Source organism: Equus caballus, chromosome 6, assembly GCF_041296265.1.
Source record: "Equus caballus isolate H_3958 breed thoroughbred chromosome 6, TB-T2T, whole genome shotgun sequence".
Lineage (NCBI taxonomy): Eukaryota > Metazoa > Chordata > Mammalia > Perissodactyla > Equidae > Equus > Equus caballus.
In genome coordinates, this window is record NC_091689.1 from 93,656,526 (window position 1) to 93,800,704 (window position 144,179).

A 144,179-nucleotide genomic window follows, 5' to 3' on the forward strand; every position below is an offset into this window, starting at 1 on the left:
ACTTCAAGCCTGCTTTCCTTGTGAGTTTTTATTTTGCCAGTTTCCTCCCCTCAGGTAATTTGGTAATGATGGGCAATAGCAAATAATTTCTTTTTTTTTTAAAGATTGGCACCTGGGCTAACAACTGTTGCCAATCTTTTTTTTTTTCTGCGTTATCTCCCCAACCCCCCCGCTGTACATAGTTGTATATCTTAGTTGCAGGTCCTTCTAGTTGTGGGATGTGGGACGCCGCCTCAGCGTGGCCTGACGAGCGGTGCCATGTCCGCGTGCAGGATCCGAACCCTGGGCCGCCGCAGCGGCGCGCGCGAACTGAACCACTCGGCCACGGAGCCGGCCCCGCAAGTAACTTTGAAATTCTGATTAAATTGGAAGTGTTGACTGTCAATGACCAATCGCCTTTCCTGGCCTCCTTCACCATGCCCTTCAGTTCATCCCGAGTTTCTTTATCCCTAGGTCCTCACAGAGATACACTGGATGAGACGAGTGCCGAAGACTAGTAGTTGTCTCATCCCCTGCTGGGTGGAGGTAAGGAGGAAGGGCTGGGAAGTCAACCAGGAAAAGAGATCCCCTTTCAGTGTTTTCCTTTATGAAAGTCCTGCTTGTGGTGAAGTTTGCGTGTGAAGGAAAATTCTCAGGACTCTCTTCAATAGTTGAGATGAGGAAAAAAAACCCACCTCAAAACCCAAAATTATAAATAATTCCATTCCTTCCATTTCATGCATTTAAAATTAAACGGATACAGTAGTAGTTAATACAGTTATAAAATCATAAAATAATATTTCTAGTATAATTTTAAATTCTGGATAAAGGAAAAGTTATAAAACTTCTGCTTTCCTTATATTAACTGGAATTTCAAAAAGCATCCTATTGCTCTCACTCTGTTTTTGCATGTGTTGGGTGCTAGTGTCAAGGGAGAGGTTTTGACCTGTAGCGTCGGGCTGTATTAGAAAGGTGCCTTAAAAAGTAGAGTGTGCTGAGCACACAGCACCACCATCCTCACCAGCTGCATCTCCATTCCTTTTAGACGCGTGGCAAGTGTTTACCGGTGTTGGGAGATAGACAAGGTTGTATTCATCCATAACTACATAGTATCCACCCAGGACGAAAACCAGGCACTTTAAGCAAAGTTCACTTCATTCTCCGTGAATAAGCCATTATTTAGCCTCTCTGCTTCAGTTCCCTCATCTGAAAAGCGAGGATAAAATAGTACTCGACTGCTTTATATCGTTAAAGTGAGAATTAAATGGGATAATTCAAGCAAAGAACCAAGATCAGGGGCCGGCTGGTGGCCCAGTGGTTGAGTTCGAGCTCCGCTTAGGTGGCCCAGGGTTTCGCTGGTTGGGATCCTGGATGCAGACCTAGTACCGCTCATCAGGCCATGCTGAGGCGGCATCCCACATAGCAGAGCCAGAAGGACGTACAATTAGAATATAAACTATGTACTGGGGGCTTTGGGGAGAAGCATAAAAAAAAGATTGGCAACAGATGTTAGCTCAGGTGTCAGTCTTAAACAAAACTAAAATCAATGCCTGGCATACAAAAGCGCTCAAAAATGTTTACAATTACTATTAAATTCATGAAAATATCTACAGTGAAGGGGCATCTCAGAGTTCTTCCCAGAGGTCTAGTGTAAAGATACATCTCAGGGTGGCCTGGTGGTTAAGTGCACACGTTCTGCTTTGGTGGCACGGAGTTCCCAGTTCGGATCCTGGGTGCAGACATGGCACTGCTTGGCAAGCCATGCTGTGGTAGGCGTCCCACATATAAAGCAGAGGAAGATGGGCACGGATGTTAGCTCAGGGCCAGTCTTCCTCAGCAAAAAGAGGAGGATTGGCAGCAGATGTTAACTCAGGGCTTATCTTCCTCAACAACAACAACAAAAAGATATACATCTCTCATGATATCCTGCAAAGTTTTGATTTTATTATCAGAACCAGCTACTTCAGTTTATTGGTTCTGTCCTCTCACGGACACTGATCGGACCCTCATTCTCAGTCGGATCTTGTGCCAGGGAATTAGTTGCTCTGAATCCAGTACTTTGTTTTTCACTGGAGTTCATAGCGTTATTAAATCTCAAGCATATGCCCGGTCTTCAAAAAGACTGTCCGAAACTAAACCGAGAACGCCTTGGGAGGCGCCCAGATCCGGTGGAAGGTGAGGAGGGCTGGGCATCGTGCCCCGAGAGGCGACGAAGGAGCTGCTGGCCTCGGCCTGGTGCCCGGCCTTTGGAGCTCTCCCGGGCATCGTTCCAGGCTGGTGGCAGAAGAGGATGCAAGAGGTGCCCTCTTCTGAGTTACATCACGTGCAGAGACGTGGAGGTGGCAGGGCCGCGGCGCCCTTCCCCCGCGGGGCCGACGCTCCGTCCGGATCCGCTTCTGCCCACGTCCCGCCCCTCCCGCGGCGCTCGCGGCCCCGGCGGCTCACCTGCCGCAGGTGTGCGTCCCGGGCGGGCCCGGCGCGCGGCCGCCCCTCTGCTCCGGCGGGGCCCAGGGCAGCCCGCGCGCGGGGAGGCCGCGCCTCCTCCCGGAACTGGCCGGCGCGGCGCGGCGGGCGGAGCGGCGGCGCCGGGGCATGGAGCCCCTTCCCGCGGCCGGGGCCCCGACGGGCGAGGAGGAGCCAGAGCCGGGGCCGGGGCGGCGGGGCGGCCGGGAGAGCCGCACGGCGTCCCTGGTGAGCGGGCTGCTCACCGAGCTCTACAGCTGCGCCGACGACGAGGCGGCGGCCGGCGGGGGCCGCGGGCCCGGGGGGCGCCGCGACAGCCCCGACAGCTCCACCGAGGCCTCGGGCTCCGACGCGTTCCTGGGCGGCCGCGGCGGCGCCGGCGACTCCCGGCTGCTGCAGGAGCTGCAGGAGCTGCAGGGGCGGCCGAGCCCGCGGCGCCAGAGGCAGTACCTGCGGCAGAAAGGTAGGGCTCGGCGACCCATGCGCGCACCTGCCGGCCGGCGCCCCTCGAGCCCGCGCCCGCTGCGTCCCTGAGCCCGGGCTGGCCTGCGTGCTCGCGGTCGCCCCCAGCCCCGCTCGGGGGTCGCGTGGAGCGTCCGCGTCGGAGAGGCAGCGTGGGGTCCCCCGCAGAGCGTTAGTGGAGGCCCCGGGGAGGCCGTCCTGGGTCGAGGTGCACCGGAGCAGCTGCTGGGACACGTGTGGCGTTCTGAAGGGTCTATCTGAAGTTGCCCAGAGGCGCCGGGAGGACAGAGGCGTCCCCCTTTTTTTTTTTTTTTTTAAATCCGCCTTCCGCGGCCACGCCACTTGGATGGTGTTTAACTAGTGAGGCAGAATAATTCGATAATGCAGTTTCCAAGCAGAGCGTGTAAATGTGCTTCTGCCAGAATGTGTGGTTTCAAGAAGCTCGATAGGTGGGTTTTTTTTCCTTCTCCACGGCAGGAGGTTAGTGCAGGGCCTTAGGGCCTTGGCGTTATCACAGAATGTGACTGCTGGTACCTTCCGTTGGAGAGGTCGACCCGAAAATGGCCTTGGCTGTCAGGCGGAGAGGCTAATTTGGTGTTTCTTTTGTTGTCAGACTTTGATGCTTGTGGCCTAATTGAGATTTTTTTTTTCCTCTCAACTGTTCATATAGCTTGCCTTTCAGGCACTAATACAGTTACTACACTTGTCTTTTTTTATAAGTGTATCAAGACTTAATTTACAAAATGAAGTGAGGTGTGGAAAACGAATGCTGAGACACCATAACATTTCTTAATGTCCTTATGCTAAATTACCAGGGGAGGAAGGAAAGAGAGAATACTATAGAATGTTCTCCAGTCTCCTAATTGTAAAATCAGACTAGCTGGTGCCAGGGGAAAAATAAACAACCAGAAAAAGAATAAATCTGTCTGCTTTCTCAAATCTGTGTAAACAGCTTCAGCTTCCTCTTTTGGCTTCCCAGTGAAGATTTTTTTCCCCAGCTTATTGTTACAAATGGCTTCCACCTTCCTCCCCCTGCCTGGGACTTTAGCTGGAGTGGTGCCATTTCATTTTATATAATTATTTGGCTCTTCCCAGAGTGTCTGTTTATGGCAAGAATTCTGTAGGGCAACAGTTCTTTCAGAATCCAACAAAATCAATTTTGAAGAATTATGATTTTGGTTTCTGTTTTACAAGGCTGTTCACTTTTCATCGCTGAGCGAATGTGGGGGACTAGTAATTTCCTTTAGGAAGGGGAAATTTGGCAAGCTAAATTTTAAAGAAGACGTTATCAGTACAGCTTTGCGAGTGGATTTCAGCGAGCGACCGCTCTACTAGTCATTTGTAAGACCTGTAAAAGTATATTTGCCCGAGTCTTATGGTTAGTTGCCTGTTAATCTTTTTTTTCCTTGTGGTCGACCCTATTAGGAGGAACGAGGTGCTATGTTATAACAGTCCTATACGCACCCCCCTTCATGGGTAAACGTCATTACAGTACTAAGAATAAAGAATTGGCATGGTGATCTAAAGTCATAGCTTGATGACTGTAATTAATAATAGTGGATTGCATATTTGAACGTTGCTAAGAGAATAAGTCTTAAAAGTTCTCATCGCACAAAATTTTGCAATTATGTATGGTGACTGCTGCTAACCAGACTTACTGTGGTAAAAAAAGAATCAGGTGATGGGAACAGATGTCTGCTTCAAAAATTTTGCGGCTTAGAAGGTTACTTGATTTTTTTCAGGGTCAGAAAATATCCCTGCTAACATAATACTTCGTAAGAGTCTCCTAGAGTGCAGATCGTTGTCTCCCCTCTCTGTGAGGGATGTTGCTGCAGTCTCGAGGTAGCACCTGTTTAGATACTTAGCATGTGTGGGGATTTATGTGAGCCCCCAAAATGGTTTCTCAGGAATCCAGGCTCTCTTCGCAGTGGTTTCATTAAGGGGCTGAACTTTGGAGTCAGAATGCTTGAGTTGATATCCTGCTGCGGTTCTTACTAGCTGTGTGACCGTGGACGAGCTCTTTAACGTCTGTGCCTCATTTGCCTCCCCTATACATAGGGATAATAATACTACGTACCTCAGAGGGCTGTAGTGAGAATGATACAAGTTAACGTGTGTGAAGTCCTCAGTAGATGGTAGGTATTATTTTCATTATCATATATGCTGGAATTCCTTAGAGAAGAGATAGTCTGCTGTTTGTCAGCTGATGATCTCCTCATTGTCCCTCATTTATTTAGCACTGTGTTAGGAGCTGTGACTGATCATACAAAGGTAAAGGAGACCTTATTCCTGTCCTCAGGATGCTTATCTACTAGCAGATATTGCTGTAGAAGGCTTTTCCAAACTCTTCTGAAGATTTTTCCCATGCGTATAATTCAGAGAATCAGAGAACTGTAGGTACTGTAAGAGTCACTGAAAATGACTGTTTGTAGAAGAAAAATATACTTTAAATGCAAGGTGATGATGATATTCTTACCCCTTTTGTTTCTAGAAGGAAAACTTTTCAACATTCAAAACAAGGCTATTTGCTGTATCTGAAGGAATCTAGGAATCAAGAGCCTCTGGTTTGGTCCTGCAGCTTGTTCCCATGTTTAATCTTCCTTACAACCCGAATACTTCCATTTAACCCGTGTGCTCTCACTTCCCATTATATCCCACCGTGTTCAGACTCAATGGGAGAGAAATAACTGGCTTTCATTCTCCTCTTCATAGTAATCCTTTATTCTCATGTTAGTGCTATTCATGCGTATAAAGACTGTTGACATTTGTTTCTCAGAATAATCAAGTATGCTAAGCGTGACTTGAGACTTGTGGCACTACCTTGCTTAAGATCACACAGGTAGTTGGTTGACCCAGAGGCAGTTCTTTTTAACTCGCGGTCAAATGCATGTTCCGTCACATGGTCAGGTATGACAGCTGTTAAAGCACGCCCTGCACTTCTCTTATACTGACCCCAGAGTTCACTTCCTTTGACCTTTGGAGCATTTTTCTTGCTTTTAACATTTCTTTTGTTCTCTTCTGATCCTCTCCAGTTTCTCCAAATCCCTTTAAAAATGAGTAGATCCAAACTCCACATAGGCCCTCTACTGAGGGCCCAGCCAATGCCAAATTGAGTGGAATGCTTCGCCTGCCTGGCAGCGAGTAATGATAATATTGCGTGATAAACAAAACTTCTAAATTGTAATGATTATTCATATAAAGATTGTTGTCGCTTCTGGTTCCCAGGTCTTTTTTTCACTTGTAGAAAATTGTTGAGAATTTTAGTTTTGTGAATATAGAATTATCCTTCACTTATCTGTTTAAAGGAAATATATTTTCTACCATATCTGAAAAATTACTGAGTGGCTAAGATGGAATATTGTATTTGATAGTCAAACTATGGGAAGACATATGTTTAAAACAAACCAGTATTGCCACATTCCTCTGCATTAGAAAACGAGGTAATATTATTTACTTTTTTTTTTTTTTGAGGAAGGTTAGCCCTGAGCTAACATCTGCTGCCAATCCTCCTCTTTTTTGCTGAGGAAGCCTGGCCCTGAGCTAACATCCGTGCCCATCTTCCTCTACTTTCTATGTGGGACGCCTACCACAGCATGACATGCCAAGCGGTGCCACGTCCGCACCCAGGATCCGAACCGGCAAACCCCAGGTGGTTGAGGAGCGGAACGTGCAAACTTAACCGCTGCGCCACTGGGGCGGCCCAACATTATTTACTTTTAACTGATCATTTACAAGTAAAAGTGAGTGTTTTTAAAGACATTTGTTATTAGCTATTAGGTTTATCATTGATGTAACAGACTCAAAAATACTCTTTTCTTGCAAGCTTACTGTCTGAGCAATTTAATGATAGAAAACATACATGCCAATTTTCAGGCGATGAAAGGTAAATTTGCAACCAGAGCTAGATATGGTCAAAGTAAGAGTCTTTGCTTACGTGTTACAGGTAGCCTCAAGGATAAAATTTTTTTTTTTATTGAGTTATTGATAGGTTACAATCTTGTGAAATTTCAATTGTACATTAATGTTTGTCAGTCATGTTGTAGGTGCACCACTTTACCCTTTGTGCCCACCCCCCACCCCACCTTTCCCCTGGTATCCATTAAACTGTTCTTGGTCCATAGTTTTAAATTCCTCATATGAGTGGAGTCATACACAGATTATCTTTCTCTTGCTGGCTTATTTCACTTAACATAATTCTCTCAAGGTCCATCCATGTTATTGCAAATGGAATGATTTTGTTCTGTTTTGCAGCTGAGTAGTATTCCATTGTATATATGTACCACATCTTCTTTATCCATTCGTCTGTTGATGGGCACTTAGGTTGCTTCCACGTCTTGGCTATTGTAAACAGTGCTGCAATAAACATTGGGGTGCACAGGACTTTTGGGATTGCTGACTTCAGGCTCTTTGGATAAATACCCAGTAGTGGGATGGCTGGATCGTATGGTAGTTCTATTTTTAGTTTTTTGAGGAATCTCCATACTGTTTTCCATAGCGGCTGCACCAGTTTGCATTCCCACCAGCAGTGTATGAGGGTTCCTTTTTCTCCGCAACCTCTCCAACATTTGTTGCTATTAGTTTTAGATATTTTTGTCATTCTAACGGGTGTAAGGTGATATCTTAGTGTACTTTTGATGTGCATTTCCCTGATGATCAGCGATGATGAGCATCTTTTCATGTGCCTATTGGCCATCAGTATATCTTCTTTGGAGAAATGTCTGTTCATGTCTCCAGCCCATTTTTTGATTGGGTTGTTTGATGTTTTGTGATTGAGTTGCGAGAGTTCTTTATATATTAAGGATATTAAGCCTTTGTCAGATATATGACTTGCAAATATTTTTTCCCAGTTAGTGGGTTGTTTTTTTGTTTCAATCCTGTTTTCATTTGCCTTGAAAAAGCTCTTTAATCTGATGAAGTCCCATTTGTTTATTCTTTCTATTGTTTCCCTTCTCTGAGAAGGCATGGTGTCCGAAAAGATCCTTTTAATACTGATGTCAAAGAGTGTACTGCCTACGTTTTCTTCCAGAAGCCTTATGGTTTCAGGTCTCACCTTTAGGTCTTTAATCCATTTTGAGTTTATTTTGGTGAATGGTGAAAAAGAATGGTCAATTTTCATTCTTTTACATGTGGCTTTCCAGTTTTCTCAGCACCATTTGTTGAAAAGACTTTCTTTTCTCCATTGTATGCCCTCAGCTCCTTTGTCAAAGATAAGCTGTCCATAGATGTGTGGTTTTATTTCTGGGCTTTCAATTTTGTTCCATTGATCTGTGCACCTGTTTTTGTACCAGTACCATGCTGTTTTGATTACTGTAGCTTTGTAGTATGTTTTGAAGTTAGGGATTGTGATGCCTCCCGTTTTGTTCTTTTTTCTCAGGATTGCTTTAGCAATTCGGGGTCTTTTGTTACCCCATATGAATTTTAGGATTCTTTGTTCTAATTCTGTAAAGAATGTCATTGGGATTCTGATTGGGATGGCATTGAATCTGTAGATTGCTTTAGGTAGAATGGACATTTTAACTATGTTTATTCTTCCAGTCCATGTACATGGAATGTCTTTCCATCTCCTTATGTCGTCATCCACTTCTCTCAGAAAGGCCTTGTAATTTTCATTATATAGGTCCTTCACTTCCTTAGTTAAATTTACCCCAAGGTATTTTATTCTTTTTGTTGCGATTGTGAATGGTATTGTATTCTTGAGTTCTTTTTCTGTTGGTTCATTACTGGAGTATAGAAATGCTACTGATTTATGCAAATTGATTTTATACCCTGCAACTTTGCTGTAGTTGTTGATTACTTCTAACAGTTTTCCAATGGATTCTTTGGGGTTTTCTATATATAAGATCATGTCGTCTGCAAACAGCGAGAGTTTCACTTCTTCCCTCCCTATTTGGATTCCTTTTATTCCTTTTTCTTGCCTGATTGCTCTGGCCAGGACCTCCAGTACTATGTTAAATAAGAGTGGTGATAGAGGGCATCTCAAGGATAAAATTTATCTTACGGTATTTGTCTCATGGGCAGGGTGGAAACAGATAAATGATTTATTTGATCAGAATATCTTAGTTGAATGCGGACCTGTAACCCTGGGTGAGAACCCAGAATTACTTGCTTTAAATGGGTGTTTGAGATATTTATCCTACAGTTAGTATTACATTGGCATTTGTATTACTTTTAGAGTATTTATGGTTCCATTTTTATTTTTCTTTACTGATAGATACTAATGAACTGAAGACGATTCTTCGAGAGCTGAAGTACAGAATTGGCGTTCAGTCGGCGAAGTTACTGCGGCAGCTGAAGCAGAAGGATAGGCTTCTGCATAAAGTACAGAAGAACTGCGATATTGTGACTGCATGCCTGCAGGCTGTGTCGCAGAAGAGAAGTAAGTGCTGTCCTGGAGTTAACCCTTTTGCATGTGGAATGTTAGTGAAGCTGAGTCAATAGTCATTGTGTTTTTGAATATGTTGAAAGTTTTAAATGGAAGCTTATACCCTCAGAACTAAGAGCTGTGAACAACTCAGACAGCTTCCTATTTTTTCAGTTAAAATGTATATTACATGTGTGATGTTACAGATTTACCTTTTTATTCTAGATTTGTGGTAGTACTTTACTTTGACGATGGTTATTTTTACCTGATGCTAAATAATGGCTGAAATCTTTATTTTTAGAACAGCATCAAATAGACACCAAACGCATATCTTTACTCTCTTATTCTCTGTGTTGCTCTAATAAGTGAATTAAAAATCGGCTTAAAAGAAGGAGACTCTTGTAACAGGATCTTACAACTAGCCATTAGATTTGAAAAGGACAAATATTTTAACAAATTAAACCTATCTTCTGGGTAATCCGTTTGTAACTAAGAGATGGGTAGTTTGCTAATTGAGTTAAAAATAAATTGTTAAATTGCTACTCCGTGTTAAATACTAGACATGGAAGCTTGTGAATTAATTTTTTAATTCTCCATGCAATAGTTTGATGTTTTATTTTGCTAACATTTCCCTGTTTTTGTTTTGTATTCTTTATTAACATGCAGCACGGCAGAACAGTATGTTCAGGTATGGTAAATAGAGGCACCAATGATGTATTTTGATAAAAGGCCTGTGGCAGCTTTTTAGGTGCATGTGAAAGTTGCTTTCTCTTGTTCCTTTACCCTGCCACATTTTGTATGTAAAGTGACATCTCCTAGGGTTTTTTTAAATTCCAAATTAAGATGTGTTTGTTTTCATAAAACAATTTTCAGGGCTTGATTAGTTTTGAATAATGAAATTAGTGGCTTACATTCTATTCTTATGTTTATTATTAAAAGAAAACACCATGTTTTCTATCTCCTCTTTTATTATATCGTTGTTTATTATCCCCAAATTATTATTCTTGCTGTTTACTAAAGAAGGTTTTAACTAATGTGTACGGAACAGAATGCTGCTTGAATTATCATAATGATATAATGGTGCAAACAGGAAGCAGGAGTGTAACTGAGCAAACTGGTTTTAAATAAGTTTTTTTCCGGACCAGGCACTTGTCTGAAATAGCTGGAGAAGGAGGGTATAGATATAGATACACATATGGAGATGTATGTATTTTGTATAGATATATGTATATTGATTTTTCTCTTTTCAACTGTGTTTCCACCTACCCATCATTGTTGTTCATACCAGAAGTTAAAACCCGGAAGTGGTAAATGCAAGGAGTTTGGGTGTGGGAAAGTATGCGGGGATGGGGCCTGTGTCAGGGGGCAGAGAGGAAGGGCAGGCTAGTGCAGGGTCTCAGGTTGATAATTACCAGGGACTGATAATCATTTAGAATTTGAATTTACTTGACTGATGAAAGGACTAACATTTATGTCTTTTTAGAAAAATGTGTCCACAAGTACCCAATTTAATTGGTGAATTGGTGAATGCACCCTTCCCATGTATTTTAGAGATTGTCTCTTTAATTCCAGCTGGGGTTTTGCGTTTCAGACAAAAAGAGTTACTGACTCTTTTCCTTGGGAGTTCAGCCCTCCCCTGGGTAATATTTATCCCTTTTAGATCTCTAGAGGTTAGACGTTTTGTGACTAACTGCCTGATTCCAGTAGTTGCACATTTTGCCTCTTTCCTCAAAGTCAACTAGCAAATACGTTTAGTTAGAGTTCTAAAGAATCTGGGTCTCACTGTCCCACTGAATAACAGCTTTCAGTTTAGCCGTGACTGGAGGTGATGCGCTCAAATGCGGCACACGTATTGACGTGTTTGTATTCAATATGCAGCAGTCCAGGTAACCCCTATTTTCCGCTCCCTGTGGATTCGGTCCTTAAGATTCTTCCCATAAGTGACTTTCCCTTCCATAACGGGCTATAGAGTAAAAACTATTTTAATCTTTTATTAAAATGGGTTATTTCCTGTTGATACACAAAAGGGATATAATAATTTTGAAATAAGAACCGTAGGTAAGTGTGGATTATGAACCAAAGTGACTGGATCCTTTTTATTTCTAACACAGGCAATATAACTGATTAGACTTTATGGTTTCCTACACCAAGTCTTATGGTAGAATCCCTTTATTTTAAAACTGTGGTGGGAATATGAAGAGTAGGATTAATATACGCCTCACAGAAGAGCAGATTTTCCCCCTATATTGTTCATTCATCTGAGGATAACCATGGTATGACCAATTTAATATCAATAATAAAATTAATGATAATAGGAATGGCAGCAGCTGTTTCCATTCATTAAGTACATGCTTTCTGACAAACTGTTGGTTTTATCTCTCCTAGCAATTCCGAAAGGAGGTGTATCTTTGGGCACATTTTATTAAGAAACTGAGATTCAGAAAGTTTAAGTAATTTGCCTGAAGTCACATAGCTGATAAGTGGTTGAGATAGAATTTGAAGATAGGTGTCTCAAAAGTCCACTCTTTGCTCCATAAACTATAACAAAGAGGATTCTGCTTTTTCTTAGCATTTAGATTGATACTTCTGTAATATTATTGGAATATGGGTGGAGCAATAAGAAATTTGTAACATGCAGAGGACAAAGTACAGAGTTTCAGGCTTATTAGAATATGCTGCTTCAGCGTAGTTTGCATATGAAATAAGTACTTTTATTGGCCAGATGGATTATTGAACAAATGTAGTGTGGTGGGCAGGAAAATCCGCCTAAAGGTTTCAAGACAATGGGAAGAATAAGATGAATATTTGGCTAGGAGTTTGATTCTAATGTTAAGGTTTTTTTTTTTTCCTGCTTTTTCTCTCCAGATCCCCCCAGTACATAGTTGTATATTGTAGTTGTGGGTCCTTCTAGTTGTGGCATGTGGGACACCGCCTCAGCTTGGCCTGATGAGCGGTGCCTTGTCTGTGCCCAGGATCCAAACCAGTGAAACCCTGGACCGTGGAAGTGGAGTGCACGAACTTAACCACTCGGCCACGGGGCTGGCCCCTGATGTTAAGATTTTTAAGTGGTTTGCTTATCTTGTGGTTTAACTATTTTTCCTGAAAGCAGAGGAAGGCCATCTTAATTATCATCATTGCCTAGTTTGACAATTTTCTGCATTGGTGTAGTAAGTGTTTAAGTTATGCTGATTGAGTTTGTGAAATGGCTTTATAAATTAAGTGATAAAATCTAGCTGTCACTGGAAAACTGTGATAAGAGAAAAGCGTGAAAAAAAGTGAATATACATGGAAGTATTGTCTTTATTTTAACCTCGTCAATAAGTACAGGAATTTTAGGCTGCTTAGATCCTCAATTTATTATGCGTCCCCCCAGCATCCTGATAATGTGATTAAGTCTTGCCGTCTATCATCAATGCCTGGCAGAGACAGATACTCTGTCAAATGGTGAGTGGTCTTTGTTGTTTTTCTATGACTGCCTTTCCTACAAGACAAAAAAAAAGGTCCAGTGTTGTTGCTGCTCTGAAGCCTACCACCTTGGTGGTGGGCCGTGGGATGTGGGTAGTTTTGAAATGTTATGGGAACTTGAGATGGACAGGGTTGGGGGACAATAAAGGAAGTGCCATGAAAAAAAATAGTACCTTGTCCTCTGTGGCAGGAGGAGGAATTTGTGTGACCTTGAGTTTGGTGGCACTGACATTCAGCATTTTCCACTAAGAAACAATTGTGTGTGTTTTTAAAAAAATTATAAAAGTAATACACTCAACCAGCCATTCCACTCCTGGGTATTTGCCCAAGAGAATTGAAGAGTATGTCCCTATAAACTCTGGTACATGAATGTTCATAGCAGCATCTTTTATGGTAGCCAAAACGTGAAAACAACCCAAATGTCTACCCATAGATGAGCAGATAAACAAATATGGTATATGGAATATTATTCAGCCGTAAACAGGAGTGAAGTACTGATTCATGTTACAACATGATTGACCCTTGAAAACATGCTAAGTGGAGGATGCAAGACACAAAAGTCCACATATTGTAAGATTCTATGTGAAAGATCTAGAATAGGCAAATCATTAGAAATAGAAAGTAGATCAGTGGTTGCCAGGCGCTGGGGGTGGGGAGAATGGAGATTGGCTGCTAATGGTATGGGTTTCTTATTAGGATGATGAAAATGTTCTGCAATTAGGTAGTGGGAATGGCTGCATAACTTTGTGAATATACTAAAAATCACTAAATTGTATGGTTTAAAATAATTTTATGGCATGTGAGTTATATCTCAATAAAATGTGTTACTGTAATGTACTCATTAGGGAAACTTGGGGAAACACAGAAATGTAAAAAGAAGACAAAAAATCATTTTCTAAAGACAATCTCTTGGGCTGGCCCCGTGGCGAGGTGGTTAGATTCGCACGTTCTGCTTCATCGGCCTGGGGTTCACTGGTTCGGATCCCAGGTACGGACATGGCACTTCTTGGCAAGCCCTGCTGTGGCAGGTGCCCCACATATAAAGTAGAGGAAGTTGGGCACGGATGTTAGCTCAGGGCCAGTCTTCCTCAGTAAAAAGAGGAGGATTGGCGGCAGATGTTAGCACAGGGCTAATCTTCCTCCAAAAAAAAAAAAAAAAAAAGACAATCTCTTCATATTTTTGCAAATTTATTCAAGTGGTTTTTGTATGGAGTTTTTCCAAAGTCAATGTACCGTATGACAATTCTGCATCCTGCCTTTTTGACATAACCCATCATAAGCTGGTGCCATTGGCATAGATTATTCATAAACAGAATTTTGAATGATTAATGCACTGTTTTCTGGTTTATCATTTTGTTTTGTTACATTACAATAGTGAAGAATCTTCTTTCAGTCATGAATAGAGAAATACAACTCCAATTGATTTAAGCAAAGGAGGAAATTGATTGGCTGACATAATTAAAAGTCCCGGGATGTGCCTGAAGGTCTAGCTAAGTCAGATACAGATGCTTAAGTAGTATCTTTACAAATGTGATTCATCTCTTAGCTGTGCTTGTCTTCTGCACTGGACACCTCCAATGCGGCCAGCAACAGCTGCAATTCAGCAACCTTACCTGACAACACAGATCTTTTCCACGGCTCGAGAAAGTCCCATAATTCACTTTCCTTGACCTAGTTGGCTCACATGCTCACTAAGAATCAATAAATACTTATTTCTGTATGTAAGAAAGTGATAAGTGTTATAGGAAAAACAAACAAATGAAAAACCAGGAAAAGGCGGATTTGGAGTGGCCAACAATTGGTAATGGTGTTGTTGGTCTTTTAAATTTTAACTATTCTAGTGAGTTTTGGCTGTGTGATTTTTGTTTTCATTTTGCTGATTACTAATGTGGTTCAGCACCTCTTCATATTTATTGGCTATTTGTCTCCTAAGAAAAAGGTTGCCTCCTTTCTCTTATAGATTTGTAGGAGTCCTTTATATATTCTGAATATGCGTTTTGTCTGATATAGGTGTTGCAAATACCTTCTCCTACTTTGTCAGCCTGCATTTTCACTCTCTTAAGAGTGTCCTTTCATGAACAGGAGTTCTTTGTTTTTTTAAGTTGAGGTATAATTGACATACAAGGTATTAGTTTCAGGTGTACAACATAATGATTTGATGTTTGTATATATTGCGAAATGATCACCACAATAAGTGTAGTTAACATCTGTCACCACACATGCTTATAGAAATTTTTTCTTGTAATGAAAAGTTTTAAGATCTACTCTCTTAGCAACTTTAAAATATGCAATACGGTTTTCTTAACTGTAGCTGCCATGCTGTACGTGACATCTCCATGACTGAGAGTTGCTAGTTTTTGATGCAGTCCAGTTTATTACTCTTCCAGCGTTTTCATAAGCAGCTTCACAGGCGTGCGACCTGTGGAGTCACAGAGGTAGGTAGGCAGTAGGTAGAGGTATGTAGTCACAGACGTAGGTAGTGCACAGTAGGGCCACACACAGGTTTGATGCTCTGCTGTTGTGGTCTTGAAGTTCTTAATAATTTTCGAACAAGGAGACCTACAAATTATATAACCACTGGTGCCCTTATGGCTGGTGCTTTTTCTAGCCTGTTTAAGAAATCTTTTTTTATATACCAAATTCATGAAGATATTCTCCTATATTATTTTCCAGAAGGTTTATCATTTTGTTTCCATATCTAGACCCAGATCCACCTAGAATCGGTTCATTTTGTTTGTGTGATGTGTGATAGGAGTCGAAGCTCATGTTTGTCCAGATAGGTGTCTAATCCATCCAGCCCTGTTTAGGAAGAGACCATTCTTTTCCTACTGCTCTGTGGTACCATTTTTGTATAAAATCAGGTGTCTGTATGTGTGTGGGTCTTTTCTGGGGCTCTTTCCTGTTTTGTTGTTTGGTCTATCCTTGAGCTAATACAACACTGTCTTAATTATTGAACTTTTTAGTAACTCAGTATCTGATAGCATAGGTTCTTACTCCTTGTTTTTCTTTAAGATTTTTTTGGTTATTATTGGCTCTTTGAGGGAGAATTGACATCTTTACAACATTGGGTCTTCCAATCCGTAGATATGGTATGTTAAAGTTTATTTGAATAATATTTTACAGTTTTCTATATAAAGGTCTTACATATCTCTTACTAGATTTATTCTTAGGTAGCTGAAGTTTATTGATGCTATTTTAAGTTGATATCTTTTAAAAAATTTATTTCCTATTTTTAGCAGGCAGAAATATGTTGTTTTCTGCATATTGACCTTATAACCAGTAATCTTACATTTTCTTTTGTTGATTCTGATAATCTATCTGTAAATTCTTTCATAGTTTCTAAGTATATAATCTTTATCATCTGTGAATACTGTCAGTTTTATGGATTACTTTACTATCTTTTCATTTCTTTTTTTAAAAATTTTTATTTGTTTCAGATGTACATCATATTTCTAATTCTGTGTACATTACATCATGTTCACCACCTGAACACTATAGTGCATCCCCTCACATGTGAGCCTAATCACCCCTTTTGCCCTCCCCCCCCTTCCCCAATGGTAACGACCAGTCCAATCTCCAATGCTATGTGTTTTTTTTTTTTTTTTGTCGTTTTTATCTTCTACTTATGAGTGAGATCATATGGTATTTGACTTTCTCCCTCTGACTTATTTCACTCAGCATAATACCCTCAAGGTCCATCCATGTTGTCACAAATGGCTGGATTTCGTCATTTCTTATGGCTGAGTAGTAGTCCATCGTGTATAAATACCACATCTTCTTTATCCATTCGTCCCTTGATGGGCACCTAGGTTGCTTCCAAGTCTTGGCTATTGTGTATAATGCCGCAATGAACATAGGGGTGCAAGTATCTTTATGCCTTTGTGTTTTCAAGTTCTTTGGATAAATACCCAGCAGTGGAATAGCTGGATCATATGGTAGATCTATCCTTAATTTTCTGAGGATACTCCATACTGCTTTCCATAGTGGCTGCACCAGTTTGCACTGCCACTAGCAGTGAACAAGGGTTCCCTTCTCTCCACACCCTCTCCAACATTTGTCGTTTCCTGTCTTGTTAATTATAGCCATTCTGACCGGAGTGAGGTGATACCTCATTGTAGTTTTGATTTGCATTTCCCTGATAGCTAATGATGTTGAGCATCTTTTCATATGCCTGTTGGCCATCTGTATATCTTCTTTGGAGAAATCTCTGTTCAGATCTTTTGCCCATTTTCTAATTGGATTGTTGGTTTTTTTCTTGTTGAGCTGTGTGAGTTCTTTGTATATTTTGGATATTAATCCCTTCTCTGATATATGGTTTGCAAATATCTTCTCCCAATTGTTAGGTTGTCTTTTCGTTTTGTTGATGGTTTCCTTTGCTGTGCAGAAGCTTTTTAGTTTGATGTAGTCCCATTTGTTCATTTTTTCTTTTGTTTCCCTTGCCCGGTCAGACATGGGACTTGAAAATATGCTGCTCAGACCAATGTCATAGAGCGTACTGCCTATGTTTTGTTCCAGAAGTCTCATAGTTTCAGGTCTTACATTCAAGTCTTTAATCCATTTTGAGTTGATTTTTGTGCATGGTGTAAGGGAATGGTCTACTTTCATTCTTTTGCATGTGGCTGTCCAGTTTTCCCAACACCATTTATTGAAGAGACTCTCCTTTCTCCATCGTATGCTCTTGGCTCCCTTGTTGAATATTAGCTGTCCATAAACGTGTGGGTTTACTTCTGGGCTCTCAATTCTGTTCCATTGATCTGTGTGTCTGTTTTTGTGCCAGTACCATGCTGTTTTGGTTACTATAGCTTTGTAGTGTAATTTGAAATCAGGGAGTGTGATACCTCCAGCTTTGTTCTTTTTTCTCAGGCATCCTTTGGCTATTCGGGGTCTTTTGTTGTTCCATATAAATTTTAGGATTCTTTGTTCTACTTCTGTGAAAAATGTTGTTGGAACTTTGATAGGGATTGCGTTGAATCTATGGATTGCTTTAGGAAGTATGGACATTTTAATGATGTTAATTCTTCCAATCCAAGAGCACGGAATATCTTTCCTTTTCTTTGTGTCTTCTTCAATTTCTTTCAACAATATTTTATAGTTTTCGGTGTACAGATCTTTCACCTCTTTGATTAAGTTTATTCCTAGGTATTTTATTCTTTTGTTGCAATTTTAAATGGGATTGTATTCTTAATTTCTCTTTCTGCTACTTCATTGTTAGTGTATAGAAACGCAACCGATTTTTGTACATTGATTTTGTATCCCACAACTTGACTGTATTCCTTTAATATTTCTAAAAGTTTTTATAGTGGACTTTTTAGGGTTTTCTAGATATAAAATCATGTCATCTGTAAAGAGTGACAGCTTCACTTCTTCTTTTCCAATGTGGATCCCTTTTATTTCTTTTCCTTGCCTGATTGCTCTGGCTAGGACTTCCAATACTATGTTAAATAAGAGTGGTGACAGTGGGCATCCTTGTCTGGTTCCTGTTCTTAGAGGGATAGCTTTCAGTTTTTCTCCATTGGGAATGATATTTGCTGTGGGTTTGTCATATATGGCCTTTATTATGTTGAGGTATTTTCCTTCTATACCCATTTTATTTAGAGTTTTTATCATAAATGGATGCTGTATCTTGTCAAAAGCTTTCTCTGCATCTATTGAGATGATCATGTGATTTTTATTGTTCATTTTGTTAATGTGGTGTATCACGTTGATAGATTTGCAAATTTTGAACCATCCCTGCATCCCCGGAATGAAACCCACTTGATCATGTTGTATGATCTTTTTAATGTATTGTTGTATTCGATTTGCTGGTATTTTGTTGAAGATTTTTGCATCGATGTTCATCAGTGTTATTGGTCTGTAATTTTTTTGTGTTGTCCTTGTCTGGTTTTGGTATCAGGATAATGTTTGCTTTGTAGAAGGAGTTAGGAAGCCTCCCCTCCTCTTCAATTTTTTGGAAGAGTTTGAGAAGGATAGGTACTAAGTCTTCTTTGAATGTTTGGTAGAATTCACCAGGGAAGCCATCTGGTCCTCGACTTTTATTTTTGGGAGGTTTTTGATTGCTGTTTCGATCTCCTTACTGGTGATCAGTCTATTCAAATTTTCTACATCTTCTTGGTCCAGTTTTTGAAGGTTGTACGTTTGTAAGAATTTATCCATTTCTTCTAGATTATCCAATTTGTTGGTGTATAGCTTTTCATAGTATTCTCTTATTATCTTTTGTATTTCTGAGGTGTCCGTTGTAATCTCTCCTCTTTCATTTCTGATTTTATTTGTTTGAGACTTCTCTCTTTTTTTCTTGGTGAGTCCAGCTAAGTGTTTGTCAATTTTGTTTATCTTTTCAAAGAACCAGCTCTTAGTTTCATTAATTTTTTCTATTGTTTTTTTAGTCTCTATATTGTTTATTTCTGCTCTGATTTTTATTATTTCCTTCCTTCTGCTGATTTTGGGCTTTGTTTGTTGTTCTTTTTCCAGTACCTTTAGGTGTGCTTTTCGATTGTCTATTTGGGATTTTTCTTCTTTGTTGAGGTAGGCCTGAATTGCTATAAACTTCCCTCGTAGAACTGCTTTTGCTGTATCCCACAGATTTTGGCATGTCGTGTTTTCATTTTCATTTGTCTCCAGGAATTTTTTGATTTCTGCTTTGATTTCTTCATTGACCCAATCATTGTTCAGTAGCATTTTGTTCAATCTCTACATTTTTGTCGCTTTTCTGGTTTTCTTTCTGTAGTTGATTTCTAGTTTCATACCTTTGTGGTCAGAAAAGATGCATGGTATTATTTCGATCTTCTTAAATTTATTGAGACTTGTTTTGTGGCCTAATATGTGATCAATCCTGGAGAATGTTCCATGGGCATGTGAAAAGAATGTGTATTCTGTGGTTTTTGGATGGAATGTTCTGTATATATTTACTAAGTCCATCTGGTCTAATGTGTCCTTTAAGGCGAGTGTTTCCTTACTGGTCTTCTGTTTGGATGATCTACCCATTGCTGTAAGTGGAGTGTTAAAGTCCCCTACTGTTATTGTGTTACTGTCTATTTCTCCTCTTATGTCTGTTAATAATTGCTTTATATATTTAGGTGCTTCTGTGTTGGGTGCATAGATATTTACAAGTGTTATATCTTCTTGTTGGATTGTTCCCTTTATCATTATGTAGTGCCCGTCTTTGTCTCTTGTTACAGTTTTTGATTTAAAGTCTGTTTTGTCTGATATAAGTATTGCTACCCCTGCTTTCTTTTCTTTGCCATTTGCGTGGAATATCTTTTTCCATCCTTTCACTTTCAGTTTGTGAGTGTCTGTAGGTCTGAATTGTGTCTCTTGTATGCAGCATATACATGGGTCTTGTTTTTTTTATCCATTTGGCCACCCTATGGCATTTGATTGGAGCATTTAGTCCATTGACATTTAAAGTAGCTATTGATAAATATGTATTTATTGCCATTTTGTCACTTTTTCTTTTTTTTGGGTGTTTTAGTAGTTCTTCTCACTTCATTTGTTTTTCTCTTGCTCTCTTCCCTTGTGGTTTGATGGCTATCTTTAGTAATATGTTTGATTTCTTTTGTCTTACTTTTTTCCTGCTTGTTATAGGTTTCTGGTTTGTGGTTACCATCAGGATCCTATTTAATATACTATGCATATAACAGTGTATATTGAGTAGATAGACTCTTTAGCTTGACCTCTTTCTAAAAGCTCTACTTTATCACTCCCCTCCTCCCACATTATATGTTTTTCACATCATATATAGTCTTTTGTTTAGCGTGTGTCTATCCATTACCCTCTTATCATTGAAATAGGTGATTTTAGTGTCTTTTAACCTTCATATTATCTTCCCAGGTAGTTGATCTGTTGCCTTTACTATACTTTTACCTTACAAGTGATTTTATTGCCTGTTTTTTGTTGTTGTTTTGTTTTTTTTTGATAATTTTTTTTTTAATCTCTATTTGTGGTCATTGCTTTCCCACTTATAAGTCCCTTCAGCATTTCTTGCAGAACTGGTTTATTGGTGATAAACTCCTTTAATTTTTGCTTGTCTGGGAAGCTCTTTATCTCTCCTTCCGTTCTGAATGGCAACCTTGATGGATAGAGTATTCTTGGTTGTAGGTTTTTTCCTTTCAGCACTTTAAATATGTCGTGCCATTCTCTTCTCGCCTGTAGGGTCTCGACTGAGAAGTCCGCTGACAGCCTGATGGGCTTCCCTTTATATGTCACTTGTGGCCTTTCTCTTGCTGCTTTTAGGATTCTCTCTTTGTCTTTAATTTTAGACATTTTAATTATAATATGTCTTGGTGTGGGCCTCTTTGGGCTTATCTTGTTTGGAGCTCTCTGTGCTTCCTGAACTTGGATGTCTGTTTCCTTCCTCAGGTTAGGAAAATTTTCCTCTATTATTTCGACTAATAAATTTTCTGCCCCTTTGTGTCTCTCTTCTCCTTCTGGGACCCCTATAATCCGAATGTTAGCACTCTTGATATTGTCCCAGAGTTCCCTTACACTGTTCTCATTCTGTCTAATTCTTTTTTCTCTTTTCTGTTCTGCTTGGGTGTTTTCCTCTAGTCTTTCATCTAGCTCGCTGATCCGTTCTTCTGCTTCCTCTACTCTGCTATTGAGTCCCTCTAGTGAATTTCTCATTTCGAATATTGTATTCTTCATTTCTGGTTTTTTTTTTATATCTTCCAGTTCTTTGCTGATGTGCTCACTGTGTTCATCCATTCTTCTCCGCTTATCTGTGAGCATCCTCATTATATTTTGTTTGAATTCTTTGTCAAGGAGGTCGCTAGTTTCTGTTTCACTTAGTTCTTTTTCTGGCGTTTTGTACTGTTCCCTTGCTTGGAAAGTATTCCTTTGCCTCCTCATTATACCTCTTGCTCTGTGCTATTTTCTTTGTACTAGGTGAGTCGGCTACGTCTCCTGACCTTGGAGAAGTGGCCTTATGTATGAGATGCCTTATGAGGCCCAGCAGTGTGCTTCCCTCTCATCACCAGTCCATAAGAACCAGGAGTGACCCCTTTGTGGGCTACTTGTGTTCCTCTGCTGTGGCAGGGTTGCTCCCACTGCAGGTACCCAGGGAGTCTGATCTTTCCTTCCCTGGCCAGCTGTTTGTAAATCCGGTCTGGGTGGGGGGCCTCAGCACTGTTGGCTACAAAGTCTATCAGCACACTCTTATTGCAATTGTCCTCTTAATTGGGTTGGTGCCCAGTCTAGCTGGTTGCTAGGCTCAGGGGCTACAGTTGTGCTAGGCCTGAGGCCAACAAGGCTGTTGTCAGTTCTCTTAGGAGTGCAGCTGAGTAGGGCTCTCCCTTGGCATGGAGGCACTCAGTTGCTTCAGGCTTTGGAAGGTGAGGCTGATCCTTTTTATGGCTATTTGTGAAGCACAAGTCTGCTGCTGCTGATAAGCCTCACCCCCCACCAGACCACATACACTGTCAACACAGTCCTGGTCCATGCACACTTCTCAACCCCCTGGAGTGTACCCCAACGCCACACTGCAGAGGCCCCCACCTCTCCCCCAATGCCCCCCCACAGTTCACCTGGTCCTCACACAGGCCCTGCCCCACAGAGGCAGACACCCTTGCCTGCCTGTAGAGGATCAAGGCACTCAGTCAATGCAGGCTGAAAAGTAGCCTGAGGGCTTGCTGTTAGGTGGGGCCAGTCCCTAGGGCGGGTTGCCTGCCCTGGCTGAACTGGATTAAATCTGTGCTCTAGTGGGCGTGGCAGACCCCTGGGCTAACAGCCCAAGGGATGAACCTCAATGGCCCCCACCGGTGTCCGTATCAGCACGCCTGGACCAGCTCAGAACAATGGCCCCCACCAATGTCTCAGTCTCCGGAGAGGACCCTCCTCTCACCAAGATTCCCCCAGAGCCCACCAGGTGAGTCTCGTTTCACCAAAGGACAGTCAGCCTTCTCTCTGGTGATTTTAGGTTGCTGCAATGAGTGAGTTTGTGCGTGGGCCCTTTAAGACCCAGATCTTTTCAGTTTTCGGCTGATAGCTTTTCTGGGGGTGTCCTCGCTGCAGTTAATAGCCAGCAAAGCCAGACAGTACGACCCCCCTCTCAGTTGGGCTGAGGCTGAAGGATGGTTATAGCAGTATTGCCCCTGCTCCGGACCTCACTCCTCCAGGGAGGGCTCGTACCTTAGGTTGGCTCCTGCCTGGCCAGCTGAGAAGCTCCACTGCTCCCAAAGGTAGCTTTTATCCTCTGCAGCCGGAGTTACTGCCTCTTCTGCCTTCGTCAGGACTGTCTCTTGTCGTGGGGGTTCTTCTTATCCAGTTTTCAGTTTTCAATCCAGGGTGATTCTTTTCAAAATTGTTGTAATCTAGTTGTGTTCGTGGGAGGAGGTGAGTTCAACGTCTGCTCATGGCGCCATCTTGACGAGATCTCTCTTCTTTATGTCTTCATTGATTTCTTTCAGTGATGTCTTAGAGATTTCAGTGTATAGGGCTTTCACCTCCTTGGTTAATTTTATTCCCAGATATTTTATTTTTTTTGTTGCCATTGTAAATAGGATTGTATTCTTGATTTCTCTTCTAGTTCGTTATTAGTGTATAGAAATGCAACTGATTCTCGTAAGTTGATTTTGTACTCTGCAACTTTGCTGTAGTTGATGATTATTTCTAATAGTTTTCTGGTGGATTCTTTAGGATTTTCTATATATAGAATCATGTCATCTGCAAACAGCTCTCCTGGGCATTCTGTCCTCAAGTTAGAAAGATGGTCTAATAGCAAGAAGCATCTTGTGTTGACTGCCGTCAGCACAACTGTCACCTGAGCCACACTGCTCCCCTCTGGCCTGATTGTGCTCCCATCTGGACTCGTCCTTCGGTTCTGGTGCACAGCTGTCATCTTGGGATCTCCCTTCACTCTCATGGGGTCTCTCTTTGTCCCTCTCCTGTGTTGGATCTCTTGTTTCCATGTTTTCTTCTTTCTTGGATTGTTCTTTTTATTTTGTTACATCCCCTTGAGAAAGGGTACCTGTGAGATATATTTTTGGAAACTGTGCAGGAATTATAATGTCTTTATTCTGTCCTCACTTTGATTGACAGTTCTATACTTGCTCTATTGACTTTTTGCTTCAATTCTTGCTCTTGAGAAGTTTGAAGACTTTCTGGTTTCCCATTCTTTCTACTGGACTGTTTGTTTTTCCTCTTTGAAAGCTTGTGGAATCTTCTCTTTGTTCTTGGTGTTTTGAAATTCATGACTCTGGTGCTTGGTGCTGGCCTATTTGCATCCGTTGTCCTGGCCTAGACAGGCTCTTTCAATTGGCAGCTTAGGTCCTTCAGTTCTGGAAAATTTATGTGAATTATTTCTCTGATGCTTTTCCTCCCTCATTCTTTTTTTTTTTTTTTTTTTTAATTTCTGGGATTCTATTGTTTGGCTGTCAGAATCTCTGGACTAGTTCTGGAATATTCTTCTCTTTCTTGTTTTCCATCTCTCTGCTTTTTTGCTTTACTCTTTCAGAGATTATCTCCACTTTATTTCCCAATCCTGTTATTGAGACCTCTTTTTTGGGTTGTTATTTGAATGTTTCTTTTATGTATATGGTGTCCTGTTCTTGTGTCATAGATGCAATATATTTTCTTATTGCCCTAGGATGTTAACGATAGACTAAAACAGACAAACAGAAAAAAACAGTGTGGAGCAAACAGATTATACAGGGAACAGAGAAAGTTTCAAAAGGGCTACTATATTTAGAGTCGTGCCTCAGATATCTGGAATCCTTGGCTGGCTGCTCATAGTTGAGTGTGGATGTCTAAAGTGATGGCTTGAACTCTGAGCTCCCGGGTAGGGCTCATTGACTTTGAGCTTCACTGAAGGGTCATCCGGATGAGCCCTGTTCTGTGGAGCCGCCCAGGTCAGGGTCTCCAGGTCTGTCTTCTGGGGCTGGTCAGATCCCTCAGGGAGGAGTCTTCTGACCTCCTGCCTGGACGGCGAGGGCTGCGGGAATAAGAGCTGGGGGCTCTGCACTCAGTGTGCAGGTGGCCACTGAATCCCTGTTTTAGGTGAGGTTCTTCCCGTCAGCTGGTTGTCCGGCAACTCTCTGTTTTAAGCCTCTTCAGAAATGAAGCCTTCAGACCTTCGCAGGGGTGGGAGAGGAGTACTTGCCCAGTCCCATGAAGCGGAGGAGAGCACCTAGGGATCCAGCTGCTTCTCAACAGCTTCTCCCCGTTCTTAGCACGCCTCCTCCGGAGCTGGCCGCGTGTCTCTGAGCCTTTTGTGGAATATGTGGTGTAATAGAGGTTGAAGTTCGGCTTTCCCGTGCTAATTTGGGATTTGGTTTTCTAGGACCTGCTAAGTCAATTTCTGATTGTATGCTTTTTCAGCTTCAAGATTCTATTGCTATGGTCTTCTTTTCTTCCCGGTCCTTGTGGGTCATGATAAACAAAAATATCTTTAGTGTATTTTTCATGTGGTTTTGGTGGGCACCAGAATTAGATGCAGTTTTTTTCAATCTTCCTTCTTAACCTAAATGTGCATATTCCTTTTTCATATGTTTGTTTGTTTTCATAGATGAAGTTAGCATTTTTTCTCAGTTTTATTGAGATATAATTGAGATTTATAGAAGTTAGCATTTAGATTAAGGTAGATTTGCCTTAAGTTTGGAATTTGGTTGCAGCATTGTAACTTTTGGCACAAATTTGTTAATACTGATTACATATTTAGGTGTGTTTTTGATATATGATTAGCAACTTGGTCTGCCCTGAAGTAGCTTAGTAAGAATATGACTAGATGAAAGAAACTGGATTATAATTGCTTACAATATATTTTATCAACAGTTTCCTCTTATTTTGTAAAAGCTCTTTAGTGTCTTGCAGCTGAGTTATTTTTCCATTTCGTCATAATTTATTTATTCTTATACGTATTGCAAATCTGTGTAATATTTGAAAGTACAGTACTAACTTTTGAACCTCCAGCTTCTGAGAGATTCTTGTGGCTTTGAAAAAACAACAGATGTGTCTTGTGACCTTGTTACAAAGAGAAGTTGTTTTTAGAAAAAAAATTCTGAATCTCAGCCGTAATAGCTGAGAGCTAGAAGAGAACTTAATCTGATGTCTGTTTACTGCCAAGCTTGCTGCTGAGCAGTGAGCGTGGGGAGCTGAGAGCGATGCTGAAGCTGGCTGGCTGAGGGCACCCTTGCTGTTGGCGGTGACAAAGGAAAACTCCGTCTACAGCCAGCAGGGGGAGTGCTCTTCTCTTTAGGCTTCCTGAGACCCGTGTTAAATTTATGTTCTCTCTGTGCCTTGTCCGGGCTTGAATCCTGGATCTGCCACTTAACTCTAGGTGCAGTCTCATGCAGGTTCCCTAACAGCCCTGTGCTTCCGTTTTCTCGTCAGTGAAAAGGGGACGCTGATAATACCCACTTCACAGGGTCCTCATGAGAATTAAGGGAGGTAAAGTGTATAAAGTGCTTAGAACAGTGTCTGGCTGTATTCCTTATAATTGTTCCTGCTGTGGGAGGTTTGGAGACTGCCTTTTCCTCCAGCATTTGCACCAGCATTTACTGGGGTTAGGAGGAGGATAGATGTGTGCTGCGTGGACAAGGGTAGGAGGGGTGGGGAGTCATTCCAGGCAGGGATGCTGGTGAAGAGGCTGTCAGAGCATCGCATATTGGGGATGCTTTAGTAATCTAGTGTTACCGGATATAAAGTTGGAGGCTGGAGGCAAGTGGCAGAAGTTGAAGGGGGAGCTGACCTTGTGTCCTGTAGCGCCATGGCTGAGCACAGGGTGGCGTGACTGGGTTTTCGTGTTTCAAAGGTCATTTTGGCAGCAGCAAGAGGACAGGCTGGAGTGGGTGAGTGGACGAGGGCTGTGTCAGGAGGAGGCTGAGGCAGTAGACCTATAGGAAGTGGGGCGGGAGTGGAGATGGTCCAGGAGCAGGGAGCTGGGTGGACTGAGGGTTTGGGGCATGGGGAGGCCTCCGTAAGCGCTTACAGCTGAGATGCCTCGGGGCACCAGGTAGCCCTGCTGGGGAAGAAGCTGGAACAGCTGTCTCAGGGCGAGACAGGAGAGCCCGAGGGGAGGGCAGTGTCGAGGAAGCTGCTGGACGACGGAGGCCGAGTGTCAAGGAGACACAGTTTTAGCTTCTCTAGAACAGCCTCAAGAACTATTATAGAGCACGTATAATTACCACAGAGAAGTCAGATGGGAAAAGGATTGGAAAGGGCGTTGGAGTTTTGCCTTTTTAAAATGATGTGAGAGGAATTTCTGTATTAGTTGAGTGGTAGAAACAGAAGCCACATTACACTCGGTTTATACAGCAAGGGTGTTATGTCCTTCCAGAGTTTTTTGTTCTGCCTTCCTCATATAGAGCCTTTTTGCCTCTTGTCGCCCCCGTTGGTTAGAATTGATTAAGCTTTCCTTCCTCTGAATCCCACCATTCCCTAGCCTTAATTCTATTAGAGCACCAATAATAGTTTATTGTTCTTGTTTCTTTCTTTATTGTGGCTGTTCGTCTCTTTATATCATTGGACAAGGATCTTCTGGGGGAAGGACTATATCATTCACCTTTTTATTCTCAGTATCTGTTACAAAGCTTGGCATTACACTGGGCCTCACAGACTGCTGGATGGATGGATAGCTGGGTGGGTGGGTTGGTGGATAAATTAAGAGGTTGGATCAAAGTTAATATGTGTGTGTGTGTGTATATGAGTGTGTGCGTGGGAGGCAGGTGACTTGGTGATGAAAGTAAGAGGGTCAGGCAGAGTAGGCTTGGGGCTTGTGAACAACAGTACGTGTTTGGAACCATCACTTTGAGAAATGGGAAAGGGACTGATCAGGAAGGAGCAGCATCAGGACCACTGAGAGTGGAACTTTAGTTGGTAAACATGCAGGAACTTTGTTATAACATCTTAGAATTTTGGAGCTAGAGGGAACCTCAGCACCAATCAGGTGTAACTGCCTGTTGAACACAGGACACTAGTGTATGTGAAGTGCCTTCCTAGCTGGATTGAGGCTGTTTGAGAGTGTGGCTATTTGACAATAGCTGTTTGACAAGTCAACATTCGTTAGTTGATAATGTTAATACAATCTTATCTCTCAGTGAGGATGAAGTGAGTGGAGAAAATTAGATTATGTCATTCTAGTTAGAAAGAAAACCTGAAAAACAATTTGAAAATTTATGTGTCAGGCGGCAGGAGAATAGCAAAGGCAGATATTCAGCTGTATTGTCTTTTCAGAATCTCTCCTTCACAGCACTGTGAAATTTTGCCTCCCCGGTTCTCGACGTGCATTGGACCCGCCTCCCTCCCTAAGCTGCAGGAGGTGTTTTCCTACCTGCTTCTTGGCATTTTGTCATGATTTGACTTTCGATGGATTGTCTGCCATTGAACAAGCATATAGTGTCATTTTTTTCTGGCTAGAGCATGAACAAGTAGATGTTTATCATGGACTCTGTATAGAAATATATTTTAGTATCTTATGTTGGAAAAGAATTGTTGCTAATGAATGCACATTATAGCTCATGCCTAGCCTTTCAGACAGACCTTTTTTTTGGTCTCAGCCTTCTCAACACCATTTGCAAAAAGGAATGTTCCAGGACATGGTCACTAAGCCACCATCAGAGTTTGCCGTTGAGCCTGTGGTCTCTCCTGTAAGGTTTCTGACCTGTGTGAACATTGCTGTAGCTGGGTGCCTTGGCTTTTGCATGTCTACGTCCTCCAGCTCAAGGTGGAGATAGGAAAGGGTCTCCTCCTCACATCTTACTGCCATTACCCAGGATTGCCAGCAGAGGGCAGGCTTGCTCCTCTCCCTCATCTGGGACCTGAACTTCCTTTCTTCCTCCACGTCTGTCTCCCACATCCAGCAGTTTTCTGATTTGTCACATCACACAGTTTCTAGAAGCAGTTATGTACTATAGTTAAACACTAGTGGAAAAGGGGCAAAAAAATAATTTCCTTGTTTTCTCCATACGTCTTGACTCTTTTGGGGGCAGACCTCTTTCAGCCCATGTTGGTGGCGCTCTCTGAGCTTTTTCTGTCTGAATTCTCCCAAGATCACTCACAGAAGGTATAAGAGACTCAACCTTCAACCCTTGTAATGTGGGGAGGTTCGTGGTCTTCAGGTGTTGGATGATGATTCTTAATAGAGCCTTAAAGAGGCTTCTCATGTTTCATTCCCACATCACGGTCCACAGTGCTCCAGCACTCCCACAAAAAGAGCTAAAGTCTACACGCATCCATAGTAATAGATTTGTTATTGTTGTTCTTGGAAAGATGTGATAATAAGGAGGAGCTAAATTTGCAAGAGTATTGGGCTGTGAGTTTCTTTTTCTTTTTTTTGAGAAAAATTAGCCCTGAGCTAACATCTGCTGCCAATCCTCCTCTTTTTGCTGAGGAAGACTGGCCCTGAGCTCATATCTGTGCCCATCTTCCTCTACTTTATATATGGGACACCTGGCACAGCATGGCTTGCCTAGCAGTGCCATGTCCGCACCTGGGATCCGAACCGGTGAACCCCAGGCCGCCAAAGTGGAATGTGCACACTTAACTGCTGCGCCACCGGGCCGGCCTCTGTTTTTCTTTTTTAAATTTAAATTTGTTTTTGTTAGATTGGCACCTGATCTAACACCCTTTGCCAATCTTTTTTTCTTTTCTTCTTCTCCCTAAAGCCCCCCGCTATATAGTTGTAGATTCTAGTTGTGAGTGCCTCTGGATGTGCGATGTGGGACGCCGCCTCAGCATGGCTTGACGAGCGGAGCCATGTCCTAACCTAGGATCCGAACCAGTGAACCCCTGGGCCACTAAAGTGGAGTGCGCAAACTTAACCACTCGGCCATGGGGCCGGCCCCCTTGGGTTCAGTTTTTGATGCTGGTTTTTCTGCAAATTATCCTGCCTTTATGTGTTTGTAAAAACAGGATTCTTCCCAGGGACTTACTGGTGACTCTTCTTCAGGGTGTCTCCTTGAGAAAGTCCTCTTCCTCTGTCAGAGTTTTAGTCGCTGTGTTTGAGAGTAGGGAGGATTCACCCCACATCAGAAAACAGAACAAATTTCCTGGGAAATGGCCGTCTCTCTCTGCCGCCCCAGCCTGACCATTTATTTTTATTTAGTTGCCATCAATTTATCCCTCTGTATGAGTGAAAGTTGAACAATGAGTAGAAGCTGTCTCCATTACAGTCATTGCGAATAATCAACCCCACCTGTGGGAAAACCGGCGCAATGTGAAATTTGCTGCACCTGTGTGGACCGGTCAACTTTGGTGTCCTGTGATATCCATGTCCTCACCATGGGTGGCTGGGACCAGGCTCTCGTAAACTTTCCCATTAAGTCAATGCTCCCTGCACTTGAATTTCAGTCTGTGTTGTATGTGAAACCGTATCCAGAGTGTGCGTCAATGCTGTGAATATAGTTAGGGAATGTGAGCTTCAGAACAATCAAATGATTGGAGTTTTCCCAGTAAATCAATCTAATTCTTCTCTCAGTTCATAGAATGATGAACTTTGAGATCCTTGGGGATTATCTAATCCAACATGCTCATTTTACAGATGAGGACATTGGAAGCTCAGAAGGATTAAATAAGATGTTTACAATCACCTCACACCCATAGGATGGTTCCTATCAAAAAAACAGAAAATAACAAGCGTTGGCGAGAAGGTTCAAAAAATAGAAACCCTTGTGCACTGTTGGGAAAGTAAAATGGTGCTGCTGCTGTGGAAATGGTATGATGCTTCCTTAAAAAATTAAAAATAGGGGCCCACCCCGTGGCCAAGTGGTTAAGTTCATGCGCTCTGCTTCGGTGGCCCAGGGTTTCGCCAGTTCGAATCCTGGGCGCAGATGTGGGACCATTCGTCAGGCCATGCTGAGGCAGTGTCCCACATGCCACAGCTAGAAGGACCCACAAATAAAATATACAACTATGTACTGGGGGAATTTGAGGAGAATAAAGCAGAAAAAAAAAAGATTGGCAGCTGTTGTTAGCTCAGGTGCCAATCTTTAAAAAAAAAAAATTAAAAATAGAATTACCATGTGATCCAGCAATTCTGCTTCTGGGCATATACCCAAGAGAGTTGAAAGCAGAGTCTTGAAGAGATAGCTGTACACGCATGTTCTTAGCAACATTATTCACAATAGCCAAGGGATGGAAGCAACCCAGGTGTCCCTCAATAGATGAATGGCTAAACAAAAGGTAGTATATACATATGGTGGAATATTATTCAGCCTTTAAAAGGAAGGAAATTCTGACACATGATACAACATGGATGAACCTTGGAGACATTATAATAAGTGAAATAAGCCGGTTCACAAAAAGACAAATACTATGTGACTCCACTTATATGAGGCACCGAGAGTCATCAAATTCATAGAGACAGAAAGTAGAATGGTGGTTGTTGGGCTGGGGCGGGAGGAATAGGGAATTTTCGTTTAATGGGTATAGCGTTTCAGTTTGGGAAGATGAGAAGAGTTCTGGAGACGGATGGTGGTGATGGTTGCACAATGATGTGAAAGTCCTTAACACTGCTGAACTGTGTGCTTAAAGATAGTGAGGATGGTAAATTTTATGCTATGTGTATTTACCACACACAGAAAGATGCTTGTGGCCACACAGACAGTTGGTGCTGCATTTCCTCTCAACTCTCTGTTCTGTGCTTGTCCTAATTTGCCATTCATGGCATTCTGTCCACAAAATTAATCATGAATCAAAAACTGAAGCATCTTTCCCCCAACTGGCTCATCACCGTCCTGAAAAATAATTTTCATAGTTGATGTGTGGATGCTGTTTCATGCTCCGTCTTCCTCTTTTCTTCAAATCACTCCTTCCCAGTGTGGGCTCTTTCCTCTGCCTGACACTCTTCTCTCCACTACCTCTGCATGGTAACTTCTATTTCTAGGATCCAGCTGAGGATTATCTCTTCTGGAAAGTACTTTGACCTCATAGTCTGAATGAGGTGCTTACTCTTTTCAGGGTTGCCCTAGTCACATGGAATTGTCACAGCCTGTTTCCTGGTCTCCATCTCACACGGGACTGCACCTTACTGGTCTTGAGTTCCCAGTGTCTAGCATGTTGCTTGCATGGGGTAGGTGCTCAAAAATGTTTGTGAAAAGATGAACTGTATCTTGGAAGATGCTGTTATAAGGGAGACATACTCAAAGCTGTCCAACACTGACTGCTGATCAGCTGCCTTCTGGCTTTTATTTTTTTAAGGGCATCTCTTATTTTTTTTATTGTGGCAAAATGGACATAACATAAACGTTTCCACCTTAACCATTTTTAAGTATATAGTTCAGTGGTGTTAAGTATGTTCATATTGTTATCAACCATCACCACCATCCATCTCCAGAACTTTTTTCATCTTGCAAAACTGAAACTCTGCATCCATTTAACGATAGCTCCCTATTCCCTGCTCTGCGCAGTCCCTGGCAGCCACCATTCAGTATTTGTCCTTTTGTGTCTGGCTTATTTCATTTAGCAGAATGTCCTCAAGGTACATCCATGGTGTAGCATGTGTCAGGATTCCCTTCCTTTTTAAGGCTCAATAATATTCCACCATATGTATGTACTGCATTTTGTTTATCCATTCATCTGTTGATGGCCACAGGGGTTGCTTTCACCCGTTGGCTATGGTGAATAATGGTGCCTCGAACATGGAGTAGCTCTGACTTTTTAAACATGGCAAACTTGTCCTTTTGCTATCCATACAGTGCCACATAAAAAACACACCTTTTATACCCTGAATTCTTTACAGCCTCCTTCCTGAGCGATTTTTCTCCATCCATCTGCTTTCTGTCCTCTTCCGGTCTCCCCAGTGTTGATCTTGTGCCTTGTTTTCCTCACTTAAAACTGCTTCGGTGGCTTCCGTCTGTGTCTGATTCATGCCCACCCCCTTGTTTGTGGTTTTGCATCACTAAGACCATGGGTCTAGTCTGAAGCCTTGCTTCCATACCTCATGGAGTTTGGGATCCCTTGACAGAATGCGTTTCCCTTCCTTGTCCTCCTTCACGTTCTCTTGCCCACCAGGCCTTTATCTTCCGCTGTTCCAGCTGTTCCCATCAGAGAAGGAGGGTTTGCTGGCAGCAGCCCCCGTGCCCTGTTCAGCGTGAAGTCCCCCTTCCTTCCTCTTCACCTCTACTTCACCCACTCCTCGCATCTCCCACGATCGCAAAGCCTTGGAGAAGCAAAGTGACCTTCTCTACTAGAGACAACCGAGAGCAAGACGTAGCCCAGTCCCCACAGCCCTTATTAGTGGACCTTGGGGGGAGAGCAGTTTGTTGCCCATCTGTTCTGATCGGGGCCATCCTATTTCTCCATCGTCATGTGCTCTCTGTTCTGGCAGCACCGTCTTTTCTTCTCCTTCCTTCGCTTTACTCTAAACCTGTTCCTCCTCTGTCACTCCCCAAAGTACCACTGGCATGAGGCTGCTATATACGCACTTCACTGAAGGTTTCAGGGTCACGTCGGGGAGTGTTACAACATGGAAGGAAACAAGACCTGGCTGACTATTGAGTTGAGTCTCAGACAATAGTGTTCTTAAGTGTTCTTTGGCTTCCTTTCCCCAGGAATTTTTTCCTGACGGTCTTTTCCTTTAGACACTAGTAATCTATTTTAGGGCTCAACTGTCCTTGCTGTTAGGAAGCCAGAAGACTTGGGAACTAGACAGTCAACCCACATCACTGGCCTGACCTAATTTTTCCCTCATGGAAGCGTTAACTATAGATAAATTTGCTGCCTCTGCCATTCTCTTTGACCAAAGTTCATTTTGAATCAAATTATACACCAAAGTTTGTAATGCGACTGTTGGGCATACAGCAAGGGAGCATCTCAAGCGTTGACTCATTGCGTCAAAGCTTCAACATCAGCAAGTGGCTAATGAGGGTACTCCACTGTGTGATATTGTGCCAGAGTTTTCAAACACGTTTTTAAAAGTCTGGGCAATTTGGTTTGAATCATCTCAAATGTTATCCTAACTTTGAGATACAGTGATTATGACAGCTGCTTCCTGCATAAGAGGGAATACAACAATGGCACAAAAATTATTCAAGACGGATTATGCCCCAAATCTGCATCATTTAACATTTTCTCTCTATGGAGAGGGTCCTTGGTTTGTTGCTTTATCAGCTAATTAACCAGCTTCCTGTTTCCTGTTTCACATTTGACAAATTATTTTTAGAGACAAATCATATCTGCAGTTTCTTGGGGGAACTTCGAGTTGGCCCAGATTTTTCCTGGATGAGTTAGAGGGTGGGTGGATGCAAAAAGGAGTGCCCTATGAGGTCCCCACCGAGCCCCATCTCTCTGTGGGCCCCAATTAACTCCTGCATGCCCCACATGTGTCATGTATATACAGCTGGTCTTCTGTAATCCTCACCTGAGAAATTTGCTAGTTTGCTCTGGCATCATGGGGAACTTTTTGGTTAACTGGTAGTGCTAAGCCGACCTTGTTGAAGCTGCTGCTTTGTTATCTTTACCAGTATCTTATTTGTTTTATTAGGTAAATAATATAAGAGGAGTTTGAGGCAATTATAGATGTTTCATTCACCTGGCAACATAAATGGGGCTGTGAATAAGTCTCCTTTTGGATCTTCAAAATGTTCTTGATCCTGCTCAGATAAAAAATATCTGGTTATGTTTGATTGGCTTAGTGGACGGAGTGTGGCTTTCAAGTGAGATGGACCCGGGTTCACATGCCAGCTCCATCGCGTGGTAGTTGTATGACCCCGGGAAAGGTCTTTAACCTCTTGGTTGGTTGGTTTGTTTCCTCTTTCTTTTCTTCCTTCTTTCTTTCCTGTCTTCAGGAATAAAAACAAATTAGAAAAGTACAAGGAAAAATACAATATATTCCCACCACCCAGAATTAGCTGTTTATGTTTGACTATATTTTTCTTTTAGTCATTTTCCCCCCATGCGTATTAAAAAACTATCCTGATAATATATGTATACACTCCCCTTTTACCCCCCATTTCTTGGGAAATAATATTTCCCTGTTGGGTTAAAATGAGATAAGATAATTAAAGCACCCAGCCCCGTGGCTGACCCACAGCAGACAGCTGGCACGTGGTGGATGTTATCCCTTAGTGTCTTGCTCCTCTATACTTGCTTCTTTCTTTGTGCATCTCCATTAGAAAGCAGAGTTCTGGTAAATTTACAAAATCATAAAGATGATATTTTTTGACCAGCTATTTCTCTTTCTAGGGTGTATTTGCAACCCCCAACCTGAGAAAGTGGTGATAATACATGTAGGAATGTATAATACATCATAACATTTATATTGCAAATAATGAAAATGTATTGAAAGACCAGAACTTTCTAGTAAATGAGGGGTCACATTTGGGAAACTCTTTAAAATAAAATGATTGAACCAAATTTTAAAAAAATTGCATGGATTGTTAAACAAGCTGTAATATTGGAGAGATGGAAAGATTGAGAAGAAAATTACTTACTTAAACTCTTCTGTGAAAGATTGACTTCTGGCTTGTCGTGATCTTGCAAAGCAAGTGGTTGTTGGGTAGCTAATGCTGGGGCTTTCTTAACGTATGAAGGGCAGGGAAGGATTATCTTGTCTGCATTCAAGTGAATTCTCCCCAGGTAACATGTTGAAAAAATCAAGATAATGAAAGATGTGAGCAATTTGTCACTTTAAATGAATGTGCCTTTTTATGGGCTTCCTAGACTGATTTTGCACTAAAACCTCTGTACAAAATGGGTAGTAACATAATTAAAGAGCAAAGACACTTGAGCGAGCTGGTGGCATCGTTTGTAATCTACGACATGTTAATGTATAAATTTAAAATGTCTTTCCTTTAAAAAATAGTTTAAGTGCCTTTAACACTATGTATTAATGATATAGTAGGTAATATTTACATAGAGCTGACTATGGGCCAGACAATATGGAAGGGGCTTTACCTGTATTGTTCGGTCCTTAGGATAACCCTTATGAAATGGGTACTTTAATTGTCCCACTTATGGATGAGGGACTGAGACTATTAATTTATCCAAGTTTTCTTAACTGCTGAGTGGTGGAGCCATGTCTCAAATCCAGGCAACTGGTTCTAGAGTCTGTGCTTTTTAGCTACTGTGCTCTGCTGACTGCCATTGTGTCTAGAATTCCAAGAGAATCTTTCACCTGAGGAGTAGAGCGAATGTGTGATGTGCGAGCATCACATATTTTGGAAACTTGTCAAGGAGACTAAGAATATCGGTTGTGGATTTTTCTGTACATTGCACAAAGGTCAGTCAAAATAACTGCTCCTAAACGCATCTGCTTATTTCTCTTGTAATTGAATAGAAAGCCCTTTTTTACTGAGTGGGAAGGTATGGCTCCCTTCTTGACATGATGAGTGTATGGTGTTATTTATTTTTAATGTTCATATACCGAGTGTCAAAGGTGTACAGAGCCCCATGCTAGCTGCAGGCAGGGGTGGGGAGAGATCCAAGGATGAATAAGACTTAGTTTCTGTGCTCAAAGGTGTTTATGATCTATTGAGAGGAAAAGGTCTGCCTATAAATAATTCAAGGGCATGAATGAATCAGGTGTGGGGGTGGGAGCAGGGTGGCATATGGAATATAGGTGTTAAGGCAGGTACCATTTTTAAATGTCCCGTCAGCAGGATCCCAACCTGATATTCTTTGTGTGTCATAGATGCAATTAAAAAAAATCATTTACCGGGTGCCTACCGTATATCAGGCCCTGTGCAAGAAAATTATTTTGAATTTTCCTGAAATACACTGTGGTACTTAGTTTTCAAGTATTAGGAAGGTTTCAAATGGAGAGAAACCAGAGGTAGCTTTTTTTAGACGTAATCTATTCCCTCCCTAGGAGCTGGCATATCTGATTGATGCTGGCGTTAGGCCAGACTGACTGTCACTGCCAAGTGACACTCTGGTAAGCTGAGACTAAAGACAGTGGTAATTAAAGGTGCCAGGGCTGCCGTATTAAGTATGTGAGTATAATTGGCCAGACTTATATTGCTTCTAGAAGAGAAGGAACACGGAGAGTGTATTTATTAAGAGCTGCCTGCTTCCTTAGGAGTTTTTCTCTGTCACCAACCTTTAGGTTGACTTTCAAAGATGAGAACATATATAACCATTTCCAAGCATACACTGCTGGATTCCTGTATCTTTATGAAGGTAAGGATAAAAGTGAGGTAAATTACCACATATGCTACTTTTTAAAACTCTGAGGCCTGTGTTGACTGACACACCGGCAGGTTCCTCCTGCCCCTGGGATCTGTCACCCGTATCAGTCAGGAGATATGCACTTCCTTTTGATGTAGTTCTTAACACGATTTGAATTCTTTCCTAATACCCATCCTGGACTCTTATACAATGAGGATAATGGTCTAAAGACAATGTAACATTCTTTATAAATACAGAAAAATTCAATTTGCTCAGAATTCTCTTTTTAAGTCAAGAAAGAGTGGTAAAAAATCTAAAAAATATTCTTAATGAGGACTGAAGCCAAAAGGATCTTTGTTGCTTAAACCTCAGTTTACCTGAGAATATAACACCCCAAACTGTGTTCTCCCAGCCTTACACTTGGCCCCCGTTCACACTGGACGGAGGAGTTCTCATAGAGTTGTGAGTCTGGGTATCAGTTAGATTGATCTCAGAGGGTCACGGTGTTGGAAGCTGTTTTACTGGTATTGATCGTTGAACCTCCCCTCGTTGTAAATGTCCTTTCACGCACCCCTGACTGTGGGGCGTGCAGACTTTGCCTGAGAGCTCCAGAGCTCCAGAGGACAGGCTGTTGCAGGTCCTGAGGCCGAGTGTTTCATTACAGTCAGAGCACTGTTAAATTGTGCTGAGGTCTGCCCCTCTGTAACTCCTGTGTAACAGTTCTGATGTAAGCCTCTGGAGTAAACGTGAAGCTAATCTCAGTCTTCCTCTCACGTGAAAGCACAAGGGGAGTAGCTGGTGGGGACGTCAGTGGGGTGTTCCGGCCAGTCTGACTTTCCCTGTGGTCAGGTCCCTGGTCCTCTGCTGGGCAGATTTCTAAGTGACTGCTGACTGGGTCATTTTCACCTTTATCCTGTGCAGTAGCAGCAAACCCTAAGAAAAGAAGGTGCCCAAATGTGAATGCGCCGGCTGCCTGCTTTGTACCACTGCTGTGCTAGACTCTTGGCTTTCATCATGCCATTGAATTCTCACAATAACTCAAATAAGTATCATTAATTCTAAAGATGAGGAAACTGAAACCCAGAAATTAAGTAACTGGCCCAAGGCCGTAGAACTAGTAAGTATGGGCGTTGACTTCCACCCTTGGTCTGCCTGGGTCCGTAGTCCCTTTTCTGACACACCACATTGCCTCCTGGAGGGCCTTACCAGGTGCAGTGACTGTGTTTTTACTCACTCCCTCCCTCATCTGGCCACGCATTCTGGGTCTTCTCTTCTGAACGAACCCAGCCCAGACATCTAAGGCGCCCGGGCCAGCCAAGCCAACAGTAATGTTGATTCTACTCTCTCTCCTCTTCCTGACACTTGTCTCTTCTCACCGTCAGAGTTAAGCATATTCTCTTCAAAGGAATCACCCTTCTCCTCTCTAGGAACATATATTTCTAAGCCACACTAATCTGCATCAGTAGGTAGGAGAAACTCTCTCCTTTCATATGCCTCAACGGGGTCAAAAGAATCTTAGAATGACTTGGTGTAAAAGGTTGGGAACTCTGAGCTGGGTGGTTAATTGTGGCCAGGTTAAGCAATGATTTCCTCTTCTAATGTGAGGCTCTAAGCCTTCCAGTTCCACTCCTGATGTGGAGGTGAAGAGCTGAGGACCACAATTATAAGAAGAGCACAGACGAGGTTTGTCCTTGGCCTGTTTTTGGGTGAAATTTAATCATTGGATGCAATAAAGCTCTGGGAAGACACTGGGATATACAGAACTCAGTAGGAGGCAGACAGAATAGTATCACTCCGAGTACTTGCACAGTATCTTACATGAACCTTTCACACTGCCCTGTCACCACCCACCCCGTCGTCTCTCCCTCAGTAAACTGCAAGCTCCTTGAAGGCGGAGAATGTACCGCATTTATCCTTTTATTTCCCACAGGCCATAGCACAATGCCTTCCCCACAGCAGTAGGTGAATAAATGTTTATTTCATGAATGAATGAATGGATAAAAGAAATATAAAGATGTCTTTATATGGTCAACATCAACCTACCTCAGCTGGTGTTGAATCAATTTCAGTCATTTTGAGGCAAGAAAATACTTTGTGGAAAATGAGAGGCCAAGAAGAAGAATATAATGATTTCTAACATCTTGGGTTAGCTACGCGTCCGAGGTTACGGGGACCCGGCTACAGAGTTTTAAGTGCATTTCCAGTACGGTACTTGGAAATGGGACTTCCACTCCAGCTGGGAATTCAGTTATTATATCAGGCGAGTTTTTAACTTAAAAATTTCTGGTCTTGTAAATAAAACCGGTTATTCTTAAAACTTCATCCAAAATATTTGAGCATGTTTGGGGACCGTGTTAGGAGTGGTTTTGTTCTTGAAGATATCTGATGAGTAGAAGTGGTCCTGAGAAAGCAGAAACAGGAGTCCCTGGAGGGAGAAGGTGCTGCTGAGTGTGCTCTGGTGCTGGAATTTCAAAGCTTCTCTGTTCCGTGCAGGACAGAATCCTTTCTCCAAAATAAAGTACAAAAGCCACCCTAATTGTCTTCAAGGATGCCTGTATTTAAATAGAGAAATAGGTTTTTATGACTAAGGGGAGAAAATCATACGAAAAGAAAATACAATGTCCCATGTATGTAATGTGATGTGTCAGATAATTGTAAGGTTTTTTCCTCCCCCTCAGTTTCTTCCTGCTGCCCTGCCTCTCTGCCTATTTCACGAGGGGAAAATGGTTATGACGCTCGCTCGTCACCATGAGCTCACAGCATGTGGGCTGGGTCCTGGCTAATGGGTTGAGGGAACTAGTCCTTCCTCAGGCCCTGCTCTTAGGTGGGTCAGAGTGTTAACTTCTTATGGTACTGGCCACAGTTACTGTCCTTCGGGAGATGCTGTTTTTACTATTCAGGGGTTGGTCACAGACTTCCAAAAATTGTAGGGAGAGCGTGGAGGAGAGTAGTGGCTTTTATGCCACCAGCGACCACCCTTTTTATTAGCATGAGTGCAAAGATGTCCCCATCTCTGCCCAGTGGGAGACAGCGCTGGACCTGACATGTGGCAGGATCTCTTCTGACGCTCAGAGACTTGTGTGCTCGTGAATAGTTGCCAGGAGCTCTGCCGCTGTCAGGATGAGGTCCAGGCCCCTTCCCCAGAGCAGGCAGTCCCCTGTGGTTTCTCTCCTCCTCGCAGCAGGCCCCTGGGGCTTTTTCTCTTGGTAACTGTCACCACTGGTTCTGTACCGTCTCTGAGCTTAAGCACGTAGGCCCTTTTTATTTTAAGACGTTACTGTTAAAAATAGCAGCATTAGGAATCATGAAAGTCAGAGACTTGATTCCCTTCTGGAAACCCCGTGGGACAGAGCTTTTATTTCTTATGTTGGGCCGTTTTTTCCTTCTGACTTCTTCCTCCTTCTCCCATTAAAGGAATAGTTTGCTCTCAAGGAAGCCTCCCTTCCAGCACGTAGGCCTTGACAGTGCAGCCTGGGAGCTTGATCTCTGGGGATGTTCCCTGGGCATTGGCCTCTCTAAGTCACAGAGGTCGTGTCCTTAAAGCACGTACCATCTTTAGCAATCCAAGTAACAGATTCTCATCCAATGTGAAGTTTGCACTGAGCCTTCCTTTTCCCAAATTCAGCTTAATTCATCCCTGCTCTGGACCATGCCAAGGTGCAATGTGCCCAAACCTGAATTCACTGGTATTACTCGATGAGGAAAGAGCGATGGTGAGTTGGCCTTGGCTGGAAATCACACCAGCGGAGACTCTCCAGCACCGTCCACACTGGCATTGTTTCCTCTGCAAGCTGACTTCAGATGACATCTTTTGCTTTTGGAAAACAATATTCCAGACATGAATAAGAAACTCTGAGTCATACAATAAACATAATATTAGGCTTGTGCCTCGGCTGCTTTTAGAACATTGTATTTTAGCGCTCATTTAATTATCTGTTTGCTACAAAAGTTGGCAGTCTTGGCTTTCCTCGCCAATGTAAACAAAATAATATTATTTAATTCCCTCACTACTTCTTGCTATCATAGTAGAAACTCTTAAAATTTTTTTTTTGCCAGTTTCAACTTCTGTGTAGTTTAGAATGGGAAGTTTTCAAGGGAGCTTTTTTTTAAAAAAATGTCTTTAAGGGAGTCAGTGTTTCCTTGTGAGAAATCTAAGGGAGGTGCAATAGAATTTTCATTTTGAAAGTGAACAAGCCCCTACCACTGCTAGTAAGAAGAGTATTGTAACTGAGGAAGAACTTCAGAGAGAGGCCTCTTCGAGCTGGGATGCATCTGCGTGGGTTGGCAGTCTCGGGTCTAGACTTCAGCTTTGGCAGCCCAGGAATTTCGTTTCTTCAGCTCCCTGGGAGTTGAGCAAACTCAGGAGTGTTGACTGCCGTTAACTGGCCAGTAGGTTCTCTCCTCTGCAGCAGAGTCTACGGGAAGCCAAATGACGATCAGAAGTTTGCTTGGTGAGCACAGAGTCAGAGCTCTGAGTGGCTTCTGTCAGCAGTCCTGGAGCTGGGCGTCCTCCTCTCCACCCAGAGACAGAGCTGTGGAGCAGAGCCCTTGCTCCTCCTCTTGGCTGGTGAGGCTGTCTTTCCTGCTGGCCCAGTGCTACAACGGAGCCAAAAGAGAACACAAAACCTTCTAAGGTTTGAACAGATGAGGACTCTGGACGACAAGGCTGTGCCTGCAGTTGTCGGCTTGTTCTGGATTTTCCCTCTCTTTCCCCTTCTCTCCCTTTGATTCTGGATGTTCATCACCATCTGCACTCCCAAGGGCCTGTTGTGCCCTCTAAAAAATAGGCCAAAGGCAAACATCAGACCTCCTTCTGTGATGGTTCTCAGCGTAGCCCGGGTGGCTGGAACAGTTAATGGACAACTTATTGAAATTAAGAGGAAGCTGAAGGAAAAAGAATATGTACCGAAACTATAAAAGCCTCAGGCTGATGAAGGATGGATTTCTGTACCTGAGCTTGTAAAATGCTGGGAAATCTAAGCCAAACAGTAATCATGACCAGGTTAAACAATGACTTCATCCTCTAAAGTGATGAGGCAGAGTACGCCTTTTTCAAAGCATCTTTACCTCTGTCAGACAGGTGTAGCTGAATAGCTGACATATCCCGTATCAGCTTGGTTTATTTTCGCAGGTGGCTAATCTCATTTTAACAGATTCTTATATATGAAATGTATATTCCATGCTCAGAACTGTACCATTTCTGACATTGTCCTCAAATTCTGGGAGCATCTTGCAAAGCCCAGAATGTACTGATTACAAAATAAGTGTGCAGAGTCATAAGAATGACTTCTTTTTTTTTTTTTAGCTCTTTCAGAATATCATTAGGAATGCATTTAAAAAATATTCAATACTTTTCAATCAATAGCAGCCAGTGTTTTTGATGCTCAAATTGTTCCATCTTTGTCCTTTTGAGATTAGTCTTGGAGCACTTCCTTCCTCTCTGAGCTCATCAAGATGTTTCAGGCTCATCTTGTACCTTTTTTTTTTTTTTTTGTGGTGAGGAAGATTGGCCATGGGCTAATATCTGTTGCCAATCTTCCTGTTTCTTTTTCTCCCCAAAGCCCCAGTACATAGTTGTATATCCTAGTTATAAGTTCTTTTAGTTCTTCTATGTGGGATGCTGCCACAACATGGCTTGATGAATAGTGTATATGTCAACTCGAGGAACCTGGGCCACTGAACTGGAACGTGTGAACCCAATCACTACCCTACCAGGCTGGCCCCTCATCTAGTACTTTTCCTGGCCCAGATCTGGAATCAATGTCACCTTAAAGGAGCCCTGGTTCCTTTTAGCGGGGAATGGTTTTTAGAGACCATAACCTGGGTGCTAGGGGTGTTAACTGCTGCTGGGTTGTCCCTACTTCTAAACCTAGTCAGTGGATATATATGTATTTTTGAAAAGAAAAAAGATGAGTATATAATTTAAATATACTATTGCAGGATTTAAAAAAAAACAATTTCTTTGATTGTACACCTGTATTTTCTGTTACACTAAAAACGTCTTGGTTCCTTTTGACATTAACATAATTATCTATTTGCTTTATCCTGTAGTGTACATAAGAATTAAAAAATACAATTATTAATAACAGTAATGCTACTGAATGAAATTTAAGATTTCCTTGCAGCTCTATTTGCTCTTGGAATATATGCCACCACTGATGTCTAGTCACAATATTGTATTCCGACAACATATTAAGTTTTCCTTGTTTTCATGCCATCAATGCGATATTCAGTTAGGTTTATTTATATTCATTCATTTTCAGTTTTTGGTGCTTTCTTTCTATTTAATTTGTTAGTATTATTAATATGACGTGTTGTTCCAGAGCCAAACCATGTAAGGCGCATCCAGAGAAGTCTGTTTTCCATTTCTGCCTCTTCTGTCCTCTTCCCTCCCATATAAATACTTTTAAAATTAGTTTTTGGCTTATCCATCCAGTGTTCCTTTCTAAATGTTAGCAGTGACAAATATCTTCATGTTCCCCCCACATCCTTTCCTTCCTCATTCCTCATTCATTTTTATGATTAATATTCCATTGGTGAATATTAAAGAACGACTTTTTTTTTTTTTTATACAGTAGTGATAGCTAATAGTTCTGAAGTCTGGCTGGGGAGATGAGGAAACACTTTTTTATAAAAACTGTTTTTAGATGGGAGCACTGTAGTTTTTTCTTGACGCCCATTCTTCCAAGAGAAACCACCACTATTATTACTGTTATTTTTCACATGCTTGCCATGCCGCTCTAAGCTGCCAGGAAAGAGTTTAACACAATTCGGGATGAAGCTTGTGCTTCTCTGCCGCGCTGCCAGCTTCGTCCTGCGGCCGGTTGACCGTCCCTTCCGCCGCAGCTCAGAGGAGGAGGCGGGCACTTGCATCTCGCTGGTGTTCTGCACCTGAGACCTGCTCCCTGTGGTGTCCGCTCCAGCCCTCCCAGATCTTGAGAGAAGGTCGGCAGTCGCTGTCGCTGCTTCTGCTCCCGTGCGCAGGTGGCGGGTGCGCGGGAGCCCGAGCCGGAGCCGCCCGCCTGCGCACGGTGGTGCCGGGATTGGGGGTGGGAGCGCCGCCTCCGTCTCCCGCGCGCCCGCCCGGTGGCGCCCGCCTCCCTCCCCGCCCCGAGCCCTCTCCTGCCTCAGCCGTGCAGGCTCCGCACTGCAGATGCCCGCCGGCCGCCGAGCGCCCGGCCGCTCCCGCGGTGCCCGCAGAGCCGCTCCAGCCCCGAGCGCCGGCCGCGCTCCCGCTGCTCCGGAGGGACCCTCGGCCGAGCCGCCTCGCCGAGCCCCGCGCGCAGCTGCTCCGCCCGCCGGGCGGCGGGGACCCAGGCGGACGGGGCCGCGCCGGGGCTTGGGGCTCTCGGATGCGGCAGGACAAGCTGACCGGCTCCCTGAGGCGCGGCGGGAGATGCCTGAAGCGGCAGGGCGGCGGCGGCGGCGGCGGCGGCGTGGGCACCATCCTGAGCAATGTGCTCAAGAAGCGCAGCTGCATTTCGCGCACCGCGCCCCGGCTGCTCTGCACCCTGGAGCCGGGTGAGGACTGGGCTGCGGGGGGGGGGGGGGGGGGGGGTTGGGGGGGGGCGCTGGGAAGTCGCGTGCCACCCCCGGGGCTGGCTGCTCGCGCCTCTGCCTCCGCTGGACGCGGGCTAGGCCCGGCAGCACCCGCCGGCCGCCCCGGGCGGGACACCGCGGCTTGGCGCACGCGGGGCTGGGTCGGCGCGGGAGGGCAGGGCGCAGACCCGGGCCTGGGCGGGGGCAGCGGCCTCCCAAGGCGTGGAGGACCGGCCGCTGCCGCCCGCTGCCCGCAGACCCCCACCCCGCGGCCTGGCGCGGTCCAGCCCTGCTGGTGCCGGAGCTGTTGCTGGCGAGCTGTGCGCTCGGCCTTCTCCGCGTGGTGGGGAAGTGCTGGCGGTGTCCGGGTCATCAGAGGCCGCGCCACCGTTTGTGCTCTGGCCTCGCAAGAAGCCAGACCTTGAGAGAGGTGTGTGAGGCCGGGAAAGGCACAGGTTTCTGCTCGGGGTCGGAGGGGAAGGCAGCGGTTCTGAAGAGAAAATCGAGTGCATTTCCCTGAGGGTCCCTGCGGCGCGAGTGCCGGGGGTCAGCTCGCCTGGAGCCTCTAATTTGCGTGGCCAGGTGGGGAGCGGGGAGAAAACACTCCTGCAAGTAGAGATGCTTTCTTCTAGATAAAGTCCGGGAGCGCGCCTGGCCGTGCTAGGCTAGGCCCTTTCTGCTGTCAGCCCGTGTTGACACATCCCTGCTTCTCCAGGCTGCAGAGCTCGGCGTCTGCTCCACCACCCGGCAGCCCTCCCCTGGGTTTGTCGAGACCAGCCCTGGCGCGGGCATAGAGCTTCTTGGCAAGGGGTGGCCGCAGAGGGAGCCGGCTGTACTCGCACCCGTGCTCAGCGCTCCTCTGTCCCTGGAGTGGCACCAGCTGGGATCCAGGCGGGTTCATCCTCCCCCAACACTCGCCTCCCAGCGCCTTCGGGGACCTGCTATCCTGAGGCTGCAAGGGAGAGTCTGCCCAGGCACTGATCCCCAAGGGGTGGAACGCGCCGATGCCTTTCCGAACCTCGTGGTTTCTTTGTTTTTCTCCCCAAGGAAGTGTCTAGTTGCAGAGACTGTAGTATTTATTCACCGTCTTCCTGTACCCTTAAAAAAAAATCTTCCCACGTTAAAAGTGTTTTGTATTTCTGAATCTAGAACAGCTGTGATTATCAGATGAAACATAAACCTTTCCCCCTCACTTACTCAGTTAGAATAGAAGAGGTGAAAATGACCTGATTTCAGCTTTTGCATGCAGGCGGCAAATGATCAATTCCAGTTAAATCCTATGACTCATTTTTGATCGTGAGAAAATAGTTGTGGTTTTGACTAACTAGCCCCAGCCGGGTGTTAGCCCAGCCAAGCAATCGGCATGACGCCCAGCAGGTGCTCTGAAAAACTCAAGGGAGCCTATTCGGTCATATACACAGGGAATCTGGGGGCTTTTAAGTCGGAAAGAATAATTCGGCGCGGGACGGAATTTCCTGGTCTTTGTTAAAATAAAGCAAACGTCATGACTATACGCTCCTCCGTTCAGCACCCTGCGTCTGGACAGCAACCTCACACACACTCTTCGGGCCATTGTGTGGTTGCAATGCACCAGGCAGGGCTTCGCTTAAGCCATCTCAGAGAGATGAGAATCCGTGGGCGGACTTCATATACCTTCGGAGAACAAAATCTTATGGATCAGGCAGAGTATGGTTTTGGCCCTGAAGCTTTGAAAAGAACTATCAGGGCATAGGTTGGAAGCCTGGAATTCTCTACCACAGCTTGACTTTAGAAATCTAGGACCCAACTCACGTATTCACACTACTCTTCCAGGACTCCAAGAAGGGCATCTGCATACTGTCATGGGCTTGGGCCAATCAGACACATCTCTGTCCAGCTTCTTGGCTCCATATATATGTTTTTAAAGAGACAAGTTACTTTATTATTATAATTTTGCAAATTCTGAAGAATTGTTGTTATCCATGTACCAGCCTCTAAGCGGAAGTTGTGGAGAAGTTTTCAGTATGCCTAATCTGCAGTCCACATCTTAGAAGCAAAAATATCGTCACAAATGACAATGTTAAGTTGTAAAACTGAGTGCTATTGATAATGTTGTTTATATCTTGGTCCTTGAATTTTTAAGTCATGTCTCGTAAAAAGTGACTTAAGATATCATTTCATTGATTTTGAAATTGTAGAAAGAGAATATACAGCATTTTCAAATTTTATTATATTACTTTTTAATAGACTTTAAGTGGGAGTAAAAATTGTCATGTAATTTCACTTCAGTAACAACAGCACATACTTCTAATATGAAATTCTGAATAAAAATCCAGCATGAATGAATATAGCATATAGTCTTTATATATTATAAGCATTTAGTCTTTACATATTTTCCTATTTATTTACTTCTGTTCCATAGATTTGGGATTTGAGTCAAAGAAGTTTATTTAAAGTTGTAGATAACTTGGAATTAAAGTTTAGTTATAGTCTTAGCTTGTAGTCTATAATTAAACATACAAACTGTTTTGTCTTCAATAAGTATATCATGACAGAATTTTAAAGTATATGAAAATCTCCCAGTAGGATTGTTAAAATGGATTATTCCATAAGTAGGAAGGCAACGACATTATTTTTATAACTTTTAATGTTCCACTGAAGTTTCCTTAATAGACTTAGTTCATGCGAATGTCCTAGAAAACAAATTCTGTAAGTAGAGAATTCTCTTTCTAAGTTTTATAAATATTAACTATATGGTGCTGGGTGATTTACGGTTAATCTTCACAACAGTCTACTGAGGCAGACATTATTATCCTCATTTTAAAGATAAAGAATGGAGATGGAGGCAAGTTATGTAACTGGTTTGACTTCAGGGACCAGAGTGGAGTGGAGTATGACTCCGAGCCTGTGGTGTCATTGTTTGGTTTCTCTTTTGCCCTGCTCCCGACAGCTGTGGAAACCACCAGCTTATGTGATAAGCTCCATTCTATTGCCACAGTATATTTTTCTATTTTAATAATCAATATTCTTACTTTTTCTTTTAACAAAATTGACTAAACTTAGTAAAAGTAAGTGTTTTAAAATTTTTATGATGATTCAGTAGGATCAGGTTAATTTTTACTTTTATTTTTGATATAACTTGTTATTTTCTCCCAACATAACAGTTATTTATATATTTTTCTTTTAGGAGTTGACACAAAGTTGAAGTTCACTCTTGAGCCATCTTTAGGTCAGAATGGTTTTCAGCAGGTAACTTTATTGTTGGTTTTGAAAATGCTTATTTTGGGGTATCTACAGGGTACGTTGAGATATATTCTCAAAGTGGGAAGATTAGCATATACTTTGATATGCATAAGAAGATGATCAAGTTTTTGAAATTAGAGACTAATTAACTTACGAAGCTACAAGTGGCCTGGGTTTATGCTTGCAATGAAGAATTTTGTACTTTCTATTAATGGTGTAAGTGTGAAAAAATTGTAAAAAACCTTATGTCTTTTATTCTGAATCCATAATGCATGTTTTGGTTTCTGAACCAGAGCTTCCCAGCTATTGTGTGTGTGTTGCAAATTCGTCACAGCTGTGTTAAGGGAACCTAAGGTGGTAGGAGGCTTGGGGCAGTCATAGTCCTCAGAGCAGTCATATCCAGCTGAAAGAAGCTCTGCCTGTTTGCCCCAGTGTGCTGTACAAATTTTATCATACTCCATGGATGTCAAGATGGGAAAAAGGTTGAAAAGTGCTTATCCAGGTCAATATTATCACTTTGCCAGTATTTCTTTTTTGTTCGTAGTGGTATGATGCCCTCAAGGCGGTTGCCCGACTGTCGACAGGGATCCCAAAGGAATGGAGGAGAAAGGTGAGGAGGATTTGTAGGGCTAACATGTAGAAGGACCATTGCTCTGTCCCTTTACAGTGTCTAGAATGTTAGAAAGATATTCTAGATTTAGTAATTTGAAACCACTATTCATTATTCATTCGTTCAATAAGTATTTATTGATTATCTGTTCTGTGCCAGGTACTGTTCTAGGTACTGAGGGTACAGCAGTGGAAAACAAGCAAACAAACAAACAAAAGAAACAGACTGAAGTTTTTGTCCTCATGGAGCTTACACTGAATAAAATATAAAGTATGCCAGATGGTGATAAGTACTTTGGATAAAAATAAAGCAGAGAAAGAAATAAGGAGAGTGTGAGGGAATGGGGATAAGGAGGTGGAATTTTAAATAGCAAGGTGACGTTTGAATAGGGCCCCGCAGGAGGTGAGCAGTTGGCCCTTGCAGCTGCCTGGGGGAAGAGAACTCCTAGCAGAGGAAAGGCCTCAGGCAGCAGCATCTCGGGAGTATGCAAGGGAAAGCGAGAGGCCACAGGGTGAAGCACAGTGAAGGGGAAAGCAATTGGAGAGAGGGTCACAAAGGTGATGTGATGGGACCAGACGAATGGCAGATACGACCTTGTAGGCCATAGTGGGACTTTTGCCCAGTGTGAGATGGGAAGCATTGGAAAGTTTTGAGCAGGGGACTAACACGATACAACTATATTAAATTAATTAATTTTTAATTTTTACTTTTTAAAAGATTTTATTTTTCCTTTTTCTCCCAAAGCCCCCCACTACATAGTTGTGTATTTTTAGTTGTGGGCCCTTCTAGTTATGGCATGTGGGATGCCGCCTCAGCATGGCTTGATGAGCGGTGCCATGTCTGCACCCAGGATTCGAACTGGTAAAACCCTGGGCCTCTGAAGCAGAGTGCGTGAACTTAACCACTCGGCCATGGGACCGGCCCCATTACAACTATATTTTAAATGGAATGCTCTGGCTACTAACTTGAGAATATGAGAGACAAGGGCAGGAGCAGAGAGACCAGTAGAAGACTAGCAATAATTCAGGCAGGAGACGGAGCAGTCAGGGTTGTGGCCGTGGAGATGGAGAGAAAGGGTCGGATTCTAGATATATTTTGAAGGCTGAGTTGACATGAATTTTTATTGGATTGATAATAAGGTGTCAAAGGGATGTCAGTGATGACTTCAAGGTTTTGACCTGAGCTACTGGAAGAGTGGAGTTACTATTTACTCAGGTGGGAGGAGCAGATGTGTGTGTGTGTGTATGTATAGTTGAGGGGTGATGGATTAGATGATGGGTTTTGGATATGATTGGTTTTGGATTTGTTATGGTTGAGATGCCTATTAGACATCTAAATTGAAGGTGTCAAGTAGACGTTTAGACATAGGATTCTGATGTTTGGGAGAGAAGTCTGGCTGGAGATATTAATCAGTGTTTTTCCTGCTAAATTATATTCAAATACCAAGACTTGAAATGCTTTCTTAGTATATTAATTTATAAACCTAGTCTTAATACTCCTAGAATTTGAACATTGAGTGTCCCTCAAAATATACATTAAAAATGGCATTGTGAAATACGTCTTTCAGAAACAGCTTTTGAGAACAAGGTAATCAAAGGAGTAAAAATATCCAGTGACTCTTGAAAAGGATGTTCATTCTGGGAGCCCATCTGTCAGGTTTTTTGTCTGTATGAGGGAGGGATGATTGAAAGGTAAAGGCCACCCAATGGTAAAAAAAGGCCCATTCTCCACGAATGACCAGGTGACTCTTGCTCAAGCAGAGAGAGCAATGCAGAGCGAATATAACAAACTCATACGATAATACAGCCAATCCAGTGAATTGAAATAAAATCTGAAAAATCTCTTTGTTTTCTTAACAGTATCTTTCGTGGCTGGATCATTGCTTGGTACATAGTAGGAACTCGACAAATATTAATTGAAAGAATAAATGCAAGGCCCTAATTGGTATAATTCAGTACAGCAAACTTTCAGTGAAAAGTAGATTTCTCCATGTGGGCTGTATCTGGTCTAGGATCAGTTCCCATTTTTCTGTTGGGTGGAATAACTATTTTTTCTTTTTTTTGCTTTTTCTCCCCAAATCCCCTCAGTACATAGTTGTATATTTTTAGTTGTGGGTCCTTCTAGTTGTGGCATGTGGGACGCCGCCTCAGCATGGCTTGATGAACGGTGCCACGTCTGCGCCCAGGATCCGAACCAGTGAAACCGTGGGCTGCTGAGAACTTAACCACTGGGCCACAGGGCCGACTCCTGGAATAACTATTTTTAATAAAGGAAGGTGAAATTATGTATTTTGCTTTAGTATTCTTCTTTATCCATTAATATTCTAGGTTTGGTTGACCTTGGCCGATCATTATTTGCACAGTATAGCGATCGATTGGGACAAAACCATGCGCTTCACTTTCAATGAAAGGAGTAATCCTGACGATGACTCAATGGGAATTCAGATAGTCAAGGTAATGCTCCCGAGCTTGGCCTGTTGTCCTAACTTAGAGGGGAGATTCGAAGAGCCAGATGTTTCCTGGACAGAGGATCAAACCTTAGGGTCTGAATGTCTGTATATTTTCTGCTTCCTCATTTCATTAGTTAACAACCTTTTGATGGGGAATTTTGACTATGCCTTGTCTTCGTAAATTTGTATGTTGCCAGTAAGGAGAAAATGTTTCCATTCATATTCAGTTTATTTATCTTGCTCACATGATAGGAGATTGAAATTCCCTTTTTATTTTTCTTTAGCCCGGGTCAGTGCTATTAACTGGATATTTACATAAAAGTCACTGACTGAGAAATTTAAGGCTATTTCCTATTAGAGTAATTGGGCTCTTACTAGATCTTTGATTATTTCTTAATTGTCAGTTTATGGGGACAGATTGACTGGTGAGTCTCCTTTGAACCAGATGGTCAAGGGTTCAAGCCAGCTGTGGAGGCAGCTGTGGTCTGCCTTCTGGGATTATTACGGTTGATTAGAGCCCGATGCCCAGAGCCCAGGCTGCTGATGCAATTTGATCGCACTATCTTTCTCTTACATAAGCCTCTAGCAAAAGGTTTTTGATTTCATATAAGTACATCACAGTGTAATTAAGCCGGCATTTTAAAAGGAAATTTGTTTCATCTAAATTTTGGTCACCGGAAGATTGCTAGAGTTTTGGCAGCTATGAAGATACTTTTTTCGTGAGGAAGTACTAACTAAAAGGAGCTACTTTCTAGATCTCACTTGGTCTGTTTCAGATAAACGCTAAATGTAATTTTGGAATTCTATTTTGTGTACTTGAAAAGTCTTTGCGCTATCCACCTTTGAGCGGTTTATTTGGAATTTCAGACTATGTTCCTCAGAGATGAAGTATTCTGTATTTGAAATATTTTCTTTCTATTTAAACTGTGAATTAGGGCAATGCACATTTTATAACAATCATGTTATTAAGCGGATCTTTCATTTTTCTCATTGAAGTGAATGCTATGTCACTAAAATGACTTCAGCTATTGAAAATCGTAGTCTCCGCTTGGTTATTAAATTATGGATATTGCCCTCGTCAAATATTAAAGCACAGCAAATGTTGCTGTCTTTTTCACTCAAATTTATGAAACAGTTTGGATGAATGATTTTTTTCTGTCTTGGGCTGAATGGTTTTTCTGTCTCTTGATAGTACAGCTTGCATTTTTTTGCCGTTTTGGTTTTGCTCCTTAGTATTATTTAGAGTTTTGATAGCTGAATATTATATCATTTTTTTATAGAAAGGAATAATGTTAACATCCTTCATACATGTGTTGAAATGACTATTGTTTTATCTGAGACATATTATTAAAACAGACTGTCAATTTATATGGAATTATAATGTAATTTTTGTTAATTCGGAGTCACTTTTGTGTTAATTCTGTAAACACTTTAAGTAGAAAATGTGCCTGACTGAAATAGCTCTTGAAAATGTCTCTTAGTCAACTGTATCTCAATAAAACTGGGAAGAAAATTTCTCTTAGCATGTTAGAAAACAGGAAAAAGGAAACTAAAAAAAATTGTTTTGGCCCATGTGTGTAAGGTGCGTATTCATTTTTTTAAAACTAAAATCCATGTTTGTAGTCTGATTCTGTTTAACGCTGAGACAAAGAAATAAAGATATTTTTTGGAGAGAATGTAAGGAATTACTTTAAAAGATGCTGTTTCACTTGCGTTTTAGGATCTTCACCGCACAGGCTGCAGTTCCTACTGTGGCCAGGAGGCCGAGCGGGACAGGGTTGTGTTGAAACGGGTTCTGTTGGCCTATGCCCGATGGAACAAGAATGTTGGGTACTGCCAAGGCTTTAACATCCTGGCTGCACTAATTCTGGAAGTGGTGGAAGGCAACGAAGGGGATGCCCTGAAGGTGAGTATCAGGTCTGAAGAAGGCAATGAGGTTCTTCTGAGAGGGAAACATTGGAACCATCATTTCTCTTCTCTGATGCCCCAGCCCTTCCAAGGTGTGTGCTCCACCTTTGTAATTATCCATGATACCACTGCCTCCAGGTTCAAGCCAGGTCAAGTGACAGACTCACGTCGCTGCCAAATGGGAGGAGAATGATTATATTTTTAGTGTCACTTATAAGACATCATGTTTTTAAAGCAAGTTAAATACTAATTGTATTAATTGTCCATTGCTGCATAACAAAATAGCCGATTAGAACAGCAAACATGTATTACCTGACAGTTTCTTCTGCTCAGGAATCTGGGTGTGGCATAGCTGACTCTGTCACGTCACTGGGACATTCAGATGTTGGCTGGGGCTGCAGTCTCATCTGAAGGCTCACTGGGAGGCACCATTCACTGCCAAGTTTGCTCATGTCATTGTCAGCAAGATTTAATTCCTCACATATTGTTGGACTAAGGGCCTCGATTCCTTGCTGGCTGTTGGCCAGAGGCCTTTTTTAGTTTCTTGCCATGTGGGCCTGTCCATCTCACCACATGGTGGCTGGCATCCCTCAGAGTGAGCAAGAGAGTGAGCAAGGCAAGAGAGATTAACTCACAGATTTGTAGCCTCATATTAGCAGTGACGTTCCCTCACTTTTGCTGTATTCTGTTTATTAGAAGCCAGTCACTAGGTCCAGCTCATACCCAAGGGGATGGGCTTATATGAGGGTGTGACTCCCAGGAGTGGGGGATCACCAGGGAGGGGTCATAGTAGAAACTGCCTACTCCATCAGTTATGCTTAATTCTGGTTGGGTCTTATGAAGTTGCCTTCCTCTTTCACATCTGGGGCGAGGTGTGGAGGAGGTAGGCTGAGAGTGAATGTCTGTGATGTAAGGTGTTTGCATGGAGAAAGGTTATGAAGTGCATTATATTTATTATCTTTTATTATCTTCGATGCCTAAGACCTTTATTAGTAAAAAAGAAAAAAATTCTGGAAATTCTTTGAGATGAGACAGTAGCAATTTAGGCTTATGGGTCTGAATGTGAGTCAGTCAGTCACCAGAAATAATCTTTATGAGAAATGAATCATTTCCCACGTGCAGGATGGCCACTGCACTATTTACTTGGGGCAATATCGGGTTGTTAATTCATATTTGAACCCTTGAACTGCTGTTGATTGCAATGCTTTGTGATGGATGGGAGGGGTACTTAGTGTATTCGAGAACCCGCTCCCCCACGCCCCACTCTGTGTTTGATTGTGCTGAATATCTCAGTGATACTCAATCGCTGACTGGTGTCATATGGAAAAATAAACCAGTGTTCCTCCTGGTTTTATACACATTATGGTGGAATTAATTATAAACCCAGCCTGACATGATCTAAATCAGTATTCGCCCTCTCACTTTTTCCATTCATGTGTTTAAGGAAATAGCGTTGAAGTTACTTGTTTAGCAAATAGGTGGGGGTGGTGGGAGCAAGCAGTGACCAATCAAATACACGAGTTTAAAACGGTTTTTATTAAGAAGCAATTTTGTTTACTCAATCTGTCAGCTTGAGTCAATTTTTTTTCAGATGCGATTCGTATGACTATAAAATGAGAACGGTTCTGTTGAAAAGTAGGAGTAAACCATTCAGGTTAGGTGGGTGGAGAGGCTGGGGAATGGGGTACCCACGCCGGTCACATCATGAAGGGGCTCAGTGATGCTTGAGGATCTAAAAGTTCGCGTGAAAAGATGGACTAGATAAAGCTGTGAAACTGAATATTTATATTTTTGCTTCTAAGAAAATGAACTCTGTGGAATGAAATGACATCACCATCATTTAGGAATCTTGTGTTTAGATGTTTAATATGCAGAGAGGAAGGCTGAATTCATGAAGAAACACTTCTGACCCAAAGGACAAGATCGGTGTCAGTGTTTTTCCAGACGCTGTTTTGGCTTCTGCAAGTTGTAGTTATGAGGGAAATAATATATGGTTTTTAGAAGTGGGTATACTATTTTTTCTGCTCTTCAGCACTTACTGTTTTTTCTTAGTAACTGTTTTAAACTATTGGTTAGAAATTTGGAGCTCTCCTATTATTTATTTTTTTAGAAGTACTTAGTTTTTTTAGAGTAGTTTTAGATTCACAGCAAAATTGAGAGGAAGGTACAGAGATTTAGCATACACCGCTCCTCCTCACATGCAGTCTCCTCCATTATCAACATCACTCACAAGAGGGTATACTTGTTAACGTCGATGAACCTACTTGACGCTTCATAATCACCTAAAGTCTATAGTTCACACTAGGGTTCACTCTTGTTGTTGTATATTCTATGGGTTTGGAAAAATGTGTAATGACGTGAATTCATGATTATAATATCATACAGAATATTTACACTGCCCTAAAAATCCTCTGTGCTCTGCCTGTTCACCTCTCCCCCGCCCCACGCCAAGAACCACTGATCTTTTTACTGTTTCCGTAGTTTTGCTTTTTCCAGAATGTCATACAGTTGGAATCATATGGAGCCTTTTCAGATTGACTTCTTTCACCTAGTAATATGCATTTAAGTTTCCTCCGTGTCTCCTCATGGCTTGTTAACTCATTTCTTTTTAGTGTCGAATAACATTCCACTGTCTGGATGCACCACAGTTTACTTACTCATTCACCTACTGAAGGACAGCTTGGTTACTTCCAAGTTTTGGCAGTTATGGATAAAGCTGCTGTAAACATCTGTGCAGGTTTTTGTGTGGACGTAAGTTTGGGTAAATACCGAGGAGTGTGATTTCTGGATCGTATGGTGAGAGTATGTTTAGTTTTGTGAGAAGCCACCAGACTGTCTTCCATGGTGACTACAGTGGTCCCCCCTTAGCTGTGGTTTCGCTTTTCTGGTTTCAGTTACCTGTGGTCAACCTTGGTCTGAAGATATTAAATGGAAAATTTCAGAAATAGACAATTCATAAGTTAAAATTTCACACTGTTCTGAGCAGTGTGATGAAATTTTGTGCCATCCCACTCCATCCTGCCTGGGAAGTGACTCATCCCTTTGTCCAGAAGATCCACGCCATATATGCTACCTGCCCATTAGTCAACTAGCAGCCCTCTCCTTCATCAGATCGACTGTGGGGTCTTGCAGTGCTTTTGTTCAAGGAATCCTTGTTTTACTTAATAATGGCCCCGAAGTGCGAGTGTTGTGATGCTGGCGATTCAGATATGCCAAAGAGAAGTTGTTGTTAATCTCTTACTGTGCCTTATCATAGGTGTGTATGTATAGGAAAAAACATAGTGCGTATTGGGTTTGGTCCTACCTGTAGTTACAGGCATCCACTAGCGGTCTTGGAATGTATCCCCTCTCAGGTAAGGGGGTACTTCTGTATACCATTTTGTATTCCTGCCAGCAATGTATGAGATTTTCTGTTGCTCCACATCCTTGTCAGCATTTGATGGTGTCAGCATTCCAGATTTTGGCCATTCTAATAGGTGTGTAGTGGTATCTCATTGTTGTTTTAATTTGAACTTCCCTGATGACATATGATGTGGAGCAGCTTTTCGTATGCTTATTTGCCATCTGAATATCTTCTTTGGTGAGGTGTCCGTTAAGGTCTTTGGTCCATTTTTAATTGGATTATTTGTTTCCTTATTGTTGAGTTTTAAGAGTTCTTTGTATATTTTGGAGAACAGTCCTTTATCAGATGTGTCTTTTGCAAATATTTTCTCCCATTCTGTGGCTTGTCTTCTCATTCTCTGGATGTTGTTTTTAGTTTTTAGTTTAGGAGAAGTTTTTAGTTTTAATGAAGTCTAGCTTATCAATTGTTTGTTTCATGGATCGTGCCTTTGCTGTTGTATCTGGAAGGTCATTGCCATACTCAAAGTCATCTAGGCTATGTTATCTTCTAGGAGTTTCATAGTTTTGCATTTTGCATTTAGGTCTATGGTCTATTTTGAGTCAATTTTTGTGAAAGGTGTAAGGTTTGTGTCTAGGTTCATTTTTTTTGCATGTGGATGTCCAATTGTTTAGCACTCTTGGTTGAAAAGACTATTTTTCCTCTATTGCCGTTATTTATCCTAATTTTTGTTTTTTAAGATCTAACGTTTGGCCTTTGAAACACGGTAGTGGATGGAGTGACATACCTGCCATAAGACATAGCTGCTCTTACGGCTTACGTCAGACTTTGAGGTGCCTTTAGACAGAGGATTTCAATGTGTCACAAGAATTACTGTGATAATTGGAATTTTTTTTCATGTTTCATGTAACTTTGAGGGATCATAATTTCTTCACAAAAACTTAAGTATCTATCTCAGTTTTATATCCTTGTGAAAAATGCAATGATAGACAGACATACCTTTAAATTTTGCTTTTTGGTCCTATAAATCGCTCTTCTCCTTACTCATAGAGTGCAAGGTCCCTGCCAGGGCTCTCTGCTCTGCTGGAGATCTGCTCTTCACCTCAGCTGGCCCCGGTCTGTCCAGGACCTCCTCCCTCCTCTCAGATTGAATATATTCCTTTTATTGCTAAGCTCCTATTTCCAAGATGATGATGCATTTACCTGGGAAATTCTGTCCCAACATAAGAAGGCTGAGGAGACTCCCTGGGCCTGTCCCCTCCTGTAATAAAGGCCTCAGAGGGACCTTCTCAAGAGTATGCCCCAGCCCTTATTGACTTCGTCAAGACTATGACCCTCAAAGTAGAAATCCCAAGCCAGGGTTGAGAGAAAAAGGAGCCCTTGTCAGGTCTGGGAGATAGTTGTTTTGGAAAATAGGATTTTGTGATATGCTGAAAATAAAAATGTGAGACAGCTGCTTCTCTACCAACAGGTAGGGCCAGCTACGATTTTGTTCTGAAGGCTGTTTTTCCTGTGCTCTGGGGAATGAGTGGGTCTTCTTGGGAGGGGAGCATAAATAGCATGCGAGCTGACAGGGAGAGGACCAGAGATTGATGGATAGAACTCAGGTGCGTTTGCGGGATCGTTCTAGTGGTTCTTGACATCTTAGAAAAGGTAACTCAAATGGAAAAGTGAGAATAAAAATAGTAAATTTGAAGAACTTGTGAGACGATCTTATGAAAGAAATCCAGATTTTAAGAGTACCATTTGTTCAAACAAAACCTTGGTGCATTCTCCCAGGAGAGGAAAGTGGACAAGAAGCCAATATTGGTTGTTCTAATAACTCAGGTAAACGGTGAGTGAATCTTGAGACCTGCTTCGGGCGGGTGTTTTATGACGGCCAGTATTGAGATTCCCGTTGGCTGCTGATGAAGGAGGCGCTCTGTGACTTTCTCGGAGCGAGACTGAGGGTTGTCTGAACACAGCTACTTATGGGGTGAACTCAGGTCTAGTGGTCTGTCTAGAAATTTCAGACAGAAGCAGATTTTGGGTCTGAGTTACTGAGATAATTATGCCGCCCGCTCCTTACCCAGGGTGGAGATGAGCCTAGAAAATCCAGAACATTTGGTATGGACACATTTAAAGGATAGTGTGCTTTGGCTAGCTGTATTTTACCCATTTGAATATGTTCTTTCTATTTAGGACATGTTAAGATACCAGTTTTTATGAAGCCGTCCTGTTCTTTACCTTTTTCTTCAGATTATGATTTACCTTATTGATAAGGTGCTTCCTGAAAGCTATTTCGTCAATAATCTCCAGGCGCTGTCTGTGGATATGGCCGTCTTCAGAGACCTCCTGAGACTGAAGCTCCCTGAATTGTCTCAGCACCTGGACACTCTTCAGAGAACTGCCAACAAGGAAAGTGGAGGTAGTGATGACCCAGTGCTGTCATGCCTTTGAAAGGACTTTACTTCTCTGCGTCCACTGTCCATATGAGCCTAAGCTTTGATGGAAATACAGGTTTTCAGGTGTTTCTGTTGGTGAGAGTTTGCTGCCATGAAACTGATTTCTAGAGCATAAAAACAAAACTGAAAAAAACTAGAGCCACGTGTTGAATTGCTAACTGGTCATGGTTAGGAAGTTGGCCAGGAACCTCAGACTTCACCAGTATCAGATCAACAGCTAAAGTGATGTATTGTACTCCAGATGAAGAAGGGTGTCTGGGTCTTACCATCTAGTTAAACTGCTCTAAGCTGGTGCAAACCTATAGGAGTTCTTTAAAACTGAGCTACGGATAGAATTTAGCACAAACTGTGGTTTTGCCTGAACTGTTGAGGTTATGGGGAATGGAGTGTGTATTTTCATCAAATGGCAGGAGATAAAAGCAGTCCTTTGGATTGAAATGTTTAATGCTCCTTTTATTCATTCATGCTAAGGGTGTTTAGGTTTAGCTGAGGTGAACGGGCTAGTTGTTTCTGGAGGATGTCTCTTCTGGACCTCCGGGTAGAAGCTCACCCGTGAGGGCACTGGGTTGAGTGGGGCAGTGATGGAGATGGCTCTGCAGGCGGGTCTGAGAGTGGCCGTCATCTAGTGGGCATCGTCCGGCTTTCCAAAGTGCCTGAGCTGGTAGCTGCAACTACACCCCTGCTTGCACTTGCGTGGCTGTGCTCGGGATACCAGAAAGAGTAGTCACAAGTTTGTTGTGTTTCTGTAAATGGTTGCTGGATCCTGACCTAAGCATTTAAATCTGGGAAAATATTAAAGGATTTTGAGGACTTAATCTGTGATTAAAATACGCTAGAAATTTTAGTGACCCCTGGGTGGTGTCTAAGCATTTCCTTCAAAGCCATTTGAATAATCTCATTTAATTTGGCTGTGCAGTATAATTTTGCACCTATGTGGATTTCATAACGCTTCCATGTAGAACCACTTTGCCTGCCCCATAGTCAGACACACTTTACTGTGCTCCAGGTGCCCTGCACTTGCCCATGGCGGGGTGACCTCAGACTCTAGTCTCTGAACAAAGGTCTCCCTTTCTTCCTAGGTAGGAAGAAGGAAAATGAGTGTGGGAGAACACATCTCTTTTTGCTTATATTTGCGTAAATGCACATTCTGACTGTAATTTGGAGGGAGGATTAGTCCACGTATCTAAATTTTTGTATTTTATTAAAATACATTCTTATGCCATTACAGGAAATGGGAGAGAGCTCTGTGTTTTTACTTAATTTAGAAACTTCAAAGTGAGCTGGATCCCAGATCTTTAAAACTGTGTACAGTTTAGTTAAAAGTATTTTAAAATTTCATGTTGTTTAATTTCCAGATATTTTGGGATTTTCCAGCTATCTTTCTGTTGTTGATTCCTAGTTTAATTCCATTGTGGTATTAGAACTGTGTATAATTTAAGAAGTAGACAAGTAATATGTAATGAACAATTTTATTTTTATCAGCAGCATTTGAATACACGTGGGCTTTACCTGGTTTCGAAAATTGGCTTTTGCCTTTGAGAGGCTTAAATCCTTTCTTTCTATCCTGTTTTTGGCGAGGAAAATATTTTCCTTAGTTTTCAGCACCCCACAATAGGTAGAGCCAAATTAAGTTTTAGGTTAAGATTTCTGAAATATCGCAAAGAATTTGTAAAGTTCATATTATTGAAATTTTTATTAAACACCTATGTTCTTCCAGAAAAAGGAAAAAAAAGAAAACAGGAAAGAACCAGAATTTAGAGATATTAACAAGTCAGTGAGGCAGTGTAACAGATTTGGGTGGCCGCGGAAGATTGAAAGAGGGTATTTTTATATGTCGGCAGTCGTCAGTTCTGAAGAATTGTGGAGTGCTGGTTTTCTTCCAGGTGGATATGAGCCCCCGCTGACGAATGTCTTCACCATGCAGTGGTTCCTCACTCTCTTCGCTACGTGCCTCCCTAACCACACAGTTTTAAAGATTTGGGATTCAGTCTTCTTCGAAGGTTCGGAAATCATCCTAAGGGTGTCACTGGCGATCTGGGCAAAATTGGGAGAGTAAGTGATTTCCCCCTTCTGTTCTTTTCTGTGGTGTGGAGGGGCTTATGCAATTTTTGTGCTCTAATGTGTAAAACATCGATATTAAGTATGAGGAAAAGAGAAAGTTATGAATTGTGCAATCGCTTTGCCTTCTGAAATCTCAGCTGGCTCGTTCTTCAATGTTGGGTGGCAGGTGGGATCTATTTTATTTATTTACTTATTTATTTTTGAGGAAGATTGGCCTTGAGCTAACATCCATGCCAATCTTCCTCTATTTTGCTTGAGGAAGATTGGCCCTGAGCTAACATCCATGCCAATCTTCCTCTATTTTGTAATATGTGGGACACCACCACAGCATGGTTTGATGAGCAGTGTATAGGTCTGCACCAGGATCTGAACTTGCGAACCCCAGGCTGCCCAAGTGGAATGCATGAACTTAACCACGCTACCACCGGGCTGGCCCCCAGAGATGGAATCTATTTTAGAGAAGGGGGCAGGCTTTTTCAGGCCTGTAGACTCCCCTCCTCCTTCCCATGCTAGTGTTCTGGCTGGTTTACTCTTTTTCAGCATCTTTCCTGACACTAGTTGGGAAGAGGGAAGCTGGGAAGAGGGAGAGGAACTTAGATGGAAGAGGAACTGGGAGATCTGGAGAAGGGTGGGGGGGTTTGTCAGTCAATATCGCAATTTGTCTTGTTTTTGAATCTTTCTTATTTTGGTCTGCTGTTTAGAGCTGTGATAAATGAGATTATATGTGATTATATGTATAAGTATCTAGCATGGCACTTGGTACATAGTCAATAGCAGAACACATGTAACTTCTTTCCTTTCATCAAGAATTAATTCTATGTTGAAGTCTATTACCACCAAACATATTACCAAATAGATTTTACTTACCTTCCTTACTAGTGGCAGGGCTGAGAAAACTAGGGTATTTTCACCCATCTCTAATATATTGTGAGTATTATGTTAAAATTCTGCCTTTTGGATAATGGAAGAAATATTAGGCTGAAATTGTTAGAGTTAACTTAAGATGCAGAGAAGTTTTTAATATTTGTTTCCTAGAGCTACAGATGACTTGATTGGATAGCCAGAGACAACATATCAGAAAACTAGTAAATCACTGCCAGTGTTTTGTTTCAAAAGTCTTTTAACTAGTCTTTTCATGTATAAGTTTTTCCTAGGAGACTTGTAGCATTTTTTACTTTTTGCAAGAAAGATCCAGCAACTATCAATTCAGGGATTTAAAAAATCATTGTTGTGTGTAAGTGTGTGTAAACATCACATAGCTGACTGCTTTGACTATTTTATTGTACGTTGCTTTTCAGCTAGGCAAAAAAAAAATCATCTGTGGGGGATTTGGGGTGCTATTTACTTATCTTTTTCATTTTCTCCCAATGTCTACCTCTTTCTGCTGTCAGATATTTCCAGCCTCCTCTACACCTTGGAAGCTCTTTGAGCTTTGATAGTTTCTCTAGGTGTGATAATCCAGTTACTGAGTAACTAGTTTATAGGATTAAAATAGTAAGCACTTTATTGTATGCTGGCTCAGCTATGGTCACCCTTGTGTTAATTCTTAATTATGGGGCAGCGGGAAAAGAGGTGATTCTGGTTTTACTCCCATCTCTCTGTTATCTGTAGGATCAGAACTTACTCATACAGTCATCCCAGGGATGTCACACTGTTGAAATAATAACTGTGCTTGAAATCCAGTGTTCGTTGAGTGTGTACAGTGGACAGGCGTTGTTCTAAGCACTCTAGACGTAAAATAAACTCCTTTAGTCCTCACTGTCATCCCATGAGGTGGGTACTGTTATCATCCCCATTTTACAGATGTGGGAACCGAGGCATAGAGAAGTTCAGTAAATTGCCCAAAGTCACGCAGTTAGTAAGTGGAAGGGCCCGGTTTTGAACCCAGGTATGCTGGCTCTAGAATCTGCGCTTTTAATAATGTGAATCCATTGATAATAAATAGCTACTGTTCATGAAGTTCAGGCCATATATGAACCACACTGGTGGGATTGTAAATGTTTCAGAGTCTTTGCTCGTTATAATTCTACATGTTTTGAGCACGCAGCTTGTTAAGCGAAACGAAATCAACCAGCAGGCCTCATCAGTTGCGTCATTATGTTGGCAGTTTAAACACATTATCTCATTCGTTCTCCCATGACCCTGTGAAGTGGGTAGGGTGATTCTTCTTGTCTTTTCAAGTGAGAAAACTACTCCGGGAAGGTTAATTACTAGTTCAAGGTCACCCAGCTAATGAGTAGCAGACCCGGAACTTAATCCTGGATCTTTCCGATTCCAGTGCCTGTGAACTTCTGCACAAACTCTCCATTGGAAAAACCCTAAACAGCATGTAGGTAACCTCCAGTTTGCGTACCCCTGAGTAACGTATGTGCCTTCACTATGGTTATCCAGGGGACGTCTCCTTTCACCTTGCTTCTGCAACTTGGAGTTTCTTCCTCTCACTCATACCAACGGTGCTTTGGGGGTATTTAAGTTATGGACCATCAGCTCACCATACTGGTACCCCTTTTCCGTGTCCTTTCTCCTCTGACCCTACTGCTTTGGTTCGATCCCTTGTTGCCTCCTGCCTGGCCTGTTGCGGTGAATCCTCCCAGGTCTCCCGTGGAACCCCATACTTGCCATGCCACCTCCAGGCCCCCCTTGCCAAGGGCACCTCTGCTCCCACACTCCCTCTTAAAAGCCTTTCAGTGACTCCTGCCCTGAAGGGGCTCAGCTGGCGGGTGAGGCCCCGGCGATTTGCGCTCTGCAGCTCCACCTTCAGCTCTCGCCGGCTCCCTCTGGCGGTGCAGCCACCCCCAACTCTGGTCGTGTGTAGCTACTTGCAGTTCTCTAGCAGGGCCTGCTGTCTCCTGCATCCACGTCTTTGGAATGCTTTTTCTTCCTTGTCAACTCGGAGAATGTTTTTCGAAACTCATCTCAAGCATTGTTTCTCTTCCTCATGCCCCAGGGTAAACTTAACCACCTTTTCATTTATGCCCACATGCTACTCTGTGTCTTTGTTATAATGCATCAGCAGTTTATTTCATTTACGCATTTACATGATTGTGGCAATGGGATTTGAACGGCACTCCAGAGCCTAAAGATCCCCATCATCGTATTTTCTGGATGGCCTTCGGGAAATCCCCCAACATTAGTGTGTCTTGACTACATGTCTGTACTCGGTGGGCAAATAGGATTATCCTACTATACAAACAGGGTCAGTAATAGGTTGCCAGGTGGCAGAGTCTTTATTTACATGTGGAACCCAACACAAGAAGCAGGGCGTCATCTCCAACCAGCGGCAGGGCCCTGAGAAGAACTGGAAAAATCCTGCCTGTGAAAACATCCTGTGGACTGATGAAATAGGCCAAGAATGAAATAAGATCAAGTTCTTGTGTTTTCCCTCGTTCACTTCTACTGTGGTCTGGGTTCAGTCTGTCAACGATATTGCAGTCTGCAGATTAACAGCAACAGATTCCCTCCAGGGGGTAATTGTCTTCAGTACCCAATTTCCTGGTTATGGTTTCTGATCAGTTGTGGGTATTCTGATGTATAGAAAGTGTCACACGGATGCAGTAAAGATGCCACAGTGGGGCTGTGAGGCTGGCTGGGGAGCAGGGTAGGAAAGATGGAAACTCATCCTGTCATAAGTCCTCTGAGCTGCCTTTGGTATTTTTTTTGTCTTTTCTCTGCATACAGCAGACTACACTGGGAGCGTGTTCTGGGATTTTGATTTTTGTGGCCTGCTAACTTGATTGCTTTGAGCGGGAGGTGACACATCAGTTGTACCTGTAGCATGCACCTGATAGACACTGTGGGTGTCCTCAACGAGTCTTTCTCTGTCCTTTCTTTATCTAGGCAGATAGAATGTTGTGAAACAGCGGATGAATTCTACGGCACCATGGGGCGCCTCACCCAGGAGATGCTGGAGAATGACCTTCTGGAAAGCCATGAACTCATGCAAGTGAGTGGGCAGCACGGTCTGTGTTGGCTCGGGGAACCCTGGGTACTGTGGGAACAGCAGTGCTGGAGCAGGGGTCTCGGGAAATGTACTGGTCAGCCCGCAGATTTAGTTTATCACCTGACCACGAGTCTATATATAATGGGATAAGAATCTAACCACGTCACAAGAGGAAGGAGTGAATAATGAAAATAATGAATAATGGATATTTGTTGTGGCTTTCATTCAGACTGTGTTGCTTAAAAATCATGAGGTACAATACAAAAATATATTTAAAAAAAAATAAACCAGACCCTCCCTCCCCCCCCAAATTACCAGGTGCTTATTCTGAATCTGATTCTTAGTCTTATTAAAGGGAGACTTGTGGGGTGAAATAATTATTTTGAGGAAGGAATTGTTGAGGATAAAAAGGAGATTATTCTAATCAGCATTTTAGTTGTTTTGCCCACATTTTCTATTCATGTTATATTATATATTAATCATAAATTTCAATATGAAAGACTGGAAAGGTTTTGTTGTTTGCTGGCACGTTGCTCTGTCTAATATCACGTTCGCCGAGTCATTGAAATCGACAGGAGTCTAGAAGGGATAGTGGACTTGTTCACATTGTCTCTTCCATTAGGTTCTGTGACCTAATTTTGTCCTCACTCTCCTCCGATGCTTCTGACCATTTGTTCTCTTCCTGGGTCTTTCTCTTGCTCACTGACCAACTGTGGGCCATTCCAAGCTTGTCCTTGGGCCTCAGTTCCTTCTTTCTCTGTGATTTCTCCCTCCTTTTTCTTGGTTTCAGCATTTCCCTTCATATGAGGTTCCATGCCTGAGGTCATTTTTGGGTTCTGGGGCCCAGTTGACAGATTAGAAAATGAAGCCTCAGGCCCCTGCTCCAGGACTGGAGGAGCTTCCGTAACTTTGCTCATTTCTCAGCACCCCCACTCCTTCTCAGAATCCCTCACTTTAGCAGACAAGCTACCTGATTTATTGAGAATATTGACCACCTGATAGAACCTCCCTGAACATCCGTATTTTTATTTCAGCTTTTCTTTGCATTCTCATCTCTTCTTTCTTCCTCCTTTCTGTCTCGGAGGAGGAAGTGTTCTGTCTGACCCTCTGATTCCAACCCTTTTCACACATCCTGTGCCGTTGCTTCGTCCCTCACTCATTCTCTCCTGGAGGCAAGTGTCTTTTATTGACCATCACTGCAGGTCAGTGCTTGGCGTTCAACACAGAGGACATCCTTTACATCCTGCAGAACTGCCCAACGCGTATGCCCCAAGCAGGACTCTGAGATAGCGTCCCTTCTCCCTCACTCATGAAACTTCAGTGGCTCCCACTGCCTCCAAAACAAGGCATGACTTTCTCAGCCTATCAGCCAGTGCTCTCGACTCTCTGGCGCTAAGCTACCTTTTCAGCCATGGTTCCTGTTCCTCCTTTTGTACCCTTGACCGATCCTAGTCAAGTTAAACTGTGCTCCATGCTCCCAGACATGCCTGGTGAGGTGCCTCCTCTGCTCTCTGCTCAGTCTTCCTCTTCTGCCATCACGTGGTTAAGGACTGCCTCCTTGTGAAAGTTCCAGTTCAGACGCCATCTCCTTTGTGACACATTCTCTGATGGTCTCAACCAAAATCATCTCCCATTTCTTTAAGTCACCCCGACATTGTCTTTGTGCCTCTCCTGTGAGCATTTGTCACGTTCTGCCTTGAGTTAAGACACTACCTGGTTTCCTCGGTGACAGTTTAAGTTCCTTGAGGACGGAGACTGTGCTTTTGCTCGTAACACTCAGCATTTTGCCTTTTTCTGGGGGTGTCAGTACATTTATTAATTCATTAAGCAAACATCTATTGAGAGTCTGCCATTCGTTTTCTGCCTTCTCTCTTTCCATAAGTAATTGCTGAATTAGACATCCGTCACCGATGACGGCCGTCCTTCCAGGTCCCCTCTGCTCTCGTCCGGTCAGCATTTTGCTTCTGGAGCAATTGTCCACACTTACTGCTTCGGTCATTTCATTGTTCTTCATGAAACCTTCACTGCTTGCTTGTTATTAATTGCAGTAAACAAAATGCTTCAGCCTAGTTTTCTAAGCCCTATATTAACTTCTCCAGATATTTATTGAGCATCTCTGTATGTCAAAAGCCTTCTTTGAGGGAATTTATGTCTGGTTTTACCTTTAAAGACAAGTAGGAGTTGTTCAGGCTCTGTGTGTATATGTGTATACGTGTATTCACGGGTGCGTGTGTGTGTGTGTGTGTGTGTGAGTGTGTTGGAGGTGGTGGTGCAGAGCAGACAGGCAGTTTGTGATTGACGGGGCAGCACGAGCAAGGGCAGAGCACTGAAAACCTGTGTGGCGTCTGAAGGAAACTACAAGTGGTCTGGTATCAGGATGGCTTATGGAAGACCGCAACCATGGGAGTGTGGGCTTGATCTTTCCTGTCAGTGGTTGTGAAATTGTGCTTGTTGGAGGTCTAGGGCTTCTGTGGAGCCCTTGGGAAAGGAAAAAGAAGCACTGTGGCCTTCAAGGTTTTGAGGAGAGGAGAGAAATTGGCTGAGTTTTGTCTGATGTTGACTACATGGGCAGTCCTGTGAAGGGTGGCTCTGAAGGGTCCAGTCTGATAGCAGGAGGCCTGGGAGGAGGCAGGGGTGGGTAGAAACAAGAATGGAACTGGGGCCGGCCTGGTGGCGCAGCGGTTAAGTGCGCAAGTTCCCCTTCGGTGGCCCGGGTTTGCTGGTTTGGATCCCAGGGGCGGACATGGCACCATTTGGCACACTATGCTGTGGTAGGCATCCCACATATAAAGCAGAGAAAGATGGGCATGGATGTTAGCTCAGGACCATTCTTCCTCAGCAAAAAGAGGAGGATTGGCGGCAGATGTTAGCTCAGGGCTAATCTTCCTCAAAAAAAAAAAAAAAAAAAAGCAACAAATGAATGGAACAGAGACAGTACTTAGAAGGTGAAGTTGATGCGACTTGGCCATGAAAGATAGATATGGGACGAGGGAGAAGGAAATGGGGGAGACAAGCGCAGTCTACAAGTTTCTAGCTCAGGAAGAAGAGCGTAAGTTCATGGCGGAGGAAGATGAGTTTGATTGGAGAGGGTTGCATTAGAGGTGTGCTCCTGACCTATCCGAAGGAGTTCCCTGTGACTTCACAACTGGGACCGATTGCACGGGTCACAGCCCTGTCCCCACCCAGCCCTCTTAGCCTGAGCCCATCCCTGTGACGGGGCTTGTGGTTCCTCTGACACTCTCTCTGTGAGAAACCTCTCTGCCTGCCTGGGGCCTGCTCCACCTCCCCCCACACACAGCCTGTTATCTCAGCCCTTGGGGATGATGCCTCCTCCGTGCTCCTTCAGTACTTAAGATTTTCAACAATTGATTTAATGCTAATTAGGTTATTTTATATTGTTTGATATTTTTTCACGTATGGTCATCTTATTTCTCTAATGAAGCAGCAAGTTCCTTAATGATAGGTAGGGGCCTTGTCCTACTCTGTATCCCCATAGCACCCAGAGTTGCACTAAGGATGCCCATGGGTTGCTCAGCGAATACACAGAATCGTAGAACATTAGAACTTGAGGCAGAGGTTTCCAAACTTGACTGTGTCCAAGGAGCGTCTCAGGAGTGGATGGAGATGCAGCTGTTTGGTCCTGATGCAGGTGGCTTTGAAACAACACTTAGAGGAACACTGGCTTAAAAGAAGCTTGAGGATCAACCCACCTGATTCTGTCACTTCAGAGAGAGGAAAGTAAGGCTTGGAGAGGGAGCATCTTGCCGGTTTCTTAGGTCATCTGATGGCAGACCCAGGACCGAGACCCAGGTCCCCTCTCCTGGCCCCGTGCTTTTCCCCTCGACCCAACAAACTGCTTCCACCCTATTTCAAAACTTGTCTTTCTGAAAGCTGAAATTGTCTCTAGAAGAATAAGCAACATTTTATCTCACTCAAGTTTAAACGTTGCCAGAAGGAATGAGAGCGTTGTTGAGATTTGCCAACTTTCTCCTCTAGGAATTTCTAATCTTAGGTATCAGGAGAAAAGAGAATTACCTCTTTATCCTGTGTTAAGAGAATCCTGGAGGGGAAATGTAGGCTGTGGCTTGATTGATTAGATACTATTTTAGTAGCATTTCTCTTGCCAAGGAAAACATCTGGGTGAGGATGAACTGAGCCTAATTTTGTACAACTTATGTTTTCATGTTTCTTGTAAAGCGTGTCAATAATGAAAAAAGAAATTTAATTCCTTTTCAGCAGTGCCTAAATATAAATGTCTATGTAAGTATGTGTCAGTAGTTTGGATAGTAAATAGACTTCTTGGTTTTCCTTGGCATCATAGAGGATTAAGGAGAGAAATGGTGAATGTCATTTCAAGCCACTCTCTTTTCTGTATTCAGTCTTTTTTAAAAAATTAATTCAATGGCTGTGATCCAGTTACAGTGGACCATAAATCTGTCAGCAAACTTGAAATGCCTCCAGATGAAGAATGTGGACTGCGTGTAAGATCTTTATTTTTGAGCTGAAGAGATGCAAGGATTCTCCCTGTTTGGTCTTCCCCATTCGTTTCAGATCCCAGTGCAATACACAAAATAATCTGGGTTTTTCCCCTCGTAAATCACCACACTCTTTTTTTTTTTTTTTTTTTTTTTTTTAGCAATGGCGTATTATAAAAAATGGTGTTTGAAAAGGAGATTGGGAGAAAGCCATTGAATTAGTGTATGTGGATTTCAGGAGGACTTTTTTCAAAGTCTCTCATGAATTCCTTGAGGGCAACAGAGAGAAAAGTTATTAGATGTGATTATTAGAAGCGTTTGTAGGTGCTTGGAAAAACCTAACCAAAGTGCTTGTCAATAATTTACTGTTACCTTGGGGGCTCTCATGGGCCATGAAGCAGGGTCTGCCCTTGGACTGTTCATTTTTTTCCATCAGTGATGGGGTGGAAATTACAAGGATGTGGATGCTTGTCCAATAGAAGGGTAATGTTTGACAAATTAGTGCTGTCAAAGTTGAAACGATCCGCCCTGCAAAATAGTGTGAGCCATAACGAGAAGAGTTTAAGCAAGACCCCTCTGACCATCTGTCTGAGATGCGCCAGAGAGAGCTCCTGGGGAGGGAGGTACCTGCAAAGAGGTGCTATCAACACATTTGTTTCAAGAACACTGATTTCTTCTTTGAAGGAGTAGCTGGAAGTCAATGATAGGGAAAGGAAGACCAGGAATAGAGAATGAAAGCTCAATGGAGTAAGTTTTCTTTTTGGGCAAATGTCTTCAGCTGAGTGGCCTTTGAAGGAGCTCACTACAGGAGCCCAGGCCACCCACTCTGGGGCAGGACGGGACGAAGGAGGGGCGGAACGTACTTCCCACTCCTTTCTTATAAACTTCCTGCATGAGGCCGGACAAGGGAATTTTCTGATCTTTTTATAAAACTGGCAAAAAAAAAACAAAGTGAGTCTTCAGCTGTTTACCTCACAATTGTCTTTAATGAGACCTCTTCATTTGTAAGGAATTTTGAAATTCCTAGAATCGATAAGTTCATCTTTTAAATTTGAATCCAAATGGTATGGGTTTCTTAAATGTCTGAACCAAGTTTCTAAATTGTTAAAGAGAAAAGGTCCCGTGAGTGAGGGGCAGGCTGGCTCTTGGCCCGGCAGCAGGACCATGTTAGTGTGTGATGGTGACAGGCTGATGCCGCTCTGCTGAGGCCCAGGTGGAGGTGCCGCTCTCTGACCTCAAGTTCGGGTGCTGAGGAGAGGATTTCACATCTCTCTCTTTCCCTCGAAGGGTGTCTGGAGCTAAGACAGGTCCTAAGAGCGAGGAGGGAAGACTTCTCCTTGGGTGAGGAGCTGTTGGCACCCTTTGTGGGATCAAAGAATGTGAGAGTTCACTCTGACCATGTTGTTAATGAAATTAGGGGAAGTATTTCAGGCAGACAGAATATATGAAAAATAACATAACAAAACTTATATACCCACCACCCAACTTAAGAAATAAAACATTAACAACCTAGGTGAACACCCACGTCCACCTCTCTCTCTTTCACCACCCCGCTCCTCTCAGAGGTAATCATGGTCTGGAGTTTCACGCCCTTCATTTTTCAGATGAGGAAAAGGAGGCCCAGAGAGGTTGGGAGCTGGCTTAGTTTCACACTCCAGACTGGTGGGAACCCCAAGACGACTTCTGCTTCTTTCCAGGGGGGAACAGTTCACTGTTAGTAAATTTGTCCTGCTTCTCAGCCCTGGGGTAGAATCAAGTAGGTCTGAGATAAGACAGCTGGGAGATGACTTTAGTGGTCCCCATAAACTGTGTACTTTGCATAATAAGTGACGGGGAAATCGAAGGGAAGGAATTTTAGCCAACAGTTGCTTGTTTGGAATCTTGGGATGGTGCAGTGAGATTAAGTGGACACTGAAGTTTGAGGACAGTCAGATGTACAGGCTGTTGAGGCTCACAACTGCGGTGGAGCGTCACGGGGGCTCAGAGCTCAGAGCTAGAGTGAAACAGCCACACGTGTAAGCAGCCTTCTGAGCCCTTGTTTTCCTCCCCATGCAAATATTGGATATCTCCTAAGCCTTCAGAAAAACGGTCCCGCTGAAATGAAAAATACCACGTTAAAATTTTCCTAGAAAAGCGTCATCAGGAGGTTTGAACAGCTTCCTGGGAGAAATGAAAGTTAGTGTGATTAATATATGTCTTCTGGTGAGTACGAATCTGAAGAACTGAAGAAATATGTTGGGAGCAATTCAATTTTAATAAAATTAAGAGCAAACAAGATTTCTTTTCTCCTGCTGATAGAATGATATATAATTTTCAAATTTTGGGGGAAGCACAGGTGCTTTTCCCATTTTTATTTATAGATTTTTTTAACAGCCTATGCTTTATACCCTGTCACTTTTTTCTTGTTTATTTTTTATTTCTTTAAAAATAACAGCTAACAATTTTCACCTAGAACTCATTCACAGACATTGGAAAAGGTGGTATCTTTGGAGAAAGCTTGCAGTTGATCACAAGATCACTCACTAGACCTAATTTTACCCAGAAGGCTGACACTAAATGTCGATAAAAATCATCAAACAAAGCTTTGAAAGACAAGGGCTCCCTCTGAAGAGCTTTGCTGGGTTGGTTGGTAAAGAAGTGCTGGGGAGCTGTGGGTTTCTGCATTAACTCAACCTCGAACGAGCAGGAGGGAGTCAGAATGCCCATCTGCCCACCCGTGTTTACCACTTGGGACGCCCAGTCACAGCGGGAGAACGCCCCACTGCATTGACTGGCATCCTTTTGTCTTTCTCCAAAGGGAATGTTGAAGTGGAGTCTTTCCACCTGCTGTGGAAGGGGCAGTCAATACTGCTCTTCACACTCCAATCATAACTTTGTCTTCCTAGGATTGATCAGAGTTGTTCAGGCCGCCATTTCAGACTTGGCCTTTTTGCTCTTGCTTTTCAGACTGTTTATTCTATGGCTCCATTCCCTTTCCCCCAGCTGGCAGAATTGAGGGAAAAATACACCTACAACATTACTCCATTCCCAGCCGCAGTTAAATCCACCTCAGTTTCTGGGTAAGATCTTTTTTTTTTTTTTATTGTTTTCATAATGGAAAACAATACTTTGTTATTGTAACTTATTATTTGTTAAGCCCTAGAAATATGTTCAGAGGAATTTGGTACTTAAAATCTGAATGTCTCTTTCCAAAAGGTTTTGATTTAAATTCAAGACAGGGATTTTTAAAAGTGTGCTTTCCAAAGAAGATTGGAACATAAACTGAAGGCGTATTTAGCAACCCCACTACTTATTTAAAAACATCAAATATTGAAAGTCTCAATAATTAAAGTAATGTGCAACTGGTTCCTGAAGAGACAGATGAGCTCATTTAAAATGCTATAAAGACCAGAAATTGACAAATGTATATACAGGAATTTAATATATGAAACTTGGCATATCAAATCAATGGTGAAGATACCCTATTTAGTAAATGGTTCTGGGCCGGTGAGACCTATACGGAAAGAAAGAAAGTTAGAGTCGTACCTCACGCCAAAAATCAGAATAAATTTCATACGGATGAAAGAATTACAAGGGAAAAATGAAGTAATAAAATTAGCAGAAGAAAATGTAGAAGGAGGACTTTAGTTCCTTGGAACTGGAAAGGCCTTAATAACTGACTCAAAATAAAAAAAATAAAGGAAAAAATTAAATTTAATTACTTTAAAAATAATTTTCTGCATGACTGGGAATAAAACAGAACAAAACAAGATCTTCATAAGCAGATGTAAAAATATTTGTGGAGAAATATTTATAACTGAGATCTCTCATATATAAAGTTCCTAGAAATTAGTAAGAAATGACCACCCAATTGAAAAATGATGAAAAGATGGGAATAGGCAGTTTATGTAAAAGGCAATATCACTTGTACTAAGAGAAGTACTTAAAACTAGATTGAGATTCTGTTTTTTTACCTGTCACATTGACAAAAATCCAAAAGGTTGATGTTCAGTCTGCTGATAAGACTGTAGGGAAACAGATGCTCTTATCCATTGCTGGTGAGAGGTTAATCACTACAGAATTGGAGGCGGGTGACTTGGCAGTATCTGCCCAAATTACTAATGTATATATCCTTTGACCCAGCACCTCTACCTTTATGAAATATCCCCGAAATATATTTGTACACATACGTGGGCTCTGTACATACAGCACAGTGCTGCCTTATAAAAGGATGAGGAAACTCCATGTGTGAATGTGGAGAGATTCCTAGGTGAATAAAAGTGAGGCACAGAAGGGTGTATACAGTATACTAATATTTATGCAAAAAGAGGAGAAGAATAAGACTATATAGTCATTTTTGCTGATCTGTGCATAAAGAAACTGAAGAATATATAGGATGCTAGTAATAAGGGTCACCTGTGGGAATTAGGTGGGACAAGAACTGGACAGAAGTTGGACAGGGATGGGGGGAAGACTTTCTATATATACATAAATTATTTTCTACTGAATATTCACTACTTTCTTTGTATATTTCTTTTTCTTCTGTTTTCCAAGACGACATGGTAAGGTCAAAGACAGTGATGAAGAGAATGACCCAGACGATGAAGATGCTATTGCTAATGCAGTGGGATGTCTTGGACCTTTCAGTGGGCTCCTTGCACCTGAACTGCAGAAGTTCCAAAAGCAAGTGAAAGGTAAAGAGGTGGCTCTCTGTTGAGATGATCACAATGTGCTGGTTCCATATAGCAAGGGTGTTATTGTTATGTCCTATAAATGCCTATTGTTTCCTCAACTGGTTACCACTATTTAAAGGTCTTTATTGAAAATATCTTCTCCGTTACTTTTTCCTTTAGTAGGGTCTCTCTGTGTTATGTGCTGTATGCATAGTACATATTTCTTTTCCTTTAGGGTGACTTTTGCTCCTCACTCTTCTGATCCGACTTTGTGTGCTCAGTTCCTTAGCACTGAGCCTGGAATATAATAGATTCTTACTGCATTCTATTTGAGTTTAATTGAATTCATTCTAGACTGGCTTCTCTTCCACTACAGAAATACCCTCTAAATCTAAAACATGGTAGCTTCTACTTGAATTTGAGTGACAAGGAACTCATTATCTCACAAGACATTCCGTTAGATTCCTCTGCTTAGCCCATGGTTTCTAGTTGCAAAGAGATTGCCTCCGCCTACCAGTTGTATTAATAGTTCTTTTTGGAACAAAACACAAGAAGTCTGCTTCTCTTCCACCAGACATCTCTTTGAATCTCTCAGGATGGCCATCATGTCCCCCAAAGCTTTCTCCATGATCCAAGTTCAGAATTTCTTTAAGTATTTCTCGTGAGATGTGACTTTCAGAACTTTTAATATTCTATAAATTCACCTCTCAATGTCCTGCGGTTTGGTGCTGTCCCTCCTAGGATGTGGTGCTCTGAATTGAATGCCATGCTGTATTTGCTGTATTTGTTTTTTCTTGTGCGGAATAGACTTCCTGTGCCCTAGGTTATTGACAACAGCCTCTTTTGAAGCAGTTCATGATTCGCCCGCTGTGTTCTTTCCCGTCTTGAGTGACAGTTCTTCCTTTAGGATATTATTGTACCTCTTCTAGTTTGAAGACCATTTTCCTTGCTAAAAGGACTGAAACAGAATGTCAGGCACCTCTGCTTCTTGTCGCCATCTGCTAACTTTATGCTACCTTCTCAAAGTCACGGGGCTGTCTTCTCCTTTTCGTTCTGCTTGCTTAGAAGTCTTCTTGTTTTGCCTTTTTTGGTAGTGGGAGTTTTGAGTCTGTTCCCCAGCCTGAGCTTGTTTTGAGTTTTAACCTGCCGGATGGTTTGTGTGTATGTCCTTGGTGCGTACTCTCCTCTCATCTTTTTAAATGGCTTTTAAACATCTGAACCCAACAATAGTCCTGCTGATCTCATAATGCCCACTACTCTCTCTCTTGTTGCCTGAATTTCAGCTTTTGGTTTCTAGCCATGGAATCAATATGTATTTTAACTCTAAAATTCTTGAATCTGCATTTGGTCTGCATTCCATTTATTTTTCTGTTTTTCTTTCCGTGCCATTATGTCTTCCAGGATGACATGACCACTTTCTCTGAAGATTCATCATTAGTCTTTCTTTTTGGTTTAATGAAGTTCAGACTAGCAGGTCCCCTTTTAATTTTCTTCTCCTTAGAGAAATGTTTTCAGTAAAAAAACATAAATTCATCAGATGTTTATTTTTAATATTTTCTTTCAGGTTTGTTAATAGTTGCTTTATGAACTTTCGTGCTCCTGTGTTGGGTGCATAGATATTTATAAGTGTTATTTCTTCTTGATGGAGTTTCCCTTTGATCATTATATATTGCCCCTCTTTGTCTCTCTCTACCTGCCTTATCTTGAAGTCTACTTTGTCTGATCTAAGTATTGCGACACCTGCTTTCTTTTGTTTGCCATTAGCTTGGAGGATTGTCTTCCATCCCTTCACTCTGAGCCTGTATTTGTCATTGGAGCTGAGATGTGTGTCCTGGAGGCAACAAATTGTTGGATCTTCTTCTTTAATCCATCTTGCCACTCTGTCTTTTTATTGGATAATTCAATCTATTTATGTTTAGGGTGATTATTGATGTACGAGGGCTTAATGCTGTCATTAATTATATCACTCATTTTCCGGTTTTCCTGCATTTCCTTTGTTTCTTGTCCTGTGTGTTTTGGTCTACCCATTGACTTCTGCAGTTTTTTATGATGTGTTTCTTTGTTTTTTTCCTTATTTATTTTTTGTGTCTCTGTTCTGCTTTTTCGTTTAGTGACTACGTTGAAGTTGTATTCAGAATCTCGTGTATAACATAGTCCATTTTCTGACAGCCTCGTATTTCCTTAGTCTAAACTGATTCAGACCCTTTCCTCCTCCCCTCCTAAGTTATTATTCTCATCTCTTATTCCAACTTGCGTTGTGAGTTTGTGGTTAAAGTGACAAGATTGTCTTTGTTTTTGGTGTTTTCCTTCCCTTTAGCCTAATGCTATAGTTGCATATTTGCTATCCTATTCTGATTCTGTCTATTTGTCTCCTTACTCTGTTTTATCACCCCTTTCTCCTTTTTTTCTTTTTTCAGGTATGAGGGCCTTCTTGAGGATTTCTTGTGGTGGGGGGGGGGGGTGGTCTCATGGTTATGAAGTCCCTTAGCTTTTGTTTGTCTGGGAAAGATTTAATTTCTCCCTCATGTCTGAAGGATATTTTTGTTGGATAGAATATTCTTGGCTGAAGATTTTTATCTTTTAAAGATTTGAATATGTCGTTCCATTCTCTCCTAGCTTGTAAGGTTTCTGCAGAGAAGTCTGCTGAAAGCCTGATAGGGGTTCCTTTGTAGGTTATTTTCTTCTGCCTTGCTGCCCTGAGTATTCTTTCTTTGTCATTCATTTTTGCCAGTTTTACTACTATATGCATTGCAGTAGGTCTTTTTACATTGACTTATCTAGGAGATCTGGACACTTCCTCCACACATATTTCCCTCTCATTCCCTAGATTTGGGAAATTCTCTGCTATTATTTCTTTGAACATGCTTTCTGCTCCATTCTCCTTTTCTTCATCCTCGTGGATACCTATAATTCTTATGTTGCATTTCCTCATTGAGTTGGATATTTCTCGGAGACTTTCTTTCTTTCTTTTTAGTCTTAGTTCTCTCTCCTCCTCTGTCTGGAGCATTTCAACATGTCTGTCTCCGATTATGCTGATTCACTTCTCTATGATGTCCACTTGAGCATTCAGGGAATCCATATTTTGTTTTATCTCTTCCATTGTGTCTTTCTTCTCTAATATTTGATTGATTCTTCTTTATAGTTTCAATCTCTTTTGTGAAGTAGCTTGTGAACTCATTGAATTGTTTCTCTGTATTCTCTTTTACCTCATTGAGTGTTTCGATGATAGCTATTTTGAATTCATTGTCATTTAGTTTACATATTTCTGAGTCCTCAGGACTGAATTCTGGGTGCTTCTCATCTTCTGTGTGGTCTGGAGATTTGATGAATTGCCTGATGCTGGAAGGATGGGTCTTTCTCATTCTGATATTATTTGGTTGCAGTTACAGCCTATCGCCACTGGATGGGGGTCGAGAGCTGCGTATTCTGAGCCCTCGGCCCAGATGGGGTGGCTGGGTGCGGGTTGTGGGGGCTGGGGAGGCGCTTTCTCCTGCATGCAGTCCAAAGTTTCCCTATCAGCTCTAGCTATCTGGTCTCCTGGGGTCTTGGCTTGGATAAGGTCACCCCTGCGTGAAAGCTTTCGCCCCATTAGAGGGCTTCTGTCTGGGCTGCTTGGCCATGGGAGTCGTGGATGATCCTGGGGACATGTGAGCCCTCCCTCACTCCTTCCCTCATGGAGCCTCCCGCAGCAGTGATCCCAGTCTCTAGGGGAGGGAGCAAAAAGTTCTCTCTTACTCTGGTCCAGCTCCTCCAAGTGGTGCTCCAGCCTCTCCATCCTCCATCGTATGGCTGCCGTGACTCTCTGAGGATTTTTGTGCTTTTAGGGTATTTTCTGTTGGTATTTGGTTGCTCCTTTTTGTTGTATGTTGGAGGGGAGAGAGTCCCAGGCAAGTTCACGCCGCCATGATGCTGACGTCACCTCACCAGATGTTTAGCCTTTATCTGAATAATGCTTTCAGCAGATGTTAGGATAGTTGAAATCCTCCATCAATATTTTCTTGTCTGGTCCCCAGGCCAGTTTTACATATTGTGCTAGAGGAGCTCGTCTCATCCCTCTTTGCCCTGTGCAGTCTCTGCACATATTCTCACACAGTACTTGTGCCTCTTTCCTAGATGTCGCCTCAATTTTATTTCAGGGACAAATCTGTTAGCTGTAGGTGTCACAGGATCAGAAACCACGTCTGACATAGCACACATGGTAAACAGTTAGGAAATGTTTGTTAAATGAATAAAAACATTAATTTCTAGTGATACAGTGATCTGAAGTCTTGATAATTTTATAGAGTGTGTTGCTATTTTTAACTTAAGAAAAACTCACTTTTAATGACTGACTAAACTCCACGAGCTCTCAGTCCCTTATACATTCTCATGCGGTTATACAAAATCTGTACACTGACTCAAGACATCTGGAGTTACGCTTTTCTAAGGGAATTTTAGAAAATGGCAGTGATTTTTATCTGCGAACTGTTGATCTGATGTCTATAAAATGAACAAAGTGGTAATAAAATCAAACAATGAACCCATGCAGCTTGTTTTAGACCTACAGTTAGGCTGATAAGAAAATGCAGAATTATTTTCAGGACCAAATAAAAACAGGCACTAGGGGGCTGGCCCCATGGCCCAGTGGTTAGGTCCACGCGCTCCACTTTGGTGGCCCAGGGTTTCACAGCTTCAGATCCTGGGTGTGGACATGGCATCGCTCACCAGGCTATGCTGGGGCGCATCCCACATAGCAGAACTAGAAGGACCTTCAACTGGAATATACAACTATGTACTGGGGGGCTTTTAGGAGAAGACGACAAAAAAAAAAAAAGAAGAAGATTGGCAACAAATGTTAGCTCAGGTGCCAATCTTTAAAAAAAAAAAAACCAAACAAGCACCAGACAAATTCTAGTGTATATTTTTTTTGTGGTTTAGAATTTCCTAGAGGTTAAGATACTACACCAGGTTATAGTGGAATCCATCCCCATTTGGTCTTCTTCACGGACACCATCTCCTTCTCTCCCTTCTCTGGACTGCAGACCCAAATGAAGAGCAGAGTCTGAGATCTAATAACATTGCCGAGCTGAGTCCGGGAGCAATCAATTCCTGTCGAAGTGAATATCACGCTGCTTTTAACAGTATGATGATGGAGCGCATGACCACAGATATCAACGCCCTCAAGCGGCAGTATTCTCGCATTAAAAAGAAGCAGCAGCAGCAGGTTCACCAGGTGTATATCAGAGCAGGTAATGTGAGACTTGTTTGAATCGGTGTCAGCTCTGTCAACTTGTGAAGGAAGCACAAGTGTTCCTAGACGGCCTTGGAATTCTACTCGCCGTGGCTCAGCATCCACGCACGCACGCAGCTGGCGTGGGATGATAGCTATTTAGCATCTTGTTTTTGATTTTATCTCATCAGGCTCTAAAGAAGCGACAGAGCGTGGGTTTTTAGGTCCCAAGGACCAGGCAGTTGATGGTATTCAAGACATCGTTACTGTGTGGGCTCATGCAGGGGGCTTGACGAATGATGAGGCTGTTGCACAGCATGCAGTCCTTGGACTTGAGATATTTTGGAATTGTTGCCTCCTCAATTTCAGGCTTTGGAAAATAGATTTTAGTCATCTGGGCACTAGTAAATTAAGCTATTTGCCAGTCCTTTAGTAGAAGCATGGCAGATGTTGTGATTAGAGGAAAAGGAAAAAGCCATTCCTCTGCCTTCCTAATGGGTTGGCAGTGTCTTGGGAGTCTGCCGAGAAGAACACAATTGTAGGGCACTGGAAATGCTCTTTTCCAAGGATTGTCAAGCTTCTTTTTTCTTTCTTTTTTTTAATTTCCAAAATCCCAGTGAACAATCTCCTTCATTGTTTTAATATGTGCTGATTTGGGAATTGGTTTGTCTTGTTCTAAATGAAATCCTAATGAAAACGATGCCTATGCGGGATTAACCAAACTATAAATTTGACATGTTTTTAAGAGGCTGGTGAGCATGTGACTGATCTTGCCCAAAAACTGAATTTACCTTTCACTCATCTGGGAGGAGTAGGCAACTTCTTGAAGATTCTTACCTCATTCTAACTCATTAAGAAAGCAATCACAAAAGAAACTAACAACTGCAGCGTTTTAATTTTCAAAACACTGGCATGTGCATGTCCTCATTTTGTCCTTAAAACAAATGTCTGAGGAAGGCAAGGACAGCTATCCTTTATCGTTTTAAAAGATGAGGAAATGGTGATTCAGGAAGGCTCATGTAGCTATAGTGAGAGGTCAGGCCAGGGCTAGAACTCCTGTGTTCTGATTCTTTGTATCATCCTTTTTCAACTGCATGGTACAAACTTTTGAGTGGAATGATGAACAACTGCCTTTGGGTGCTAAGTTAGCCCCGTGCCTTGCACTCTGGTCAGGGGTCAGCAAACTGTGTTCTACAGGCCAAATGCTGCTCATTTCCTGTTCTTGTAAATACAAGTTTTATTGGACCCCAGGCCTGCCCATTTGTTTATGTATTACTATGACTGCTTTTGTACTACAATACTTGAAATATTTACTGTCTGGTCCTCTTCAGGAAGTTTGCCGAGCTTTACTCTAGATCGTGGTTTATGTCGTTCTTTTTAGGGAGAGATTGTTGCTCAAAGGCAAAGTTCTAGAGCATTGCTTCTCAGCTTTCATGTGCATATGTATCATTGGGGATCTGTTCAAATGAAGAATCTGTTTCAGTAGGTTTGGGTTGCAGCTGAGATTATGCGTTTCCAACAAGCTCCTAGGTGATGCCAGCGCTGCCCGGTGGGGGTTGCCTTTGAGTAGCAAGGTTTCTGAGGAGATGGTGTAGGGCAGAATCAGCAGCACAAGTGGAGAGGTCGAACTAGAGCTTAAGGCAAAGGACCTCAGTTTCTGAGACGTAAAGGAAGGTGGTAAGGGTGGTGGTTGAGGCACCAGCTTCCTAAGTTAGGGAGGGCAGGAAGTTGAGGCCTTTCAGACCTGATAGCTTTGGTTTTCATTGAGAAATTGGAGGAAGGGTTGTTTGCTTGGGCCTCAGTTGGGGGTTGGGTGGGAGCTTAAAGAAAGTAATGAAGATTTGGATGGGTGGTTGAAAGGAATGGGAGAGGGAAAAAGAAGATTGTTCAGCGGCATTGAGGACCCAACAAAATAGGAAGTTATGAATTTGAAGGGCTCTCAATCCACATGGCTGTGTAATGTTTTTTTCTTCCCCCTAGCAGTCCTTAGCAGCTCCTGTTATGGGAAGGAGAATGTGGACTGTGGATCCAAGGGTGGGGTTTTCCAGGTATATGCGATAAAGGGATAGGGATGCCTGGAATGGTGAGGCAGTGGTCCAGGTGATTAGCCATGCATCTAAGGATGTAAGTGAGCCAAAGAGAGACGAGTGGTTATTAGAAGACTGAGGATCAAAGATCCCTCTGTGGCTCAGTACCAGCTATAGTTAGAGTGGGAGCCGAGCGCTAGAAGAGTCAAAGAGAAGAATGTGAAACTTAGTGTTTTTCATATAAGGTAGATCTAGGTGTTAGGTTTAGGATGGAACTGGGGAGGTGGAGGAACTATGAGGATGCGTCAGTCACAGAGACAGTAAAGTAATGAAGGGAGGTGGTAGGACATGGGGCGAAGAGGAGATAGTCGTCAAAATTTTCAATAAAGGTTGGAGTGTGACCAGATGTAGATGGCAGCAAGAGAGAAGCATAGAAGGAAGTTCAGCCAGATGACATGGATGTCAGGGAGGAAGGATGTTCAAGAAAGATATCAGGACCTTCTCCCTACTGCTTCTCCCTGCCGCTGTCCTCCCTGGAGCCCTGTGTGTTTACGCTTCATCAGAAATAGAGGCCAGTAGTCGCCACAGGAGGAGGACAGTAGCACTATCAGCGGTGCCCTCCAGGAGAATCAAGCTTTTGGTGCCTTCCAGTTTTCAATTTGCTTTCAAAGTCCACTGAGCACATGGGAGAGTGGTTTTCCATACCTGGGGTCAGCCATTGGATAGCTGTGATTTCTCTGCATCTTTACCACCTTCTTACACTTCTCTGCTTCTGCTGTCTCTCACGTCACAACGTGCCGTGTGTTCTTTTCCTGCGTCTTAGAAGCTGAGCTGATAATCCACATGATCGTAGTGTTTGACTTATTGTTTTAAAAAATCTTCAAAGATTTTCTAGATACAAGACCTCCGAGGTTGCTTCTCAGAGACTAAAGCTCTCCATAAAAAACATTAGGGAGTCTGGGCTCTAATTAGTAACAAAGGGGTCAGAGTCTCTGTTCCTTCCTGCATCCTCGGCCCCTCGTCTCCTCGTCTTTGAGGAGGCTCTAGGGTTGAATTCAGTTTCTGCTGCCTTTAGTCACATGACTCCTCCAGTACCTGGGAACCACGTGGGCAGGGCTAAGGGGACAACCCTTATGTGGTTCCTGCTCCGTGACGGATGTGTTCCTCTGTGGTGCATTTCACATGACCTTTCAACATTTCTTTCAGACAAAGGGCCAGCGACCAGCATTCTCCCGTCTCAGGTAAACAACTCTCCGGTTATAAACCACCTTCTTTTAGGAAAGAAGATGAAAATGTCCAACAGGGCTGCGAAGAATGCTGTCATCCATATGCCTGGTCACATGGGAGGCAAAATATCTCCTGTCCCCTATGAGGACCTCAAGACGAAGCTCAACTCTCCATGGCGAACTCATATCCGAGTCCACAAAAAGAACATGACGAGGACCAAGAGTCAGCTGGGCTGCGGGGACACCGTGGGGCTGATAGAAGAGCAGAAGGAGGGCTGCAAGGGGACAGCAGAGGCGTTTCCCTCCGGTTGTGCAGCGACAGCCCGGAGAGAAGGCGGCAGCTCCGAGGACAGCACGGGGAGGACAATCGAGGGGCACTCTCCAGAGCCGGTGTTTGGGGATGCTGATGCCGACATGTCTGCAGTTCAGGTGAAGTTAGAAGCCTTGGAACTGGGCCAAGGGGCTGCTGCTGCTGAAACTGAGCCCAGGGTGCACCCGCCCCGCCCACGGCCCTGCCCGGAGCCCTCGGAGCCCCCTGCAGAAAACAAAGCCACCAGCAAACCTCCTCAAGGCGGCCACCCGAAAACCCCCATCTTCAGCCCCTTTCCCAGTGTCAAGCCACTGCGGAAGTCAGCCACCGCCAGGAACTTGGGATTGTATGGTCCTACAGAAAGAACCCCGACTGTGCACTTTCCTCACATGAGCAGGAGCTTCAGCAACTCCAGCGGTGGGAACAGTGGCACCAAGAAACGGTGATGTCGCCCAGAAACTATGATGTCTCCCAGAAACTCTGTGTCTAGATTCACATTTTCATGGTGGTGTGAGGCTGAATGGCTCCAAAAGTGTTTCCATTGTCCAGTGAAAATGAGTAGTCAGGTTCAGAGATGAGCAGCTGTGTATAAACACGGGAATTGGAAGTTTTATAACCAGAGCAAGAATAGGGACCTTTTCCCATCCACTGATAACTGATACAGTGGATTCTTGTGGCAAAATAAATATTGTGGTTTTAAAGTGTGAAGTTTTTCCAAGTTTTCATTGTGAGCTGTTTAGAAAAGAGGATGTGTCTAGACTGTTAACCCCTTTTCCTTATTCTTGTTCGGGGGGCCTTCAGGGTCCCTGTGACAACACCCCCAAACCTTCCAGTTCTCTGGGTGTTGTTAGTACTCAAGCATGCACACACTAGCTTGTAAAAAGAAAGTCAGATTCTTAGTTGCAGAAACTTCCAACCTCCCTCTTGATGCCCTGTTGAGGGGAATGTTGTGTGTGTGAATTTTCCTTGAGTAGTTTCCTTTAGCCAATCTCAAAATTATTTTTTAGTCTTATGCTAAAGTGCAGAAGAAAAATCTAGATAGCCTTTCTTTCCCTTTCTATTTCTACCTGTGAAATGAAGAAAACCGTTAATCTCTTGAAATTGAGGTTGATCACTGACCTGAAGATCTCATGCAGAGTCCACAGATGGGAAATGCATTGAGCGATCGCTCTGACCAGCTTGCTAATTCCACTGAGCTTTCCCTAAGGATCATTGTCTCCTCATAAGGAGAGTTTGGTCCTCGGTGGTGGGATGACACAATGGGCTCTACATGGAGCTTTCCTGCATCCTCCGCCATGCAGCTCATTGACCTACCAGCTCCCCACCGCAGATGCTCTGCTCAAAGCTAGATCGCGAGACCTGCAACTTTGTTACTTGAATTTGTGCTTTTTTTGATTAGAGTACTTCGTTAAGTACTTTGTTACTTGAACACTGCCTTTCTCCGGAGAGGGCGTTAGTGCTTTCTAGCTCTCTCTCACCCACTCCTCCCGGTCCCAGTGGGTCAGAGATGTGCTGTTATCTCCACTATGCAGATGGGAGCTCTGAGCCACGCCAGGTGAAGTAGCACTTCAGATACTCAAGGTAAAAACTCCCAGGACTCCATGTGATTTAGCCACGTTTCCTGCAGCACAATAGCCGGGTCTAACGCTCCTTGTACACAGATGCATTAGCTCCATAGGTTCTAGAAACCAAGACTGGAAAGCCATTCGCTATACTCCCTCCCGACTCAAAGGACCTTTCTCCGGATGGTACAGAGTCCTGTGATGGCATTTCACAAGACCAGCTCTGACCTTCTTCCCTGAAAAGGTGGTTCATTTTTAAAATGCTTCATGCAGCTGTCATTTGGCTGAGCAAAAGGCTCACTCCTCAGTCCCCTTCTCCCACCGTGGTTAGAAGAATAGACACAGCTTCTTTACCCTCGTCTCTGGAAGACCTTGCCGTGCTTGCCAGCATATTGTTGATGCAGTCAATATTAATTTGAGCTAATTGAATTGCTAATTCTGAAACCAAAGCTATAGTTTTAGAGAGGGCTTTTACTATGAGAGGTACTAATTTTTATAATAAAACAGAGAATGTGGTTGTGTGGGCTTTTTTGAACGGAAAACACCAGAATGACATATACAGTCAGAAAAGCCATCTTATCTCTTTCATGGTATTTTTACCCCCAAAGGAACTAAAGATGGGAAATATGACTAATAAGTTATTGCAGCTTTGGTCTTGAATTCTTTGTCCTCTGAAGTGAGCATGCAGTCTTGCAAAGCTGCCACGCCCACAGCCCGTGTCTTGGGAAGGGAGTAGGTGGAGAGTGGGGGAGGCTTTGCATGCCCCCCTGGGAACGAGACCCACTGCATTTTCCAAAGTTAAGCAAATGACATGATTTTCTTCCATCTGCTAAACTTTACAGATAAGAATGATTCTACTTTATGTTCTTTTCTCCTCCCCCGTCCCAAATGAGTCAGAATAGTCACGTTCCCCTTGAAGGATATCTGACTTGAATAGAGAATTGTTCTTTCCTCTCTCGAGTCAGCTCCCAGCTCCCGGAAGGTCAGGGTTCAGGGAGGTGGGTAATGGGGGTAAGGGGCAGTCACTACAGTCCTTAGGATGGCGCCACTGTTGTCTACCAGCTATCTTAGTGTTAGCAGCACATGCCGTATCCGTTTCCCAGCGTTGGTCTTCCTGAGAAGGCGATGGATGAGATGGCGCATGGTTTGGGATAAGTATTTCTCGAATGAATAACTTAAAGGATAACAGTCCTTTGAGGTACAAATGACCTTGTGAGGATGTTAAAAACCGACAGATTCCAATTAAAGCGCTCTCTGTACCAATAACATGCTTGCATCGTACTATGTACTCACAGTGTGCATGGGTCAATTTGTGAGCCTTGCCTGCTTTAGGAAATAAAGAGACCTGCAGTACCTTCCAGCACACAGCACATGCAAGGACCTGTATGGACTTGTGATCTTCTCTGCCTACGGGACAATGTGTGCAGGCACCAGAAGTCCTCACCAAGTCGCAGGTTCTTTATTTTTAGCTATGTCTGCACCCTGTCAGTAGTTAAGCTGGGGGTAGACTCCTTCAGATGCCTCTGCACCTCAGTCCTCTTAGAAAACTCTCCAGAGGATCTAAACCTAGTTCGTAATGTCAACCTATGGGCTGTAACTGTTTGGAACATTGTATTCCTTTTTTTGTCTCTTCTTGTTCTGAAGATCTGTACTGATTGCAAAGACACATAAAGATTCCCGTTGTCGTAGCTGTTGTGCTGTTTTCTATCTGAGCGCGTGCACACAACGCTGCTGTGACATTCCTCTTCCCTTTCTCTTTTCAACTTCCCCCCACCTTGGTCACGTGCACCGGGGAAACAGCCCCGTAAGCTCCATCTCCCCCAGTCTGATCACTGGGTTGCAAGGTAGCCGGTGACCTGCTGAGAACTTGGCATGATAGTGGGATCCCGAATATGAGTAGGCAGAGAGTTGACTTAAAAATGGGTGTGTGAATAAAATTAACCTTTAGAGCTGTCATTTTCTTTTGTTTTAACAAAGTAGAACCGTGAGAATGCAGGTTAGCTTCCTGGTCTCACGGGTTCTGGCTGGCTGGGGAGCTGCGATCAGAATGCTCCCTCATAAAGTTTCCCTTTGCTCTTTCGGAGGTACTTTCTCTGCTGCCTAAGGCAATCATTTGAGGCCGCATTAAAAATATATTATTTTTCCTAATTAGAAAAGTAACACGTTTTAAGAAAATTTGGAAAACGACAGAAGGAATCATCGGTATTCCAATATGGATCTTTCCAGAATGTTCTGGTGCGTCTGCATGCGTGTATACACACATTGTTATCTATAAAAAGGTAATTGAGCAAACTAGTTTATGCTGTCTTTCCAGTAAATGCCCTTTCACAGCATCCCTTTCAGTGACTCATATTCCATCATGTGTTCATGCCAGAATTCACGTAACCAGGACCCTGTCGTCAGACAGGGGTTTCTGATTGTAGGTGATAATTAAGAGAGCATCCTCGTGCTCATGTCTTTGTGCACAGCTATGAGTATTTTCTCAGGGTATGCTCACTGAGGTGAGTTTGCTGGGTCAGAGAGTATGTACATTTTTAAGTCATATGTATTGCCAATCGCCATCCTTAAAGGTTGAACTTATCAGACAAGCAGTGCACGAGAACGCCTGCTTCTCTGCACCCCTGGAAGAGGCAGCACTTTCTTTCTTGTCTTTTTTTCCAGGACCTCCAGTGTTGATAGAAGCAGTGATAATGGGCATTCATCTCTGTTCCTGACTTTTAAGGGAACCATTAAGTAAGACATTTGCTGAGATTACTGGTAGGTATCTTTTGTCAGGTTAAGGAAGTTACCTTTTATTCTTTGCTTGCTAAGAGTTTTTTAAAAAAAACCATCAAGTCTTGAACTTAATCAAATGATCTCTAATTGCATCCTTTGAGAAGGAAGTAGTGCTTGAGACTTGATATCCTGAACTAGAGAAAATAACTATTACCAGGTCTCATCCAAGAACATTAGATGGTTTAGAGTTGGAAGTGATAGCAGGGAAAGTTTTATGTGCAAATTTTCATGGCAGAATTAGATTTACCAGTGGAAATTTGGAAACAAGGTAAACATCTGAGACTGGGGGATGGTTGGGTGAATTATGGCTCATCCACAGGATGGAAATGTAACAGCCTGTAAGTGTTTGGGCCATTGAAATGGCAGTTAACGATTATTCACGAGGCAGTTCAGATTAAAGCCGGCAAACTCTGGTGTCATTGAGCCACCGCGATACAGCTGGGGATGGAGGTGCTTCCTGGACGGTGGCTCAGAGTAGACAGTGCAGTGGCTCTCCCACTAAGGCAGCCTGTGCTCTGTTGAATGGGGGCTGAATGGGGATGGGTGCCCTGCTGGGTGAATCAGTTCCCATGGGACTCCCTGCTGGCTGTCTCCTGAAGCAAAGTCTGCTTCCTTACTGGAGCTCAGCTCTGGTCAGACCCATGGACCTGCAAAGTCTTGCTCCGTCCCATTTTCTTCCTTCCTTCCAGCACAGGCAGCACTCATCTGATTGCTCCACCCTGTGCCCTAGGGGCCTCAAGAGTCTTTTTTTGAAGTTAAAAAGCCAGAGAGTTGACTCTTTCTTAATCAGTACATTCCTGCTGTAGCAATTCTAGTTTTTCCTCAGGCAATGCTGGTCCTTGGAGGGCAGCACATCAGTTCCCCTGAGGGGCCAACAGCTCTCTGGCTGGAACGAGCTGATACCTCAACCCCTCAACCCGCTGTCTCCCCACTTCTGGAGAGTCCAGGGATCTGTATGAAAACAGAGAAAGCAACAAAACAAAAACACTACCCTAGTAATTTTGACACTGAACTAGATTTGGCAACCACTGGTCAATCTAACTATTTTCATGATCTGTTAACTAGTTTCCCACCCCCCACCCGCCTCACCCCACCTCTCTCTGCTGCTCTAACTACACGTTGCTGCCAGTGATCCTTCTAAAACGAAAAATGCTGATCAGGCCATCCCTCCCGTCAGAACCCTCCATCATTCCCCATTTGCAGGAGGATAAAATCTGAAGTCCTCATCTTAGCCTGATCTGGCCCATGGTTAGTTTTTGAGCTTGTTTTTCCCCCGCCTTTCTCGTTCACTGCTTTCTGCATTCTGTCATCGTTAGCACAGTAACAACCATTTGTTGAGTTGCTGTGGGCTGGGCACCGTACTAGCTCCTTTATATACAGTATCTCACTTATTCCTCCCAAGGACCCAGTGAAGCATATTATCCCTGTATTACAGCTGATGAAAGTGAGCTGAGGGTTGTGTCCTTGACCGGGGTCACCTAGCAGAGTCCTGATCCCTCTGGCCCCAAAGCTGAGCTCTTTGCTTTGCTACACTGTCTGACAACTTTGCATGCAACGTGCAATTCCCTGAAAGCTTCTTCTCCCAGCCGCCTCCCGCTGTGCATTCATAACCCTCTGCCTAGAGCACGCTCCTTGCTGCAGTCAGCCTGCGCAACACCCACTCATCCTTTTAGTCTTATCACACACGTTAATGGGGTCAAATCCCATCTGTGCCACTTTCCAGTTGTATGATTTTGTGCAAGTTACTTAACATTTGGGACCTTTGATTTCCATATCTGTACAATGAGAAGAATAATTTCAACCTCATAAGATTTGTTGTGGACGTCTATTTTTGCTGCCTATAATTAACTATCTTCCTTTGGCAACAACATCTTGGTTTTGCTTCGGGAGCCATCCTTCTGCCACCTCTGTCCCTCTATGTCTGGTGCGGTTGATGTCCCTGGAGCACAGGACCCGAGCTAAGGCACTCAGCATTCTCCCTCCTCCCGGCCATGGTGGGGCAAGGAAAAAAAGAAGGTTTTTGTTTTGTATTCTTGGGGCAGCTGGCTTGCTCATTTCCACTGGATTGGCAGCTGGAGGGAAAAAGCCCAGGAGTTGCTGCTGGCAGCCCTCTTAGAACCATGAGGGGAGAGCGTGTTGGAGAAGAGAGTCAACACTGAGCAAGCGGAGCTGAGAAAGAAACCAGGTCCTTTTCATATCATGTGACCCCTGGATCAGGCCATCCCTGAAACTAAATTCATCTCTCTACAGCATTTTATTACATCAGCCAACATCCCAATTTTTGGTATTAGCCAGTTTGGTCAGGTTTTCTGTCATTCATGTTGAAAACCGTTTACTTGGAACAGAGATGTTATGAAGATTACAGATTATAAAGGCAAAAGAGTGGATGTATCGTCAGTGAGAAGTAGCTAATATTTTTCCTGTACAGTGCTTCAGACCTCTCCCGAGCGCTATTATTTAGGCTTTGTCCTCCTCATAGTAGTAACAGATAATGTAGAGAGGTGACAGATGAGAGAGTGTGGCTCTAGGTTTATGAAGAGGGTTCTTTCCCCAGCCCTTGAGTCGTCTTTGGTCTTGTATGTCCTCATCACGGAAGGAGAGGTGATTATGAGAATGAAATGGTTTGTCACCAATTTTGCCTGCCATTCCAGACCCGTCTGCATGCACAGCTGGGTCTTGGGGAGAGCAGAGTGACTGTAAGCGAAACATGAAAGACTTGTTTTAACCAAATTCAACATTTTTATTAGTCAAATTCCTCAGTCTTTTCTTTTATAGCTACTGGTCTTGTGTGATATTTGGAAAGGCCTTCCCTACATCTTTGTAATTATTTGAAAATTCATTTTTTTCCTTCTATTTTTATGGGTTTCATTTTTCATGCTTAAATATTTGATCCATCTGGAATTTATTTTTGTGTAAGATGTGCACTAAGGTTCCATCTTAACATTTTTTCCCAGATGGTTCCCCAGTGGTCCAAACGGCATTTAGTAAATAATCCATCTTCCCTTTATTGCTCTGAAATGTCCCCTTTATCCCACACTAAATTCCTGTATGTTTTAGGGTGTATTTCTGGACCTTCAGATGCACAACAGAACCCTCTGCTCAAACCACATCTCCTGAGCAACATCAGAGCTGCCCTGGTTGGGGGTGGGGGGAGAGGCTGAAGCCCTCCTCACTCGATTGCCCTCTCCTTGCCTGAGGTCACCCCCAAGTTGCTCTGTGGAGCCCTGGCGGTTCTGGGGAGCAGAGAAAACCACTGACCTGGCCCATTCTCTCTTTTTCACTGATGACAACTGCAGCTCACAGTAATTGTGACATAAAATGATGTTCTGGGAAGAACTCTGCATGTCCCTTCCCTCCCCGTGTGCATGGAGTGTACCACTGATGCAGGAAGGAGTCACAGGAAGCTGGTCAGAGAGCGCAGAGCACGTGTCAGGGATGCTGCCGTGTCTCGGGTCCTCACGCAGGTGTTTGGGGGAAAGAAATTCCAGGCAGAGGGAACAGCAGGTACCAAGTTCCTGGGATACACATGTATAGAGAGAGACATGGGTGTAGGCACAATACAGGTAAGAGAGACAGAGGCGGGGCTAGATCAGAGATTAGAATCTGCTTCACCTGAGAGTAGGAACATTGTCACTGAGCATCCCGTTTATATTAATTCAAATAAGTTCCTCTGTTATCATTTTCACAGCCCATCATCTACATGTTGTATTGTTTATATTTTCATGGTAGTCCTGAACTGAGTGGAATCATTGCAAGGGGTTTCCAATAAACGAGCGTTTCCTCCCCAGAGCCCTCTCGACTACAGCTGCTTCCGCTTGGGTTTTGGTGCCAGCAGCTCAGGGTTTTGACCAATACAGTAACTTCTCAAGTTTCTGGAAGTAGTGGGGTGGCGGGGAGGTACGGGTGTTGTAGAGCCCGTGGAGAAGAGAACACGAGCTCTGCACCCAGAGCAGACAGCTCGAGAGCCCTCAGCCGCCCTCCTTGGAAACTGTCTCAGAGACCCTCCCTGGAAGCCCCTCTGGGAGGACCCGTCCCACCGGGGCCAGAGAATGAACCACGGCTTGAGTTTGCCTCTTCTGTGGTTTTGAGTGTCACAGAGGGGCATAGTGACTATGATGTCACCTCGTAGGGTACACTTAAGTTGCTTGACAGGTCAGTAAAGAATAAAACATAAAGAGGATCTCACTCAGCAATAAAATTTGTGTAAAAGCTTGCCAAAAAACAACAATCCAACCTATAATGAAGTAAAAATAATGATTGAGTCACACACAACTATTGGGTTTCCGGATTTTAAAAAGACAATTTGTAAGAAAGGAAATTGCATTTAGTTTCCTTGAACTGGCTCCCTTCCAAAATAAATGAAAGAACTAAAACAGATAAGAAAAACAATAACAAAAACCAACTGTGTAGCTCAACCCAGACGAATGATGGAGTCCAGTAATCGTATTATGTATCACAGCCGTGGCTCGTCCGTGCAGTAGAGAGTGGGGACCTGGCCTTCTGCGGGCCCAGGGCTGAGTGTCTGCCCCTGGGGCCGCATGGTGGGCCTGGGAGGAAAGATGTCCTGCCTCCTTTCCGCAGGGCCGAGTCGTGGCGGCACCGGCTCCATTGGCCTCCTAGTCTGTAAACTGCTCCAGCTTCTGACTTGGGGCCTATGATTCTGCCAGGCTGCTGCTGATGCCAGAAACCTGGACTGGTGCTTTGGGCCACAGCTGCGAAACTCCGAGTGTGGTCTGGGGACCCCGGGGTCCCCGAGGTCCTTTCACGGAGTCCACAAGGTGAGAACTGTTTTTATAACAAGACGAGGGCGTATTTGCCTTTTCCACTCTTGTTTCCTTGTGGGCATCTGAGGGGTTCTCAGAGATGACGTGATGTGCGGTGTTTAGTGCAGATCGAATGCAGGAGCAGAAATGAGAAGCCAGCTGTCTTCTTAGTAACCACACAGGAAAGAGATTTCAGAAGTATAAAGCAAGGCCACCCTCTTACCAAATATTTTGGTTTTGGAAAATGTAGTTATTTTTCATAAAATGTTTTTATGTTAATGGATTTATTGTTTTAAATTCAAATATTTTGATCTGACTTATAAAACAGTAAATATCAAAAGATATATATAACCTTAAGCTTTTTAGAGTCCTTATAATTTTTAAGAATATATGTAAAGGGATCCTCAGACCGGAAAGTTTGAGAACTAGAGGCCTGCGGGACAGTGAAAGGAAGTAAACAGAGAGAAGAGCGTTAGTTGTTTACTGAGCGCTTCCTGTGCGTCACAGGCACTGTGCTGAGGGCCTGACGGGGACGACCCCACTTGATTCTCACAGCCACCCTCAGAGTAGGTGCTGGTGTTCCTTCTCATGTTGCAGACGAGGAAGCCAGCCTTCAAGAGGGCAAATCACTTTCTCAAGGTCGTCGAGTTCCAAAGTGGCAGAGGGTGGAATTGAACCCAGGGAGTGTGGCTCCTGCTCTCACCCCGCAAAGCAGCTCATGTAGTAGCTCCTAGAAGGCTGTGCGTCGACCTGCCCTTGTGTGGCCCCCTCCCACCAGTGAAAAATTTGAAATGAGGAAAGAGGTGGACTGGGAGGCCCAGGGAGAGGGGGGCATGTGCTCCGGACACTTACAGGGTCTCCCCGTCTCTGAGTCAGGGTTGGAATGGGACAGCTGCTGCCACATGGACAACCAGATCTCGAGTGGGAACCCACACTGCTGTCTCTCCCCTTTGAGTTAGTCTTGGAGCCGAAGGGCCATGATTATTAAAAAGCCATGAGAAGCAGCTATAAAAGAAAAAAAACCGCAAACCATAAAAATCAGTGGAGGGAACTTGTTTCACAGGTGCCTTAAGATTCTCACCCATTTAGATAAACAGAAACTGGACATTGTAGATGATGTGTAAGGCTTTGATTTATGCCACAGAGACCAGCAAGGACTCAGTGGGGCTGCATTCGGGAAAGAAACCCTGGCTGTGATGGAATGAATGCATATTTAGTATAAAAGTGTTTAGTGAGCTCCGTATGCATCATTTTAAAACGATCCCCTGTTTTACTGGCATTTTCTGTTTCCAGCCAACTTCCCATCAGGTCTGGCTGGATAAGAGGTACAAAGGGAGAGAGAGGGGTTGGGTTTTCATCTGTTTTTCTCCCTTGAGCTGAGCGGGCGTGTGGTTAACTGATGTGACCGCTAGATGCCACTGTTGCTTCATGCAGACATCCCCAGACGCCTGGGTTCTAGGACCGGGCTGGGGTGCGCCCTGATGGGTGCAGGGTGTTGGTGTGAGGAAGGCAGCTGGACGGCTCCCGTTGTGGCCTCTCCACCCCCATTACTCCCATCTTATAAATTTTTTAAAGTATGTAGAACTGGCTCTTAGATAAGGAGCACCTGGGTACAAAGTTCCCAGCCAAAGATCATTATTTCTTGAAGGATGACTTTAAAAATAGCTTCCTTTTTTTTTTTGTTTCTTTTTCTCTGAGTGCTTATTTTATATATTTATTTTTATTGAGATAAAATGGACATATATAACATTGTATTAGTTTCAGGTGTTCAAGATAATGATTTGATATTTGTATATATTGTGTAATGATGACCGCAGTTAAGTCGAGTTCACATCCTGTTTCTCTGATTCTAGAAATGTCTAAGTCGGAAACAGCGAAGGTCTCCCTTGAGTTCCCTGGGCTGTTCTCCGTGCAGCTTGCTGGCCTCTGCAGCCGTTTGTTTTCTTCATTTCTCCAGGCTTTGAACACCAGGCCCATTGGCCAGTGGGGATCACCCCTCATTTCAAGGCAGGAATTCCCCACTGTGGGGAGTCGGCTTCGTCTGTCCTCTCCCAACCCTGGAGAGAGATGTTTGGAGGACCTCATTCCCCACCTCATCCCCGCCCCCCCTCCCCCCTGCCGCCACCATCCCGTCGTGTCCCCTTTGTTGGGTGGTAGGCCAGGAAGAGTCTCCCCCAACTACCAGGTCCGCACTTCCCTCCAGGAATGAGATTCAGCAGCAGCTCTTCTGCTTCTGTGAGAGTTCCCCTAAAAACAGCTTCCTTTGAACACACGTCTGAGGGCATAGGCACTCCCCAGAGTCCAGGGCAGGTCACTCTGTCACAACAAGATGCCCCACAGAGCGGCTGTCCTTGGCTGTGCACAGGCTGGACTTGCAGCCCGGAGCCAACAGCATCCCTCTGTGGAGAAGAGGATGCACAGCAGGGGCCACCCTGGGAGGGAGCTGCACCCCAGCCTCTCCATGGAGGTGCCCTCTGTTGGCCCTGACGCTTGTTCCCGGGGCCTCAGGGCTGGAAGAGCTCTTGGAGGGCATCCGTTTCACTCTCCCACTTCGTGCAAGCGATTCTTTGATACCTGCCTGTGAGATGAGCATTCGCCTGCCGGCATTGTCTCTGTGCTGAGACTCCTCTGCGGGGTCTCCCTTTTCGCTGTGGACAGCTCTGTTGGGAGGTGCATGTGTGTTAAGCTGAAGCCACCTCCCTTCAACTTCCCTTCGTCATTTCTTCTATGATTTCCAGACTCCTCAAGATCAGTTCGGGGTAACTCAGGACTTATTATGGAATGGCTGTAGGTCCAAGGCCCTGTGCTGAGCAAGCTGGTACATCTTCTGGAGACAACCGGGGTTGTCAATGTCCTTCTTACTATGTCTTTCCTGGAATGAAGCATAACGTTCCAGGTGAGGTCTAACTCATGCCAAGTACAGGGACAAGTACTGCACTTGATCTGGAAGCTTCCATCTAATAACACTGTATTAACTTTTCATATATTATAACAATGCTGGTTGTATATTTGAGCTTGAGTTGGATTTCAATTCCCAGGGCTCTTTCTCAGGATCTGTGTCAAGCCAATTTTTCCATCCCCTGCACTTTTTAAACAGAAATTTTCACTACAAACCCAGGTCTTATCTTTATTCATCCATTCATGCACTTAGCGGGTACTGAGCACCTCTTGGTCCTGCGTGTCACTTAACTAGGAGATATGGCAGTTTTTCTACCTTTTCTTTCATTTGGTGTCACTGACCCCCGGGGCTGCGTCCTTCCCGGACATGAAGCGTGTGGCCACTCTGACTTCATCCTGATTGCTAAAACCCCACTGCCGGTGCCTGTTTGTTCTTCAGGAACTTTAGAAGCATCTAATCTTTACTGAATCTGATTCCGCAAGGAACGTGTATGAAACTTAGCCTGGGTTTGGGAGCTATCGCTGGGTTGTAAAAATGGTGCTTTAAAAAAAATTTCAAGTAGTTACTTAACTCCACATTTCTAGTAAAATTTGGTACCTATAGACACGAGATTATGTTCAAGAAGTTTGCAGGACAATTGTGTAAACAAGGAAAATCAGAAATAGACACTCTGGCAGCGTGTGCTGTGTTACACGTGTGAAGCGCTCCTGCTGTTTAGTTTCTGGAGCTCTGCTACCGTGTGGAGGAAATAGGACCTTGAAGGCCCTTTTTAGTGTAACGACCGTGAGCTTCTGATCTCCAGGGTGACCAGGGGCAAAGACCAGGCAGCCTCAGGTTTATGGGGAGGGAAGTATCTAGGAAGCCATCAGCTGTGAAGCAGAGACACAGCAGCCATCTCTTTGCTTACAAAGACCTTGGCCTGAGTTCCGATTCTAGTTTCGTTTGTGCCCCGCTGTGGTGACCCATGAACGCCACAGCGGCCGGATCAACACTCCCCTGTGTCACTGGAAGAAATGATCAAATTACGTGGTTGCAAGTACTCAGTAAGTGTTGGGCTAAACTCTTGAAATTAACTAATTAATACGTTGTCTGAATAAATACTATATAGGTTATTAAATATTAGCTATTTGGTGTTTTGTGGGTTTTGTTATGATGGAGTTTGGAGCTATGAACCACTCTTTCCCTTTAGATTTGGTCCTTACCTACGCATTTTGGTAAATAAAATTAATAATCAGAGAAGGTTGCAATTATTACATTTCAGATGTTAGTCATAGTGGTATTTGTTATTTCTACATACATGTGCCCTATTCATATAACACCTAAGCTTTCAGTTTAATTAAACTGTGATATATCATAAATGGGAAAACAGATGGAAATTAAACGGAGACAAGACTCTGAACCACAAGAAATGGATGTGATAAATTAATGGGCAATTGCGCACAGTGATGAAAAAAATATTTACATTGTGTGCTGTATTTTGTTACGCAAGTGGATTATGCATTTCCTGGAGAAGTCCCTCAGAGGAATCTAGGTTTGGGGAGAAACCTTGACTCACAGATTTTAGTTCATTGATAGATTGTTTTTACTGAGCTTACGGGACACGACACTCTCGGTTTCCCTCCTGCCTCACTGATTGCTGCTTTTCGATCTTTGCTGGTTCTTCCTTTTCTTTCACTCATTCAATGTTGGGGTGCCCTGGGGCTCAGCCCTGGTCCTCTTTATCTGTATCTACTCCCTTGGTGACCTGTTTCAGGCTCATGTCTTTAAATATCATCTGTGTGCCAACACCTCCCAAATTTATACCTCCAGTCCAGAAGTCCCTCCAAGTTGCACACTTACAGATCCAGCTGCCATGCCACATCTCCACCGGATGTCTAAGAACACCCAAACATGAACTCCTGATCATCCCTTCCAAACCTGCGCCCCTCAGCTTTCTCATGCCAGCTGATGATAACTGAGAAGCGGTTTATAAGGTCAGAGAGGTAACAAGGGGCCAGACCATGGAAGGACCCGTAGGGACTGTGAGTTTCCTCTGAGTAAGATGAGAAGCCATGGGAGGGTTTTGAGCACGGATGAGATGATCAGACAAATTTTAACAGGCTCATCCTACTGACAGATAGTAGGGGCAAAGGGACGTAACGAGGAGGGTCAGTAAGGAGGCTGTTGCTATTCCCCAGGTGTGAGATCATGGGGTCTTGGATCAGGGCAGTAGTGGAGATGGCGACCAGTGGTTCTGGATGTATTTTGAAAGTAGAGTTAATAGGACTTCTTGGCAGGATGCAGGATGTGAAGAAAGAGAAGTCAAGAGTGGCACCACGACTTTCAGTCTGAGCAACTGGAAGGACAGAGTTACCTTCAGCTGAGATGGGGAAGACTGCACGTTGAGTTTGGGATATCTGTCAGGTACTGAAGTGAAATATTTGAATGCAGAATCGAATATTCAAGTCTGGGGTTCAAGAGGGAGGTCTGGACTGGATATTTAGATTTGGGAATCAGCATAGAGACAGTATGTAAAACCCAAGGGCTGTAAGAGACCACTAAAGTCTAAAATATTTAAAGGGGAACTTCCTTTAGACATAGAGCAGTCGTTGTCAACCAGAGGTGCTTCCCCACGCCACCAAGGGGACATTTGGCGATGTCTCGAAACATCTTTTTTGATTGCCACAACTTGAGGGAAGCGTTGCTACTGGTGTCCAGTGGGTGGAGGCCAGAGATGCTGTTATGCATCCTGCAAGGCACAGGACAGCCCCTGCAACAGAGAATTATCTGGCCCCAAATGTCAGTGGTGCCAAAGGTGAGAAACCGTGATGCAGATGGAGAAGAGAAGACCAATGGCTGAGCGTGGGACGCCTCTCAACATTAAGAGGTGAGATAGAGGAGGAGGAACCAGTGAAGGAGCCTGAGAAGCAGCACTCAGGCAATTAGGATGGAACCGAATGTTGCGGATCCTGGAAGCCAAGTGAAGAAAGTTTATCAAGAAAGAGGTGGGCCAGAAGCTTCTGTTAGTCAGATGAGATAAGAACTGAAAATTAATCGCTGTGTTTAGCAACATGCGCGTCTTTGGTGATCTCGACAAAAGTAGTTTCAATGTCTGTGACGGGTGGGTTTCAGACAGAATGGAAGGAAAGGTATTGGAGACAACTAGTCTGAAGAGTCTTTGGAGAGATTTTACTGCAAAGGGAGCCAAGAAATGGGCAGTGGCTGAGCAGAGGTAGGTATCAGAGAATTGGGCATGAGTGTTTGGGTGTTGACTGTAAGACCACAACCAGGAAATGAGGCAAGGCCCCCAGAACTGAGGACAGACAGACCCAGGTTGAAATGATTCAGGACGCAGGTCAAGAATGAGGCAAAGGGCTAGGGATCAATTATTTCTGGGTGTTGGCTTCGTGGGTCAGAGGTAGCCCTGATGGCTTGGGCCAAGTTGGACTAGAGAGTTCTAAGACATTATTCTTTAAGTGCTATCCTTTCCAATGAAGGACTGGAGTTGGCTACATGAATTCTTCTCTGTACCTTCAAACTAGAAGTCCTGTTATCTCCAACATCTAGGGGCAGACTGACTTTTGTTGCTTTGAGCAAGCAGATAGATTTCAGGGCAATGGATGTTTCGAATATTGCAGCAGCCACTTATCTGACTCCAGCTCCTACTCCTCCACTCCCTTCTCTACTCGCAGAGTAAATGCTAATCCAACTGTATCATTCTCCTGTCTGAAAACTGCACACAGCTTCCTATCATACTCAAGATAAAAATTTAGGTTCCCTTGTGTGGCATACAGTGTTACCCTGGACCCAGTTCCTACCTACGTTTTCCAGCCTCGTGTCCTGCTTTTCTCTGCCTCGCAGTGTGCACTGGACTTCATGACCTCCGCCGCTCTCGATGCGCACTGTGCAGTCCCACACCCCCACACCTGTGCTCGTGCTGTTCGTCTCTCTGAAACCCCTCTCTACTTTTCTTTCTTGACCAACTCCTCTCATTGTTTAAGACTCATATCCTTTAGGAAGCTGTGTCAATTAGAATTACATTTGACAAGTGACTAAAAATCATGGTGGCCTAGCTGCTGTTCTGCAGGGGGAGCATGAGGAAGACAGGGCTATTTAGAGGTCCATGCGAGGAATAGCAGACGCTTCTGCAATCTTTTCTTGGAACAACTATCGCCTGACTGGGACTGGCAAATCCCAGCCTGGTCTTTCTTCGATTCTGAGACTATGATATTGTTGCTGTCTGTTCTCCGTCTTCAGATTGTCATACATTTTGTTTTGTTTCAGAATTTGTCCTGAACCTTGTGTTAGATGAATTCATTAGTTCATTCACTCATTTGTTGACTGATTCACATGCTAGTTCCCTGTAATTTACTATATAAAAAGCCTGTTTCTTCTAGCATAATCATCAGAGGCGCGGAGGTGTGGAACAGCAGACCACGTACCCCTCTGTAACCTCTCGTATTCTTGAGATGACTTACCCAGAGCCTTAATTCTTCTCTGATCATTCATGCAATTATTTGTTAAAAAAAGAATTATTGAGCACTTGTCACTTGCCAGACACAGTGCTTGGTGCTCAGGATGCTGAGTGAAAGACGTTCCTTGTCCTGAAGGAGCTGCAGGCTAGTGTCAGGGTAGGCAAGGAGAGTGGCGGCGTGGAGTGTGGTAAGTGCTTAGATTGAGGTGCCCCAAACTGTTACAGGAGTCCAGATGAGGGGCATGTGATCGAGACGAGGGTATCAGGGGAGAATCTCGAGAAAGTGATGCTTGTACTGAGTAAGGAAAGACCTAGGAGTTAGCAGGAAGCTAAAGGGGGGTGTAAGCCAGGGGCGGCTTGATGGGAATAGAACTCTGCACAATTTCCATCAATGCTAAACCACACCTCCCAAATGAACATCAATCAAAGTAAAACAATGTGCTTGGTGGGCAAACACTAGGTATTACAACTCCCCTAATCTCCATCACCCCTACCCAAGGTTACCCCAAATAAATATGTAACACAAATTCCCCAATTTCAACTAGGTTCCTACCTCAACCCCCTCCTATAGAGACTTCTGGAGCTGTTACCGCCCGACATCCCAGGCCCCGCCCCACCTCGTCCTTATCCCTGATACCTACCCGTCAGCATCATCCTTGGGCTCATCCAGAGGGAAGAAGGAGGGATGGGTGGAGCTGAAGGACAAGGCCAGGCTCAGGAGTGGGATGGGGCTTTGGGATGAGTAAAGACCAGGAATGGGGTGGGGACCTCTAACGCACATGTTAGTGGTGCCATGTGGCATGCCCTCTGCTTAGACTTCTGAAGAACTCTTTCTCTGTCTGGTGGTGGTGCAGGGGAGCAGTGGACAGGGTCTTACTCACTAGTCAGGGAGTTATGGGACTGGTCCATGTGAACCTGATTAAGGGGGTCTTGCTAAGGGCTATGGTGAAGAAGGGACAGATTTGAGAAATATTATATATATTTTTACTGCATTCTTCTGATTGTAAAAGAAATACATACTCATTATACAAAATTTGGAAAATATAGGAAAGTATAAAAAAGAAAAAGTTTGCCATAAATTTCAACATGTGCTGATAAAGCCTATTCGTATTGTAGAATATTTTCCCAGTATATTTTCTCTGCGTGTGCAGAGGAATTGTATATGTCCTCTGTCTAGTCTGTATAATTGGGATCCAACTTTATGTTCAATTTTTCCTGGTACTTTTTTTTATTGTGGTAAAATATACGTAAAATAAACTTCACCACTCGAGCCACTTCGAAGCGTACAGTTCTGTGACAGTCAGTGTATTTCCTTTCTTGAGATTGCTAATACTTCCTGAGCTCTCTCCACCTAAAGACATTGGTTCTCCTTTAATTCAAGAGAATTCTCTTCTAGCACTTCTTGATTCTTTCTTTGGTCCCATTTGTTGTGGGTAAGGGTGTGTGTTTGAACCAACATACATACCCTGACTCTACATTTGGAGGAGAGTGCAGCATATGGGTTCTGGTGGTTTCTCTATTCTTACCGCCTTGGGCTGCTTCAGAATTTAGCTGTTTGCTTTGATAAAGGTGAAGACCTTTATTCTGGAGACAGGTCAGCAAAATGCTCTGCAGGTAAACCAAGGACATGGTATGCAAAGCGCTTTCGGCAGCCTGAGCGAAGAAGCAGAGCCCCACGTGGTGTGGGTGCACGCCCAAGTGCAGGACTGTCCTGGCTTCCCCAGGCGCCTGTGGGGAGAGAGACCGTCTCGCAGGGAGAACCGTTCCTCTGTTTGATGTGCACGCATCTTGGCATCTGGAATGCAAGGGACTGTTCTCTGTCTTACAGCGAAGAATCTGGAAAGTGGGTGGGAACATCAGACGTGATTCAATCTTTCCCGATGGCACTGAAGAGAACTTGTCGGCACTTAGTTATCAGGCAGCAGCCTAATCGGGCCGATGATGAAGGCTGGACGTCTGTGAGGGTGTGAGGAGGAGGCCGGGGCTGGGAACCGTAGGCGGCTGTTTCACTGCCCAGCTCCGCGCTGGGCATGTGTTCGTTGCTTAACTCTAAGCTGGATATTTCCTTATTGACACTCTGATTGAACCTGATTTTAAATTAACATTTGTTTTGGTTTTCTAATTCTTTTAGTTTTAATAGAATGTTAACAAAATCAACTGAATGCTATTTGTGTACACTGACTAACCACTTCATTGATAATAAAAACACAAACAAATACTTGTGTGCTCCAGAGATAATCAATTATCGTAACAATAATTATACTAAAGAGATAGTTCAAGACCAACAAAATTTTGGGAAGTTTTTTTGTGTGTGTGTGTGTGAGGAAGATTGGCCCTGAGCTAACATTGTTGCCAATCTTCCTCTTTTTGCTTGAGGAAGATTGTTGCTGAGCTAACATCTGTGCCCATCTTCCTCTATTTGGCATGTAGGACACCGCCACAGAGTAGCTTGATGAGTGGTGTAGGTCCACAGCCAAGATGCAAAACCACAAACCCGGGGCCAGCAAGGCAGAGCGTGTGAACCCAACCACTATGCCTCCAGGCCAGCCCGTATGTATATTTTTTAATTATAAAGTAAATTTGATACTCATGAGGGCATATGTTGTGAGGAGAGGACTAAAGTCCCAGGTTTAGACATTTTGGAATTATAAATGTGATTGATAACTTAAATGAGTCCTTCCTTCTCTAAAATTCTGGAAAGCCTCTGTTATTCTTCTTGTTTGGGTCAGTGGCATCACCACCCATCTAGGTCCCTCGCTAGGAAGTGTGGAGCCCTCTCTGAGTTGTGTCCCCTCCTCGCCTCCCATGAGTCTAAGTGGGAGTAGAGGAAAGAACCGGGTTTGGAGCCCGGAAGCCTGGGGAGATCCGCCTTCCTGCAGAGACAGAGAGCTCTGCAGCCTCGGTCCTGTCACGTTCGTCTCCATGTCTGTTTCCTCATTGGTTATGGAAATGGGGTCAAAACCACTTGCCCTTGAGGGAAGAGAGAACGAGTGTAAAGCGCGGAGCTCAGCACAGCCACAGAACAGGTCCTCCGTCCATGTTAGCCGTTATCAAATAGGGGCCAAAGCTTCGTAATGGCTGCAGACGAACTCTTCCCGGGTGCCGGGCACCTTTCTACAAGCACTTCGCTTGTATCGACTAACTTCATTTTCATGTCAGTCTTTTAAGATGGAAACTATTATTACCCACATCTCTTTTTTCAGATGAAGAAACTAAAGCAGAGAGAGGTTAAGTCACTTGCCCAAGATCCCACATTCAGTAAATGGCCGAACCAGGATTTGAACCTTGGTCAGTCAACCTTCAAAGTCTGTGCTCAGCTACGAAGTTCCTTTGATTCTGGCTTCAGAGATGTCTTTTATTTCAATGGACCCCTCTCCATTCAAAGCTCTTGTTTAGGTTATTGTCATAGCTTCAGACTGGCCTTGTTTCCAGCCTTTCCCTTCCTCCGATCTATTCTCCTCTCTGCCCCAGAGTTGTCTTTCTAAAACACATCTGTTCACTTTTCGACAGCTTCCATCTGCTTACAGGACACAGTGAACAATCCGGAGTGTGGCATTCAAGGCCCAACTGATGTGGCCCTGCCTACATTTACAACCTGTCTTATTTTCTTCCTGACCTCTTTTCTATATTGGCCACTCCATCACATGAGACCATTTTCTGCCCTGTCTGTGCTGTGGGTGCTTTGACTCAGTCTGCTCCTTGGACTTGGGATTCTCCTCCCTCCTTTGTCTGAGCATCCTTTAGTGATTGAATCCTTTGTCTGATTGAAATTTCAGCCTCTCTCTAAAGCCTCTCCCAGTCCTCCTGGGCCCACCGTGGTCCCTTCCTCAGCGTGGCCAGACTTTCGGGAGCTCTCCAGGCACCGCACATGTACCTGAGGCAGGGAGAGCCAGCCTCATTCGTCTTTGCGCCCCAGCACGCAGTAGAAGCTCGGTAAACCCTGATTAGGTTAAAATCTAAATTTAAAAAGGTAAAAGAAAAAGCTTTATTGTTTTTGCGATTTTTATAAGTAACTAGGCTCATTGGGATGGAATCGGACAGTAAAATCAAGCGCAAAGCGCCCCTCAGCCCCGCACTGAGACCACGACTATGGAGATTGAGGATGTTTCTCTCCAGACCTTTTGCTCCGTGTATATGAAGGGAGAAGTAGAGCTTTTGCTGAATGGAAGTGGGATCAATCTCTGACTTCCTCTTTGTGAGATGCTCTTTGACTCGCTGTGCCTTGGGCATCTTTCTGTGTGAATAAAGATGGAGCTGGACCATCACTTCTTTAACTCATCACCCTAGGTTGGAATTTTAGGTTATTTCCAGTTTTTCCCACTGCCGTAAATGACACTGGGCTAAATATCCATGTGTATCCATCTCTGTGCCCTTTTCAGCTTTATTTACCCAATCACGCTTTTAAAAAAAATTTTTAGGTTATTTTCAATATTTTCCGACTACCATAAATAATACTTGGATAAACATCCTTGTACACACATTTTTGTCCCCTTTTCCATTATCCTCTTGGGATAACTTCCTCAAAGTAACTTCATTGGTTACGCATTGGTCAAAGGGCGTGTACTTTGTAAAGATATTGGATACATGTTGCCAGATTCCCCTGCAGAAAGGTTGTGCCAACTTGCACAAACGTTAGCAGTGTGTGAGGGCTCTCCTTTCACCCCCTCTTGCCCACACTGGGGTTTATGAATATTTTAAAACTTGATTAGGTGTATTTTGTGGGCTGATGTGAGTCCTTAACCACAAAGAGCACAGTTTCTCTAGGGAAATGAGTCCGACCTCATTGGCCAACATAGAAATAGCCTTCCTCCATAAGCGAGGGATTTCAATAGCCTGGGAGCTTTCTTTAAGGCCATTCATTAGAAAATGTACCAAGGGGTGAGGTGGGTCCCTCCAGGTTGTCTTAATTGCTGTGTACCAAAGGACCCTGGAGAAAAATAGCTTCTCCTTTAAGAAAGCCCTGTGCCATGCAGCCTCACGACAACATTATCATGTTGTTCTAGGGGCTGTTTATCACGCGTTAATGGGATAAACAGGTCAGTGATATTTAGAACTATACCCAAGACCCTTTGAAAGCGTGCAGGCCAGGAGATTAATTGGTGAGGTCCCTCCAAATATGGCTTTTAGTCCAGCAAATTATATTTAGACACCCGGCACTAGAAATATGTCGACAAATTGGAGAGAGTTCAGAGAAAAGCAATAAAAATGATGAAGGAAACGGAGGCACTGATTTATGGGGAGAGATTAAAAAAACCAAAAACACAGAGCCGGGCCGCAGAAATGACTTCAGGGAACATGATAACAGGCAGCAGGTATTTGAAAGGTGTAAGCCGCCTCAGCGAGGACTCGTTTAGCCTGGTACCAAACACAGAAGCAAAGGCAGTGAGTGGAATGAAAGAGAAGATGCGGACTCGCTGGTTTATTCCGGGGTGTCTCTAGGGAGAGGCTGGAGGCCAGAGGCTGTTTCCTCTGATGGGAAACGTCACCAGACGGCTCTCAGCCCCCCAGGAGAGGATGCTAGACCGGAAAGCAGGAGAAGAGACTCTCAGGTTAGATCCTACCAAACCTTGGAGCCTGTCCACACCGTCACCTCATGGTGACTGTGCAAATATACTATCTGGGGTCCCGAAGGGAAAGTAAGACGGCTCATCTCGCTCTCATTTCCTGCCTTTAACGCCTCTTTAAGTTAGCAGGTTTAGGCATGTCTGAACATGTGCTTCTCCCATCAAGTCCTCCCACGGGCTGTCTTAGTGGTAGAGGTGGGATGCTGTTGTTCAGGAGGACAATGGAGATGTCCCCGGTGCCCTTCAGTGCCTGCTTGGAATCGTGACAGAGGGTGGGAGGGGAAAGAGCCCACCCACCCCACACCGGAGAGGATGTCTCTCAGCAGGTGGCCTCACTGTTTTTGTCCCAAAGCTCACCCCGCTCACACAAGCGTAGGGGCTTGGTCTCTTCAAGAATTCACACAGACAGGGGAGGTGGAGAAAGCATGTGAGGGCTTATCTGCGGGACACCGGCCCTGGTTTTGGTCTCCTTGTTCTGCTGTCAATAAGAGAAAGTTAATTTGCTTGGATTTGCTCCAGTCAGTACTCAGTTATCACAAAGTGGGGAACAGAACAATGAGGATCATTGAAACACACAATCTCACACCCACACACTCACATACATCCCATTGTTTAAAGCCTGTTGCCCGTCCATGAAAAGCAGATAATATCTACTAAGCAGTTATGATGCGCTCCAGGAATGCCAGAGCAGGTTTTTTGTGTGACGTCCAGAATCGGTGCCAAGGCAACCAGAGTCGGCAACGGAAAGTGGACGGATGAAGGTGGATGGTGCTGCCGTGTCTCATGAGGGGCGTATGGGAGAGAGGGCCAGTCTTTGTCCTCTGGCATAGACAAGGTGCCTCTGCTTCCTGACTGTGTGGCCCTGGTCAGATGATTTAACCTCTCTAAGTGTCGATTGCTCCATCAGTGAAAGCAGAGAGAAGAGTGGTACCTAGCTGATAGGATGTTGGGAAGGGTTAAATAAATAAATGCACAACCTGCTTACCCAGCCTTGTACAAAGTGAGCACTCAACAAACGTTAGCTGTCACAGGTCCTCCCCCTGCGCACACACAGCAACTCCTGTCTCAGAGTCCCCTGGGCTCCCTGGCCCCTCCGTGAGACAAGGAAAGGGAGCTTTACCTCTAAAGGTATTTCTTAAACTGCTGCCCAGGAATTCCCAGGAGATCTATGACTTCAGTGGGAAGTTTTAAATTTTTATGTCAATACTTTAATATTGAATATATTTATTGTTTCAATATTTTAAAGAACCCAATCTAATCTGATTTTGGATCGTATCTAGGATCACCTTATAACCAAGCACCGCCATTTAATCTTAGTGCCCACATTTGCTTCTAGGTCCTCTAGTCACCGCACAAAGTGACAGCTTTAAATGTTCTCTTAAACTGTGGCGGGAGTCTGCCCCCTCCCTGTTTTTTCTGTATGTTTCTCCAGTTTGAGAAAGATTGAGCTATAATGAGCACCATGGCGGGTAGGCGCGCGACGATGGGAGGGCATGTGTGGGGCAGTCACAAGACCACCTGAAAAAAGGAGAAAGTTCTAGAAATAGGAGGCAGCATCAGGTAGCAGTGAAGCGTGAGGTGTGAGCCAGGCCCATTTGGGTTCAAAGGCCAGCTGGCTGTGAGCTTGGAACCTAGAGGCCATCACAGATATGTGAGAATTAGAGACTCATTTGTGTGAAATCCCTTGTCCTGTCCGCCTGTAGACACGGACCCATCTCGAACACCGACATCCCTTTGTCGTATAGCACCGCGTAGCTGCCAAAGGAGTGGATTGGCAGTCCCCTGGGGAGGCTTCTGGCCAGTGCACTACATGGGGCCAGAGAAGCGCTCCCCGGGTTACATAGCCATGGCCGTGAAGATGTCACCCCCACTCTGCCACCACGAAAGAAAGAGATCGCGAAGAGGACAACTTCTGTATAATGAAGACGGAATCTACAGGGGCCAGCCTCTCACCTGGGGATGGCAGTGGCAGAGGAGGGTTTTCAAGGAAGGAGACAGGTCAATGCCACATCTGAAACTGGCACAGGGAGGGGTGACATCAATTGCATAAAATATCTAACATTGGGACCTGCAGATTTGGGGGACCTAGTTGTGATGCTCTTGCGTGACTGGCCATCCTGGTGTACCATAACGTGAGACTTGATTCCACGAGCTCAGTCACTCCTCCTACAACACACCAGCTCAGCTTCTGGTCCTGCTGTCCTGCAGGGTCCCAACAGCTTCTCCTCCCCTCTTAGAGCACACAGAAGCGGACATAGTCCTGGTTGACTAAAATGTGGCCAGGAGGGCGGTGGCAGGTTTTGGAGGGAGCCCAGTAGATTAGCCCAGCTGAGTCTCAGTTTTCTCATCAGACAAATAAGGATAATTGTAAGGACGTAAGAACATCACCTAGTCCGGGCCCTGGCACCCAACAAAGAGTAGCTATTGTCATAATTTAAATTTGGCCATAGAGAGAAGAGCGTGGGGAAGCCCGGCTTTCAGCCCACAGAGCATAGAAGAAAACAGTTGCTTGCCATGGAGTTCTGTTTATCTCAACCGGCTGCCCTGAGGATTTCTAGAAAGTAGATAACTGTCTCTTACATCAGCCACATGTATGCAACTGAGCATTTTGCTTGCAGGACATGAAAGTGATGGGGAGAAAAGGCCACACTCAGTGTCCTGGGACTGGCTGTGCCAATTCTCTCCAGCTTAGGTCTGGGCTTTCGCCATGGACATATCTGGCTGACCAAAGGATCCCTTGTCATTTTCATCTGGAGCTGATAAAGGGGAACTTAAACTCTGTGGATGGTAGACTTTAAATATGTGTGTAGAGACCAATGTCTGTGTATAAGGGACGGAGCTCGTCACCTGGGAAGAGTCTGGAGTTCGGGTTCTAGCTCATCCTGACTGTGACGCAGGCCTGGCCTCTTCACTGTTTGGGGCCTCAGTTTCTTCACTGATAAATTCCTGGGAGACTGGATTAAATGCCATCTAAGGAAATGCAGCTGTCAGTGTTTTCACTTGACCTATGAATGCATTACTGGGGTGCCCAGAGGGGTTCTGATTTTCTTGAAGGTCTTGGAGCCGACCACCATATTCTTATAAAGTTCGATTCCCTCGGGGCTTCCCCTGTGTTGGCATTTCCATGATACAGTAGAGATAAAGGAGGCGAACATCGTGTGTACAGCGGGGAGGAAACTCTTTGTGCCTTTGGCTAAATTATGGTGACAGTTCATGACGAGTGTGATGGAATTCAAGCCCACTTAGGTATGTTCAGAGCAGGGACTCCAGTGACCTGGAGAAGCAATAAGAAGATGGAGAACACACGTCTGAAGAATTCCCCTTCACAGAGCGCCTTCCCAAACCAAGGCTCCAGGGCCTGGAGGCAATCTTGCGCCTTGAGAGAAAGGAGAACACTTTCTCAGTGGAGTCCACCAGCACTGCAGACTCTGGGTATTGCTGGGACTGTTGCCAGGAGGGCCCGCACGGGGGGCCAGTGCTCTCCTCCTCTTCCATGCCACGAAGTCAAACTCAGGTGGGGTGAATGGTTTATGATGAAGCCGTGAGCTCCCAGAGGGACATTGAAGTGTGCTCCTCTAAGTAATGTCACCTGAGGTCCAGGAAGCATGAATGGAACTTTATTTGGACACAACTGGCTCTAAAGCCTGAGGCGGAAAAGCAGGAGCTGGACTTTCTGTAACCAGAGTTCTTCCAACTTTTAAATGTTTTCGTGCAGTTTGAGGGGTTGGAAATGCATGAGGTTAACGCACTCCGTGGTCTTACCCGCGCCTCTGCAGAAGCAGGCGGGCACATTGCCAAGAGTGGCCAAGAGTAGAGGGATGGGGAGGCGAGCGAGTATGTGGGAACTCTTTGTACTTTCTGATCAATTTTTCTATAAACCTAAACCTGCCCTAAAAAGAATAAAAATTCTATTAATTAAAGAGAAAGAAAATACTACAATTGGTGTGAGTGGTTCACTTTGAAACCTACCGATACAGATGATTATTTGTATTTGCCCCTTTTTCATTGTTACTGGGCTAAAAATCATTTAATAATAATAATAATAAAATATTATATGTTTAAAAGAAAAGTGGAGAGGGATGGGTCATTGCTGGCCTGGCTTCCACTGGGGTCACCAAGGACAGAGACGAGCCTGGACATGACGCATGATAGATGCTCAGTAAGGATGAAATGAATGGATAGTGAATGAATGAGGTGAGCAGTCTTTGTTAGGACACCTGGGTCTTGCTAATGTTATGCCCTGGGATGACAGTCAGGTGCAGGCTGCCTCTGGGGACCAGCCTTGTCCCTACCCCAGGCCCAGAAGCTGCCATCACCCACTCCATTCCTGGACTCCTTACAACACAGACCATCAGCCTGCCTCTTCCCATTGTCCCCGAAAGCAAATGATTGGGCTTTTTTTTTTTCTTAAATATTTTGCTGTCAATCGTAGGGGAGTAGAAGCAAGTGAGACTGTCTTTCTCTAAGCTTCTGGAGTATCGCACATTCTTCGTGCCCTGGGCCTTGGCATCTAGATCTCACCTTGCTCCTGCAGTGGCAGCAGGATGACCCTTCCATCTCCAGCAACTGACTTTTATTTACTGTCCCATCACCTTTCTTACTATCTACTGCTACTTGTCCTCTGGATGCAAATTCCTTGAGATAAGGATGCTGCCTCTTTTTTTTTTTTTTTTTTTTTGCTGAGGAAGATTCACCCTGAGCTAACATCTGCACCAGTCTTCCTCTGTTTTTCAGAATGTGGGCTGCCAGCACAGTGTGGCTGCTAATGGAGCGGTGTAGGTACATGCCAGGAACCAAACCCAGGCTGTGAAGTGGAGTGTGCTGACTTAATCACTAGGCAACCTGGCCGGCCCAGGATGCTGTCTCTTTTATTCAGCACTCTCTCTCCAGGGCTTCAAAGAGGACCTCTGCTATAGTGGGTGCTCTGGTTGGAGAATGAATGAATGGAAACCAAGAGTCAAAGCCAGTTTGGAGAAGAAATTTGAACCTGAGTTGGGAATGTTAGCAGAACTCAGCTATGTTTGGCAGGCAGTTGGAAATATGGATCTCCAACTTATTCATTCGGAACTGATTCACTAAGCACCTACTACGTGCCAGCTACCATGTGAGTGGTTTAAATACAGGTTTGGTTTTTGGCCTCAGACATCTAAGCCCAGGAATAGAACCTCTACACCAAGTTGTCAACTTACTCCTGCTGCTAATTTGCTGTGTGAGTTGAACCAAGTCACTTAACCTCTCTGTGTACTGAGTCAGTTAGCTGATAGCCCATAACCTCCCAGGGCAGTCCTAAGGATTAATTGGCATTTATAGAGTGCTTTGAGATCCAGAGATGAAAGGACTGTTGCTTCTGCCAAATCGCGTGATCGCAGCAGGGCGTGAGGATGAATGACTTAGAGCTTGTGAAGGACTTTGAAGATGAGAAGAGACTTAAGTCTTGTTATGATTTCTTTTGGCTCCTGGGCAGTACTGACCTGGAGGTCTCTGTGCCCTGAGCCTTTCCGGCACCACCAGGGTTCTCTTGTCTTTCCCAAGAAGTTACATTGGCTCGCACAATTTTTACTTTGCTTGGTTTCTAAAAGAAAAATCAAGGACAGTATCCTGAGTTGTAGAAACACAACTTCAGTGAGCCCTGAGCTGAGGGAGGAGGAGGAAGGCACGGAATAGACCGTCCCCGACGTTCTCCTGCCTGGATTTACATCCAGTTGCTCGCTGATTGTTCCCCCAGAGAATTCTTCTGAAGGGCAGGGCGGCTCCCTCAACAAGATGAAGCCAAGCAGGAACCACCCCGAAGGGTGGCTTGGGGCACCAATTTGTTTGACGTTAGATTTAGAAAAACATTCAGAGATAAAGTCTCTGAGGACGTATTAAGACTGCTTCACGTGAAAGACAAAATGTGTTCCCATATCCTGTGCCTTTCTGGACTTTTCCTCCCTCTTGAGGATCCATGAGACTCATTCCTGGAGGTGAGAAGATTCCGCCTGCTACAGCAGGGCCCCCCACAGCCTCCTTGCGGCTTCCCAGGACTCTGGAGGGGGCCGCCACTGGGGTGTAGACGACAGCAGGGCCACCTGCGAGGAAGGTCGGGGCCCGGGGTAAGAACGCCTGTGGGCGGTCCACCCTAGATCATCTCGCTTGAGAGGCGTCCACTCTGTCAGCGTTTCTCGAAGCCCACTTGGGACTGAAAATTTGAAATGGATGTTAATGGTATTTAGAAAAGAGGATATGGCACAGTACCCTCAGGCTTCAGGCCCACTGACCCCTTAAGGCCGGTCTAGGGTCACCTCCCCACTGGTCCTACCCAGGGGGTAGGCCTACACAGGGGTAGGCTTCAGGTGGTGGCTCCCTTCTGATTTCCACCCGCCTGGGAGGTTTTGCCGCAGACGTTTACATGAGGTTCCTAGTACAGGAGAACTTGCTCCTGGAGGCAGTACACCCAGATGAGACCTGGATCTTGGTTAAAGTCATAACTCTGTTCGAAAGAAACCTACAGGACCGGAAGAAGTTTTCAATTCCTTAATTCCAGAAGGGAGGTGGAAGTTATCTTTATCGGCTCTTTTCAAAACCTGCTTGGGGGACAGAGAGCTGGCTGGTCTTGATCCTTCCCTGCGTCCCTGTATCCCGACCACTACATTTGTTCAGATCTGAGGGTCTCTTTTGATTGTCTTCTTTTAGGGTGTATGCTAGGTTATTATCAGCCAGGGCGTGCGGCATGATTTCATCCATACCTCGCCCCACTTTCTAATGTATTTACAGGTGAATGAGGGTCTGGCTTTTGGAAAACACAAAGCGTGTGTAATTTAAGTCAACAAGAACAAAAGTACAAAGTCTCCTGGAGACTCATTTCTGGGAATTCTTATCGCTGTACAAAAGTCACTCTGGTGCGAAGCTTAAAGACAAAGCTGTAATTCTGCGCCTTGCCAAAACACAGGCATTTCTGGACAGAACAGTTCGCGTCTGAAGGACATGGGTCTGAGTGCCAAGCAGAGAAAGACCACATCCGAGGGAGAGGGGCTCTGAGAGGGAAGATGCATCTGTCCTTTCAGAGCCTTTGAGTAACTCACAAGCAGGCAGGCCATTCCGCCGCATCACTGAGTTTTCCATCTCTAGATGATCATATAATAACACAGTAGTTTGACCTTAAATGCTGTCCCAGAATGTCCCATTTCTTGGCAGTTACTTTCAATGGCACAAATGAGCTTTATTGGATTTGGGGACTATTTCCCGTTCTCGATCCAGTGCTCTCTGAAGTTGTAAGGTTGCTTGGTGAAAGGAGCTTTGTGAAAACACTACCTTGTTTTACGAAAATAGTATTCAACTTTTATGTGATACCTTTTCCCAGTATTTGCATTAACATATCTGGGTATATCTAGACTTGCATGGTTTTTAAGCACAGTTTCTGTATACATTTATTGTTATATTATTTTTTATCATCCCTGAAGGTTGTCCCCAGTTATCTTCCATATATCTTGTTTTTGTTTTGTCTGATTCTAAATTTATCCAGAGACGGCTGTGGTTTGATGATTTAAATCACAGGAAGTACATGTGCCAAATTAAAGGCTTGTTGGTAATTTTTTTTTTTTTTTGATGCCGGATATTTTTAACCCTTCCCTCTTGGGAGGAGAAATAGGTTTTTATAAGAATGTATATTTAAAAATATTTTTTGATGCATGACTTCTGAAGAAGTCTGAGAATGCTGTGATGTAGAAAAGGGCTGAAGGATCATTTGTAAGAGAAACATAAAAATGAAATGCTAATGTGATCAGGCACTGGTTTCAAGGCTTTTGTTCTCTGGAATATAAATGCTGTCACATTTTATTTCTTAAAGCCTGCTGTCTAACAGAGTTGATATCTCTGTCTTTGTTGTTTAATTACAGGCCTAAGGAGTCACTGGAGAGGGCGGGCAGCTGGTCTTACTACTGACTTTATTTATTGGTTGTGGTCATGTTGGAGACCTCTGGGGAGCAGGCCATTTCCAAGAGTAGCAGATTTTAGATGTTACTTAGTCACCGTCTTCCAAGAAGTGGTTATTTAACCAGAGTTCAGTAGCTGCCTGATCGTCCACAGGTGTAGCACACCAAATGTCATTATCCCTTATGGGGAGGTCATCAAACAATTACCCGGGTACTCATGGAAAAAATCCCCCAATTGGGATTAGGGTGAGGAGCATGGTTTGACTAGCTGGCTGGACTGGGCATCATTAGAGTCAGACTCTTAATTTTGAGTTGAATGATAAGGTACAGGGGCCTGTAGCCACTGAAATTCTAGGCAACATTTTGTGTGGCTGTGTGTTTTTCGGGAGAGAGTGAGCAGGCTGTATGAGATGCCCTCAAAGAGCCACAGCCCTGGGAAGCTGAGAGCTCTTTCCTAAGCAGATGGCTTACTCAGTCTCCCCTCCCTGTGTCCCCCACACATGGTCTCTGCCAGGGAGGAATGCCGGCCCTCGACAGGCACAGCGTGAGCCACACTCAGACCCCTGAAGACCTGGGTGGGTGGTATCCATGGATGAAGCGGGACTAGGGGTGTGGTGGTCATCAGGGAGGGGCCCTCCTTTCGGAAGGGGGTCATTTTACCCACTATAGGGTGAGTCTTTGTCAAGCAACCCAGTGCTGCCTGATGTTTACTTATCCCCCAGTGCTTAAATGTCATCAATTAATTCAACATTTTGAAGAATACTGATGAAACCCACAGAAATGCTTGTGGGGCCAATTTGGCCCCAGCCTTCAGTTAGCCTCCTTTCAGCCGGAGCTGTGGTTCATGTGGGCAGCAAACTCAATGCCCCATTTTCATAACATATCTTTGGCCACCATATCTTTTCTATTCTAAAATGAAATCCACAGATACTATAACTAACATGCATGATTTTTAAAAAAATTGAATATGTTGCCTTAACTGTAATACATAGGAGAAGTAACAGGAAAGAAATTTATAATAAAGACGTGTATTTTAACCTGTAAACACTCAGGTGTGACTATAATTAGAAGTTGAAAAAGCTGCTATGAATTTCCAAAATGTTCCATAGGGGGCACGATTGACACCGTTGCAAGCCACCAGCTAGAGCCTGCTGTTTCGATGAATCCGATCTCACTTTCTTGAACTTTTCACTTATCAGTCTTGGCTCTGCTCTCCAGTGCCTCACAGATCACCTTCAATTTTGCCTTAATGAGACAACTTGTAAAAAATATGAAAAGAGCATCTCTCTTGCCCTTCACACCATACAGCATTCTCATGCTCAGATCTTGTCTTTCTGGTGGGGGGGGACTGGAATTGGCCACCCCAAGATATGTCTCTTTGGCATGAGGAATATTTTAGGCTGGTTACTTTTAATAAACTGCAGACAGGAAAGCAACTCTAAAAAGTAGAATTTACTTACCCTTTGTTAAGAGACATTTACATTGTAAAGGAAATCTCCATCTGTAAAGGTGTCTCCCTCTCTGTACCAGGAAGGAGGGATGACCTTATCTCTAGAAACTCTTAATCAGTGCCAAAGGCAAGGACTTATTAATCTGCATCTTGTTTGCTGTACTTGTGTGGTAATCTCCCATGATGGACTCCCCCCACCGCCAACATCCTCCTTTGTCTTTAGCTGAGGAGGCTATTTAAGGTGGTGGTTTCAGCCATTTTGGTGAGTTGCTCAGGTTGCCTGAGCCCCTCCCATGTATACATGTTATAAAGCTTTGTTTAATTTTCTCCTGTTATTCTGTCTCATGTGAATTTAATTCATTCTCTGGACAGAAGAACCCAGAGAGGGTAGAGGAAATGTCTTCCTCCCCTACACTGGCTAAGCATTTCCAGTGCCTTCAACTATTCCTGACATAGTTCACCTCCCAGCTACTCCCTTCCTGAGCTCTGTGTCTGTCAATTCCATTTTAGTACGTCTGGGACCCCATCTCAGTCCTGAATCCATCCTGCATTGTAGGGTGTGCCATACCTGCCTTGCCATTCCTTTTCTAGCCCCCAACGAGGGGGCATTTGTGGTCACCAGTGTAGAAGGACTTGGACTGTGGTGTTCCTTGTGGCAGCCAAAGCCATTCCTAATGACTTAGATGACAGTGACTTAGAAAATGAAGGCCTGGTTCTGAGTGCTGGGCTCCCCTTGGACGTTATAGTATGTTGAAGCATCTGAATGGCCAGATTTGACTGTATTGACCTATAAAATAAACTATAAACCTAATATTTTTCCTACTGCAGTTAACTGGGGGGCCCACATCTCGTCTGTGGTTCATTTCATAGGCTCCTCTGTTGCTGTCACCTCTGAGTGTTGATGTGGTCAGTGTAACAAGTCAGGAGTTTATTCAGCTTTGCTTTCAGACAAGACCTTTAGAGGAGGGATGGGAAGCTGATGAAATCATGATCTTTTGCTCTTTTGTTCTGCTGGGCCATCTCCAGCTCACTCCAGATCAACTCCAGTGTGAAACCTGGCCTTGTCTTTAAATCTACAAAATGTTAAAACCACTTATGGTAAGAATTCATGAGTTTCGGTTGTTTTTTTTTAATGTTAGAGTGTCAATAGGAATTACCAAATTGTATAACATGTAGACTTTCATCATCTCATGGACTTATTTCTCTCTTATCTTCTCCTTCCTCCTGGATTGCTTGTGAAACTTCGAAACCGCATTTGTCTTTGATACAGAATAACTTAATTCTCGTTTCTAAAACTTTGGTCCTAGCCAACATACATCACCTAACCAGGTGTCTCAGTGCTTTTGGGCTGCTGTAACAGAATACCATAGACTGGGCGGCTTATAAACAAACAACAGAAATTTATTTCTCACAGTTCTGGAGGGTGGAAGTCCTAGATCAAGCTGCTGGAGATTCACTGTCTGCCGAGAACCCTCTTCCTGGTGCATAGACGGCTATCTTCTCATTGTTTCCTCACTTGGAGGAAGGAGCGAGGGAGCTCTCTGGGGTCTGTTTCATAAAGGCACTAATCCTGGTCATGAGGGCTTCACCCAAAATCAGCTCCCAAAGTACCCACCTGCAAATACCATCCCATCGGGGGAACAGGTTTCACCACATGAATTTGGGGGGTATGTAAACATTCAGTCCATTGCACCAGGGGATAGGGGTGAAATGGGGAGAGAGGAGAGTATCTCACTGTGTACTCCAGTTTTTGTTAAACTTATTTTTCAGACTAAAATATTTCTCTTTCTAAGATAGAGTCTCATGCCAGCTGTGAACATTATAAGCGATTTTCTCCAACCTAATATGTTTGTATGCTTTATTCCATGTACCTTTGTGGAAGAAGTACACATTTATCATTATTCTGTGTGCTCCTTCCACGCCCAGTTGCTAAGGGCTGCCCTGTGCTAGGGAATGGCTAAGCACTAGGATACACAGGCCTCACCTCAAGGAACTGGTATTTTGGTGACAGGCGGAAAAGTAAACAGATAAGTCAAGGGAGTGTGCTTTGATAGTGATGTCACCGGATATTGTGGATGCACCAAAGAGGACTGTGTAATCTTAGTCTTCAAAGGCCAGAGAGGCCCAGGCGGACTGAACGATGAACGGTTGTTGAAAGATGAGCAGGAGTTAGCCAGGTGAAGGAGGAGGGGAAGAGAGTTCCAAGTGGAATGAGGAGCAGGTGCAAGTGGACAGTGTGAGACCTGAAGCACGTTTCAGAGAAAATCTGTCCTAGCGGTGCTTGGGTGGCCTGCTGGGGACCGTGGCAGGGGCTCTTCCTGTGGATGCTGGGTGCACCTGACTGTCCGTTTGTCCTACAAGGGAAGGCTCCTGTGGTTTGCTTGTGGCATTTGTTCAGCAAAGCCCTTACCCCTGGCGTCAAGAGCTTTATTTTTCTCATTTTCCCATTGAATTGCTATTCGTGCCCTTCCTGCTGTCTTGGCAGCACATAGGGAAATAGAGATATTTGAATAGGCTCTTCTGAGATCTCATCTCTACTTTAATAAAACCGGGATTCTGGATTGTGGGTTTATCCACAGTAGAGCTCCTCTTCATTATTCTCTTCTCTGATGATTTCGGTTTGAGGAGCTCTAGGTTCGCATCCACCTCCCTCATTTCCAGCTGCCTGACCTCAGGCAAATTATGCAACCTCTTGAGTCTCAGTTTCCTTGTCTATAAAATGAGAATAGAGTGATCTCTGCGTTATAGAGTTGTGGTGGTGTGAAGTAATGTCTGGTGTGGCAAAACATTCAACAGATGCTTGCCTTTGTCTTCATCCTCATTTAAAACGGAAAATCCCACTCTCTGAGTAGGAAGAGGGTGACTGTAGAACCTCGTGTCTATGTGGAAAGAAAGCGGTTGAGAACTGAGTAAAGGTGAGAGGGGATGAATAGAATTCCCGAAGAAAGGCTGGTCTCACCATCTCTCTTTGTCACCAAAATAAGAAAATAATGAAGCTGTTACAAGGAAGCTGCCAGGCCTCAGAGTCCCTCTCTGCAAAATAAGGGTTGGATTACATGATATTTTAAGCCCCTTTCAACCTGTAACACTTTATTCATTTCAGTTTCCAGAATAAGTGCTAAATGAGGAATAGCAATTATAAGGTTCAGGTCTTCTAAATGATGGTTACATATTAGAGTCTCAAGGAAGCTTTTAAAAAATCTTGATGCCTAGGTCTCACCCAGACATATTAAATCAGAATCACTAGTGGGCAGTGATTCTGTGGGGCAGCCAGGGTTGAGCGCTACACCAGTGGCTACAGTGAGAGTCTCCCCTTTAACTTCCAACTTATAGCATCATTTATATTGTCACTTAAGTTGGAGAATCAGATGTCAAAAAATATCGTAAATTGCTTTTGTTGTTGTTTGTTTTAAACTTTTTGTTCTCCTCTCAAAGTGAGTAATTAGATTTCTTAGAGACGTATGTCTCTAATCTTTGAGTTTCCTTTACCAAAATATTCACGGCATAAAGTCGTATGTTATCAATTACGCTTTTAATTAGAATGGAAATGTGTATAAAGCTCTTTCATAGAAATGCGTACTAAATCTGTTTTAGAGAAACTGACTTGTAAGACCTTTTTTTTCTTTTTGCTCAATTCTAATTCAGGTTTTGGCCTCCAATCAAGAGAAGCCACTACAATGCAATATTTTCTGACACGATGTGGAAATAGCTGTTCTCGATGTGTGTGTCTTTACTTACGTCAGGGTTTCTAACTCCCACAAATAAGACCTGCTTTTTTGAATGGAAAACATTTTAAAATAGATGAAGGATGTATGTCATGTTGACCCAAAATAGCGTGAGCATAATGAGCCCAACGTGGAAGAGGCTTTAAAGGCCCAATTCTTCATGGGAAATACTTGTTGATTTTATTTCACCATAATTGGAGGAGAAAACATAATGGTATTTTAGCATGACAATTTCTTAATGTGTACTTATTGAACTTCAGTATGTGTGGTCTGTTGAAAAGAATTGCACAGGAGAAATTTCATAAATCATATATACGTATATATATAATTTTAGAGGGATAATAATTATACACAGTGTTTTGTAACTTGCTTTTTAAACTTTATATAAGTAGACAGTCTTCCTTGTCAAAACCTTTGATCTCCACCATTATTTTAATGACTGCATAATATTCCTAATTATCAGTACATCAAAATTTATTTAATCAATCTCATGGGTAGACATTTAGATTGTTTCCAACTTTTCCTATGCTGCAATGGACATCTTTGTTCACATATGTTCTTGTCTTTGTACAATTATTTCTTTAGGACGAATTCCTGGAAGTGGAAATAGTGGGTCCAATAGTATTCATCACTTTAAGGATTTTGATGCATATTACCGAATTGCAATGAAGGCTGTACCAGTTTAGCCTCCTGCTGGCACAACTGTTTCTTGTTTGGCAAATTCTTTTCGGCAGTAGCGTGTTGTCATCTACAGAGTATAATCCGAAATCCGAAGTAAAGATCTCCCGTCCTGATTCAGCAAATAGCTCCCAAACTCCTCGAGCTCATTCTGCAAGGGAAAACGCTAGAGAAAGCTGAGCACGTATTGAAACAACAGGAGTGGAGGCTGGGGAATGAAGAGGAGAAAGGGGTTCCCAACAACGGGCTTAGAGGAAGTTAGTATTTTTTTCACTTGCCAGTGTCTGGCCCAACCTCTGGGACAACGAGCTTCCTCTCAAAGTTGGGGTTGGAAAAAAGGGAAAACTAGAAATTTCTCTTAAAATTCTGCCAGGTCTCGTCTTTGAGGTTGGAAGCACGGAGGCACTGCAGATGGCCCTGTCTGTTCTTTGAACCTACCCTTTGATCTTATTGAAATTTCCTCCTCATTTCACCTGTTCTGGGTTTATTGCCTGGAAAACAAGCAGGTGAACATATTAGCTCCTCCTTAAGGCACCACTAGACCACAGGAAATTTATGTTGAGGTCAGGAATCATGTAACATAACTACATGCTCCGCTTTTATGGGCAGGTTAAGCAACAGGGAATTTTATGCTGGGATTTATGACACAAACTTGTAGCAGGCACATTGTGAGGTGGGAGGGAAATTTCAATGGGGAAAACTTTGCCTATAATATTGGTTCAAGTTCTCCAACTGATGGAAAAAACATGTAAGGATTTTATTCTGGAAATTGCCTGTGAGTTAGACAAAGGGCAGGAAAACAGAAAGATTATAAATGCATTACTCCTTCTGCTCCCAGATATTGGTTTCCCTCTTTCAGATGAAGTCATTTCAGTTTTCTAGTCAATCTGTGAACAGACCAGAATTGTCTAAAAGCATTTAATTAGATGCTTTAGCAACGTCTATCCCCATTAATTCCAGGAGGGCGGGGGGGGGGGGGGGGAAGAAAAGAGAAGCATGTGTTGAGTTGAGAGGGCAAGACTTCTACATTCCCTAAAAAACTGACCTACGCCTTATGTCTGCATCCCTGCAGCCTGTAAAAGCCAGCACAAAGGAGAGCACCAGCTGGAATCGTTCAGCGAAGGCAATGGCTTTCAAAGACCCGGTTAGCAGCAGGTGGAATATACATTAGGGGTCCTTTTATTCTTCAGCTCGTACTTATTTTCAGTGGGAAGCAATATGGTTCTTATATGGTCAATAAAGAGCAAATTCATCCAGCGTGGCCAATGATGTGTGATGACTCCAGCATCACACTGTCATCCATAGAACTCAGAAAACATTGGGCTAAAATACTGGAAGACATGGGTCCTGGCTTGGCAGACCTGATTCTTCACACCCACACGGAGGTCCATAGTCACACAGCCTAATGGCCAGAGCAGTTCTAAAGTCTTGGGCTACTGGTACAGCGGTTGCTTGGGAAACTATTTCTCCAAGCTTGACTGGCTTCTCTCTGATCCTTGCTCATTTGGTCAACTACACGCCCTTGGATGGATAGGCTGCATATGGTCCAGGGGGGGTTCTGAGTAAATTGCCTTGTTTCTTCTAGTAACATCTTTGTTCAGGAGTTGTAGTTATTCCATTCTAAATGTAGATGGATCTTGGTGGTGGGTGGATGGAAGAGGAGGGAACCCATAACTTGTCCACCTGCCTTGGGAGTTCAGGGATTCTAGCAGAGGTCAATAGGTAGCCAATGCTGGGAGAAATCAAATCATATGCTCCTTGAGGGGTGGCTTTGCTGGTTCTGTTCTCCACTATTCTCTCAGTGTCTGGCACATAGTAGGAGCTTAATAAATATATCATGTTGTCCAAGACCAGTGGCATGGTGGGGAGTGAGACCACCAGTTGAGACAATAGCAAGATGGAATGCTTTGGTGTTCTCCAAGGAGAGATACTCAAGGGGCTTAAGAATATGAAAAATGGCTCTCCTCATTAATTTCCGCTTTTCTCCCTCATGTCCACTTTGGGCTGGAATGAGGCAGGAGGTAGCCTGTTTAGGATCACTTGGCTCATTATTGCTGAGGAGTAGGTGCAAACTCCAATTCAGAGCCCAAGGGCTTTCTTCCATGCTCTTTGTTAAATACAGAATATGGAGTTGGATCCTAATTGAAGAGGGAATGCTTTGCATGAGGCAGTGTTTCTCCAGCTCGAGCGTGCATCAGAGCCACCTGGAGGCTGGAGCCCAGATGGCTGCCACTTCTGGAGTTTCTGACTTGGTGGGTCTAGGGGTGGGCTGACAATGTGTACTTCTAACAAGTCCCCAGGGGATGCTGCTGCTGCTGCTCTGAGACCAGATTTTGAGAGCCTGTGGCTCAGAGGAAAAAGCCTTCACACTGGAGTCAGATAAGGCTGGACTCCTGTCTTCCTTGCTGTGTGACCTTGGTCAGGTCAGTTTGCTTAGCCTCAGTTTCCTCATTTGCAAAGTGGTGACAATATCCACCTCACAGGACTCTTGTGAGGTTTAAATGAAATAAAGTGAACAAGGCGACTGGTCCGTGGTAGTCACGCCCTCCAACGATGCGAGACCCTCTTCCCTAACTCCTTTTGTGGGATCCTCATCCAATGCAGGGTCCGTTTGAGGGTTTATGCCTCAAAGTGTGAACTGCGCTTCTTCTGTACTGATTTCACATTACCACTGGTTTATATTATATATTTATAGAGGTTTTATATATTTATAGAGGGTTTCACTGTTACTGAACATTTACTATGCAAATAGCTCAGTGTGACATAGTTTTTATATTATATACAACATTGGATATAATTCCACTTTAACAGGTGGGGATAAATAACTTGCACACAAACCCACGCTAGCCAGTGGCAGGCTGAGTGTTCGAACCAAGGCCTCCTCCACACTAGTCTCATGCCCTCTTTGTCATAGTGGTTCCCATGGTTCCCTGTGGGTGGAAGATGCCAGGATTGTTAGGGTCCTTTCTCTAATTACTCACTCGCAGGGTGTATCTATCTACACAGGTAACGCGTGAGAAAATTAAGCAATTATCCTGAGATTGTAAGTGAAAAGGATAGGATTTCTGGTATATCTTTAAGCCAGGACTCTGTCTTATCCATCCCATCATGCTGCCTTGTGCATAGAGGAGCTCAGCAAGTGCTTGTGGAATTAACAAATGTATTAAAGGTTCAGATTGAATGACAGCTTCACCTGCCTTAATCATTAATGGGTTTCCTCCTTAAATCATCAGTATGACTTGCCTCATTATCATTCATACACTCCAGTTGATGCTGGTTCCTGAACAATTGAACATTCTTGTAAGTCTTGGATCTAGAAACTTTGATGAAAATGATGAGCAGTTGTTATTAACTTTGCTTGCCTGGATAATTTGCACTCATGGTTTGATTTACCAGAATAATTTGGAAAAGCAAACCAGGGAGCCTTGCCATGACAGGATCCGTTTGGATACTGTAGGTAAAATTTCAGCTCCACTCTGGAAAGATAACCTTGAATCCTTCCATCCTTGAATCTTGTGCCCCTAGAGAGGTAGTTTGAGAACTTCTTTTTCAATCAGTCACTTCCTCTATGATCCCTTGTTTCTTCCATAAAGACCTCCAGCAAATCAAAACAGAAAATTGCTCTGAGCAAGGAAGGCCACAGGGACGGACGGTCAGGGTGGGAAAGCGGCAACCAAAGGCTTAGGCTGGGGCTGTGGATTGGCAATTGTCCAAAGATGCATGGCAAGTTTCCCCCTCCTGCTAGCTGGCATTCCTGAGGGCAGTGGTGACTTCCCCATGGAGACATCCAGAAATAGCGGTCAGGATGTAGTGGGGGCTTGAGGCTTACATACTCTGAAAAGGTGGTGGCCCTTATGCTATTTTTGTCACATGCACTGTAGGTCACTGCTTGCCGCCTCAGAGCAAACTCAATCTCACTAATTTGTCAACATAAATGTTTTAAGGACAAGTTTTAGTTGTACCACAAGCATTTGGGAAAATAATGAAAAAAATTTCCAAAGTATAGCAATTTCCAATAAGCAACATTCAGTCAGTATGTGCCAGTTAATTACTACAGGCGTCTGTTCTGAATGTTGTTAAATATTCTGAATATCACTCCAGTTGTTTCCGTAATAGAAACCACTAAAGCAATTTTATTTCTACCTTTTGCAAGATCAGTGGGCTGATGACATGGCATGCTTTCCCAAAATTGTCAACACTGTATTGTTTGTTTGATATTGGGCAGATGAGGATGGGTTCAATGGCGATTATTCTTGAGCTACTGGACGTGGAAGAATGTCCATTGGTGTGACACAGGCCATGAGATGCACAAAAGGAAGAACTGTTTTAGCTCAGACTCCAATCAGAGGACAACTCTTCTGCATGCCCTGCTCCCCTGTTCTTCTCTCCCACCTCCAGGCCGCAGCAGCGAGCAAAGAAGGAAGATCCAGAATAATCAGATTGGACAGAGAACCCATTCGCTGGCGAACACGTAAGGCAGGCAGGCGGCATTTGATGAGGGATATTAGAAAAAGCCCATCTTCTATAGAAATCAGTTGGCAAAGATTACTATTAAATTGAACTTTGATCAATTGCATTGCATATGAAGAGACTAAGAATATTTGAACATGATTGACAGGGCCTTGATTCAAGGTCACACATCTCAGCGTGGACTGGCGTAGGTGAGCTGAGCACACTGCGTGGCACAGTGTCAGATCAGCAGCAGCTGGGAGAAGAGGCGTCCAGTCCAGGCCGCCTAAGCGCTGGTCTCTCATCTCTATAGGCTGCTTTTCTTGAGCACAGCAACAAAGCTGGCTCCATGCCCATGCACTGTGTCCGCCTGGCAGCAATTATACAGACATGATATTTACACTAACTGGAGTAAGCAGAGTAAGGAACCTTTTCTCTTTTTAAGAGAACTGAATGAAAAATGAGAATCTTGACCATTGACATGTAAATAAAAAGTAAATACGTTCATTTCTCAAAAGCATGGCACATTTCCCTAAGAATACAAGAGGAGAGATGGCGTTTCCAAATGTACACTTTCATACCCAAGGCGTGGACGTCCGTATAGAAGGCTATTAATTGCTCATAGGTTATTTATTGGAGGTTCTGTCAAATTGCACCACGGCTTCAATTCTTAAGAGTTGTTTGGAAGCAAAACACAAAATCATAGTATGTCAAATATTTTTTTTTATTAAGAAAAGTGAACAAATTTAAAGTTCTTTTTGCTCTGTCACTTTTTTGATATCTTACACACATGGAATGTTTTTCAGTTTAATTCAACATGTGTTTATTGGACTGTTGAATATACTTTGAATCATATTAGCTGCTGAGGTATAAAGATGACTGATAAAACCCGCATATCAGAATGCTTTTGTTACCAAGACATCTTCTTAAGATGTGTGTCTGTGTAGACCTTAATTCTTGCTTGAGGTTTGTGCATGTGGATGGGAACAGCGGTGGAGAAAAAATTTTTTTTTAAAAGTATCATTGACGTTTTCCAGTTTCAAGAAAGTTAAGCAAAAAGCTTCTGAGTGACACTAGTGGAGTTTTCTTAAAGGATAAATGGAGGTCACAAAGGACTTCCCAAAGCAAACCCATGGCTGTGCTGTCTCTTCTCTTGTGCCCCAGGACACAGCAGTCTCCTTGGGGGGACGTGCCTCCCTCTGGCCTCACACAGGTGGTCCCTGGGCTTGGTGTCAATCCAGAGCCCCACACCAGCTCAGCCAGTCCCCGGGACCTGCTCAGCCCCACGGGAGATGGGGCCGGGTGATCTCAGAGAGTTAGTGTCCTCTCTCTCTCTTCCTCTTACCCACCAACCAAAATGAACCCCAAAGCAACTTTAAAGGGAAAGAGAATGAAATTTATCAAATTCTAGGAAAGGAAAGGATTTAAAAAGGGAAAGAAAAGAAGTAAGCACTGGAAACCATCCCTATCTGACAAGTGGAAGCTAAGCAGTAAACAGATGGGGAAGCTGAGGCGTTCCTGCGATCTGGTGAGGAAGAGCGTGGCTGCCAACACGAGACCATCGTCTGACGTGTGCAGTGGTCTTCTCAGTGTCCATTCAGCACTGTCGTTATGAAAACAAATCAAAACCCCTGAGTAATTTGGGGGTGAACTGAGTCAATAGATGACATCCCTTCAGTCTGAAGGTTGGTTTAGATCCGGGTCCGTGTGGGCCACCTGGAGGCAGCACGAGAATCCCAAGCCTTAAAATTCAAGTATCGCCTGGTTTCCTTGTCTCCGCAAGGTTTGAGAGGCCAACCAGCCCTGGGGCAATGTGTGTGTGTGCATGTGTGTGTGTGTGCGCGCGTGCCTGTGTGTGTGTGTGTGTAAAATGCATCTTTTCTGCCACCACGAGTGAATACAAATTCCTCAAGATTTCTCTGAGCATTTGGGTGTTAATCTCATGCATGTTTACCAATAGTCCTGGTCTCATCACTCCTGGTTGGATATGAGGCGTTTATAATTTCTTTATAAAGTTTATAAGATCTTGTTTACAACATTTGGTGGTCAGATCATGAAATTATAACTCCTCAAGGAAAATCTTTGAGGGCGGAGTCAGAGCTCAGTGAGAATTACTAAGAATTGTTGGGAACTCTGAGTTCTGTTCCTAATTTTTCCAAAGCCCACTCGATGACTAGACCAAGAGATTTCAGCGTTTCCTGGTGAAAAATTTGTTTGCTTAGAGACTTAAAAATTCCTATAGAGTGGAAAGGAGTGTCTACATACACATCACCACCACCACTGCCAGAGAATCCCTGGGCCCTGGGCCCTATGGCAACCTCTTCCTGACCTAAACCCCATCAGAGGACGTCTGGGAACTCAGGTATCCTAACGGTTCCCACTTATCCAACACGCGTTACTGAATGCCTCCTGGACACCAGTCCTTGTGTGGGCTTCAGGAGTGGGTGAGGGTAAGGGTTAAAAAGTGAAAATGTGCTCTGCTACAGGAAGGAACAAACAAATCTTGAAAGTCTTTAGATCTACAAAGGTGCTTTGCACGTAGAACAGGGCTTGGTCCACAGTAGGTGATCAATTAATGTTAAACTGACTGAGGATCTGACTCAGGATGCACCTAGGTTTGACAGCTTTCTTTAACCATCACTGATTCTCGCTAGCTTTTTTTTTTAATCCTGGAATTTTTAGAATTCCTGGAATTCTGGGGAACAATGAGAAGATTGTCAGGATCAGGAGATTCTGCTCATGGCTCTCTGTGGGCAATTTACAAAGTGGATGGCTCTGTGGCTGACCAGACCACACATGAGTTCCTTGGGGACCAGCATGGAATGCACATCTAAGGCTTACTGGTGATTAGGCGGTTCTAAAGTAACACATTGTTAAGTGCTGTGCCAAAAACATAGTATTCCAGAGGTCTATGTTGGAGCCTAGAGTTACTCCAGAAAAAAAGCCTCTTTTTATATAATGGACTCTAAACTGCTTTGGAGTGGAGAAGTGAACATTCTTAATAAAGAACCCACGTGAGTAAGGGATACGCTTGGAACAGTCCTCAGAGAGGTCTGGCCCAACCCCAAGGTTGTTCGGAGCCTGGTTGCATCCTCTTAGAGTCCATGGTCCTCTCCTGCAGAGCACGGGCCTTGACGTGTCAGTAACCTTCATCCAGGGCATTGTCTGATTCCTGTCCACTATCCTCCCTTAGGCTCCGTCAGTGCAGGGGTTGCATGTACTTTTAGTAACTACTGAGTCTTCAGCACTTGGTACAGTGTCTGGCACAAAGTTAACGCTAAATAAACCAGAACTGCTATGAATGTACTGTCACTCTATTTAAGAGCTACAGTATCCTTGAGTCAGTAAGTACACCTGCCGCTGTTAGCCCTGTCACCTTGCACTTCTGCTCACCCCCCTGGCACTATTAAAAAAATGTATATATGGGACGCACACACACACGTACATATACGTACATACATTATACACACATGTATGGATTATAGACACATATGTGTATGTGTGTGTGTATACATACATAGATACCTGTGTGTGTATGTGTGTGTGTGTGTATCTGGCAAAGTCATAAAGACAAGCAGCAAACCGAGACAAATATATACATTAAGTATGACGATATGTTAATATCCTTATTGTATACTTAGGAATGTCAGTTAAATAAAATTAAAAGAGAGAATCTGGCTGTTTCAAAGTTTCCAGTAGCCTCTTTGTGTACCATGTAGCTGCACATTGGGATCCTGTTGAGAGCTTTAACAAACCCTTGTGCCTGAGTCTCACCCCCAGAAATTTGGAGTTAACCTGTGTGGGTGTGGCCTGGGTGTCAGGAGTTTCCAAGAGCAACTGGAGTGATGCCCATATGGAGCCCTGGTTGTGGAGCACTGGTTGAGGAGCAGACAGTGAGTCATTTTCGAGCAGATTTTGTTACTTTTGTAGGAATCACTCTGAATCTAAGGCAGGTGGTTACCCCTTGCTCCAGAGGAAGTGCTTCAGGGAAGGGGACCTTTCCTTGTGGTTTGACAAAGAGGATGGATGAGGAGAGGGACCCAGGATCCTTTCAGGAGAAAAGCGATCAAGATTTTGACCCCTACTTTTTTGAGATTAAAACTTCTAGGGGCTGGCTCCATGGCCGAGTGGTTAAGTTCGCGCGCTCCGCTGCGGCGGCCCAGGGTTCGGATCCTGGGCGCAGACATGGCACCGCTCGTCAGGCCACGTTGAGGCGGCGTCCCACAACAACCCACAGCTAGAAGGACCTGCAACTAAGACATACAACTGTGTACAGGGGGAGGTTTGGGGAGATAAAGCAGAAAAAAAAAAAAGAGAGAGAGAGAAAAAAAGAAAACTTCTAGCAGATCGAGTTGGTCCCAATGCAGGTCCACCAGGAGGAAAGGATCCCAAAGGATCCCAAGAAGAGTCTTTCATGAGAGAAAGCGGAGTCTGATGATGTGGGCCCAATTTGAGGCCACTTTTGCAGCAGAATGATAAGAACAGTGGCCGATTGCTCCAAGACTCTTTTCCCCAAAGTGACCCTGTTGGCCTGGCTCAATGTGTTCAGCTTGCAAGTAGGTGGCATATAGTGATTAACAGTCCCAGCAGGGTGACCTGGGCTGGGGGAGCATCAGTTCTCTAATGAAAAGATGGATAGTAGGCTGGCAAAAAACCAGTACATGTGCATTCTTCTTCCAGCCAGTTCGTGAACTCCTTGAGGGCATCAACTCTGCTTGGCTCCAGAGCGTCAACCTTCTTTGAAGATATTAAGAATGTGGTTAATTATCAGCCTGCTCCATTTGTTTTTCAGCTGAAGCTTAGCCTCAGATCTCAGTTTCCTTGCCTCTAGATTATTTTCTTGGATTCGTGAGTGACACCTCATTGGAGTCAGGAAAAGTCTTTACATCGAAGTACCTTCTATGTGCTGAATGGGAAAAGTAAGAGGCACCTCTGCCCTGGTGTTCGGCCTCTGGACCTTCGGAGCAATGGGGACAGAGGCTGCTGGCACTGCCACTGGAAGACAGAATTCGATCCAAGTCTCAATGATCCTTGAAGTCCTCTGCATGTTCTTAGAGAGTCTGAGCGAGCATCACTTCAGATGTGGTGAGAAGCCGAAATGGAAACTATTACATCAAAACATTTCATTTGATGAGGGGACTGTTTGGAAAAATCCTAATTTTTTTAAGGAACAAAGAGAAGTTGATGAAAGGATTTGAGGTTAGAATGACCAAAGTCTGCACTGCCTCCCTTCCCTCCCCTACCCTTCTTCCAAAATGGAGAAAAGAAATCAAGCCAGAGAAATGTCTAACTATTCTAAATCTGGCAGGCCAAGCTTTCAGCTTGGATAGCGTGCAGTAGTGATACCTTTTAATTACAATTGTATAACTATGAATAAGCAAGAAATGAAAAGATGAAAATGTGGTTTGTAATGAAATTACCATAAAAACCATGGCAAACTTTAAAGTCATCATGAAAATTCATAATACAAAAACATGGATGTGGAGGTTAACTTCCACCAAGACTAGAAATTAAAATTTTGTGGATTCGTGGTCTTCCTTGTTAGCTTGGTATTTCCTCCTAAGTACACATAAGCACTATTAGTCATGCAGACCAAACAGACATTTAGAGTCAGAGCCCTGGTTGGCAGCCCTCATGTTCTCCAAGCCACTTGGGCAGGCTGACATAGAAATGACTTGGGTTCCAAAAACAAATGGTGGAAACATCAAAAGAAATGTAGTCCAACTGCCTGGACGTTTTTGATTACTTCTTTTGGAAGCAGGCATGTATTTTGTTTGTGATGCACGAGTTTATCTTGCAGTCTTTATTTGAAGACCATTTTACTTCCCACTGAACTGACAAATTCTCGTGATTGAGCACAGGGGATCATAATTACAAACTGCTGCATTGGTCCTGGGGCCAATAACCTAAGCAATAAGAGCGGAGCACCAAGACAGGTTACATCATCTTTTGGTGCCTCTGCTTTTCTCACAGGTTAGCTCCTGTTTATTAAAATACTGCTAATGAGATCAGCATCATGAGATCAATTTCCATAAGCCTGTTCCATTGCTGCACGCTACTAAGACATCTTGAAAACATGAAACCTTAATCAGAAGAGAGATCAAATAAGTGAGTTTGGCTCACTCTACTGCAAACCTTTCTCCAACAGTGTGAAAATGCTTAACACATGTCTTAGTGATGGTAGATTGTGTCCTCTCTTTGCACATAATGAGAGACTTTTTTCTTTTCTAAATCAAGAACAATTATTTTGCCATTTCTTTACCACCATTAGCTTATGGGCTAATACAATCAATTAAGAGGTATATTTTGGTGTTTCTGCTATGAATCAGAAATTACACTGTGATGGCTATCTAGGATTCATGATAGGACAGCAATGTAAATTTGGGTATGCTAAATAGACGGAAGTATTGGGGAAAAAGGGCAGATTAGAGAAGGCCTTGTTTGCTGGACTGTTTTTCTTTTTAATCCAATGGATATTGGAGAGCCATTGAAGGTGTGAGCATGGAAGTGACATAATGAAAGTAGTATTTTGGGATAAATTGAAAGGAGAATAAATTGGGAGCTGATCACTGCCCTAAAGATACTGTGGGGCAGGAAAAAGGTGACAATCATTTTTTCTTAGTTTGAGGGTGTGGGAAAGCTAGAGCCAAGCTACTAACACCAAGGGTGAGTGGGAGGTCTGGCTCCTGAGAATTTCCCTCCTCTTTCCTTCCATGGTCCCCACCCGGTGGGCTAGGTAATTTCAAGTGAGGGATACAGCTCTCCAAGTATTGCAGTACTGCAGGTGGGTGGAGAGGGAGTTTGTTGGAGGGCAGGGCCACCTGGTTGTGATGTGTTTAGTTATGTGCGGTAGTGGTGGTGCTTGAAATGACCAAGAAGTAGTCTCGTTCCTCCATACCCCTTTCTAGACTCTCGGGAAAGGCTCAATCTAAGACCTGGATGACTTTGACTAGCTCCTTTATCTGGTACCACATTGCTAGCCAAGAGAGCTGATATGATGAATTCATTGGGGGAAAATAAGGAGATTTTGGAGGAGTTCAGCTGTTATAAAAGAGAGATAACTTATAACAAAGGAAGTTAGAATTAATGGATCAGAGAATGCAAGAATGTAAGATAAACATAATAAAGATCCTCAAAGAAAAAAAAGGAAAAAAGATCAGAAATAGAAAAAAGAAATGAGCAGTCCTAGAGAAGAGCCAACTAAAGATATTGGGTAAGAAGACAGCAAGAAGTGGCATGATTACTCAACAGAGAGGTTGAATAGCAGAATGGACATCTTGGATGAAATAATCAATGAGCTGGAAGACCAAGACCTTAGGCATCAGAATGGGATAATAAAGAGAAGGTCTGGGTAAAAAAAAAAATTAAGAGATATGGAATATAAAAAGAGAAGTGCCAATAACATAAGGATCCCAGAATGAGAGAGAAAGCGAAAATAGTGAAGAAATATTTCAAGAATTAATGACACTTTATATGTAATGCAAATTAAAGGCTTTAGACTGGAAGGACTTTCAGAGTGTCATACTGTGGAGATAAGAAAAAATCAACACCAGCCACATTGTAAAGAAATGTAAGAACTTAGAAGACGAAGAAAAAATTCTAGGAGATTCTCAAGAGAAACAGCAGATAACCTCGAAAGGAACAAGAATAAGCTGTCATCACACTTCTCAGCAGCAACACTGGAAGCGAAAAGGCGCTGGAGTAACACTCTAAACGCACAAGAATGTCGCTTCAGGGGTTTTATCCCCAGATACATTATCATTGATATGCAAGGGGCGAAATGAAGATATTTTTAGATATAGAAGGTCTGAGAATGCTTACCTTACAAAGACATGCTTCAAAATGCTGTTGGAGGGCCAACAGTCACTCTAGGAGGATGCTAGGAATGTGTATTGGCCAGTGCCCAGTCAGGGAGACAAATCATTTCACATCATTCAAGCCAAGAGGGATTTAATGCAGGGGGTTGGTTACAAAGATGTTTGAAGGCCTAGGGGAGAAAAAGGGAAAGGGTGTTCTACTCAGAGCTCAGAGAGCTGCTACGGCTCCTGGGCTGGAGCCTGTGAGCCCACATGTGCTGTGGCCAGTTCTGGAGCTGCACTGCCCGTGCTGCTGGAGCTGGAGCCACAGTCACCGATGCTGCTGGAACCACAGGACTGACCTGAGCAGGAGCTGCCATGCTGCTGCAGCCGAGGTGCTGTCAGAAATATGGCTCCGACCTTCCTTCCATCTGCTGATCAGGTGCAGGAGCCTCCCACCAGCAGAACCTAATTAAAATGTCACCTGCAAGGAAGTCTGGGAGTTTTCAGGCTTCCTGCTCACCCTTTATCCAGAGAAGAATATAGAACGGTGAGTGTGGGGCCAAGAGCCAAAGACAAAAATCTCACCTGGGGACTAAGGGGGTGTAAATAAACCAGAAAAGTTCATTCCTGTCTAAATAAGGGGAACCAAGAGAGAAAAAAGAAAAGGCACACCCATTATAATCTAGAACAAAAAGAACAATACGAGGGCCAGCCCTGTGGCCGAGTGGTTAAGTTGGTGCGCTCCACCTCTGCGGCCCAGGGTTTTGCTGGTTCCCATCCTGGGTGTGGACATGGCACTGCTCATCAGGCCATGCTGAGGCAGCGTCCCACATAGCAGAGCCAGAAGGACCTATAGCTGGTATATACAACTATGTACTGGGGGGCTTTGGGGAGAAGAAGGAAAAAAAAATGAACAATACCAATATGGCAGGGAGGTAAGAGTGTATGAAGGTAACTGTCTGTTCTGGATAAAGTCGTAGATGCCGGAAAATGTAAAAATTGATAATGTTCCATCTCACAAGTCATTGGCGAAAATACAACTAAAGCAATAGCAAGATAACATTTATAGACATCAGAATCGCAAATACTATAAATTGAACGACTCCAAGTATTGGTAAGAATTTGGAGAAAAAAAGCAACCCTCATGTAATGAGGCCTAACTGATACAGCCACAATCTGGCAATACTTTGAGAAACTTTGGATCTAGCCAACCCTCTCTGGGGAATGTACGCGAGAGAAACACTTGCAACATATCCATGAGGACATGAGCCATGCTGTCCACTGCTGCGTTGTGCATGGTAGCAGATGGGACGGGGCTCAGAGCTTAGGTGTCTATCATTAGGAGACTGAGTAAGTGAAACATGGAGGTGTGTACTATGGAATATGAACTGGGAAGATAAGAACATTGAGGACAGACAAAGACTTAGTGTCAAGTGAAGAGTCAGACATAGAATAAGATGTATAGGAAAAGATTACTTATGAAAAATAACATATATACACAAAATTCTCTACATAGCTCTTAAAGATACAGTAGTGGGTTGAATGGTGGCCCCCCAAAAAGATGTGTCCACATCCTGGAATTTGTGGATGTGAATTTTTTTGTTGTTGTTGGCAAAAGGGTCTTTGCAGATGTAATTAAGTAAGGATGTCAAGATGAGATCATTCTGGGTTATCTGGGTGGATGCTAAAGCCAATGACAAGTGTCCTTGTAAGGGACACACAGAGAAGAGAAGACGGCCACGTGAAGACAGGCAGAGTCTGCAGTGACGCAGTCACAGCCAAGAACACCTGGAGCCTCCAGAAGCTGGAAGAGGTGAGGAATGCCATCTCCCCTAGAGCCTCTGCAGGGAGTGTGGCCCTTGATCCTGGACTTCTGCACCTCCAGAGCTGTGAGACAATAGATTCTGTTGTTTTAAGCTACCAAGTTTGACATAATTTGTTACAACAGTCACAGGAAACTAGTACAGATACTTATCCAAGAGCACTTATTTGCACGTTAGATGGGTGTCTATGGTGAGGGGAGGTGTGGGCCGATGAATATACAGAGGTAAAAATCAAGAAAATAAGATAAATAAGAGATGGGGCTTGCACAAACTGATGAGATAGTATGCCACAGCTGAGGCTATGGCCACTTCTCTGTACATGAGGTTTTAAAAAATGTACTTTTCTGCGGGCCGGCCCCGTGGCCGAGTGGTTAAGTTCATGCGCTCCGCTTCAGTGACCCAGGGTTTCACTGGTTCGGATCCTGGGCATGGACATGGCACCACTCATCAAGCCATGCTGAGGTGGCGTCCCACATGCCACAACTAGAAGGACCCACAACTAAAAATACACAACTATGTACCGGGGGGTTTTGGGGAGAAAAAGGTAAAATAAAATCTTAAAAAAAATGTACTTTCCTGTTTCAACTCATCATTTCCTGTGAACTCTAGAAGGATGGCATATTTTCCATTTTTGCCAGTTGGAGTTTCTACTTTTAAAGAATTATCTGGTCATGGGCTGCATATTTGTCTATAGGTTTAATTGTTTTTCATAAAAATTTGGATGAGTTGTCTGTATTATATAAGATACATTAGTTGCAAATATATTAGCTGCAAATATATGTTATGTAAGATATATTAGCTGCAAATACATAGTTTTAAATCTTTTGCTTGACTTTTGACTTTGGAGTATTTTTTGCCCTGCAGAGGTCTGGGGTGTCTACGTAGTCACATGTGTAACTGAGCGCTCTTTCTAAGTTTCCCTGTGCCAGGAAGGGAACCTCAGGAAAGCCCACTTCTGTACCATATATACTTGACCGTGTACACTCCATCTATAAATGACAGAAAAGCCATTCAGCAGAGGAGGAGGTGGCTGGTCTTGATTTGAAATCTTCCCTAGTAAAATTTCTGCAACAAATATTGGTCCTAAGGAGCAATTGGTTTGTGTGGTGCAAATTCCCACTGGTATGTTTCATCGCTCTCTTCATTCATTCATATCCTTTAATAAAAGGTGAATTTAAGAGCCTCTCTGGGAAAACGCTCTTGATGTTGACAAGATAACGAATAGGGAGACAGGCAATGAAAGCTCATGGGCTTCACCTTCAATAATAGAGAGAATGTAAATGTGGGTGCTCTAGAACATGGATTTCTGTTGGTTTGCGACTGTTATTTCCTGCACTCCTGCTTGGATCCAGGAATTGACCCTCTTTTACTTCCGCTCTTCTCTGGCCGGTTCCTGATGGTTCCTGTGTTCGTTTCCTGTGGCCTCTGTAACAAATGATTGCAAATTTAGCGACTTAAAACACAAATTTATTTGGTTACAGTTCTGGAGACCAGAACTCTGAAGTTGGTTTCACTACGCTAAGTGAAGGTGTCAGCAGGGCCGGTTCCTTCTAGGGACTCTGAGGGGAGAATGGCTTTTCTTGCCTTTTTCGGCTTCTAGCGGCCGCTTGTGTTCTTTGCCTTGTGACCCCTTCTCCATCCTCAAAGTGCGTCACTCCAGTCTCTGCTGTGACTCCGAGCTCTCCTGCCTCCCTCTTACAGGGACCCTTATGATGACATCTGTCCCGCCTGGATAATCCAGGCTAATCTCCCATCTCAGGATCCTTAGTCACATCTGCAAAGTCCCATTTGCTATAGAAGGTAGCATCCCCAAGTTCCAGAGATTAGAAGCTGGACATAATTGGGGGCCATTATTCAGCCCACCACAGTTCCTAAGCGTGGCCAGGACACATTCTGGACCTCCGTCCCATAGCACTGTGGGGCCTCAAATTCACCCTGCTCCATAAGCATTCATCTGGTATGCCTGGGGTGGGCTTCTGAGAGGCCATCAAACTACAGGCTTCCTTCAGGACCCATCCTATTGGCCCAGACTCTAGAATTCATGTTCTTCCTTGGTTTCTTTTCCTGTTTATGGCCACAGGTCCACATATGGACTAACCTTGCAGCCTCTTACCCTGGCAGGCTGGATGGTGTCCTCTCATTGTCAGCCGAAGGGCAGAGAGCATCTCTTGGTGCACTGATTCTCAGAGTCACCAAGAGGCCACTCCAGTCACTGGATGAGACATACCTGCACGTGGGCACCCAGGTTTATCTGGCCCAAGCTCTTGCCACCTGCCCATGGTCCCATTACACTCACAGTATTATTAACTGTTGGTCACTGCTTCTTGAGGACTAGGGCCACAGCAGACCCAATCTTGTATTCCTCCCAGCCTCTATCCACCTCTCTCCTCATTGGTCATTCTATAAAGTCCTATCTTTCCCTGAGGCCAGGTCCATGTGAGTTATGACAGTTTGCGACCACATTGTGAATGCTCCCTTGGCAAATATCTCTGAGGCAGACTGGGCCTTTTAACCTTTATTTGATATTTCTAAAGCCGTAGCGCGAGGTTGCAGTCGGTTCCCCAAGGTCTGTAGAGGTTGGACAGCAGTGGCAGGAGGCTGCCTTGTGCTGTGCTCTTCTTCCACAGCGTCCCCTCTCTCCCTTTAGAGCCTGTCCTGACCCTGTGTATTATTTGTCCATTTTCCCTAACAAATTACCCCCAACCCAGCGGCTTACAACAACAAATATTTATTATCTCCTAGCTTCTGTGGGTTAGGAGTTCTCGTGGTGCGGCTCAGCTGGGTGCCTCTGATTTACTGTCTCTCCCAAGGCTACAGTCAAAGTCTTGGCCAGGGTGGGAGTCATCTCAAGGCTCAGTTGGGGTAGGATCTGCTTTCAAGCTCACTCACGCAGCTGTTGGCAGGCCTCAGGTCCTCACTGGTTGGAGACATCAGTCCCTTGACCTGGGGGCTCCAAAGGGCTATTCACAGCATGATAGCTTGTTTCCCCCAGAGAGAGAGAGAGGCCAAGAGAGAAGCCAGGATCTTTTATAACCTAATCTGGGGTGTGACACCCCATCACTTCTCTCTGTTCGAGGCCCAGAAGGGAGTCTCTACATCCAGCTCACACTCAAGGAGGAGAAGATTACACGAGTGGGCACCAGGAGGCAGGGGTCACTGGGGAACATCCTGGGGCTGCCTAAAACACCCCACGAGGAAGTTGGAGAAACAAAGTGCTATCTTCCAGTAGGGAGTAGAGTGCACAGGAGTTGACAGGGGTCATAGGAGCTCTTAAGAGAAAATGCGCTGCGAACTGTTACACATTTACTCATACCTCAACTCAGATTGCTCCCTTTCTCCCCACATCCCCTCTGGGTTCCATTTTATCAGCCAAACCAAACCAACCAACCAACTAAACAAGAAACAAGAAACTCATTCCCATGCTGATCGCTTCTCCAAATTTCAAATTCCATCTCCCTCCACAACCTATTTGTTGTTGTTTACTTTCTGAAATCCTCAGCAGTTATTTTTTCTGTTTTGTCCAGAGTGCATAGGAGTTATCAGTGGGAAGGTTGTTCTATAAGCGGCTGACGCTGCCCAATGGAAGTAGAACTCTACATTGTTTAAAATGCATTGGATTAATGTTTGAAAATATGTTACCCTGGTTACAGGAGAGGGCAAAGGATTAGAGAGCCTAGGAATCACTGGGTCAAAACAACTCATTTGAGTTTGCATAAAAGTCTATAAGGATTCTAAAATTCATTGTTATTTTTTTCCCTGGAGTAGAAAGACCACGAGCTATAGAGCTTGATGGACGTGGTTAAATTCCATTCTACCACTTACTAGCAGAGTGCTCTCATGCAAAGGAATGAATTTGTGCTTCAGTTTCCTCATCTGTAAGAACTGAGCAATGACACATAACTCTCTGGATTGTACAGGGTTAACCAGAACAATATACGTGAAATGCATACAGTACACGGCATGGGACACAGGTGGCCTTCCACAGAGCTTTGTCCCCTTCCCTTCGTCATCCAGGTATCTGGTAAGTGCCTAGAGCCAATGTATTTTGACATTTGCTAGACCATTATCCAGAGGATCCCAGGGTGCACGGAAAGAAAACAGCTCAGCAAGAAAGGCTGTCTTTGTAGGGAGAGCGGTGGTGGTGTGTGTAGGGCTGGCTCTCTGCCTGGGATGCAGGGGTCAGCGGGGCTGCCGCCAGCCGTCTGCAGTGTCAGCCAGGGAAATCAACGCACAGCCCTCCTGGCATCTCCCACAGGACTCGGGTAAACATAATTACAGTCTTTAAAAAGAGAAGAGGGAAAGCAACCAAGATCCCCACTCACCATATAAACAGGATGTCCACTGATGGCGGCCGAGGAGATGTTTATGTTCTGTTTAGGGCAGTTGACAAAAGGCCTCTGGGAGCCTTTATTGCTGCCTGGGGGCAATGATGTGCCAGCAGTGGTGGTGGCTGGGTTCTTCCTGGCTGTGTCCGTATTGTGAATGCTGAGCTTCAGGTGAGAGCTCTGGAGCTGTGCTGTCTGGAGCCTGGATGCCGTCCTTTGAGACGCTGGGTCTGGTTATCTGCTAAAGACCCTTTGTACATAGATAAGGGTCTTCTGGTGTCCAATGCCCAGTTTCTAGCATACCTCCTAAGATCTGGAGGCTGGCTGGCTTAGGCCTCTATGAAATAATCAGCTTAATGATGGCTACCATTTTCTCAGAGCAAGGCAGCAGGCCAAATACTTCACAGTGATTCTCTCTGACCCCCACGATGACCCTTTGAGGTAAATTTGCTATCCTCCTTTTACACCTGAGGAGGCTCTGCAAAGATAAGCAGCAGGATTTGTCAGATCACTTGGATTTTCAAACCTGTGCTTAAAAAGTAAGCTAGACGAAGACAGGGACCATCTGTCAAATTCAGCACTCGATCACTAGGACACAGTATAGTGTCTGAGAAACCCTTTGAAGGAATGATTTTTCTAAAACAAATTCTACCAAAATGCTGTTCACCAGTGACTTTCCGGGGGGCACACTTTTCCCAGTAGTAAGATTTCGTTGTATGGTTTGTTCTATACATTTCTGCTTCTGCCCCGGCGACCCAGGGCACTCTTTGGTCAACGCTGGCTGCGGTTGGGTTTTGAGTATGGGCTGAGGCACCAGGGCAGTGACTAATTGGCCAAATGTCTAACCAAGAAGCCAAGCCATGCTTTAGTCCGGGCTTCTCTGGTGTTCTAGGAAGGAAAGCATCTCTTGAGGCCATCCAGTTCAGCCTGTACCTGAAGCGGCAGAAACAGCCAACAGACACATATCTCAGCGGGCCGTCGTCTCTGGTGCACAATCCCTGGAGAGTGGTTTTGCTGCCCCTCTTCCAGGATACAGGTGGGTTTGAATGGGGTTGTGAAGATAGGCTGAGCAGGTTTTCCAGGAATGCCAGGAGGTGGTCTCTCCACCTTTATAATTCCAGATAGAATTGACTGAGACCCAAGAGCCCTTTGGTCGTCTTGAATAGAAGGGAGGGGATATGCTTGTTCTGCAGCGTGGACACGCCCGCTCCAGGACAGAGATGACAGGAAGGTGCAGCCTTCTCCCTCTCTGTTCAGGTCTCCTTCTGGGGAGCATATAGCAGTAGCAGGGACCCTGAAACTGATTATTTCCCTGCCTGGAGCTGAGGCCACGATCACCTCAATATTGTTAGGAAGTCACCATCAAGTGCAGGTGTTGTTTTAAAATGGTCCAAATTGTCAGGATATCTCTGGAAAATACAAGTGTGCCCAAGATTGTGCAAACTGTTGTTTGTGTGATGGTAAAAAGCTGGAAACGATGAGGTGTTGTGCTGGGTGTGTGTGGGGGGTTTGGAGAGGGGTTGTCATTGTTGGTGGAGGATGTTTTGGTCATTGTAGCCATCATATTCTCAGTTATGGAAGCCTCTGTCCCAGATCCTGGGTCCATTGGTTGATGGTGTGTCCTGTAGGATACACCAGGCCTGCAGATCAGCCTGGGGTTTCTGGGAGCAGCGTGGGACCAGAAGCATCATTTACTGTCCCTCTCAGTGGCCTCTCTTCCTTATGGTCCTTCAGTCCTGCACACAGTGTGGCCTTTTGCCATCTTGCTGCCTTCCATCCTGCAGTGCCTGGGTGTCCAGCCTAGGCTCACATTTCAGCTGCTTCTCACACAGGGCAGAGCCCCATGAAGCAGGCGGCCTTGTCCAGCTCCCCTGGCATCTGTGTGTAACATTTATCTATCTTGCTTTATGAAGTAAGATCCTATACTTGATCCTATCACTCTAAGTTTGGAATAGGTTGGAAAGGAATCTTCTGAGCCTCTAACCATTTCTTCTGCCCACATTTCCTATATAAACAGAGTTGGCATTCCTACCTCCAATTTGCTTGAGCCAGCACCAAACTGTGGGCCTTTTGATCTGCATATGTGACCTGCTCCCTGTCTCATGTCTGCTTCTACAATTTGTGCGTGCAGACACACACACACACACACACACACAACTTTGAACCCCCTCTACGCTTAAAGAATCCTCCGTTTGAGGGTATAGAAATTGAGCATTCTGCAAGAAGGATGGGTTATTCTCTTCGGGTGAGCGCTTGTTAGTTTAATAAACAGTATCCAAGGGACATGAGGGTGACGTCCTGAGTCTGGAGAACTCTCCTTTCTCTCTCTCCACAGCTCCCCTTCTACTTGCTGTTGGATATGTACAATCCACCACATCCCGGAGCTGGTTCCACCTTTATAGGGGTGGCTTTGATGCATTTGGAACTGAGCTTCTGCTGGATGTCACGTTGGGCAGGCAGTAGGGACCACGGAAGCTCCAGCTGAATTGAAAGGATTTAAGTAAGAGGCTTGGAACTAGAGGTGTGGAAAATATCACTAAATATCTTTGGTACAGGTGGCCTTCCTGCTCTGGAATAAGTTTTATCAGTGGCAAAGTGATTTAGAATAATTTGCCTTCAAGTAACTCTTTTCTCCCAGATCGCATCAGCCCCCGCTGGTTTTTATCACTGTGACTGGGAGCTGTGATCCAGTCGCTGCACCAGCCGGCCATCCCCTGCTGTACTGGCCTCCTGCAACCTGCCCAGGTGTGGCGCTCCTGAGTCTGGTTTTCCTCTTTCCCGGAGCATCCACATGGCTAACACTGCTGCTGCTGCTTCCGCCCAGCCCCGCGCTGCCGCTCTCCCCACGTTCCCTCTCCCTGGGGCCGCTGCTCCCTCAGGGTTCCTGCCCTGCAGGATGGCTCCAGGAGGGGCCATGGTCCTCCCACCAAGCTTGGCTAAGCATTGCAGTTCTTTCCAAATCAAAGCAGAAGAACACGTTTGTCTCCCGTAGTGACAGGCCTTTCAGCCAACCCTAGAGCTGAGCTATTACTTGGATAATTCAGTTTTAAAACTAGCTTGCTAGAGACTAGAGGAATACCCCAAACACAGAATAAGTTCAGGTTCAGGAAGCAAGGCGAGATTGTTCCAGTGTCTGGGGCCTGAGGCTCTGAGCGTCAGCCCCCAAAATTCCTTTTCCTCTCTCCCCGGGGGGCAGGAGCCCTCATACAGTTGAGCTTTCCTTGGTGGTCTTCCTTGGCACCCCGAGGGCCCACACATATACACAAAATTCCTTCAGCAGCATTTTCATTCACATAGAGACTCATTGGGGCTCATACAGATTTTTTTCCAGGCTAGACTCAGAAATATTGCATTTTTGGAAAAATAAGAAGATATTAGCTGTAATTAAGTTTAGGAGGCAGGAACTGCTTATTTTAAAAATGTTTTTCTGTGTTTTCTACCCTTAAAAAAAATGACAAAGTAAGATTCAAAGAATTTAGCAGATGTTTATTGTTAAACCTGAAAACATTTTTCAATCCCGTTTATTGTCATTCCTCTCACGTAGGAATCTGTACAGCGAGAGTCGCGTTTTCTGAGGCCCTAAAGTGTCTTAAAATTTTACCTGCTGGTTATTGCTTAAGTAAACATGCAGAAGTGCTATTTTACAGATCGTCAGACCTATCAGCCGTGCCTGCTCACTCTCTGTATGCTACACGGCTCTTTGGCCGCTGGCTTTTGGAGCTGAGCTCAAGTTCTTTGTCAAGCTGAATTATGGCAGACACAACTCTCAGTCCCTCTCAGCTCGAAGGAGTAAATGACAGTTGTGGTTCACCCAGGGGAGACTGCCGGCAGAGTTTGGCTCTCCTGGGCCTGCTGGGCAGAAGCGGGGGAGGGCAGGCAGCCGCAGCCACGGCGGCTGCCCCTCACTCGGCTCAGTCAGTGGAGGACTAAACACGACTGTCACATGTATACTCTCGATTGACATATGTAGATAAGAATCACCGTGGAGGCTGCGGGGGTCAAGAGAAAAAGGGTTCAGATCTGAGGGGAAAGAGCTTGAAAACAGATTCAAATTCATTAGCGTTGCTGTTGGAGTCTGTTAATGATTCAAAGTGTTTCTTTGAATTAGAGAATCTCGGGGCTCTTTTAAATGGAGTGTTTCTTTACTTTAAAAAAAGGGGGCTAGTAGATTCCCCCCAAAATATAAATTGGGCTTTGGCAGGAAATCTGCTTTTTGTTGCCGTCGGAGAGTCCTACGTGTCTCAGGAAAGGCAAACATCTGTTTGAAGGGCATCCCGACCTTGGCTTGGCAGAGAACTCTGAAGAGGCATGGGGATTTGATGTGTAGTTTTCATTCAAGGTAGTATTCAAGGGGGTGGGTAGCAGTGTGGCTAAGCATTAAGAACAGAGCGACTGTTCAGTAAGTGTTTCCTGAGTGTCCACTACACACCAGTTTCTATGCTATGTGCTGGGGACACAGCAGTCACTGGGACACGCCTAGGAACGAAATAGTTTACTGCTTCCCCCAGACACTGGGATAGCGCACAGCGTGCTGTCGCAAATACGCTGCACCTTTACTGTGGTTCTTTCTTGTGCAACTGAGATGTGGTGGGCAATTACGATGCATGCAACACACACCGTGGAGACGCTCAGCCTAGCTCACTATCATGCGTGTGAGCTGGAGGCGAGTCATTTTTGCTCTTGGTCATTTACTCATTAAAATATTGGCAGATTGTGTTAAGATGAAAATTATGAAAATAGTCTGAGATTCATGAGTGCAAGTTTGCTCTTGCAAACTTTGTGCCAGACATTTTTCAGAATTCAGAACCTTTCTTACTTTGCATAGGTGACATGGTGGATATATTATTTAATACTCCCAGTGGGTCGTAGGCAATATACTTTAATTAAGCATTTTAATCTCTGCCATTAGATGGGTATATATGAATATCGATGCTAATTGTGGTAAATACAGACTAGAAGAAGCCTGACATCACTTCAGGCCAGGCATTGCTGCCAAATGAGTTATGAAAAAGATTCGGTTTTCAAAGATTTTTAAAAATTTCACAACTATAGGTCAGGAATGATGGACTTATAGTACCGAGGAGGATCCGTCACTGGAATCCCAACTGTCTATTGCTTCACACAGACACCGCAAGAGCATTCACAAAGGGTGTTGTCATGACTATGCGCTACCTTTACGGTGATCATCTCAGCAGACTTACTAAGGAAACAATTTTGACTTTTCCCTACAAACAAATTTAATTGGAGGAAAACCAGCCCCACTCCCACTGAAGATCTTTAGCCCTGCGTGTGGATTCTCTCCCCAGGCTTCGAGGCTGGCCTTCTGGAATCACTCAGCTAGCTGACTTCTTGTGAACCGTAATGTGAAGCGGGAAACAGAATTCCACCAGAGCCACACCAAAGCTTCTGAATTGGAGCCAGGAAATATTTTATTTGATGCACCACACAACATAAAGCCAACATCCTGGCTGATGGCCCCGGTGGCATCGCCGCAGCAATGGCCGAATGGAGAGCTGGGGGGGAGGGATAAAAGAGTGAGGCGGTGAATGCAACCACGTTGGCCTCATTTCTGTATCTTGTGCACCCCACGCTTCTTCCCTGCCTAGGCCCTTTGTACTTTCTGCTCCCTCTTCCTGGACCACACTTCCTTGGGACTTCTGAAGAACCATTCCTTCTCATCGTTGGGCATCCCTTTCAATGGCCCCTCCTGAGGGGGGCATTCTTTGACCTCTCAAATGTTGTCCACCTCCAGTCACTCTTTATTTTATTTTCCTCAAAGCTCTTCTACGAAACGACCTTGTTATTTGTTGACTTATTTACTTGGTCGTTATCTTTCTCCTTCACAGGGCAAACACTCTTCTGACTTGTTGACAGGATCCTTAGTCCCTGGAGCAGGGCCTGGCAGATTAAGGGGCTCCCTGAACATCTGCTGGATGCAAGAATGACCCCTGCAATATCGCTAGTTCCCCTGCTTTATAGGGCCTCTCACCTCTCCTGTCCCAACATGGAAGTGTTTCTTTTGTGACAAATGTCCCAGAAGAAAAAATATTGCAAATGTGGGAAACGCGATAGAGCACGCAGTGTGGCGAAATATTAAATTAGCTTCATAAACTGTGAATCACAAAGCATGGTTCCATCTGTTCTGTGACAGAGTGAAAACACTAAAATTTTCCGTAAAGATAGAAACTAAAAACAAAGAGAAGCCATGAGTTTCATCTCATGCAGAGCCTGTTACTGTTATTTTGGATTTTCTCCTCTCCCCCATGAGTCCACCACCATTTCAGTCATTCTATGCTTTTCTGGAATAGGCCCTGGAATCTGTTCATAGCACACATTGGTGTCTTCCATGCTGAAAGTTTCTGCCCCATAGCTCCACGCCTGGCACATAGAAGTCACTCAACAAATATTTGTTGACCATCAATGGTAAATTCCCCTATTATAGATTTATGCTTGAGTCAATTATGTTATTTTTTCTAAAATGGAAATATGCTTTAGAAGAGGTAACCTATAAAAGGAAGCCCTTTCATTCACAATCTAGTATTAATTGGTATGTGTCATTGAAAGGCTTGATGAGGTACAGAGTTTTTTGAGCATAGTCATTACGTGGGCAGGAGAGGTCTGGGTGAGGCATGGTGATGGGGAGCACAAGGGTACTGGTTGTCCTGAGAAGTGATGGGACGTTAGGAGGGGACAGAGGAATGAAGAAGAGTTTCCAAGCCAGCTGGTTCACATTCCCATTTTGCCTAAGGCAAATGTGGCAGAGAACGCTGTTCTGGGAGAATTGGTACCTTTAGATTATGTCTATTGGCTGAAAGCATACTGAGGGCAGGAGGTCACGAGGACATCCCAGGACTGACCAAACCACAGTTTTATCTAGGGAAGTCAGGTTAAAGTGAGCATCAGTACACAGACAACATTCCTGATAGTCTTCCCAAGAAACTGATGGTAGTGATGGCCTCTGGGGAATGGAAATGAGGGGTGGTAAGGTAGTGGGTGAGTCTGCAGAGTTTTGCTTTCTTCTTCATAACCTTTTCTAAAGTTTTAATTTTTTCCCATGCCAATGTATTGGTTTCGCAATTATAAAATTAAAAAATCAATAGAAATCCATATCTTTTTAAGATTTTACCATATTAAAATGCTACCTGAATAAAAATGAATATCATAGCATTTTAATAAAATAATAGTAGGGGGATGTCATGACAGAGTTCAAATTAATTTATTAAGATAAGAAGAAAAAACTTGCATTTGTAAGACACCGTTATTCATGTATATTTTTCAAGCTTCTCTGTAAAACAATGTTCAGCCCTCTCAAGACACCAGCGCTGCTCCAGAAGCAGACCCAGCGCTGGTTCCAGAACCTGGACTGTCAGACTGAAGCTTCTCTGACATACTGCCCTACTCATCTCCTTCTACTCTCCTCGTGACTCAGTTTCCTCTTCTCCCTCTCTCTCATTACCAATTGAGACTGCTGCCTCTCTGAGGGTTTTGAATTCAAACTCTACAGAAAAGCCCTGACTGTCACTGTGCAGAACTCAGGGTGGGAACAGCTTCCAGGCTTCTTGACTTCGCTGGTCTCTTTCCCATAAAATGCAATGACCTGAGGGCATGTGCAAATGCATCTGATCTTTTCAACCGGAAAGTTTCTAACACACACCCCCTGCACTTAAAAAACCCAGTAACTTCCTAACGTTGACAGCACGCTGAATAGACATGCAGGCTCTCACGTGCAGTCCTCGTTCATCTCTGGCAGAGAGAGGGACTCCCTGGTTGTGATCCCCTCCTGCAAGGAAGGGGCTGTTTCGTCATAACCACTTGTAGAAAGAGGGTTT

General features: G+C 43.9%; 1 protein-coding gene across 5 annotated transcripts; it reads left to right on the forward strand.

Moving 5' to 3' along the window:
- The first annotated feature begins 458 nt into the window (after positions 1-458).
- Positions 459-85,425, forward strand: TBC1D30 (TBC1 domain family member 30). 5 transcript variants are annotated; one of them, XM_070271852.1, is made up of 13 exons: positions 459-525; positions 9,116-9,280; positions 47,469-47,530; positions 48,069-48,134; positions 50,462-50,587; positions 52,304-52,489; positions 58,070-58,238; positions 60,159-60,327; positions 64,174-64,279; positions 71,698-71,810; positions 73,285-73,424; positions 78,425-78,631; positions 81,846-85,425. In XM_070271852.1, exons 5-13 carry the CDS (start codon positions 50,522-50,524, stop codon positions 82,619-82,621), a joined length of 1,932 nt encoding a protein of 643 aa, XP_070127953.1. In that variant the 5' UTR covers positions 459-525; positions 9,116-9,280; positions 47,469-47,530; positions 48,069-48,134; positions 50,462-50,521; the 3' UTR covers positions 82,622-85,425. The 5 variants fall into 5 exon arrangements, with proteins under 5 accessions (XP_070127953.1, XP_023499712.1, XP_070127951.1 ...); XM_023643944.2 differs by lacking the exon at positions 459-525 and adding an exon at positions 2,306-2,905; XM_070271850.1 differs by lacking the exon at positions 459-525 and adding an exon at positions 2,462-2,905 and having other exon boundaries at positions 58,130-58,238.
- The last annotated feature ends 58,754 nt before the right edge of the window (positions 85,426-144,179 follow it).

Bases quoted from the DNA above. Each gene is read 5' to 3' on its own strand.
- TBC1D30 (XM_023643944.2), top strand. From the start codon at position 2,572: ATGGAGCCCCTTCCCGCGGCCGGGGCCCCGACGGGCGAGGAGGAGCCA. The intron at 50,588-52,303 runs GTAATGCTCCCG...CTTGCGTTTTAG, and splicing joins TGGGAATTCAGATAGTCAAG to GATCTTCACCGCACAGGCTG. The intron at 73,425-78,424 runs GTAAAGAGGTGG...TCTGGACTGCAG, and splicing joins GTTCCAAAAGCAAGTGAAAG to ACCCAAATGAAGAGCAGAGT.